The sequence below is a fragment of the Colias eurytheme genome, chromosome 30 (genome assembly GCF_061535395.1).
Source record: "Colias eurytheme isolate Ceu_HAF_F1 chromosome 30, ilColEury1 Martin Lab GWU primary, whole genome shotgun sequence".
Taxonomy (NCBI): domain Eukaryota; kingdom Metazoa; phylum Arthropoda; class Insecta; order Lepidoptera; family Pieridae; genus Colias; species Colias eurytheme.
The window spans coordinates 3,702,827-3,834,244 of record NC_143009.1 but is presented as its reverse complement, the minus strand read 5'-3'; the positions used below and the strand labels follow the sequence as shown (position 1 = coordinate 3,834,244).

Here is a 131,418-nt window from a genome sequence, read left to right as displayed (position 1 = left end):
CCCGGAAATCCCACGGGAACGGGAACTATGCGGGTTTTTCTTTGATACGCGGGCGTTGCCGCGGGTGGAAAGCTAGTAATTTATATAAGTATCAATGTTAACTAAAAATCCATTGCATACCCTTAATAGTACCTACGGAAGAACAATGTAATACAGTATAAACATGGACACGTATCCCGAAAGTAGATCAAACGATACACTGTACACATCCTACAATTATATCCCCCGTATAACTTCGTCCTCATTATAAAGTTGGAGATTACGCAGTTTTATTAGCTAAACGATTAACCAGGGATGTACTGTGCAGTATAATGGGGCCCTGTTTTAGGATACAAAAATTAAAGAAAGAAATTACCTTAATTTGTTGTCGCCGTAATAATTGCAAAGTTAATAAAGGAAACCTTGTGTGTTTTTGGATTTTTAACAAGTATTATCGTTATCCTTACAAATAGAAATAACAATCATAAATGTGAAAGTGTTTGTATGACTGAGTTTGATTTTTTGAGTCAGCAAGCAAACAGCTAATTACTTACACTAAAAAAACTGGACGTTTACTTAATAGTTATTATTTTCAAATCATCTTCATGATATATGTAAGAATAATATTAGTAGACTATGTATCTGTTCATAACCACATTCGCTCTTACTTGTTCTATTCTGTGAATTGTAGTAAAATGCTTTAAATCTAAGCTACAATTTATCACTCGCATTTTTAATCCAGTAAAACGGATTTCATTTATTAATTGGGGCCTCTAAGTTTTATGATGATTGTGTCTTACTGATTGCCGAATAAACGTATTTTCTTTCTTTCTTTCTTTCTTTCTTTCTTTCTTTCTTTCTTACTCTAGTCCGTACCTGTCTATAATCATAGTTCGCAGTAAACACGGTCTTACTAGAAAGTGAAATGAGATCATCTAATTATGTATGTTGTGTCGAGGATGTAGGACGCATGTTAAGTTTATGGATTTTATCGTACATTTTGGTGGTTTTCATGTGTTGTATTTATACGGTGTGATAATGTTTTAACAACATAATAATTATGTTTCTTTAGTTAAGATACGTGATACACATTTCGTTTATTTCTATCTGATAGTTACCTGTGACTGCATCAATGCAGGAATTTGAAAATCACTATTAATTAATATTACAGAACAAAGAGTACATAATAATTATAATAGTGCTTCAATTTTTTTTTTATAATACTTTACGAACTACACTATTTTTTTAAGCTGTTGCATAAGATAAGCTGGTTGTGCATAATAAGATTTCTTTACTTAGAACCTTTTTAAAGACCTTCAGTATTTATTTACGTCTCTGATTAATCTCTCTTTTATTGATAAAACTAGAACAAGATCTCATGCCATGATTTATTCATTATTAGGTGCGCCCCGCGGTTTCACTCGCACTGCTCCGCTCCTGTTGGTCTTAGCGTAATGATATATAGCCTATAGCCTTCCTTGATAAATGGACTATCTAACACCGAAAGAATTTTTCAAATCGGACCAGTAGTTCCTGAGATTAGCGCGTTCGAACAAACAGTCTTCAGATTTATAATATTCCTAGCTTACCGCCCGCGGCTTCGCCCGCTTTGTCTAAAACCTAATAAATTATATACTTAAACCTTCCTCTTGAATCACTCTATCTATTACAAAAAACCGCATCAAAATCCGTAGCGTAGTTTTAAAGATTTAAGCATACATATAGGGACATAGGGACAGAAAAAGCGTCTTTGTTTTATACTATGTAGTGAAGTATATATTTATACTATGTAGTAGTATGGATTTATTTATTCAATTAATTGAGTATTATTGTTATTTTTATATTCCAAAGGTTGCAGTGTAACCCGATTGTACAGAATGCGGTCTGGGTTAAACTTGATATGCGATGTAAAATGAAGCTACCACAGCCGGTGGCCAAACACGAGATCTTTATATCGATTTTAATGAACGTATGTATATTGTATGTACGCGCATCCTATCCTATTATATCCTACTAATATTATAAATGCGGAAGTTTGTGAGGATTGATGTATGTGTATGTGTAGGTGTGTATGTTTTTGTATTAAATCAAATGTGGGTCAAAATCGAGACTAAAAGAGGAGTTTACTAAACATATAGCTGAAGCTAATAAAATAATGTTTAAAATAGAAAGAACGACTTATCAGTAACTAGCTGTGCTCCGCGGTTTTACCCGCAGTGCTCTGCTCCTGTTGGTCTCAGCGAGATAATCTTTAGCCTATAGCCTTTCTCGATAAATGGACTATCTAACACCGAAATAATTTTTCAAATCAGACCAGTAGTTCCTGAGATTAGCGCGTTCAAACAAACAAACTCTTCAGCTCCATACTATAAGTGTCATATCAATATCTATACCGATTCGACCTCTCCACGCTACAAGATTGCACAGCAGCATTCACTTTCTCCGTGACTGATGCTGATCGATGGTTCAGTTTATCAGCGTGTCTTATTCTTATGTTATTGTATTGGTTAACAGTAGAGCCATTTGGTAATGATGGATTTGGGTGAAATAGATAAGGCTTATAAGTGGACAAGTCACACGGATTTATAGGTCGCTTTGGGCAAGCAGAAAATCGACAATGAAAAATAAAAAGAGTCGAAAAAATTGTATTTTTTGGTATTTCAGTACAAATAAAATAATTTATACGTATGCAAAAGATATTGGTTAGGGAGCCAGGTGCAAATTTGGTTAACTATTTCCTCTCAAGAGATAATTCGTCAGACGCATGAGAGTATAGTATTATAAAGCCTCGTGAACGTCAGCTGGCGCTCGGTTGGGGGGGTGAGCGGTTGTAGCCTCCCACGCACATAGGAAAAAAAATACATTCATTCATTCATTTCCTCTCAGCTAAAAATTTGTCAAATTGTAGCTAACCCAATATCTCAACGAAAAAAAATAGTCAGCTGGTTACAACATGGTGTATTATACGTCAGCTGGTGTCTTGAACATGAAAGTTAAATTTAAAGAAAAATTTATTTTCCGTTATTTCCTCTCAAACAAAAATTTACCTGATGATAGCTTATATGTAACTGTGGATAAATATATATGTCAGCTGGCTGTATCTTGGTGGAAAAACCGTCAGCTGATACGGGAGGCTACAACCGCTCTTCCCCCCAACCGAGCTCCAGCTGACGTTCACGAGGCTTCATAATACTATACTTTGATGCATTTTACTAATTACCGCTTGAGAGGAACTTGGTCATAAAATCTGCTGCTGGCTCCCGGACCAATAGCTGCTATTCCGGAAAGCTTTGTTTTGCTGTAACATCCTTATTATTTAGAATAGTTACTCGTTAAGAAAAGCTTGTTTATTTCAGAAGTGGGAAGCTTTCGTTCATAATAATAGCGGTTTGCAGGAGGGAATTGAATAGTATTTTTAAGCTATTGCATAGCTTTTATCTCAGACTTTGAGCGCGGCGACCGAATGAAAAAATTCCGTAACGAAAAAACCTAACACCCCCCACTCCAACCGGCACAGCGATGCGATGCTATGCAATAGCTTTACCGCGGCAGTCCTCGAGTGCCACACGTATTTTTTTTTTTACTAAGTAACGCAGTTGGGAAAATTAGCAATGACTTTCAATTTTGTTCCTTTGATTTATTCTATACCTAATATTAAACATTGAAAACTTTGTATTTAATAAAAATATCCTTACTAATACTTATAAGAAGCATTGGTGACTCAAATAAAAATTTGCAGGTCATGCGTAGGAGTGCTTGAGTATGCAGAAATTGAATTGTCCTTGTCAATGCATGTTGTGTACGTCACCATTGAGAAAATTAAATTCTTATATAAATGTTATTTTTATAGTACTTTGAATTCGTTTAGTCAAGATGTATGAAATGGTCTTTTGATAAATAAGCCAGAGGTCTTGGGTTCGATTCCCACCCGGGGCAAATATTTGTGTGATGAACATAGATGTTTGCTCTGTGCCCAGACACAACAGTTAATTATCTATACTTATATAGATAATTAACTGTGTGTTAATTATCTATATAAGTATTTATTTAAAATTATATATGTATGTTTATCAGCCATCTGGTTTCCATAACACAAGCGAAAGCTTAGTATGGGATCAGATCGTGCCGTGTGTGAAAATTGTCCTGAAATATTTATATTTATTTATTTATTTAAATATGGCTATTAAAACTTAACGAAAAACCCGCATAGTTCCCGTGCCTGTGGTATTTCTAGTAAAAAAGTAGCTTATGTCCTATTCTGGGTTTTCAGCTATCAACATACCAAATTTAGTTGTAATCTGTTCAGTAGTATTTGCGTGAAAGAGTAACAAACATCCACCCATCCTCACAAACTTTCGCATTTATAATATTACTAGCTTTCCACCCGCGGCTTCACCCGCGCAGTCAATGAAAAACCCGCATAGTTCCCGATCCCGTGGGATTTCCGGGATAAAACCTATCCTATATACCGGGGTAAAAAGTAGCCTATGTCCTTTCTCGGATATCAAAATATCTCTATACCAAATTTCATGCAAATTGGTTCAGTAGTTAAGGCGTGATTGAGTAACAGACAGACAGACATAGTTACTTTCGCATTTATAATATTAGTATGGACTATGAGAGTTTTAATTCCACATTACATATCCAAGATATGCGTGGGAGAGTCACTGAGCACACATATAGCGTTCATCTGAGGCCAAAGACACTTATGACGTTATGAATGTCAAATGCAGTGAAGCTGTGTGTATGTAGGTACTACAATATTTTATGTTTTACAATTTTTCTACTTTCCGAATACGAATGGTAAAAATATATTATGACGATTCAAAAGTGCTTCTAGAAGTCTTTTTAAAATCCTTATTTATAATGTGTCATATAAATAAATGTTTTTTCATATATTTTTTTAGCATAGCTAGTATACAGTGTGTCCGGACATGACATACCGATATTTGAAGGGGCTATTCTCCAGGTATTTTTATCGACAATTCAACCCCTCTACAGTCCCCTACCTCACCCCCCTCAAAATGGAAAACCTATCAATTCGGATAGTGAATTTATGAAAATTGTAATAACTTCGAAAGTGAGTGTCACAAAATACTAAATTTGGTTTTATTTGAACAATAACAAGTTATTCTAGGGACCACTAAACAAATTTAATTGATAAGAGTGATGAAACATACTTTAAAAAATTCGAAAACCATTTTGAGGGGGGTGAGGTAGGGGACAGTAGAGGGGTTGAATTATCGATAAAAATACCTGGAGAATAGCCCCTTCAAATATCGGTATGTCATGTCCGGACACACTGTATTATAGGCAAAGCGTATACGGTATTTTAACAACAAAAAGCTCAAAAAACCGTTAAAAGCTATTAAGTGCTAAAACACACGGGCCACTACATCTACCCATACAACTACGGAACGAATCTCTACGTAATGTTTACGCTCTGGTGGTGTAACAAAAACAATTGACACGCCTCGTTGAGTGAGGTAAGACGGTGGCCATACTGATGGTATACGTGTGTATACTGTACATACGTACTAGATTTTCAAAGAAAAACCGGCATAGTTCCCGTTCTTGTGGGATTCCTGGGATCAAAATGAATAATGTCTTATTCAGACTTCAGCTATATATTATATAGATGACAATAGATTTTATTGTGTGGTTGCGATTTTGCCAAGTAACCTACCCAAATATTCATTTTCGAAAAAAAAAAAAATTTTTACTGTCGTCTGTCACATAATAATAACTAGTAACTAGCGTGTACTGTTCGATAGTGAAAACTCAATATTTTTGATCTTTTCAACTAATACCAATAAAGAGGAAAGATTCTACCATGCGCTTGTTTGTTTGAAGTATTTAAATTTACCTGGCCAGTATGTTTTAATCTCTGGTTATCCCGGTCGAAGCCAGAACCAGCCGCTAGTTTCAGAATCTTGCGTGATTTGCATTTTTTGAAGTGAAACTTCTTTATCGGGGTTGGAAAAAAAATTAGTGTAACATTTTTCCGTTACGCGCTATCTTTTTCTTATCCCTACCACGCGTGATACTGTAAAGTTGCATATAGTAAATTATTTTTTAAAAAAAAAGGTCATAAAGAAGTTTCACTTCTTACGTGTGTACTCTAGTACACGCACACATTTTTATTTATTTTATAAACAACATCATTCTCCTTATATCCACACCTTAAGTATTCATATTAGTTTTTTGTCCCCAAACGACCGTAATGTAACAGCTTGTTAACGTTTTTGTGAACCGTAATAGATAAACAGTGGTTTTTGCGTGTGCGCATGATTCATGCAGTTTTTAGTTTAGTACTGTATGGTACTGTTATTATACCATGTTGAAGATAATCAGGTGGAGTGTTGTATATGGACAGTTATGGATGTATTTGGGAGCTTGAATAAGCAGACATTTTTATAATTTATAATTTACTAGATTTCCGCCCGCGGCTTCGCCCGCGTTTTCAAAGGAAAACCCGCATAGTTCCCGTTCCCGTGGGATATCCGGGATAAAACCTATCCTATGTGTTAATCCAAGTTACCCTCTATATTATGTGTGCTAAATTTCATTGTAATCGGTTCAGTAGTTTTTACGTGAAAGAGTAACAAACATCCATACATCCATACATCCATACATCCATACATCCATACATCCTTACAAACTTTCGCCTTTATAATAGTATTAAGATTAAGATAAGATACCTAGTCTATACTAATATTATACCTAACGCTGAAGAGTTTGTTTGTTTGATACGCGCTAATCTCAGGAACTACTGGTCCGATTTGAACAATTATTTCGGTGTTAGATAGCCCATTTATCGAGGAAGGCAATAGGCTATTTATCATCACGATAAGACCAACAGGAGCTGAGCACTGCGGGTAAAAGCTCGGTGCGGGGCACAGCTAGTGTATAATACTCGCGTAAAATCAAACACTAGAAAATACTATACTAGTCTTGTAGATTAACTGAACTGAACTAAATCGCGTTTAAAATCCGTCAAAAACTTTAATTTCTAAGACTAGTTTATTTTCATTATTACATAAATAGTAAACACACAAGTAACTTGTTACGTAGAGTAAATTAAAAATACATAAAGTGGTATTTAGCGGAGACTAGTTATAAATATTATGTCATTAGTGCATTGCCCTTTGAGAGATTATACAATTATATTCTTGTATTTTGCAAGGAAATATAGTAATAAAAATATGTTATGTAGCCGTAGGCCCATTTTATTATTTTAGGTTCCTACTAGCTATTGGCCGCGAGGAAAAAAGACAATAACTTTTAGAGAATATAAATTTTAATATAAAGAATGAGCGTGTGTGACGAGCACACGTGTCAGAAGTGAAACTTCTTAGGCAAGATTCAAAGATGCCAAAATCGTCGCCTTACTTTACGACGTCACGGTATTGCCATTTTGTTTGATTTACAATAATATAATGGTCCATGGATCTAGCACGGGTAAAAGAATTTTTCTAATCGGTCCAGTAGTTTTAGCGTAAAAGCACAATAAACATAAAAACAAAAACAAATGTTTCATCTCTATTATATTTGTTTATACGTATAAATTGAATCATACGATATTCCTCGTACGCTGCAGATATAGTAATTAAGAGCTAGCGCGCACGAGCAACTTTGTCTCCGCAACTATTTTGTCTCTCCCATCAATTTGTATGGGGAGTTGCGTCGCTACGTGCGCGCACTTTCATACTAGCACATGGGTGGAGAGACAAAATAGTTGCGGAGACAAAGTTGCTCGTGCGCGCTAGCTCTAACAATTAAGGATACCAATAATAAAGACTTGAACTGAGTCAGAATTACGTCATACAATTAAGACAGATACATTTGTTTACGGTTCCTTTGTTTATACGTGATAGAAGAGTAAATAATGATGTGATAATGACAAATTCGTATGACCAAGACCCGTCATATCTATTGTAGACTAGCTTTCCCGCCCGACCGCCCGCGTTCTCAAAGAAGAGTCCCCGCATAGTTCCCGTTCCCGTGGGATTTCCGGGATAAAACCTATGCTATGTGTTTATCCAAGTTACCCTCTATATGTGTGCTAAATTTCATGCAAATATGTACATCCAAGGAATAAAAAGTTTCATACAAACTTCTATCCCCTATATTACCCCTTTAGGGGATGAATTTTCTAAAATCCTTTCTTAGGGGACGCCTACGTTATGACATCTACCTGCATGCCAAATTTCAGCCCGATATGTCCAGCGGTTTGGGCTGTGCGTTGATAGATCACTATATCAGTCACCTTTGAGTTTTATATATAGATTAAGGGCCGATTTTTCAATCCTTGGTTAAAATTTATCCCTCCAATAAAGTATTACACGAACATATTAAAGTGTTTTCTATAAGCTGTAGCTATTATAGGCAATTTAATATAATATTAAACAAAACTTCACTTTTCTCTGGGGAACGAGATGTTTCACCGCAGTAAAAAATAGCCTATCTCACTCTCTAGCCTCCCATGCTACCTCTTCCCACGAAAATCATGTCATAACAAAAATCTCCGTTGCGACGTGAAAGAAACTTACGCATCACTACATAAGTAGTATAAAACAAAGTCGCTTTCTCTGTCCCTATGTCCCTTTGTATGCTTAAATCTTTAAAACTACCCAACGGATTTTGATGCGGTTTTTTTTAATAGATAGAGTGATTCAAGAGGAAGGTTTTAGTATATAATTTATTAGGTTTTAGACAAAGCGGGCGAAGCCGCGGGCGGAAAGCTAGTATAATATATAACATTAGAAAGGTTGTTGCCATGGCGACCGGGATTCGCCAAATGGTCTGGAACATTCCACCATATGTCCACAGCTATTGTGTTACGTCATGACATTTGTTTAACATATGGGCTACGGCTGTGAGAGGTCTTTTATTATTATTTGATATTTTATACAATGATATTAGTAAAAAAAGGTGTAGATGGATTACCAACACAATATTCAAACTTCAAAAACGGCACTTGCACGCACACGCGATTAGACGTCAAAGTCAGGTCTTGATTCAACTGTCAACAGAAGTAAAATGTGGCTAATTAGCAATATTTCGTCGTGCCATTCTCGAAGTGCTAATAACCTATCTACCACTTATACTTACAGCGTGACTAATTTTATACATTTAACTTTTTGTGAACTTTCATAAAATACTTAAGTACTTGATAATAATTTCCTAAATTGAAATTATATCAGATTTTTTTTCTCCGTTTGGCTGTTTGAGTTTTGCATTAAATTACAAAAATAATAATTCTAATTGTTTGTTATGTGGACTGTCAAAATGTCATTGTGATTGACATTCAACTATTTTACCGCCAATCGCCATGTTTTCGAATGGTGTTGCAATCCTTTGATAGGATAATTGCCGGAAAACGATAATTAATTATTACATGTCATAAATGCAGGAAAAATATAATATAAATGTAATAGCTTTCCGCCCGCGGCTTCGCCCGCTTTTTCAGAGAAAACCCCGCATAGTTCCCTTTCCTGTGGGATTTCCGGGATAAAACCTATCCTATCTCTCAAGTTGGATCGAACTGCACATGGTGTGCGAATTTTATTATAATCGGTTAAGTGGTTTAGGAGTCCATTGAGGACAAACATTGTGACACGAGATTTATATATATTAAGATAATGTGTGCAGTGTGGTTATTCATTTGACATAAGACCTAACTTTGTAATTTAGTAGCCACTCATAATAAAAATGAATTAGATAAAGATAACTTGTACATATTTTAATTTATTGTTTCGGTTCGATATTTAGTTCTCTTTTAAATTGTTAAATAGTAGGTACACAAGGCAGGAAATTGCATTGTTTATAAAATTAGAATCGACAGAGATTCTTTAAAATCTGACTAATGATTTCATCTAGCGAACATATGGTTTGGTAGATCCCGAGAATTGTATTTTTAAGGACGCTTTCTGAAAATGCGAGTGATTTCATAGGCAATATTATGCATTGAGTAATTCATCATTTTTTTTTTAATATCTAGTAGGGACTATACTATACGTTTAGGTATATTATTATTAGGAAATATTTTTGTTTGTTCGTTTGCTTATATACAATTTAACTGCCTATTGACTTGTATTGTAGAAACTCACTCGCAAAATTCAACCGCATCAAAATCCGTTGCGCAGTTTTAAAGATTCAAGCATAAATATGTATATGAGACAGAGAAAACGACTGTGTTTTATACTGTGTACTGTGTAGTGATAATATACCTTTTAAAACATAACAAACATTACATTTCAAAGTATTAAAAAAGTAATTTATAAGCTAGCTGATGGCTTCACTATGACTTCTGTATCTGTAGATTAAGATAATTAATCCATGAATGAACGTAACCATTAACATTTAGACACGGTCGCTTGAAAGCGTTTTAACTGATTTAAAACACGTTTATTTCTAGAACGAAACTTTATAGTGAGTGTGGTCATGGTTGTTGTTATCTTTACAGAATTTCTCTTTGATTTGTTATTGATTTTTTATGTAACAATTATTTAAGTATTATTCAATTTACGACCAGTACCGGAACCAATTTAGTTTTACTGTTAAATATGTCGATATAATTCGTTTATGTTACATGGTCATACGTGTAATAAATGTTACAGTAATTAATGTATTTGTACCGCTAGCACAGATTACCTAATAGTTCTAGAATTTGTTTCTAAGCTAAATCTTATGTATGTGAAAATTTTGAATATAACGCAGGTTTATGGATTTGCCGGTTCATCTCCATAGATAGTTACTGCTTTCCGAATCGGTGGAAAATGTTAAAAATTGTTATGACGATTCAAAAGTGCTGCTAGAAGAAGTCTAATTGAATAAATAATTGTTTGAGTTTGGTATTGAACGCTCAGGCTACGCCTTTTTTTATAATAGAGCGGGTAACGGAGCAGGTGGGTCACCTAGTGAGGTGATCACCACCGCCCATGAGCACTCACAAAGTTACCTTTGTGAGGCTGTTTGTGTGTGTGTGAATTTTTATCGAAATTGTTCAGCCGTTCTGTGTTTATTGAATACAAGTAAATTAGACTAATCAGTCATAACTTATTTGACAATTACATTCGCAGTGTTGCTATGTTCCTAATTGCATTATCCCGCTTTTCCTCATTTGGAGATTCCAAACATACTTTCTGTATTTTTCAATAAGCTATAGTTTATTGAGTCAGTGCGTAGAAACTTGAAAGTTTGTCGTTTTGTCGCTTATTACGTAACTAAACGAAAATCATTTTTGCATATTCTTTATCGTTTTAAATCACGAATTGCTCTATAAAGTTGATGCGTCATTTAAAAAACGTAACAACATGACTTCACTAAAAGAAAATTACGCTATACATTAAATTACATAGTTGTTTTATGACTACCTCAAATTATTTGCGTTTATTATAGTATAGAAAGTGACACGAAAATAACGTAATCGCGTCAAATTCTAACACCATAATAAAATATGCAGGAAGTTATTTTCACTCGGCAATTAGTTGTTACGATTCTGTTTAAATCGTGGTCTAATCTAGAATGGATAATATTTTAGTTATAAGTGTGATTATTGCAAATTAATGTTTTAAGAGGAAAAATCGAGGGAGTAGATTCAGATTTCAGGGGAATGTCTATGAGTCACGATAATATATTATGCATGTTAATTATATGTAGTACTAGTCGTAATATCAAATATAACTTATACATACAATTAATTTACATGATAATGGTCGTTAAAGAAATTATATTCCACGATCAAAAAGATACGGCTGCAAGATGTCGAACTTATATTCATATTGAAAAGAAGTAGGATAAATTCTTCCTGTATTAGGGTGTAGGATTAGGGCGTATAATGATGAAACCAGTATTACATGTGAACAAATAAATAATAATAAATTTCGTCAAAACTCGTTCAATTGATATTGCGTGATTGAATAGCAGACTTCAAACTTTCACATAGAAATTGTAGATTATTTTTAAGTGAAGTTGAAAATAGTTATTACTCCTATAAAATGCGAAGATACTTAGTTATTAAATAGTACTACTGGCTAGCCAATGGATGTTGTAAATACAAATAGTAAATATATTATGTCATGGCTGCCGAAAACACAACATGAGAAACAGTAAGATATTTCGCGAAATATGCTGATGTTAGATGTATATGGACTGGAGGTAAAAAATGTAGGTAGGTATATTTATTTAAGCTACTAAATGTATAGTAATATGTAAAATGTGTACATATATCTTTAGCTGCATTGACTGTTTACTTTCATTAATTGTAACGGCTGAATAAGGCTTCGCTTAAATCCTATAATCCTAGATCTACGTTTATTGGAAATTATGTGTTTGTTGATTGTTCAATTATTTTATGATAAAATCGACTTTGAACAGGAATCGTCCAAGTAACCTTTAATATAAGTTATATCATTTATGATTAATTACAATAGAGCAAAGAAACTAGAAATTTTATATGAGTAGATCAGCTTCAATAAAAAAACGCATACAATATTAAATAAACTGTATAAATCGATCTATTAATCACTAGTAGCTATAAATCAAAGGGATATATAATTTTTTCCTCTAATCGCGAAGGAAATGGAACCGGTTTTTTTTAATTATGCAGCTTCCTGTGGCGACATGCCTTCAAACGTAAACAGTGTTGCGTCACACGACTCACCAAGTCGGCCATTATTTACAAACAATGTGTGTAGGTGAAACTAAATTTCTTATGCACGGACTAGATACTGTTATTGAATCGTTTTAAATCGTTTGATTGTACTTTTTAAAAAAGAGATGAAAGAAATTTGTTTGGGAATTTTTAAAAGAATAGTTTTTTTTATAATCAAAGGTATATCCTAATGACAAGGAAGAGTTTTTCTTAATAATTCAATTAATTTTTCAAATTTTAATTTTTATTGCGTTTATTTTTTATAGCATTAATTCGAAAGCTCTTGTTTTTTTAAAGAATGTATTTACTATCTAAAATAGCATGTAAAATAATAATATTCTTATTATTCAATCAATTAAATATATCAACACAACATTTTTTGTTCATAAAAATACTTCGCAACGAGATCTGCGATTTGTCCACAAAACGAAGCAAAAATGATGCATGTGGCAACTCCATTATCGACCGCTCAAAGAGACAGTCGGACCGCGCGGGGCGGGGAACGCGCGCCGCTGTCAAATCGAATTATTCCTCTCATTTGCGATTCAAGTTATTTTTTCGATGGAAAACCTTTTTCCTGAATTAATTGTGTTGCTATTTACTAATTAACAAAAAGCCAAACGACGCGTGAACACGAAATTTGTGCGTAAAATCAAATTACTTCGTTTCGGTCGTGGCCAGTGCTATTTTTGTTTTGTAGCCCCGTTCCAGTGTGGATTTTTCTGTTGAAATACTGTGATGCAGTTTTTGTTTTGTTCCCGGTGGTCGAGCGGAACGTTGCAAAAAGCTTAAGAAACCGTACGATTTGATACCGTTCAAGTGCGAAACGGTTGTTTTGCCCTAAATACTGTGCCAAATTTTGATGTAAATTATTGACAAATTGTACCTTCTATAGCGGCTATTTGGAATACGCATGACTTGGTTGTGGAATTCAATTTTGAATTCGAAAAAAGAACACTTCGACTGCAATTTTTTTTCGAGCATAGACTAAAGTGACCAGTGTTTTTTCATAAAGTTTTTATGGCGTATCCATGTGCGAAATAAAGTGTATCAGTGATATGAGGAGAATGTTCGGAGTCTGTTCTGATGGGTGGCTTCTCTGCGGTCAGAATGTGAGCAGCTAAAACCTGGCTGTCACGTATATGTTGTCTGTATGTTTTTTTTAATTTGTGTCCATGTTTTCCTCCTGTAACCTGTATGCTGTGCCAAAAAGGCTATGTCATAATTTAATACAATGGTGAATGGATCATTGTTTAGAATAATTTATTCGAAATAGAAGTATTATAGGTATAATGCGTTTGAAAATTTTGTATGGTATCCAAAGGTTTGATTTTAAATTGTAGGTTGCTAAATGTCTAATATTGAGATAGCAATAAGCAACTGAAACCGAAAAAAGTATTCATAAAAATATTTAATTTACTTAATTTAAAAATTTCATATACTACCTAAGTACTTTCAATAATGGAGGATTGAATTGAAGCAGGTTCAATACATATAAAATTAATAACTACTTAAGTTAAAAAAAAATATGCACACATGAAATTATTGTATGGTCACCGATCCTTGATAAGTGTACAAAGCTTGAATCTGTCCGTTTAAAGTCAAAATCAAGTCTAAAGCTGTCGGTTACATACAAACATACAGGTGAAGCTAATAAAGTTTTAAAAACCTTCAACCCAAAATATGATAAGATTGATTTTCCTTTGGCACAGCATATCCTTAAAAAGGCCTTGAAGTGAGTGCATGCATTTTTTGTTGTCCCTATTTTTACTAATTGGCTATGCCCACTCTAGCTCTAATAGAAATACTGTTACTTCATTATTATTACTATGAAATTAACTATTCATTCATAATTCCCTTCATATTAAATTATTTTCTAAAAGCTCCTGATTTCTCAAATGATAAATCAGTTTTATAGTAATTTTTTCTATAAGGTTGTTTGGTATTAAATAATGTCTCTCTACTTTTCTTTATTATAATTATTCTGACTGCTGGTGTTTGCCGTTAAATTTTTTATACCCAAGAAGCAATAATATTTCACCATCTTCAAGCAAAGATCATAGATTTAATCAGAAATTTAGATAATATTGGTCTTACCACAAAACAATTTAAACGCAGTCTAACTTTAAACCAGGGATCTGTCACTTTAATAGTTGTCTATGTGAAATACGACAAAACCAGATTAAAGAGAACCCGCGCTTAAAGTTAAACCCTGTCTAAAGTTATTTTGTGGTAAGACAGTAAGTAATTAAGAAGTGCATAATTTTAGTATGCACACATAGTATGAATAGCATATTAAATGTATCCATACTAATATTATAAATGTGAAAGTAACTCTGTCTGTCTGTCTGTTACTCAATCACGCCTAAACTACTGAACCAATTTTCATGAAATTTGGTATGGAGATATTTTGATACCCGAGAAAGGACATAGGCTTTTTATCCCGGGAAAATGACGCAATCCCGGAAATCCCAAGGGAACGGGAACTATGCGGGTTTTTCTTTGACTGCGCGGGCGAAGCCGCGGGCGGAAACCTAGTGTAATAATAAATGTTATAAAAAATAAGTTGTCATTTGGGAAATCAGGACAAATTTGAATCATTGATAGGGCTAATAAAGCATGTACATTGTATGATTAACATTGGATACATGACCATTATCATTTATGTATCTTAAAATCTTCGCAGCACTTTAGTTGTGTGTGTTTATGACTTGTGTGTAGAGCCATACTATTTTTATGTCACTTTAAAGTATTACAATTATAGCTAAGTTTAACTGTGGTTTAACTTTAAAGTTCATGGAAGTGCATCTTAATAATAAAACCTAAATAACTAGCTGTGCCTTGCGGCTTTACCCGCATTACTCTGCTCCTATTGGTCTAATATTGTGTTGCCTATAGCCTTATTCAATAAATGGGCTATCTAACACGCCATTTTCATAGGTATTGGACCAGTAGTTCTTGAGATAATCCTGTTCAATCAAAAGAACGATCGAATGTTTTATTAGTTTTAAACTGATATTAGCTGTGTTTTACCTGAAAATAAAACACATATTAAATACTTACCTATATTTGAAGCTTACTTCATTGAGAAGGTACCTAGCTTTTTCCGCCTATTTTGCCCTCTCTTTCCGTTGTATATATGCTATCTCTCTCGCACACCTCTCCACCAGGTGGCGGGGCGCTCGATAATGTGCGGGCGCTGGATGTTTTTTCATTGAGTCGAAATCCACAACAGGTGGACGTTAAGTGTAAGCTTCAAATATAGGTAAGTATTTAATATGTGTTTTATTTTCAGGTAAAACACAGCTATTAAACACTTGACCGTAATTTGAAGCTTACTTCATTGAGACCTGTTTGTTACCCACCTGGTGTACAATGTGACGCCAATGTGAATTTGAATACATAAGTAATTACTTATTTCTTTATTTGAAAGAGTAAGGTGTGCAGATAGTATACCAGCTAATAAATCACACAAATTTTTATATTATATAATATATTAACAATCCCAGATGAAAAGTTAATCAAATAAGAACCAAAAAGTTAATCATAATGATTAAAAGTATTAGAACTTATGAGATTGGTTCAAGCGTACCTTAGTTAACCTTTTGGGCTTGAAAAGTTAAAGTTACTACAATTTTCACTATCTTTAGCGTAAATCTGCGAAAGCGCCAGTACCTAACGACTTTCAATTACGCATTTAGATTTTACTTACAAAATGAAGCAACAGCTGATCCCGACGAGGCAAAAATACCTCAAACTCAAACCTTTATTTATTCAATTAGAACTCTGCAGAAGCATCATTGAATCATCTTAACATAGAATTACCAAATGTCTCAACTCACACAGTTTTAACCCAACCTGCTACAAGCGGACAAGAAGAGACCTTGGTCCTTACTTTTGGGGTCAGAAGTAAATTTAAAAGGTCACCCCTTGAATAAGGCAATAAAATAACAAAACAGGTAAATGGTTTAAATTATAATACAGATTTTTAACATCCAACTAAACCGTGCGGTATCTTTTAATGTTTAGAGCCAACGTCGCAATCATAATCTAAACATGGCTGGTACTTTCAGTACAATGCATGAATTATTTATTTAAAACTGATAGGTCATAAACTCTGTACTGGAAACAAATATACTGAACTCAAGAGACTAAAATGATAAAGAGCTTATCTGTGTCCCAAAACTGCAATTACTACAGCTAAGTACGTTACTTTTAATCAATTCAGTTTTAAGATATAATTATGATTTACATCAGAACTTATATACCGAAAGTCTCGGGACTACATAACGTGACTTATTTATAATAGTGTTTGTGCATAACACTAGGCAGTCAACAGCTATACGAACGTCAGATAGGAAAAGAGCCAAATTTATCCAGTCAGTAATAAAGGATTTTAACTATACTTATTATAATTCAACCAACTACTACTAGCTACTCCGTACGTCTTTTGGGTAGACGGAGGCAAATAGGATTTTTATTCCAACTATATCATTGGATATTTTGAAAATGTACTCCACATTTTCATACCGTCAGAGTCATTTTGCAGATTATAGTGGTGCAGCACTGAACACTGTCTATTAGGTGACTGGTGCTGCTGACCGGGCCTTCAGTTCCGCTTTCCAGAATACCTTCACCCTTCTAGGTGCTACTACTACTGAAATAGCGGTATTCTATCGCGTCGTTCAGGTCTCTAACTGACAGGATTTCTCATATTATCGTAACAACCTCGCTCGTTCTAATGCTGGGGCCACACTAACGGGAAATGCCATTAATTAACGCGATAATGGACGTTAACTTTAGGTGTAGCCAGTATTATTTAACAACGGCATTAACATTGCCGTTTGGCGAGGCGATAGCTTTATCGCGAGAATTAACGCAATGAAGCGGTCACACTACGTCCATCTTGCTAGAATTTTAGTAAAATTAACGCTGTTTTTATCGCCAACAATCGGCATTCACGTTGACCGTTCAAGTGTAGCCACTCACTTAACGCCTTAAAAATTATCGGAATAATTATCGCGATAAAGGGCATTAGACGTTAGACGTTAGTGTGGCCCCAGCATTACGAGAACAAATTATCGCCAAGGAATTCTGCTGCAGGATAATGGCAAGAGAGATTATAAGCTTAACTATGCATTATTATGCTCGGGAATATGGTGGATTTTGAATACTATCGTCGTCTGAAAGTATCTCCTTTCGATTAACTTCATTAAGGATGCAGATCTGATCCCATCTTTGTTCCGTAGGAATGCTACGACAGTCTAAACGTTACACTGGACAAAGAAAATTGCCCTAAATATAGTCGGTTGTTCCAACATCCGTAATATGGCTAGCCTACCTTGCTAGCCCTTGATTGTAACTGCTACCAATGCAGGCATTGCTCTCGTGTTGTCCACAGTTGTGCGAGTGCAAAAATGAAGAACAGAGCTCGTGGGGAGCTATGTCCAATGAATCTGTGTTAAGATTATGACAGTATAGGACAGTTAGCTGTGGATGCGAAGACAGGACATTACTTTATTCATCCGTAAACACGCGAGGCAGCCACGGACAGCGATATAGCAAGAACTAAACTAGCAAAGTTTAGTTCGCTTACCAGACTTATATTTTAAAAGCCGTATAGTCTGTACCTACTGCATTTCATTTATTGCCCCCCCCCCCTCAAAGCAAAGAAATGAACAGTCATTTGGCAGAGCTTTCTCGTTAGGGTAGGGGTTCCAAGTAATATCTAATAATAAGAGGCTTTTGTTTAGATAGATTGACTTTCCGTTATTTATCCTCTATCCTATGTAACTCAACAGTCAGTATTCTCAGTATTCGTTGAGTACTTAAACGTTTTACGTAAATAGTTGTATATAACTTTATTATACAATAAAATAATCCTGGTGGGATGACAAGAAACTTGTCTAACAAACGATTATCCTAATCCCTCAGCGATTTATTGTTTGAGCCCTGAAGAAAAATCTCATGGGTGCAATAATGAGGTCAAATGGGTTGAAAAACGAGTCAAATAAATTGCCTACAAGACCGGGCAACTAAAATAGGCCTATGAGAGGTCAAATATACGTAATCAATCGTTTGAAATTTGAAATTTGATTTTGAATCAATCGTCATTTGTTACATTCAATCGCTTTGCGATTAAAAAATCTCTTCCGATGTTTTTATATGAAAATTGGTCGGCTAGTGCCATTGAATGACGATACCAAACATACCGTTGACACAAGGCTTGGTGACAATCCTCGAAACCACCGCCACAAATCATCTGCGAGATGATATTTGATCCGACTCGCCTTCCTTTGTTGTGAATAGGCTTTACATTGGTAAATACGATTTGTTCAATTCCAATTTCCATAATTGGTAAACCAATGGTGGTTTCCTGATTCCTGAAGCGTAAACTTTTAGGATACGAAGTATCAATTTCATGCGCCCATTATTTGACGTCTCTAACCTTTATTGTATTTATTAGGTCATATTACTATACTGCCCACTGTGAAGAAGATTTCAAAACCTTTTTCTACCTACCTTAGAAGAGTGAAGATCCGATACGGTCATATCCAAAACTTCTTTCGTGGGTCCTCGTTGACGAAAGCAAATATCTATGATCATTTTAATGATCAATCCTTTGTATATTTGCACCAATCGCCATCAAAGCCCCGCGAGGGCTGATATATATTTGCACCATGTCTCCGTGAGGTACTGTTGTAGTCAAAGCCCCGCGAGGGCTGATATATATTTGCACCATTTCTCCGTGAGGGACGGTTGTAATCAAAGCCCCGCGAGGGCTGATATATATAAAAGATGGTGCAAATGCACCATCTTTTCCGTGAAGGACGGTTGTAATCAAAGCCCCGCGAGGGCCGATATATATTTGCACCATTTCCCTGCGAGCGACAGCTGCGCGAGGGATGTTTGTAACTAGAAATAAGTACGGCCTGCCAAAAAATGCTTAAGAGACACCCTGCGAGGGTGGATTTGACCTGGCTAACCCCTGCGAGGAGTAGTGGCCACATTTATGTATTCTGCTTCGAGCAAGAATACACCTTAGTGCTAATATAAAATTAGCAGTAAATAATCATTTAAATAATATAGCAATTAACAAGGTCCTTTAACTTATTTTCCAATGTTAGCGACAACTGTCCAGGATGAATTAATAAGAATTGATTTGACAATGGTAATTAATTATTATGTTTATATAAAAAAGAACTAACTATTTAATAAATTCATAATTCAAATCAATTCACTAAATTTTAAAATGAACTTCGATTCATATTTATTTTTGTTCATGCAATCGATGTAACATTTAGTTGCTTTATATCCGTTAACATTCCTTACGAACGCAACCATACCGTCGTAGGACGTTATATTTAATTGAACAAAATATTCTCCACTCACCCGCAATTTTTTACTTTTTGTCAAGGTGTACAAGTTTATAATATTATTCTAAAACGTTAGAAGTGAATTGTAAATCCTTTGAAATAAATGTATCTAAATCTAATTTATATTAAGGTATCTCGATAATTATTATACGATAACCCTTTCAGCACAAGTTCAGTAAACCAAAGAATTTAATTGTAAAATTTTGGTACTTTACAACTTTTTTACTTTACATTGTAAAAAGTTGCATCATTTGAAACATAGGAAACGTAATTTTCAATCAAATTAGCCGTGTGTAATATGTCTATTTTCACATAAAAACGGATCAGAATAATACTCATAAAAGGACACGTATAGACTACGGATAGTTTTGAATGTGTGGTACATTCATGGTACGTATCTACTATACATGAGCGAATCCATCATTATTCAGTTGAGCGGTAACTCCCGTACGATTTATAAAATAATATCACAACATGTTCTGACATGTCGTGACTCGTGACTTCTTGGAGCTGACTCATCTCGTTCGATAATTTTTAGTAATAAACTATTATAGGAATTCCGAACCGTTCCTAGCGATAACGACAATGTAATAAAGTCGTAGCAATGGATTGTATGCCTGTAAAGCTTTGAGTTGGCTCATATCCATACTAAGTAGGTATTAATTGTAATTTTTCCAAGAAAAATTCACTTGTAACCTTGTAATAAAAACACATTATTAAAAATGACATAAATAATTAAAAATATCTATATACAAGAGAGGGTATTTGATATATCTAGTAATATCAAATAATCACAAAAGTAATATTAACGATTCGAGTAAAGCCGAACGGTAACACCGTTAAAATAGCTTTACTCACAGTATTAAAAATTCAAATATTAATTAGTACATATTGCATAATGAAATATTTCAAAAGAAAAGTTACTATTTCAAGTAAAATGTAACGGTTGTATCGTTAATTTTAAATATCTTTATTCATGCTATTAAGTATTTAAGCATATTGAAAAATAAACTATTGCTGAAGGATTCATTAAAAACCTCAGCATTTTAAATAAAGTCCAACGATTATACCGTTGACTTTAAAGATTTTTACTCATTTTTAAGTAAAATATATTTGAATAGATGTAAAAATAACTCACTGTACCGATCCGACGGGATACACTTTTTAACACTTTTAGCACTTGCTTTAAGCAATACTTAATAGCACCAAGGTTGTAGTCTTGTAGACAACCTTCTCGCGGCGGAAGCTAGACGCCAAAGAAAAAACATCCAGCGCCCGCACATTATCGAGCGCCCCGCCACCTGGTGGAGAGGTGTGCGAGAGAGATAGCATATATACAACGGAAAGAGAGGGCAAAATAGGCGGAAAAAGCTAGGTACCTTCTCAATGAAGTAAGCTTCAAATTACGGTCAAGTGTTTAATAAGATGTATTTCTCTAGTTTATTGTTTTATTGAATGTGGTAAATTTTATCACTAAAAACTTTAAGTATGTATCTATGTATAAGTATTGTTATGTTGTGTTGTGCTATAAAAGATTATAAATAGGTGAAAGAAATAAGATAAAATAAATCACCTATAACTTTAAAAATAATATAAGTTCTATTTTCAGCTTGCATTTTTACTTGCATAATACATATTATAGACATACTAGCGGTCCGCCCCGGCTTCGCCCGTGGTACATATGAAAAATAGATGTTGGCCGATTCTCAGACTTACCCGATATGCACAGAAAATTTTATGAGAATCGGTCCACCCGTTTCGGAGCAGTATGCAGACTAACATTGTGACACGAGAATTTTATATATAAGATTATAGATACCTAGCTGTGCTCCGCGGTTTTACCCGCAGAGCTCCGCCCCTGTTGGTCTTAGCGTGATGATATGTAGCCTATAGCCTTCCTCGATAAATGAGCTATCTAACACCGAAAGAATTTTTCAAATCGGACCAGTAGTTTCTGAGATTAGCATGTTCAAACAAACAAACTCTTCAGCTATATAAAATAGATAGGCTCTCAAGTCTCAACTCAAGTATCTAGGTTACTAGGTTTGCTTTATGAACTCTTATAATAAAAGAATCATGCTGCCAATGAAGGCTAAACATTTATTTATTTATTCTTTATTCTACAATTAGAGACATTGAAAAGATAATATATGAGAATTTAAAATAATAAGTATATTATGAATAGGTGGCCTTATCTATAGTATATATAAAAATGAAACCCGTTTCGCGTTGTCACGGAATCACGCGTGAACGGGTGGACCGATATCGATAATTCTTTTTTATTATATTCCTTGAAGTTCTGTTGTAGATTCTTATGTAGATAAAACGTAAATATGTACCACGGGCGAAGCCGGGGCGGACCGCTAGTGCCTACACCCTATAAAGTGGGCCAAAATCGATTCTAAATGAGTTGGTTACATTCAAACATACAGATGAAGCTAATAAAAGCATGTTTAAATCAATCTCTTTCAGCAACCTGGTTAGCTAAATGTATGAATCATTAAATTACGAGAAAAGTTCTCATAACCCACAAAGAAATTAATCTCCATAGCATAGAAAAATGCAGGTATCATATATCAAACAACACAAACCTACTTTTGAAATAATATTTTCAAACAAAACACTACTTCCTCATTTTTTCAGAGAAATAAAATGTTTTTATGCCTCATAACAACTATTACTTCAGAAGTTGAAACAGTGTTGTTTTAATAACTTTTCTACATAAAAATAATAAGTTCAAATTATTTAATTATTTTATATTATTTAAACTGTAATATTTGTTAAAGTGTTTTTAATTACTGTAATTAGAGAATGAAAGCTCTCAATTGAAGGGCTTTTGTTTTAAATAAAAACTTAGTTAAGCTTATTTTTTATTTAATGTGGTTTCGTCTAGGCCGACACTTTCTGTATGAATTATGATGCACAAGAAAATGTTTGAAAAAATCAGGAGTATGCAAATTAATATTTCTCGTTTTATTTTTAAAAATGTATTATGGCCATTTTACTCATTAGGTTAAGTACTTTCGATATCAGTTTAAAGGTTTTTGATATCTGTAATAGTTACGGAATAATCGCCTGTGCACACTTAACGATTACACCCTGTATATTTTAAATCCTATTTAATGTCATCATGTATTCCAAGAAACACTTTAGTGTCTCAGCATGGAGGTGTAAGTGCGTTTGTTTATTGATTTATTATTTAACCCATTGACCACCGTAAGGCCCGATCGGGGCGCGACACAATAGATTTTCTATTGTGTCTGTGATTCCGAGGACTGATGGATTAATTGAGTGTGTGGAGCGTGTACCCACGCACATACCGACGTAAGTGTGATAATGTCGAGTGCACACTGCCGACTGCGTTGATGTGTTTTTGGTCAGTTAGTGTTTGGATAGTGTGTGTACAACCTTATGATGTGTAATGTGTTCATACCTTACTAGCTTTCTGCCCGTGCCTTCATCTGCATTGGTTGAAACTTAATATACTAAAACCTTCCGGCTATCCATTGCTGAAAGCAGAATGAAAATCGATGTAGTAGTTTATGACTTTGTTAGACAGATGCCGCGGACGGCTTTGTTTTATAATATGTAGTGATGATGTAATTTAATGGGCTGTTATAATGTGGTTATTATTAGTAGTATAATAGTAAAGCGGTTATTGTATCGGATTTAGTTTTATTTAATAGGATGCAATTAAGTTAGTGACTATATCATAGAGCCAATGATATTTTATGTATAGATACGTTATATACTCACAATATATCCTAAAATAATGCTTCATATGCAGTGTCAGGCACACACAAATACAAGTTTCATTTTACTTAATTTATTACATTGACAGACTGTATAAGAGAGATGGCTCTAATAAAATGATATAAACAAAAAAGACAAAGATAGTTTGTCACTTCCGCGCAGGTGTAAGCAAAAGTCATAAGAATTCACCAATTAAATATAAATAAACAAATAGTTGCCATGGTAATTGGCATAGACTAACGACACAGACGGTTCAATGTTATAGATGTTACGTTTCCTGTACACATAAACAAATATTTAATTATTATTATGAAGTTGTATTAAAATGAAAAAAACTTTTTTGGAGATATAACTGTATTAAGTATTTATTACTAGCTGTGGTGTTCGTTTTCGGTCATCATCATTTCACCCGATAAACACCCACTGCTGAGCATAGTCCTCCTTATAGCACTCCATAAGGACCGAACTTACGCTATTCATTTCAAGGCAGTTCCCGGAACCCGTACAAGGTCATCACTCCAACTTGTAGGATATAATAATAGTGGTGCCTAGATGAAAAAAATGGATGAAATAAAAGAAAGGATGAAGTATAAGCCTTTTAACTTTTTTTATCTAAAACTCAAATAAAATTTGTGTTCAATAGCTATTTACAGAAAAGCAAATAGCATTTTTCGTCAGTAGCGATAATCTTTTCTTTAATGTATACGTATATTCAACATCATTTTTGCAAACAAACATTTTTGCCATCACGATTTCATTGTATATAATAAATAGATATATTTGTTAATTACATAAAAAATAATCAAGTATTTACCCAAATCGAAATTAATAAAATATGTAAACGTTCTATTTTTAAGTATCGTATCTACATGATAATCTTTGAACACAGTGTACGCTAGCTTTGTCACACTAGTGATTGAAGCAATGTTTTATCCCTTTCATTATTTCAATACAAGTGTCAGGCAAGTGTCATTCATAAAGAATTGTAAATTGTTATTTTTGCTCTAAAATTATAATATTTTAATACATTTCCCTGTGATATGATATTCCTCTATCTTTCTTTATTTTACTATCGTAATTTGTGCACTTTCTGAACACACAAGAAGGCATTATTGATAATTTTAACGTTTATATCAGCATGTGCGTTCGCTGTCACAAGTCACAATCTGACTGATTCCACTGGTCCCAATTAGGACCAATTCACGGTTTGCGTTTTGGTGCGTTGGTAACGTATCTACCTCTTGTTTCTATATATAATATCATTGCATAGAGCAAAATAAAGAGGAATAGAATTTAGTTGATTCTTTTGTCGTTTTTGACTTACTTGATGAATATTTTCTAGATCAAGTGTAAATGTTACATACTTAAAACTGCTATAAGACACAAAATAATAAACAACCTTGCATTAAGCATATTAGTTATATAGTAATCATTTAGTAATCTGTCGACTGTGATATTGGTTCACAAAAACATACATACACGCAGCCCACATGGCAATACAATCCTACTAATATTTTAAATGCGTAAGTTTGTGAGGTTGGATGGATCTCTTTCACGCAAATACTACTGAACCGATTACAATGAAATTTAGTAAGTAGGTCGCTGTAGACCAAGAATAAGTCATAGGCTACTTGTTATCCCGGAAATCCCACAGGAATTACAACTATGGGGGTTTTTCTTTGCAAACGAGTCGGAAATCTAATCCATACTAATATTATAAATGCGAAAGTAACTCTGTCTGTCTGTCTGTTACTCAATCACGCCTTAACTACTGAACCAATTTGCATGAAATTTGGTATGGAGATATTTTGATACCCGAGAAAGGACATAGGCTACTTTTTATCCCGGGAAAATGACGCAATCCCGAAAATCCCACGGGAACGGAAACTATACGGGTTTTTCTTAGACTGCGCGGGCGAAGCCGCGGGCGGAAAGCTAGTATAGTATAATCATGACGGACGCGCGTCGTCCAAGGCGAGTCTCATCTATCATGTAGTGAAGAGGCGTGTGCGTGCTGTCGTTAATTTGTCGCCATTAACCGCCATTAACTATGTATCATGCGATGTTTACTGCGTAATATTGTGTATGGATGAATAGTGATTTGATTTGCATCGTAACGTGTGTCGTTAGAGTCTGAATGTGTAGGAAAAATGATTGTTTTTTATGATATAATTTAAAACTGCGTATCACAGCAACCATTTAAGGTAGATAGAGTAATTGTTATGGAAGATAAGCACCTTCTCACAAGTCAATTTAATCTATAGGTACTAATATTATAAAGCTGAAGAGTTTGTTTGTTTGAACTCGCTTACCTCAGGAACTACTGGTCCGATTTTAAAAATTATTTCGGTGTTAGATAGCCCATTTATCGAGGAAGGCTATAACTATATGATCAAGCTAAGACCAACAGGAGCGGAGCCACGCGGGTGAAACCGCGGGGCACAGCTAGTCATAAACTAAATTTTGAACCTAGATTATATTTCAAAAAGAATTCATCTAGTATCTAACTAAAAGACTATCTAAAAACTCGATAGCATGTGCCGAAATAGGTTAACGGTAAAATAAATCAAAACTCAAGTACCTTTTACTTAAGTGGTAGTCGTTAGTTTTAGATAAGATTAGTGAACGCTATTCAAGTGGTTTGGATAGTTTGACAAGTCGAAATGAGGGTAAAATGGCTTGTAAATTGTAATCATACATTTTTTTTGCTGTGTTTAAATAACAGATTTTGTGTGTGTTTTTTTAACGTATCGCAATATTGCAAAAATAATTTGGAAAATCCAAAAGTGCACGCCTCATAATTTTTTTTTAATAAATATTTATTAATTAGTTATTATTTTTGTTTATTTAATAACAATTAAACTACATCGAATCAGACCCTGAAAAATGAAAGGGTTCTATTCCTGAGCATACTCAAGCGTAAGAGAAAAAAAAAAGACTCGATTAGTAAAGTATTTCGGTCGCTATCGTGTTAACAAGAAAAAGGATCCGCACATACAGACACACGGACGTCCAAGACAGAACTTTTTTAAACTGTTTTTTAACTAGTTTAAATAACAAAAATGACATCAAAAATATCATGAACGTTAAAAATAGTGTTTTTTCTTAATATGTGTGTGTATGTATTATCTTACAAGTGCAATGTAGGTATGATACATAAAGACATTTTAAGTTTGAAAAATCAGATGTTTTGCGCGAAGTGACAGTAGTACCACGTAGTACCCACCTCAACGCTTCGCTTATGAGGCGTGCAAAAAGCAGGCAGATAGTAGATTGATAATAGTTACTCTTGCTTGTTTTTTCCGTCGCCTATGAAACCGTTTTGTAAAGAGCAAATAAAATTATTTTTTTTTGTCGAGTAAAATAAACATCCTGGGAATCAAACTTACAACGCTGTTAATTATGTAGGTCTAAATTAATTTATTGATAAATACCTACCTGGATATAAGGATCTCTCTGGTGATGTTTTTTAGCATATCATCTATTACATAAGTCATAAGTATACTTGCCAGTAAGTACTTTAGTACTTAAAAAAATGAGTGCGTGTACTAGTGTACACACGTAAGAAGTGAAACTTCTTTAAGACCTTATTTTACAAAAAATAATTTACTATATGCAACTTTACAGAAATACGTCGAATCACGCGTGGTAGGGATAAGAAAAAGATGGCGCGTAACTAAAAAATGTTACACTAAATTTTTTTCCAAACCCGATAAAGAAGTTTCACTTCAATACGTATCCTATGTTACAGGGATCCGCAGATCACCTATTAAATAAGTATAGTAGCCAGTAGGTACTTACAATGTGTCCTTATGTTACAGGGATCCCCCCACGGGTCGGTGATGTCGTGCCAATCGCTCGCTGCGCGCGCGTTCGAGACGGAAAAGGATTCGAGATGTTCTACCAGCTTCCATAGGTATGTGATACATTTTAATTGTTTTTTTTTTTTAAGTAAAACTTCTTTAGGCCCGTTGAGAGTAAAATTTCAAGGTCGCGTCATGGCAATACGGCACGTCATGGAGTAAGGCGACGATTTTGATATCTTTGAATCTTGCCTAAGAAGTTTCACTTCTGACACGTGTGCTCGGTACACTCGATCTTTTTTATTGTGTTTTGAAAGAAAGTGTCGTCAAAATCGGTTCATAAACGACGCGACGTACTAGTTATCTGATTTATTTAGAAGTTACTAGCTTACAGCCCGCGGCTTCGCCCGCTTTGACTAAAACCTAATAAATTATATACTAAAACCTTCCTCTTGAATCACTCTATCTGTAAAAAAAGACCGCATCAAAATCCATTCCGTAGTTTTAAAGATTTAAGCATACAAAGGGACATAGGGACAGAAAAAGCGACTTTGTTATATACTATGTAGTGATTAAAATTGAGTAACCTTTTTGCAATAGGTAATTTATTTATTGGCTATTTCAGATCGGTGCGTTTCAGCTCGGAGTCACGGAGCACAAGGAAGTCGAATGACACGGAGTGCAAACGGGAAACGCCGGGTAAATATTATATTGTATTGTTATGTTTTTAAAACAAAATTAATTTAGTACAACAAGTCAATAACTGCGTTAAAAACAACCGACTTCAAACTTGCACTTGCAACATTTACAAATACAGACAAAAATGCTCATAAAATAAAAACTACTGGGTCTATCCGAATAAAATTTTTATGGGACCAATTCGACACCATCCCGCATCGAACAAAAAAAGAATCACGTAAATCGGTTCAGAAACCACGGAGTAATCGGTGTACATATACATAAAAAAAAAAAAAACATACCGGCCGAATTGATAACCTCCTCCTTTTTTTTGAAGTCGGTTAAAAATGCAACATATACATAGTAAGATACGTAACTAAACATATTTATGAGGTTTTAACTATTATTCTGATATTACATAAGGATTAGGATTTAAAGGAAAAGCTTATTTACGCGGGCGAAATTAAAAGTACATTTTTTAAAAATACCCGCAACTGCTAATTTCCATGTATTTAACGCATAAAATGAAAGAAATTTACCAACTACCCGTTTCTTTATAATACTAGCGGTCCGCCCCGGCTTCGCCCGTGGAAGATATTTACATTTTCTCTCCGTAAGAACCATCCTCGTACTTCAAGGAATATAATAAAAAAAATTATCGAAATCGGTCCACCCGTTCACGCGTGATGCCGTGACCAAGGAAAACGGGTTTCATTTTTATATATCCATACTAATATTATAAATGCGAAAGTAACTCTGCCCGTCTGTCTGTTACTCAATCACGCCTAAACTACTGAACCAATTTGCATGAAATTTGGTATGGAGATATTTTGACACCCGAGAAAGGACATAGGCTACCTTTTATTGCGAAATATGTACCACGGGCGTAGCCGGGGCGGACCTCTATAGTACTAGAGGTCCGCCTCGGCTACGCCGAATAAATCGTATAATAGATGAATAAATCGAATTTAAAATTCCTTTTGTTTTACCCACTTAAATTTTCAGGTACGATGTCGCTCACGGCGCTGTCTATAACGCCGGTGACTCCCGGCTCGGCGATGAGCCAGTCGGCACCACACGCAGGCGCGTTCGATTTCGATGAGACGGTGAGATTTTTCACTTTTTTTTGTGAAAATTTGAGAATTTATTTCAGGGAAAATAATGGGTAGATGGTGCTTTCTAACACAGACAAAATAAAAAAACCAGGAAGAATAAGGGTTAATTCTCAAAAAACTAAAAACCATAGTTTTCCAATTAATTAATGACGTTAAATACCAAAAAATAACACGAAGTTTAACTTAATTACGCTCCAATCAGCGTGCCAATTCCCAAAATTTCTAACATTTATTAACTAAATACCATAAAACTAATAAAAATTACTAAAAAATTTGATATATCAAACTTTCGTCGAATATAAAAAAGCTTCTAAAGTTTATATTCTTCCAAAGAACAATTATCAATCAATCATATATCCAAATATATTATTTCTAATTCATTGTATACCTTCATATAACCAAAATCTTACGTTAATTTCAGCCGGCGCCCCCACCAGCGTGCAGATTCCCAAAGCTAGAGGAATGCGCTCATTTCCACTACGAAAGGGTGTCGCTCGGAGGCCTAAGTGTGGAGTTGGTGCCTTGTGAGGCCGTGGAAGGGCCCCCGCTTGAGGGTGAAGGTAAATACAGTTTTTATATATTATATTTTTTAGCCTTTAAGTATCTGTGTACCAAATTTCATCAAAAACGGTTCAGTAGCTTCTTAACGTCAAACGGGAAGAAGGGACAGACAGACAGAGTTATTGTTGCATTAATTATAATATTGTATTGCAGTTGACTCTTTTTCATTCAAAATATGTACAGTGCCACAAACTTATCTGACCCGGTGGCAAAAACTGGAACTACGTGCCGCCATTTTGAAATGTCACATTTTCACAGACTTTTCATACGGAATATTTTGTTTATATAAAAGAAAGCGACATCAGTGACACTGTCACCGGGTCAGATAAGTTTGTGGCACTATAATTGAATCATGCCATGTCACTCTGACGTCTAATCGTGTGTGCGTTAGTGTGCCGTTTTTCAAGATCGAATGTTGTGTTGGTAACCTATCTACACCTTTTTTACTTATAATATCATTCCTAACAGTTAATTAACATTTTATCCCTATAAATTTCAGATTGGGTCTGTCTATATGTCCGTTCTCATATGAATCTCTCATCTCAATCATCATCAACTATTTTTAAGAACTAAAAACACTTTGTTCATTATATTTACATCTCTGTGACAGCCATCTTTAACCATTTAAGTTTAATTATTTATATTCCTTAAACGATTTATTACTTTTCAGGTTGGGTCTGCCTAAAGGTCCGTTCACACGTGAATTCGTCCAACGAAAGTACGGATAGCAAAACACTAAGCGCCAGTTGGACGGAAGCGAGCGACGTCCGAGAGTGGACACTCACAAGGAACATGGACAACTTTCTGCAGTTGGACGACATGTTGCACAGGTCTTTATTGTTATTTTTATGCAAAAATTCGGTATGATAGTGAAAATACCAGCCATTAGAATAAAAAAAAGCACGAAAATTTTGTTAGTAATTTCCTTAAATATACTCATTTTCTTAACGGTACAATTTGCAAGATATTTTGAAAGATGGAAAGAAAAATATAAATTTTTAAAGAATTGAAAAAATTCTAACAATCAGTGGGAATCGAACGCGTTTTCAAATCGGACCAGCCCCCCTATGCAAGTGGCTTTCTGTTAGCTAGATAAACGTATCTACAGCTTACGTCAATCTCATACATTCGTAGTCTATTCTATTGAACGCTACGCTAACAGAAAGCCACTTGCATAGGGGGGCAGAAGTTCCTGAGATTAGCGCATACAAACAAACAATCTCTTCAGCTTAATTAATAGTATTCTTTTCTGTTCAATAATGTACATTTAAAATTATATAATATGAATAGAAGAACAGCCAACAGAAAGCCACTTGCATAGGGGGGCAGAAGTTCCTGAGATTAGCGCATACAAACAAACAATCTCTTCAGCTTAATTAATAGTATTCTTTTCTGTTCAATAATGTACATTTAAAATTATATAATATGCATGCTTATCAGCCATCTGGTTTCCATAACACAAGCGAAAGCTTAGTATGGGATCAGATCGTGCCGTGTGTGAAAATTTTCCTGAAATATTTTTTTATTTATTACAGATGTATATACGACCGAAAAGTCTCCGGTTTACCAAATTTAAAGGAAGCCATGACACCAGAATTGGTACAAGATGAAGTTGAATACAGGCAACTGATATCGGACTATGTTCATCATTTATCTATCATCGCGGATGATTCCATCAATTGTGGACCAGCTTTGAACTGGCTACAGATGGATAATAAGGGTGGGTTTTTAATTATTATATTGTTTATTATCTGTTACTTATATTGTATACTAGCTGCGCCCTGCGGTTTCATCTGCGCGCGTGACCGTGTTTTTCCTTTTAAACCTAATGTTCCTGTGGGAATATCGATATAAAATGTAGCCTATGTTACTTCGTGTAACAATAGCTATCTGTCTTTGAAAGTCCCGTCAAAATCGGTCCATTCGTCCCTTATTTAGTTAGTATATCTGTTTGTCAATCATGAATTGTACTATACCTATCTTCTTATATATATAAAAATGAATCGCAAAATGTGTTGGTAAGCGCATAACTCGAGAACGGCTGAACCGATTTCGATAATTCTTTTTTTATTATATTCCTTGAAGTACGAGGATGGTTCTTATGTAGAGAAAACGTAAACATGTACCACGGGCGAAGCCGGGGCGGACCGCTAGTTTTGAATAAAATTTCACATGTATAATTAAAATGCTCAACCTAACAACCATGCATGTAGTTATTATTTTATTATATTTATAACCATTAAATGTTAATCACTAGCTGCGCTCAGCGGTTTCACCCGCGTGTCTCCGCTCCTGTTGGTCTTAGCGTGATGCTATATAGCCTATAGCCTTCCTCGATAAATGAGCTATCTAACACCGAAAGAATTTTTCAAATTGGACCAGTAGTTCCACATTAAATTTTCGATGAATAAAACATTTGATCTAACTTTAATTTATTTTCTATTTAAGGTCACAAATTATTAGTGTCGAATGAAGACTCCAGTTCAATAAACACGCCAGCAGTCGCAGCCGCTTATTCAGTCAGGAAATATGTCTCGCAGGTAAATTTATCCTACTAATATTATATAATCTATACTAATATTATAAAGAGGAAAGGTTTGTATGTATGTATGGTTTTCACGCATAAACTACTGGACTGATTTTAAAGAAATTTGGCACAGATAATCTTTAGACCCTGCGAAAGAACATAGGCTACCTTTTATTGCGAAATATGTACCACGGGCGAAGCCGGGGCGGACTGCTAGTATTATAAATGCGAAAGTAACTCTGTCTGTCTGTCTGTTACGCTTTCCCGCTTAAACCTCTCAACCGATTTTGATGAAATTTGTCACAGACAATCTTAAGAGTTTAGACCCTGAGAAATAACATAGGCTACCTTTTATCAAAATACCAGGCGGAAGCTAGTCTATAATATAAAAATCAATCGCAAAGTGTGTTGATAAGCGGATAACTCGAGAACGGTTGAACCGATTTCGTAATTTTTTTTTTAATGATATTCCTTGATGTACGAGGATGGTTCTTATAGAGAGAATACGTAAACATGTACCACGGGCGAAGACGGGGGGACCGCTTTTATACCATAGATTTGTAGTACCAAAATATATTGAAAAATATGTAGCTTGCTATAAAATTTTTGACCGCCTCCTTGGTACAGTGGTGGACGCGTGAGCGTAACACCGAGGGGTCCTGAGTTCGATTCCCGGTGGAGACGTGGAAATGTCTCGGTCTGGTAGGACACAGAAGGCTGATCACCTACTTGTCCCTAAAGAAAATCGATCAGTGAAACAGATGTATAATGCATCTGCCCCTTACCCCACTAGGGGACATGGGACTTCAATTTTTTATAAAATACTAGCGGTCCGCCCCGGCTTCGCCCATGGTACATATGAAAAATAGATGTTGGCCGATTCTCAGACTTACCCGATATGCACAGAAAATTTCATGAGAATCGGTCCACCCGTTTCGGAGGAGTATGCAGACTAACATTGTGACACGAGAATTTTATATTGTATAAGATTTATAATCATCAAGAATTATAATAAATGAAATACATTTTTATTAATGTTTGCAGGCACGAGACGAAATCAGTTTTGAAGTCGGCGACATGATATCCATCATAGATATGCCAGGTGAGATTTAAATTTAAAAAAATATGAATACTTATGAGAAAAAAACTACAGAAACAAGTTCATTTATAACATAAAAACGCATTATATCAAAATATGTTCAAAATATTTGATTTTATTACATTTAATAATCTATACTAATATTATAAAGCTGAAGAGTTTGTTTGTTTGAACGCGCTAATCTCGGGAACTACTGGTCTGATTTGAAAAATTCTTTCGGTTTTATATAGCGTATTTATCGAGGAAGGCTATGTGCAATATAATATTATTTCACTAAGACCAACAGGAGCGAAGCACTGCGGGTAAAACCGCGGAGCACAGCTAGTCTGCAAGAAATCTAAAAACTCGATAATGTGCTAATAAATAAGGCAGATAAATTTACATAAACTATTTACAAGAAAAAAATATTTTTACTTTTAAATTTTAAATTAGTATATATATTTTTATTGAAACTTACAGTTTTGTTTTCACTTCAGTTATAATCCTGTTAATAGTTGGTTTTCCCGTACCGATATAGAAATAATTAATATAAGGAAAATAAACAATATATATTTATATATTAATTACTCTATGGTATGTAACATAATTATCCTGTGCCTACATAAGATAGGACGCTGTCCTAACGCAATATAATTTTTAATTCACAGTATTATAATATTTTAAATCGAGTTTCATTATTTGTATCTAAAGTTTTATTTTTATCAAGTTTATTTTTATTTTTATCAATTTTAAAGTTATTAACAGTGTGTATGTTGAAATGATTTTTAATCATGGGTAAGTGGTAAATAAATAAAATAAATTTTATTATGACCACTTCAATATTACTATTTAAATAATTTTGTATATTTCGTAATATGTTTGATATTTTTGTTCACATCAACATTATAATATTGTCATATTGATTATGAAAATTGCAATAATATCCGAAACTCACTCATGAAAAATTGTTACTGTGTTTTATTCAGTAACTTTTATTTTACTGTGTTCAAATAAACACAACTAAAGTAACAAGCTAATACTATTTTTTTAAAGCAAGCTAATTAATTTTAAAAAGCTAAGTTTACAAAAAAATTTCAATGTCTAAATAAATATTTTATTTTCTCTCACATACATATCTATCGAATAATATTATATTTTATTAAGGGCCGATTTTTCAATTCTTGGATAAAACTTATCCGTCCAATAAAGTATTAGAGCGTGTACGCACTATGCGGGTAGCCGCATTGCGGGTAGCCGTCCGGCTGACCGCAATCACAATTATGTACGTAATATTCATTTCTATGCGCACTGCGATGCGGCTACCGCAACCGCACAGTGCGCATAGAAATGAATATTACGTACATAATTGTGCTTGCGGTCAGCCGGACGGCTACCCGCAATGCGGCTACCCGCATAATGCGTATACGCTCTTACGCGATAATATTAAAATGTCACGTAAACTGTCAGATACGGGCAATTAGAATACGTTTTTAAAATGGTAGTTTTATACATTATTCGACGAATAAGTTTTATCCAAGCATTGAAAAATCAGCCCTAAATATAATAGAATAATATTATATTTGATTTTATTTTCTCAATTCCAGGTCCCCAAGAATCGACATGGTGGCGCGGTAAACGCGGATTTCGCGTCGGTTTCTTTCCGCACCACTGCGTAGCTGTTATAGGTGATAAAGTGCCTAGGCATATGACACAACCACCGCCTATAGTGGGGTGAGTGTATAAGGGTGCTTTTCCCTTGCAGATCCTACTAATATTATAAACTAGCGGTCCGCCCCGGCTTCGCCCGTGGTACATATTTACGTTTTCTCTACATAAGAACCATCTTCGTACTTCAAGGAATATAATAAAAAAAGAATTATCGAAATCGGTTCAGCCGTTCTCAAGTTATGCGCTTACCAACACATTTTGGGATTCATTTTATATTATAGATAAATAAATAAATATAAATAAATATTTCAGGACAATTTTCACACACGGCACGATCTGATCCCATACTAAGCTTTCCCTTGTGTTATGGAAACCAGATGGCTGATAAACATACATATACAGGGTGTCCCACTGTTGGTATACTAAGCTCAAAGGAGGTTATAGTATTGCATACGCTGAGTACGTAAAAATACTTATAAAATTCCAGACGCATTTTTTTTCTGAAATAGATGAATTCTTAAAAGTCTATGTGTACACCCATAACAAGCAACCCGCCCAACTTTGCCACCAGCACGTGAGCTATCGTTTAAGATTATGTTTTCATAGACAAAATGCTCACATTAGAGAAGCGGTATATGCCGGCTGCGCGAAGCTAGAGAAGAAAACATGAATTTTCAGGAAAAATTTAGCAAAAAATTTTTGATGTAATTTTGTTGTTTGAGTATTTTTTACGTGATCAGTGTATGCAAAACTACAAGTCTCTTCGCGCTTAGTATACCAATAGTGTGACACCCTGTATACTTTTAAATAAATACTTATATAGATAATTAACACCCAGACACAGAGCAAACATCTATGTTCATCACACAAATATTTGCCCCGGGTGGGAATCGAACCCACGACCTCTGGCTTGGAAGGCAGGGTCACTACTAACCGAGCCAACCGGTCAGTCATTATAAATGAAGTGTTAATAACACCATTTTATTTAGACTAGATAACTTCATCCATTTCCTTTCCCATCAGGTTGCCTGGTAGAGATTGCTGCTTAGCAATAAGGCCGCCTGTTGTACAAACTATGCCTTTCTTTTGTATTAATATTATTTTTGTCATTATGTATGTATGTATTATTTAGTTTGTGCAATAAAGTGTTATAAATAAATATTTATTTATAGCGACGACGCGGTTGGCGCAGTGGTAAAGTAACTGCCTACTGAGCCGACGGTCCCGGGTTCGATCCTCGGTCAGGGCAAATATTTGTGTGATGAACTCGATTATTTGTTCTTGGGTTTGGGTGTTATCTATATATATGTATTTATAAAAATATTATATTTATCGTCGCCTAGTACCCACAACATAAGCCTTAATTGAGCTTACTGTGGGACGATCGATCGATTTGTGTAATAATGTCCTATGATATTTATTTATTATTTATTTATTTATTTTATTTCAGATCTGTAGCAGTAGCGCCAATAAAACCAGTTCTGCGCAAACACGGCAAGCTAATATCCCTATTCCGAAGCTTCATACTATCTCGGCCTTCGCGACGCAGTCTCAAGCAGCAGGGCATTTTGAGGGAAAGGGTCTTTGGGTGTGATCTCGGCGAGCACTTGTTGAATTGTGGACATGATGGTAAGAAGAAAAATTATTTAACGTAATCCTACTACTAATAAAGGCGAAAGTTTGTAATTTGTAAGTATGGATGTATGGATGTTTGTTACTCTTTCACGTAAAAACTACCGAACCGATTACAATGAAATTTAGCACACATATAGAGGGTAACTTGGATTAACACATAGGATAGGTTTTATCCCGGAAATCCCACGGGAACGGGAACTATGCGGGTTTTCCTTTGAAAACGCGGGCGGAAATCTAGTATTCATATATTTTACCGCTCGTGCTCGTGGAATGCGCCCGCGCAATAGAACGGCGTGGAGTAGTGGACGGTTTATACTGTCTATCGGGCGGTGCGGCACTAACGCACCGCGAGCGTTTTGTCATTATTTTTTCGTATTACTTCACACATGTAACACGTTCTTTTTGCGTCCCGTAGTTGAATGCGCGCGTGCAATATCAAACACTTCAGTTTCAGTCAAATTATATATTTTCTTACGCTATAGCGCCGCGGCTCTTTGTTTGTTATACCAATTTACCGCTCGAATTAGTGCAAAAGTGCAATGGAATGTCGTTGTTTTCTATATAAAATTATTTTTTTTCCATTCCAGTCCCGCTCGTGCTCGTGGAATGCGCCCGTGCAATAGAGCGGCGCGGAGCAGTGGACGGCATATACCGGCTGTCGGGCGGCGCTGCTCTGACGCAGCGGCTCCGAGCAGCGTTCGACGCGGGCGCGCCGCCCGACCTCGCCGCGCCGCTGCAGCGCGACCCGCACGCGCTCGCCAGCCTGCTCAAGTGCTACTTCCGGTGAGTGTATACAGCACATATACCGGCTGTCGGGCGGCGCTGCTCTGACGCAGCGGCTCCGAGCAGCGTTCGACGCGGGCGCGCCGCCCGACCTCGCCGCGCCGCTGCAGCGCGACCCGCACGCGCTCGCCAGCCTGCTCAAGTGCTACTTCCGGTGAGTGTATACAGCACATATACCGGCTGTCGGGCGGCGCTGCTCTGACGCAGCGGCTCCGAGCAGCGTTCGACGCGGGCGCGCCGCCCGACCTCGCCGCGCCGCTGCAGCGCGACCCGCACGCGCTCGCCAGCCTGCTCAAGTGCTACTTCCGGTGAGTGTATACAGCACATATACCGGCTGTCGGGCGGCGCTGCTCTGACGCAGCGGCTCCGAGCAGCGTTCGACGCGGGCGCGCCGCCCGACCTCGCCGCGCCGCTGCAGCGCGACCCGCACGCGCTCGCCAGCCTGCTCAAGTGCTACTTCCGGTGAGTGTATACAGCACATATACCGGCTGTCGGGCGGCGCTGCTCTGACGCAGCGGCTCCGAGCAGCGTTCGACGCGGGCGCGCCGCCCGACCTCGCCGCGCCGCTGCAGCGCGACCCGCACGCGCTCGCCAGCCTGCTCAAGTGCTACTTCCGGTGAGTGTATACAGCACATATACCGGCTGTCGGGCGGCGCTGCTCTGACGCAGCGGCTCCGAGCAGCGTTCGACGCGGGCGCGCCGCCCGACCTCGCCGCGCCGCTGCAGCGCGACCCGCACGCGCTCGCCAGCCTGCTCAAGTGCTACTTCCGGTGAGTGTATACAGCACATATACCGGCTGTCGGGCGGCGCTGCTCTGACGCAGCGGCTCCGAGCAGCGTTCGACGCGGGCGCGCCGCCCGACCTCGCCGCGCCGCTGCAGCGCGACCCGCACGCGCTCGCCAGCCTGCTCAAGTGCTACTTCCGGTGAGTGTATACAGCACATATACCGGCTGTCGGGCGGCGCTGCTCTGACGCAGCGGCTCCGAGCAGCGTTCGACGCGGGCGCGCCGCCCGACCTCGCCGCGCCGCTGCAGCGCGACCCGCACGCGCTCGCCAGCCTGCTCAAGTGCTACTTCCGGTGAGTGTATACACCATACATACATGCACATACATATATACACTATATACACATACATGCACATAATATATACATATATAAATAAAAAAATGTGTGCGTGTACTAGTGTACACACGTAAGAAGCGAAAGTTTTTATGACCTTATTTTTCAAAAAATAATTTACTATATGTAACTTTACAGAAATACGTCAATCACGCGTGGTAGGGATAAGAAAAAGATGGCGCGTAACGAAAAAATGTTACACTAATTTTTTTTCCAACCCCGATAAAGAAGTTTCACTTCAATAAATATTTCAGAACAATTTTCACACACGGCACGATCTGATCCCATACTAAGTTTTAGCTTGTGTTATAGAAACCAGATGGCTGATAAACAAACATATATAATTTTAAATAAATACTTATATAGATAATTAACACCCAGACACAGAGCAAACATCAGCACACAAATTTTTGTCCTGGATGGGAATCGAACCCACGACCTCTGGCTTGGAAGGCAGGGCCACTACCAACTAAGCCAACCGGTCAGTCGTTCTACTAATACATATTATAAATGTGAAAGTTTGTAAGGATGGATGTGTGTGGGTGTGTACTAAAATAATAATTTCTTATTATTAGCTAGATACCTATAAGTCGCGGCTATAATGGATTGTCGAAATACAGAAAAATAGCACACATTTTCCACACTCTACCGCAGCGGGCTAACAGATGATTATTAATACAATTTACTTATGTTAAATATGTTTCTATGTGTGTCCAGTGAACTGCCGAACCCGCTATGCACGTACCAACTTTACGACAGTTTTGTAAGCGCAGTTCAAGTACCAGAGGAACAAAGGCTAAAGGCGATGAGGGATACGGTTGTGAAATTACCTCCACCGCACTATAGGTAAGTGAAAATAAATATACCGGCCAAATTGAGAACCTCCTCCTTTTTAATAAACAACTAAAATCAGAATTCCGTTCAAAAATTGTCCGAAGCAAAACTCTGCACACGCTTGTATTAGGCAGAGTTTCTAAATAGTATGAACATTGCTGATAGGATTTTTTTTTTAATTTCAGTGAACGTTATTATAACGTCGATCGCAAATTATTTTACGGCTTTTTTATAGACGATAGCGAGTCTAATCCTTTATAGTTTATAGTACCGTTAATTTCACTTATATAATAAAAGAAAATCGTTCGATCGATCTATTTTAATAAGTCTTTTACCATTAAAAACAGTAACATAAACTTAAACTCAAACATTTATTTATTAAATTAGACTTCTTCTAGAAGCTCTTTCGAATCGTCATTACATATTTTTAACATATACCACCGATTCGGAAAGCAGTATCTATGGAGAAGAACCGGCAAGAAACTCCAGTTGCTCTTTCAATAAGCTTGTCTTTTCCAAAAATGTAGATGCACATGTGTTTCCAAATACATAGTTTTATTAAGTTAGTTTAATACTTATTTTTCACGATTTTCCCCAGAACACTAGCGTACCTAATGCGTCACCTACGTAGGGTGTCCCTTCTAAGCGATTCCACGGGAATGACCGCCAGGAACATGGCTATCGTGTGGGCACCCAACTTGTTGAGTTCGCCGCAGCCACAACACGCGTTGCAGGGTGTTGCTGTGCAGGTAAAATTATATATAAGAAAAAAAAAACATATATAAAACGCAACACACAACAACCCAATACGCAACACTATTCAACTCGCAACACAACACCAGAGCACGCAACACGTGACAAACCTGTGCTGTAAAATTATATACACAAAAATAATAAATTAATAAAAAAATATAAGACACAATGTGTGTCGGGAAACATACAACACAACATGCAACACAACACCACAACACGCAAACACTACTCTACACCACAATTTTTTTTATGTCTTATTTCTATAAGATTCATTTCATTTCATTATTTATATAAGGGCCGATTTTTCAAAGCTTGGATAAAACTTATCCGTCCAATAAAGTATTACACGATAATATTAAAATGTCACGTAAACTGTCAAATACGGGCAATTACAATACGTTTTTAAAATGGTAGTTTTATACATTATTCGACGAATAAGTTTTATCCAAGCATTGAAAAATCGGCCCTAAGACAAATGGTTATACGCAACACAAAACAACACAATACGAAACAATACGCAACATGTGACAAACAGCTATTTGTTTTACTTGTTTTTTTAAATTTCTCCTGTTTGTTGGATTTAATTTGTTTTTCTTTTAATATAATAATTGATATTTGGTTTGCAGGCGGTAGTCACGGAGTTTCTAATATGTTACGCGGAAGAATTGTTCGCGCAAGAACAAGGGGCCGGCTGTGATGATAGCGATCAGGTATTTATTATTTATTAAATCACTAGCGGTCCGCCCCGGCTTCGCCCGTGGTACGTTTTCTCTACATAAGAACCATCCTTGTACTTCAAGGAATATAATTAAAAAAAAATTATCGAAATCGGTCCACCCGTTCACGCGTGATGCCGTGACCAAGGAAAACGGGTTTGGGTTTATATATATACATACTAGATTTCCGCACGCGGCTTCGCCCGCGTTTTCAAAGGAAAACCCGCATAGTTCCCGTTCCCGTGGGATTTCCAGGATAAAACCTATCCTATGTGTTAATCCAAGTTACCCTCTATATGTGTGCTAAATTTCATTGTAATCGGTTCAGTAGTTTTTACGTGAAAGAGTAACAAACATCCATACATCCGTACATCCATACATCCATACAAACTTTCGCCTTTATAATAGTATTAAGATTAAGATAAGATATAGATTTTATTTAATTTTTGGAAATTGAATAGCAAACAATAGAGTTTATTTTTCAGGACTAAATGTATTTATTAATTAAGAGGCTTAGAAATAAATAGCTATTTTGCGATTTCGCAGATTTTACAACTAGCAAAAAATAAGCTAACGTCACAATCTATACTAATATTATAAAGCTGAACAGGTTTGTTTGTTTGAACGCGCTAATCTCAACTACGGGTCCGATTTGAAAAATTCTTTCAGTGTTAGATAGCCCATTTATCGAGGAAGGCTATAGGCTATATATCATCACGCTAAGACAACAGGAGTGGAGCCATGGCGGGTGAAACCGCGGAACGCAGCTAGTTATTAATAAATATGATTAATATTTCAGGAACGCAACGATTGTCAAGTGGAATTGCGTGGTTTAGAGGCTGGTAGGCGACCTAAGAGTCTACCGCTGAACCCACCTACTAAATTATTAAGGTATTATTTATATTTATTTATTTATTTCATTTATTTCAGATAAATTTAATACCCATAATATAGTTGTTAGTAAAATGGCCATAAAAAAACTATGTTAGTATAATAATTAAATTTAATACTAGCGGTCCGCCCCGGCTTCGCCCGTGGTACATATCTACGTTTTCTCTACATAAAAACCATCCTCGTACTTCAAGGAATATAATAAAAAAAGAATTATCGAAATCGGTTCAGCCGTTCTCGAGCTATGCGCTTACCAACACATTTTGCGATTCATTTTTATATATTTAATATTAAAAACAATTTTATTCCCATTTACAACCTGCTTGAGACATGGATTTTGACCCAATGTCACACCCCGGACACTCCATACAAAATGATCGTTTTGACAGTCACACTGTAGAGACTGCAAATGTGTGTGTTAACGCTTTATGGTTGCCAACCATTTGTGACTAGCGTAATAAAAATTCGCGTTTTTCTGATGAAATACATCCGTAAACAGCACAATATCTAACCATTTTCTACGAAAAACGATAATCACAAATCCTAAATAATAAAATTACTTTAAGTCAATTTGATTAATGTTGTCAATCTTCGTTGCGTATCGTCCTTGCAGAAAAATATGGCCCATTTTATGTCTGATCGCGCGGGGGTGAGGTAAGTTTAATTTTGGCGGGAGGCGGAGAGTGTCCGTTCTGTAGCGTTTAGCTACTATTATGTATTCTGTGCCAATGTCTCAAGACATAATATATTGCTTTGAACTAAATTAGATTGAAGAAATTATATTAAAAATACGTTTTAAGAGCAGATATTCATCTAATAATAATTTTTAGGGTCGAGTTACCCTTAAAAATAGATTTTGGATGATAATTCAAAAGAAATAGTGTCACAAAATGTAACTTTGGATTTTTACTGTAACTAAATTGTTGCCATGGTCCTGCATTAAGTATTATTTACGATTTTAACTATTTGCTTAAAACCTATGAAGCACATATGTTTCTTTTTTTTACATTTTTTAAATCTGTTGTTTAAAAAAACTTACAACAGTTGATTTTTTTGTTAGTAAAAATACCATTATTTAATTTATTTGTATTATTTCATATTTCATTTACCTGTGAAAAATGTACATTAGAATTTAAATTACATAAAAAACTATTTACTTATTATTATAAAATACACATTTCAGTCTCGAAGAGGCCCGTCGCCGCGGCAAAGTGTGTGTCGGCAGCGAGATAATGGACTACCCTCCTCCGTCCGGTGTTATCGCGGCGGCGGCCACCACGCAACTGAAGCCCGCTGCGCACTTGAAGCCTAAATATATTGAGGTTGGTGCGGGTAGTTGGAGATTTTTGTTTATTATTTTTTTTTTATAAGAAACGGGAGTTATTTTTTTTGCTGAGATGATGTATTGGTATTGTTTTTTTTGTTGTGTTCTTCTAAGGCTATCTAATATGGGAGGATTTAAACTAATGTAGACGACAACAAAAATTAAGAGAAAGATGTCGCAAAGTCTTAAGAATTTTCTTGGGATTGAGATGTATTATCGCGCGGTTTTATATCTCTAGGCACAGTCATCAATCATAAAATCCAGCCGTTGCGACGTGAAAGTAATACAAACAGACACACTGCTATGTATAATATTATATAGCATAAATCCATATATGAAATATATTATTATGTTTATTTTACAGGTGGGATCCGGCCCTAATAATCTACCTCAGTATCACACGGTTTTGGACTTACCTATACCAGGTATGTTTATTTGTTATTACACGCTTTATATTAGCTTCACCTGTATGTTTGTTTGTAACTGACTTCTTTGGGCGCGATTTTGATCCACTTTAAACGGCCAGATTTCGTTCAAACTTTGTAGATTTATTGAGGACCGATGACAATACACTAATTTGATAAAATAAATAATAGTTAAAAAAAAAAAAAAAAACACGCTTTTTATAGAAAACCGACTTAAAGCGTGTTTTTTAGTTTTTTTCAACTATTATTATTTATATATTACATATAATGGTTTGATGATAATTACATTTCTCACAGCCGGAGGCCCCAAAAGTAATCAGATTTACTTTAAAACTACATTTAATATCTAAAATGAAACTTTTACACCCATGTCTGCACGATGCAGACCGGAGTTAAAGAATCAATATACATTTGTAAAAACTCAGGCCCCGGAATCACAGACACAATAGAAAATCTATTGTGTCGTGGACCGATCGGGCCGTTCGGGGCTCAATGGGTTAATAATAATTCTAAAAAAATCTTAAAACTAACACAGCAAAACCACGCTCGCATTCCGTTCCCATGCGAACGGCGTAGTCAGCAATTTGCTGTTAAGGCCGGGACGTAACATGATAAAAAATGTAATAGGTATTTTCTTTAAAACAAAATTTTAAGGTGGATGTTCCGACCGTCCCTCCATACATTTTTGATTACCTCTAAACACTTAACACAGACACTATTTCTTTAAAACTAATCATTTTATCACTTCTCTATAATGAAATGTGTGCGCGTTCGACCTTTTTAATCAATAATTTACAATATTTACTTAGAAAAACAACAGTAAAATACCGGAAAAATTTGACACTTCTACAGTAGTGTGCGTGACTTTTGCCAAGCGAAACACGACATAAAGCACGACATCTAGCGCATAGACTATATACTTATTACAGATCTAGCGCGTCAATGTCTAAACGAAAGGCGATGTTTAGACATTGACGCGCTAGATGTCGTGCATTCGCGTTCGTTATCTTATACATAATGAGCATAATTCTTGAATGAGAATGAGAATTTCTTGTGTTGTGAATTTATTTTTGTATGCTATGCATTTTAATTGATTCAAATTGCAATGTTTCTCTAGTATGCATTTGAGACTATATTGTAAATTGTAATAATTGATCGTGGGTATAGTAATTAATTATTCTAATAACGCAATTAGTAATATATGTATTTTCGGTGGGATTCAAAACAAAAAATTGGCCCGTGATTTTTATGAAATTTCACCACATTGCAAATCACATCAATCATAGTTCATACACATGTATGACGAAAGTGATTAGTATTGTGGCTAACATTGACTCATCAGTTCATCACTGAAACCAGTGATAAATCAGTACCTATATTATACGTAGTATATTATTATTAGTCTGTGCCTATATCATATTGTGTTTGATTATGTATTTTTAAACAATGATATAAGTATACAATTATTATAAATCGGTAAACTATCAAAGTAATCACAAACTTGCAAACATTGGTAAAATGTCCAGTAGTTTATGAGCCTATTCATTACAATCAAACAAACAAACAAAGTTTTCCTCTTTATAATATTAGTGTAGACAAACACTATGAATACGATCACCAATGCAAATTCTGGGATTTTCTAATTATTGCTAAATAATAATTGAATTCGTTTTGAAATACTCTATAATTTTTAGTGTATAAATAGACATTTATAATGTGGTGCTCATTTTTTTTGTACTGCTAACGCTATTGTAGGTACCTATTTTCGTTGTTTTATTTCAAGTGAACACGGCCATACAATTTTGTCACGAGCCGCCTATGATTGTAGGTACTTTTGTTAGGCTCCTTCGTCGTCCGCGTCGCGTCCGTCGGCTCGAAAGTTCTTGATTTCATTGTCACGCGCTATGATTTGCGCGCGGATTTTCTTGTGTTGTGAATTTATTTTTGTATTATTATTATTTTTTATTTTTTTTTATTTTATTGATTCAAATAAAATATTTCACTAGTATGCATTTGAGACTATATTGTATTATGTATAATTTATCGTAGGTATAGTTATTCTTATAACGCAGTTATATTTTCGGTGGGACAATTTGACCCGTGATTTTTCTGAAATATCACCACGTTGCAAATCACATCAATCATACACACGTATGACGAAAGTATAGTGGCTATAATTGACTCATCAGTTCATCCATCAGAAACCAGTGATAAATCAGTATATCATATTTTATTGTGTTTGAATATTTTTTAAACAACGATATATACAATATTATTATAAATCGGTAAACTACCAAAGTACTTCCGAATTTTCAGACAGACAAACAAGTAGTTTGAACACGCAGTTTTCTTATAGGTACTAGTAGCAAAAATCAAAACCATAATATTATGTTTACCTACTATATTTTACTAAAAGTCGAGTGCGTCGAAATCGTAAATAATAGGTAATACATATAATGTTTTTCACCTTCCTGGTTATTTTCCCATAGTAAATAGTGTTTTAGGTTTGTTGTTGTAGGTAGGAATAATAATAATTATTCTTACATGTTGGTTATGAAATGTATATTGAAATAATTTACTTTTACAAATCATTAGTGATATAAGTTTTGAGTGAAAATGCTTGGATCAGCATAATATTATATGGTACTTCAAATACATGTTTTGATAAAAAAAACAATAGTGTAATAAAATAAAACTGCGTTTTATTGTAATCAATGTTGACAATTTTAAATTCCAAAATTATTGATCAATAAAATAGTTTACACCAACAAATATAACTTTTATTTTTATAACAATCGTTCATAATATAAACCGTAGCAGGTGGCGTTTTGAAGTTCTGTCTACTCATACAGAAAAATGGAAAACTTGTTTTTTTTGTAAACAATTTATTACTCATGTTGTTTGGCAACTCGAAGCGTGGTCGTCCGTCGTAGGTACTTTTGTTCGGCGTCGCGTCGTCGTCCGCGTCGGCTTGATATAAAACATTCTTGATTTCATTGACACGCGCTATGATTTGCGCGCGGAATTTCTTGTGTTGTGAATTTATTTTTGTATGCTATGCATTTTAATTGAATCAAATTGCAATATTTCTCTAGTATGCATTTGAGACTATATTGTAATAATTGATCGTGGGTAGGTATAGTAATTAATTATTCTAATAACGCAATTATATTTTCGGTGGGATTCAAAACAAAAAATTGGCCCGTGATTTTTATAAAATTTCACCACATTGCAAATTATATATTATACAATTACAATTACAATTATTATAAATCGGTAAACTATCAAAGTAATTACAAACTTGCAAAATATGCTTTTCCGAATTTTCAGACAGACACACAATTTTATTAGTTTGTTTTAGCAAAGTAGGTACCTATACCTATACGCTTACGTCGCGCGTCGCGTCGTCGAAAACGGTGCGCCCAGAAACAAACATACCTAATTCAGTTACAATCCTTTTTTTGTTCCGTAATTTATTGTATTTATTCTAATACGATTTTTTTTATTCGTCGGCCAGTTCTACTAGGTATAAAAAGATAAAATTGAAATATAATTATTGTAGCGACAGCCATATTATGTTACTATGTTTTCGTAAATATGTTTTTCACCTTCCTGGTTATTTTCACATAATCTTATCTTATATATAAAAATGAATCGCAAAATGTGTTGGTAAGCGCATAACTCGAGAACGGCTGAACCGATTTCGATCATTCTTTTTTTATTATATTCCTTGAAGTACGAGGATGGTTTTTATGTAGAGAAAACGTAAATATTATGTACCACGGGCGAAGCCGGGGCGGACCGCTAGTATATATATATAAATGAATCGCAAAATGTGTTGGTAAGCGCATAACTCGAGAACGGCTGAACCGATTTCGATAATTCTTTTTTTATTATATTCCTTGAAGTACGAGGATGGTTCTTATGTAGAGAAAACGTAAACATGTACCACGGGCGAAGCCGGGGCGGACCGCTAGTCTAATATAAAAATGAATCGCAAAATGTGTTGGTAAGCGCATAACTCGAGAACGGCTGAACCGATTTCGATAATTCTTTTTTTATTATATCCCTTGAAGTACGAGGATGGTTCTTATAGCTAGAGAGCTAGTTAGTTTAGTTTTAGTGCAGTGGCAGTGTAAATGTTGTTGTTGAGGTTATGTAAATTTAACACTTTAGTTAACTACCAAGATATAAAGAAATGAGGATAGGACACAATAACTATTGGTTGAGGTATTTATAAACTCATAATATACTTTTAAAAAAATCACGTTTTAATAAATTTCTAGAATTAAATTAGAACAGCTGATTCAAAATAGCCTAAAAAATCTTAATAATAATAATTACGCTTCACAGCAAGAAGAAATGTACCATATGTACCCGCACAAAGTCGATATTGTGTTGCCTACCGTTCGACTCAATGGCTAGGGTTGTAACTACCTTTAATAATTATTACCAAACTAATAAACCGAGTGATGCGAAATAACCATAATTCTTTTAGAGTTTGATAAAATGATCAGGCAGGTATTTTCTTTAATCCTCTGAATTCTCGGTTACTAAATTGTATCGTTGAAATTATTCTTAATCGCGTAAATTTAATAAATAATCATATGGAAAACACTTTTCATTTGTTTTTTTACTTTCACGCCCAACTACTATACAATAATTACGTTGTTTCGGTATTTTGACGAGAAAACGCAGGAAACATCCGTTGTATCATTTTAGATAGATTGTATATTTTGTATCTGTAGAATTGAAATCAAAGCTATGTATATGTTGTCTCCATTCTTTTCTTATCGGATTGTTGATCCCAATGCGAATGCGTCACTTAAATTTTATAAAAGACAATTAAGAACATCAAAAATAAAGTGATACGTAAATATTTCACAGTGCAATATATTATGTAATTAATAATAATTATATATTTATGAAAAAATAATTACATCAGATTTAATAATAGCAATTGTTTTGAATGTACATAATATGAATAAATGATTACATCATAATAGTAATAATCACAATTGTTTTATTTCCCATTTGTTGCAACCCTAGCATATTTTCATGTAGCAGCAGAAGTACCTACACTGGCGGCGCGGCGGCATCGTGTGACATCAAAGGCATTGCCTTACTAGGTAAGTTTATAATGACTCATTTCTTTTATTATATAATTTACGTTTTACTTTTACAGAATCCGATTCAATGGATTATGAAGACGAGTCACACAACGCCATACGATAGTGATGATGAATGAACATTTCAATAAATGCATGCGTGTTTTTTTATGTTGTTTTGTAATTGTTAATTGTTTCTTAAATAAAGAAATAAACTAAATATTTAAATGATGATTTGTTATTTGCAACACAACTTTATATTTGAGATTCTTTACAAATGTATATTTAGTTTTGTATCATCAAATTTATAAATTTTATTCCATAGTTTTCAAAATTAAATGTAAATGACCATAAAAACATTAATAAAGTAAATCATTGATGTAAGGTCAGGGAACGTAATACATATATACATCTGACCATGTAGAAGCTAAGTCTTGTTGACTGCTGAAGTCTGTAAAGTTTTGTTGTCTGCTGAAGTCTGTACGCAATGAAAATGTCTGCCGTTTCGAAAATAAGTTTTTAAGACCCTAATAAATAAAATATATGAATGGCAGATCTGGTCAAATACTTTCAAAATTGTATTTTTTTCAGCACTTTCATAAGTGTCTGCCAGAATGTTATCCGCGTGATAATGGTCTGCCATTGTTATTTTCCGATAGTAATAATAATCTATTTTCAAATATCAAAATGGCAGACGTGGTCAAATGGTTTCAAAGTTCGCCAAAAATTTCCACCTGTCTTACCTAAGCGCGCGCCCCGTCCACCACTCTGGGCTTAGTGACTCCTCATCTCATGTATAGTAGGTATAGGGGAATCAACACACAAAAATCCAGGTCTGGTCAAATACATACAGGTAGCTTTGCGCTAGCGCTCTAGCTATTACTTCTTATGGAGAGAAAACGTAAACATGTACCACGGGCGAAGCCGGGGCGGACCGCTAGTAAATAATAAAATAATAAATAGTGTATTAGATTTGTTATTGTATCTTGTATACCTACGAATAATTATTCTTACGTCTTGTTGGGAAATGTTCAAATACCTACCTATTGAAATAATTTACTGTTACAAATCATTAGTGTTATTAGTTTTGAGTGAATAGGCATGGATCAGAAATTCAGAATATAATATGCTACTAACTACTCAAATACATACATGTTTACACAACAAACACCACTGACCTCTATAACTATAAGTTATAGAGGTCAGTGACCGTCAGTGACAAACACTATGGATACCTACGCTCGCGAATGCAAATTCGGTGATTTACTAATTATTGATACCTAGTCATTGAATTCGTTTTGAAATAGCCTGTACTTTGTAATTTTTAGTGTTATAGACATTTATAAAATGTGGTGCTCATTTTTTTGTAATAAATCATCCCGAACGCTATTGTATTTTCGTTGTTTTATTTCAAGTGAACACCTATACAATTTTGTCACGAGCCGCCTCTGGCCTCTGGGTGAAATAAACAAGTCAAATGATTTTTGTTCTAATTGTATTTTGGTAGTAGTTTGTTTAGAATTTACATTACTATTGTTTAATTTTTATTTTGTATTTGCAGTAAAATAAAAAGATGAAAAACTTCATTAGGTATATTGTATGACACCTCACTCTGAATCGCGCTAGCGAAATTTTTTCGTTACAGAGGACATATACAACTTTCGGACAATCTTCATTGAGGCCGGCCGGCAAATCGAGTATGTCGAGAAACTTCACTTATTCGATGGAGGTATTCTACCTTCCTTCCTCCACAGTTGTGGGACCCCGACGTGCATTGAACACGCAGCTTTCTGATACTAGTAGCTAAAATCAAAACCACAGATTTGTCTGTGATCAAAACCATAATAATATTTTTACCTATTATTTTACTAAAAGTCGAGTGCATCGAAATCGTAAATATGTTTTTCACCTTCCTGGTTTTTTTTCCATAGTAAATAGTGTTTTTGATTTGTTGTTGTATGAATAATTATTCTTACTTGTTGGTTATGAAATGTATTTTGAAATAATTTACTTTTACAAATCATTAGTGATATTAGTTTTGAGTGAAAATGCTTGGATCAGCATAATATCATATTTGCTACTTCAAATACATGTTTTGATAAAAAAAAAAACAATAGTGTAATGTAGGTACTTAATAAAATAAAACTGCGTTTTATTGTAGGTAATCAATTTTGACATTATTTATTTCCCAAAATTACAATAAAATAGTTTACGCCAACAAATATAACTTTTATTTTTATAACAATCCTACTTCCTACTAATGCGAAAGTTTGTGAGGATGTGTATGTGTGTGTTTCACGCAAATACTACTGAACCGATTACAATGAAATTTAGCACACATATAGAACGTAACTTGGACACATTGAATAGGTTTTATCCCGGAAACCCCACGGGAACGGGAACTATACGGGTTTTTTTTTGAAAATGCGGGCGGAAAGCTAATCGTTCATAATAATATAAACCGTAGCAGGTGGCGTTTTGAAGTTTTGTCTACCCATACAGAAAAATGAAAACCACAGGAGATTGCCCAAGTGACTATGGCACTTGGTATCGCAATCAAACTTATTGTGTCAAGATGAAATATAGCTCAATTTAAAGCTTGATGTTAGTACTTTTAGATATGATTAAAGTTTTTATGTAAATAAGCCGCAGTTCGCGACAATAAAAATAAAACAATAGTTTTATTCAACACTTCAAAAAACTACTTAATCGAGTTTAAACTAACGATGAACGTTAAGTTTTACATTTATTACATAGGTAATATTTTAATTTACAAGACAAATGTGAAAAGTAAATCGTAATTTAAACATTATTTCAAAATAACATCGAACAATGCGTCGAACACATTCATTTGACATTTCAAATAGAAACTATGACATATGACGTTTGCAAGAGAGATAGATATAGGTATGTGTCAAAACAAAACTTTTACTTTTATTTCTATTTATTCGGTATAATTACAACTTAATAGTGATAAATATGATCATTATAAATACAAATAGGAATTAACAATATCACGAACACGTGACACAACTAGTATTTTACCGATTCCATACGTAGTCATACATGTTTCAAAAGAAAAACTTTTACTTTTACTATTATTTCAATTTATCCGGTTTAATTAAGACTTAATATTGATACATATGATCATTATAAATACAAATAGGAATTAACAATATAACGAATACGTGGCACAACTAAAATTTTACCGATACCACCCGTGGTCATTCTCCTTTGTGGGTCATTTGTAACAGGATGGCGGTTCTACAGCGAAAAAAGAAAAATGATGGTCAGAACGCTGATACCGGATACCTTAAGATACTGTAATATAAAATATTACTAGATTAGATAAAATATTATAGGTAGTATCTTCACCGTGTGTGACGCGCTTTACATTCACGCCATCTAGAGTTAAATCTTTATCATTTTTGTATACGTCTGTGTGTGTAAACGACCCTGTATGCAATGACAGATGTTAAAACGCATAATTTTACCGAATTGGGTGGATTTTAAGGCAATGATATAACATATTTCAATAAAATATAATATTCAGTAACCGCCATGACTATTCCTAGGTTTGATGACTATTCCAATTACGCAAAAACTCAAATAAACTAGAAATGTAGAATTCAGCGCCATCTAGCGGGATATTGGCTGGGAACAGATCGTTGCAATCACCTTAATTGTTCACAGTCTGTCCAATTTACACTAACTTTTGGTTTTCCTATAATAGTGAAATTTAAAATATCGATCATGATATTTTTTTTAATTTATGCATTATATTATATGGATCTGTGTGTGAAATAAATTATTATTTATTTATTCTATCTAACGTCTTTCAAACCGAACGACTAGATTTTTGATGGTTTTACGATTAAATTTTTTAGCGTAAAATATAACAACATGCGCTCTTTTTACCTATTTGTATTACTTACAGGTGCAAAACGTGCTTTAAAACGGTCCGTGTCAGGTTGGCGAGGTTTATTCAGTCGAAGCAAATTACAAAGGCCGCGTGCACACAGACCGCCGCCGGTTACACCTCCACCCGCTGTATGTATACGCCCTTATAATGTTTTTGAAAGTATGAAAGATGAAAATAAATAATTTGTAAATAAATATGATTGATAGGTTTTTATATCACATATTTTTAACGTATTTTTGTATTCGTATTTTAATTTCCCCTGTTTCTACAAATTTATCTATTGTTAGACGTTTTTTGATTTAATATTTTTGTGGATGAATAGTTGTCACTATTTGCTGCCAAAACATGTTTATAAAACTCCGTTTTCCTTTGACTCGTGTCGCAGTACGACGTTCGACCCAACTACCCTCACTTTGCTAATAGTCGTTGACTTGCTGCGATTTGTTATCAACTACCTACATCAATTAGGTAGCTGTGTTGAATCGCAGTACATTCTTATTACATTCAAACTAATATTTAATCCGGCCTCGCGTGTAATTTCTTATTCTATGTATTCCTCCTATTTTCTAGATGATATTTTAGATGCAAAACAAACGTTATTTCCATATTTCTAAACGTTTTCAACAAAATACCCGCAAATATCCTTATTTTTCCAGGATAGCAATTCACACATTACCCAATATTTACAAAAACATTTTTTTTTTTTTTTATGTTATGGGGAGGCAAACGAGCGGACGCACTGCCTGGTGGTAAGCAGGTTGCGTCGCCCATAGACCATAGCAGAGGTTATGGTTGTTGCCTACCAGAAGGATTAAGGGATTTGGAAGGAATTAGGGAGAAAGGGGCGAGGATGGGAGGGATTAAGGATAGGGGAGGAGAGGATGGGTAGGGGATAGGAAGGGATGTGGGCCTCCGGACCCCTCACTCACCGTACGGAACGCGACAGTAAACTGTCACTATGGCGCCGATATTCTGTACGGGTGTGGTACCTTCCCCGGTGCGAGCGTGGCCCAGTTCGTGCCGAAGCATGCTCGACTCCCACTTTCACTTACAAAAACATAATTTCTTAATATATTCCTACAAATTTCCCCCTTATTTTACAGGAAATAGCAGTACATCCGTTGCGACCGGCTAAATCGTGCGAATCTTTAGCTTCGGACAGTGATACACTAGCGCCGTTAGTTGCGTCTGCGGCTATACCATTGAAACATCATACCAGGTGAATAAATATTTAATTTTAATTTAATTTAATTTAAATATTATAAAGGCGAAAGTTTGTATGGAATATGGATGTATGGATGTTTGTTACTCTTTCACGTAAAAACTACTGAACCGATTACAATGAAATTTAGCACACATATAGAGGGTAACTTGGATTAACACATAGGATAGGTTTTATCCCGGAAATCCCACGGGAACGGGAACTATGCGGGTTTTCCTTTGAAAATGCGGGCGAAGCCGCGGGTGGAAATCTAGTATTTAAATATATTATGAATATTCTTATTCTTATCCTTAGGATATTAAGTAAGTAAGTATATTATGAATATGAACATTATCACTACATAGTATAAAACAAAGTCGCTTTCTCGGTCCCTATGTCACGTTGTATGTTTAAATCTTTAAAACGACGAAACGGATTTTGATGCGGTTTGTTTTAATAGATAGAGCGATTCAAGAGGATGGTTTTAATATATAATTTATTAGGTTTTAGACAAAGCGGGGGAAGCCGCGAATCGCAGTACGTTCTTATAACATTCATATTAATATAGAACCCAGCCCCGCGTACATTTATAAAAGTATTATATCGTTTTATATATTTATTTACATATTTTATGGATTTAATTATTCCTTCCTATACTATTGTCAATATAATATTTATACATAATCACATACTTATCCTATTTAATATTATAAATGTGAAAGTTTGTATGGATGTATGGATGTTTGTTACTCTTTCACGCAAAAACTACTGAATCGATTACAATGAGTTTTAGCACACATATAGAGGGTAATTTGGCTTAACACATAGGATAGCTTTTATCCCGGAAATCCCACGGGAACGGGAACTATGCGGGTTTATCTTTGAAAATGCGGGCGAAGCCGCGGGCGGAAAGCTAGTATTACAATATATTCTTACTTATTATATTTTTGCTCTGCCCTATTCCTCTCCTTTAACTAATTTCCTTCCGTACTCCGCTATATTGCTATTTAGCGATAAGACCGCCATTTGTTTTAATTTATAATCAGATTAGATTTCTGCCCGCGTTTTCAAAGGAAAACCCGCATAGTTCCCGTTCCCGTGGGATTTCCGGGATAAAACCTATCCTGTGCGTTAATCCAAGTTACCCTCTATATGTGTGCTAAATTTCATTGTAATCGGTTCAGTAGTTTTTACGTGAAAGAGTAACAAACATTCATACATCCATACAAACTTTCGCTTTTATAATAGTATTAAGATTAAGATTAAGTTCATATTTAATAATATTATAACATTTAGATCGTCATCATGCGACTCATACTTCGAGCCGTGGCAGGCAGAATTGGCCGGAATGCGATTACGTCTCTCGCCGCAAGAACGAGACAGGCATATGTTTAGTGAGGAGGACGATGTGCTGCCGGCTTTGGTGAGTACAGACAGACATACATACAAACACAACCAAAATATGACACATACATATAAAATTGATAAACGTCTAATTTTGCCTGACTGACCGGTTGGCTCGGTTGGTAGTGGAAAAAAAAATGAAAAATATATTTATTTAAAAACCATATGTTTTTACACAGATACACTTTGATTTACGTTGCACACTTTACACATATTTGCTTAATCTAGGTTTATTAAAAAAGGATTACCTATAGTACCCAGTGGCCCTGCCTTCCAAACCAGAGGTCGTGGGTTCGATTCCCACCCGGGGCGAATATTTGTGTGATGAAATTAATGTTTGCTTTGTGTCTGGGTGTTAATTATCTATATAAGTATTTATTTAAAATTATATATGTATGTTTATCAGCCATCTGGTTTCCATAACACAAGCGAAAGCTCAGTATGGGAACAGATCGTGCCCTGTGTGAAAATTGTCCTGAAATATTTATTTATGAAATTGGCTCCAATATAATAATTGATTACTATTCATTTTATTATAAGCTGTAAGGTACCTTTTTATAAATAAAAAAAAAGTTGTGTGGTTTTATGAAACCACGGTAAAAGTGAAACGTAGGCATAAAATTATCATATTTGTACGATAATTATCGTACGGTTCGACCGTCACGCGACATGCGCTACACAGACCAAAAAGTTTGAGACGATGTAATAAAAGTTTCACTTTAAAAATAAAAATGAATCCTACTATTATAACTCATAATTTCCAGGACGATTCCCTATGTTCGTCGCCGGTGGAATCGAACCCGTGCACCGCGGAACCGAGCCCGAGACACAACCATAGAGCTGAAGTGCACCCCACTGATACATTGGAGAGGTGAGTGTATACAAATAAATAGTTTATTTACTATAATTTGGTACATAAATTTACTACTATTAATAACTAGTGGTCCGCCCCGGCTTCGCCCATGGTACATATTTAGTATCCTATGTCCTTCTCCTGGCTCTAAACTAGCTCCCTGCCAATTTTCAGCTAAATCGGTTCAGCCGTTCTTGAGTTATAAGAGGAGTAACTAACACGACTTTCTTTTATATATACAAATAAACTGTTTTTCAGGAGCCTGTGTTTACACTAAGTTATATTACACTAATACGCCATTGTATTAGAGTTCATTCAGCTTACATAATTTATTTATTATATTATTATTTAATATAAAATATGTATTATATAACCAGCCAGTTAATAATTGTATATTTCGTTCCACGTTCGAACCACGTTACAATACAAGAACCATGCTCAACGCGTGTTGCATGTTGTAGATATTTCGTATATGATGTTATCACTAGATAGTATAAAATCAAGCGACTTTGTTTTATACTATGTAGTGATTTGTTATCTGTCATAGTTTAGCGCATTTTTAATGTACATCCCACCATAATAATGTATTAAACTGTGCATCACATTGCACAGGAAGCGCAGTTCAGCCGCACAGGGCACAGCGGTCGAGCGCCTGGCGCGGCTGGAGCAGCAGCTGGGCTACATCGACGACGCGTGCGCCAGCCCCGCGCCCGCGGCCTCGCGCGCCAAGCGGTGAGTTAGTGTCAGAAGTGGAACCTCTTTGTTGTTCAACGCTAACTTTAAAGATTTTTGGTCGATTTTTTGACGTGACGACGTCTTATAATTCGATAGAGCCGGCTGCACGCACGAAAAAACATGACTCATGCGGCGTTACCTCGATCTGAGGCGTTCCATGTAAGGCTTGAAGTGCGAGCGAGAGCGCGGAACGAGCGACAAAGAAGCACAATCGGACGTCGTCACGTTCAACTATCGTCAGTAAACCGACTTTACAGACAACCAATTTTTTAAGCTATTGCATAGCTTCTATCGCGGGCCTTGAGCGCGGGGACCGAATCCAGAAATTCCGTAACGAAAAAACCTCACGCTCCCCACGGGGACGGGCGCGGAGGTGTGGCTTGAAGGCATAGCATGCAATAGCTTTACCGCGGCAGTCCCCGAGTGACACACGTCTTTTTTTCTATAACTTTAAAAGATTTTCATTCGAATGCTATATAACTAAACAAAAGATTCAAACATTTTAAAATTTTGCCCCTAGCCATGTGGATATTAAATATATGGTCATAAAAATATTATTACCATAAAACTATGTTCAATTGTTTGTGCTGTCCACATTAGCCCAAAAAGGGCATTTTTTTATGAATGATTTTCTATAAAGAATCATATATTCATGTATATTATATTATTTTTCAGTGTATGCAAAGATCGCGACAGTCCGCTGTCGTCGACTGCCGATTTTCCTAGTCCCCTCGCTAGCGTGAAACTCAGGTGATTATTATGTGATAAATTTACTGTTTTATGATGAAAAAATCTCGTTGGCAATAACATTAATTTACTTAATAAAATAAAATTTTTAATATTTTTTTACTATGTTTTAGATAAGATAGACAATATTTTGTTCTGACGGGGTTTTTTATATATTGTTGTATATATGTATTTATTTATTGTATGTTGTATTTTTGGATGTTTTGCTCGGAATAATCTTTATTACTTTTAGCTACGTAGATTTTAATGCATTTATCATGTATTTTCAATAGTTTTAAAATCCTTTGTTTGATATTTAGTTAATAGTTTTGTAGTATTAACTACACTTGTATATTTTAATGGTTATTCTGAGTAATGAGTTAATTATCATGGTGTTTTAGATAGATGTTAGGTGTTGAGGCGATTAAACTAAAAAGAGCAACTATGGAGTTTCTTGCCGGTTCTTCTCCATAGATACTGCTTTCCGAATCGCTGGTAAATGTTAAAAATATGTAATAACGATTCAAAAGTGCTTCAAGAAGAAGTCTAATTAAATAAACAAATGTTTGAGTTTCAGATGAATTTATGGATATAATCCATTCTTATTTTGAAAATATTGGTATCCAACTTACAAAAAGGATTATATTTGGCTCAGTGATTAGTGCTTGAGCACTTGCAACTGCTCTGGGTTCAATTCCTTGATAAGACCAATAAAATATTGTGTGACTCAAAAAGTCTCAAAGAAAAGCTCTTATCTAAATTTAAAAAGTCAAAAAAAAGCTCTTATCTAGGTTAATTATGTCATTAATTAATTTTTACTTGTACTACAAGAATTGGTATTATTGCAGGATAGTAAAAATTACACTAGCAACAGAAAAACACACACACACAGACAGGTAAATGCACTAACATCGATCTAAAACACCCCATCTACCTAACATTCAACGCTCATATTAATACATCATTAAGGTGCATTTAGACTATGCCACTTAGTTTTTGCCCCTAGTGTGTTCATACAGCTACAGTGTAAACTCAGCTTATAAATTAACATGACGCTTGCAGAGAACGAAACTCGCCAAGGAAACAAAAAAATACAGCGCGTTACAGCGGGATGCATAATCCAGTACTAAATGACCCAGATAAACCGATAACAAGACTCACTTGGCACGGCAAGGATGGCCATTCGACGCTTATTAAAATAGATTGGCCTGCTGAAAACTCGATAAGCAATCTAACTACTAGCACAATTAACTCTAGTCCAGTCACACCGGCCACTCCAATGTACGATCCGCTAGAAAGCGACTCAGAAGCCAGTGATAATAAGCACACGATAAAAATAACTACCGACTGTGACACTTGCAATGAGGAAAAGTGCCTCAAATGCGAATTGAAAGCGACAGACTATGAAAATGTGAAAGATTTCGCGGAACAAAACGTTCATGATAGTTTAGAAGCTAGTCCGCTACACTCGACTGATATAAGCTATCAGAACTTGAATAGATTGTCCGCTGTGTCCACTTCGTCGAACTCGGAGCAAACGAAGAACGCTGACGTCATGAAAGTGATGACGTCATCGCATGAAAGCTCGTCTAGTTACTCCAATGTTAGTTTGAAGCAAGACGAACTGTTCGAATGCTACAATTATGCAAGGCCTAATTATATAAATCTGCAGTCGTCTAGTACGTCGAAGAGTTCGCCCGGTAGCCCTTTGAAGTCGCCGCTCAAGTCGACGATCAGTATTACGTTCAGGTCTCCCACTAAGTCGAAATCCCCAGATTACGAACCTATAGGCAACGATACACCGACAAATGAAAGGGATTCAGTATACGAAGATATAGATTTGGAAAAAAATCTATCTATAGTTGAGGAAGCGACCGTTCCGTTAACTGATGCTAGTCTACCAACGCAACAAGCGTGTCAACCTGATTTTAACGAAGATCTAATTATACTAGAAACACCAACGGAAACTAATCTCGATGATGACGTAGATGTGTACAGTCAAGTTAAATTCTTCAAAAAGAGCATAGAGGAAGTTAACGCTATGATACTAGAAACGCCTGAAAGAGATGATTATGAAAATGTCGCATTCGAACCGAATCGTGACTATGAAAACATAAACGTTGATACTCTCAAAATCTGTGATAAAATAGACGTAAGTAGCGCAAAGGAAATTGAATCTATTGAACATGAAAATGGTAATGTTATAAAGCCGATAGTCGCGTCCAAGAATTTGAATGTTCGTGAATTGGCAATACGATTCGAAAGTCCCACAGAGCAGAAGGGACCGTTCTCCTTTGAAAAGTTCAAAAGTGAAGTCAAATACTCGAATTTAGATACAAAAGAAGATGAAAAGAAGAAATTACCACCACCTGTGTCGCCAAAAACTTATAAACTATCTAAAAATTCATGTAACGCGCGGTCTTTAGACGAAAATGCGTTTATAAAAGAATTCGGTACAGAAAAGGATAGACGCAAGAGTCTAGAAGTAAAAGACGTAAAACGAACCTCAAAATTTCTACCGGATTTAAACCTGAATACAGAAATACCGGAACCGAAAATAGATAGTATCACACCGACAACGGAAAACAAGATATCGTTGGTGCAACGGTTCGATGTGAAACCGGATATCAAGAGCTTAATCGGTTTCGATACGGAAAAGAAGTTGAGCAGAGAACGGATAGAGAAATATAAGGAGGAAAGACGGAATTTCCTACGCGAGAAATATAGTTCGCAGTCGTTCAGAAGTAATCCAGAACAATTGACGCGAATCAAGTTAAAGAAGGAGGAAGATAGAGTTGAAAACGAGAGATTAAGCGAAGGAAAGTTCGAAAGAAGAAACACAGTTGATTTAGGACAAAGAATGAGATTTTCGCTAGCTAGGAGCGCTAATAATTTGGACACGATACCGTCGCCGCTTAGCCCGGTGAAGGACTTCAATGGGGAGGCCAGCCGGAGCCGGGATGACAGGTATGTGTAAAACTAACGATTTTAACGGTTTTTAAACACGTTTTTTCAGTCAATTTTCGTAATATTGCAATATACTGTCTATAATGTTCTAAAATAGAAGGTATAATTTTGGGATGGTTGTTAATAAATCGTGTTTTATTACCGTTAAAATTTGTATTAGGTTAGTAAAATGTAAGTGACGTTAAGGTTGTTTTGTACAGATTTCATAGCATTGGTTTTAATTTAACGGTTTTAAATCGCAGCGTAACTAATTATTATCTAAAAATTTACCTAATTGGCTTTCATTTGTCGTTGATATAACAATGATTTTTCTAAATTGATTATTTTTTATTTAAATCAATCATTAAAAATATTCATACGTATAAATTATTTTAGGTTGCCATCTATGGATCGATCTCTATAAGATAATTTATGTCCAAATAATGTAAAAAAATACTATGAGGTCCTGTTTATAATCATATTATAAATTAAATAGATATGCCTGATAAATTTGTTCTCATTGATTTATGTTGGCGATTGACTTGACTTGGTGTATATTAAAATACCAAAAATGACAAAAGTAATTAAGAATTTCATCATTTTTTAGATCCATATAATTTATTGACGACGCGGTTGGCGCAGTGGTAAAGCAACTGCCTACTGAGCCGACGGTCCCGGGTTCGATCCCCGGTCAGGGCAAATATTTGTGTGATGAACTCAATTATTTGTTCTTGGGTCTGGGTGTTATTATCTATATATGTATTTATAATATTATATTTATCGTCGCCTAGTACCCACAACACAAGCCTTTGAGCTTACTGTGGGACTAGGTCGATTTGTGTAATAATGTCCTATAATATTTATTTATTTTATTTATTTATTTCTTGATTCATTTAATAGTATCCTATCATTGATTTATTTATTTTATTTATTTATTTATTAGACACACCAATAATGACTCAATTAATACAATTTACAGAAATACATTAATAATTATTTCATAAACTGAATTGGCCATAAAGCAGGCGTATACAACAATAATTATAAAAAAATGTCTTAAAATTTTTCAGTTTTAAAAGTCTAAAAATACATAATCAAATTTATCATCCATTGACGAAAAAAATAAATATAAAACATAAAATTCATCACATAATTAAAAATTTATCAAGAATAAGTACATCAAATTAATACTACAATGATAACATGATTAAAATTTTGTAATTTTAAACATCCATGAAATAAAAAATATATAAAATTCAATTAAAACATGGCAATTCAATTAACACATAAAATACAATACAATACAAATTAATAAAAACACATAAAACACATAAAATAAAATATGTCAAATACATCAAATAGATCAAAAATACAACACAGTCACTGAATAAAATTTACTATTTTATTTTTAAAACTATAAAAATTATCGTGGAAGATGTCAATGTCAACGTTATTACTATGTTGTTGTAAGCTATTTCTTTTATTGGTCTAGATTATATCTAGGTGATAGCATAATATAGTGAGATGCTAGTGTCTTATCATTTGCGTAGTTAAGTTAGAAATATAATTGCTTAGTTCGAAACTAAACATTAACTGCATTCCTTTATATTATAACTAGCGGTCCGCCCCGGCTTCGCCCGTGGTACATATGAAAAATAGATGTTGGCCGATTCTCAGACTTACCCGATATGCACAGAAAATTTCATGAGAATCGGTCCACCCGTTTCGGAGGAGTATGCAGACTAACATTGTGACACGAGAATTTTATATATAAGGTTTAAATCCTTGAATATTTCATTCCAATACATCTATATCGGTGATTTGGTGTAGTCATTATCTTTTTGCATATTGAATTGCATCAAAATTCGTTTGGTAAATCTTTTTTCTTATATCATAAACAAAATCACATGAATCTAGTATGTCAAGCGTTTAATAGTTAAAAGTCTTAAAAATTAAACTTCAATTTAGTGCTCACACTATGTGTAAAATTCTATATAGATAATTAAATATAATAAAAAAATCTTAAAAAATTCGCTTTACAGGAAAGAAAAGTCGTCACCGTCATACAACATACGCGACATGGCGGCAATATTCGAACAGAAGTCGCAAAGCAACAGCAACGCCGGTTGACGATCACGTAACGGCAACGGTAACGATAACTGTAACGTCAGAAAACCGATATAGGCAAAGGTAACGGTAACGAAAACGATTTGGTATACCGGTATTTTGTAACGGTATTGTTGGGAACGGGTATTGATATTGTTATTAAAGTTTTTTGAGCTATGTAAAATGGTATGAAAAAGCTAGATATCTATAGAATTTTTTGCGTTATGTTATTGTAAAATTGTAAGATTGTTTTCAATTTGGTCATGACTCTGTTTAATAACAAAAAGTTGAAGTGAAACGTCATGGCAATACCGTCACGTAAGGCGACGATTTTGGTATCTTTGAATCTTGCAAAAGGTGTTTCACTTCTGACACGTGTGCTCGACACACACGCTCTTTTTTTAAATATTATCTACTACATATTTTAATATCGTAAAATACCGATTCGGTACCAACAAACCGGTATATCGTTATAACCGTTACTCAAAGTGATATTATGTGCTTATGACGTAAACCTGAACGCAGTGACGGCACTTAAGGTTTAGATAAAAAATATTAGGTATTTGCTTAGTACGAGTATTATATTCGCTTGTTAAAACTTAACCGACTTCAAAAAAGAAGTTCTATAATGTTTTTTAAAGTTAATCGATTTGTAGGGGTAACTAACTAATTTTAATTAGTTATATTTTTTTGTGAAAGAGTTTGGAAGCTTTAAAATATGGCTTGTTAAAACATTAAACTATGCAGTATGATTTGTTTTATACCCCATAGGCCCTAGTTTAAGTCTTTTATGCCCCACAAAGGAACATTTAAATCAATTTATAGTATATAATAATTCGTAAACTGCCCCATGACTTCTTAAATCTGCCCTAAATTGCTCTTAACCTGTGCTATTTTTACGTCTAGGGACACTACGGGTCATGAAATTTTTCATTAAAATGTTAGAAAAAAGTTTTCCATATATAGACGATATAATACTCGGACTATATTCTTTATAGTTTGTTTGCGAGTTGACATTGTTGTTTATTTATTTGTTTATTGTATTTATTTAGTGGTATATAAATAAAATACTGTATAAAACTTGTTCGCACTGATTGTATTTATTAAACGCCTGGTGTTTTTAGATGAAAACCTTGTAAAATAACATCTTGACAATAATAATTCGATTTGATAATATATTGTAAGATCGTATTACTTATACTGAGTTTTTTTATATTTCGGTTCATTTTAAAGGTTATTGCCATTCAAATTTTGACCACCTCCTTGGTGCAGTGGTTGACGCGTGAGCGTAACACCGAGGGGTCCTGGGTTCGATTCGCGGTGGAGACGAAGAAAAAAAATGTCTCGGTCTGGCAGAACACAGAAGGCTGATCACCTACTTGTCCCTAAAGAAAATCGATCAGTGAAACAGATGTATAATACATCTGCCCCTTACCCCACTAGGGGACATAGGACTTCACTTTCACTTTTATGCCATTCAAAAGGCAAAAGAGGAATGTTGTTCTAAAAATGGTTTTCGGAAATAATTAAACCGTTACTCAGTCTAAAATTTAAGTTAATTTTCACTTGAACACCAGGCATTGAGCACTATCATCACAACTAGTATTATTTTTATTCTAAGTTAAATCTAAAATGTAAGTTTTGTTGATTCCCTTGTAATTGCCTTCGAAATTTATATGCTTTTAGTATAACGTCGGTGAAACGGCAATAACTTGAAGTTATAGCTTATAATATAACTTAAATATTACGCTAATCGCCTATTTTCAATGCTAATATGTTTAAAAAAAACAAATTTAGCACGTCAGAAAAGGGTTTTTTAATTTTTTTTATAATTTTCAACAAAAAAGTTTCTTTTTATCGCGTTGCCATATAATATATATATAAAACAAAATGCATTTATTACCGTATTTTTATATAACGTGTTGAAATAGGTATAGTAGCCGGGTGTGTTGAGTTAAAATGATTTTTTTGTCTGTTTGTACAAGCACACATTGAGACAGAGACAATTTTAAATTACTTGGTTTTTTTAAACTTTATTTCGACGATTACGTATTTATTACATGTTTGAATCTATAAATTTTATAAAAGTTTGAATCTACTTGTTTTTTTTTTATGACAATTTGACAGATTTTTTTAGTATTCATTTCTATAATAAAAATAAAACAGAAAAATATCATTCAAACAAAACATTTTTTTAGTATATCATATTATTAAAAAAAATCTTAAAATTTCGTAAAATTAGCTGACAATAACTCGAATTGATTATATTACATTATTAGCTATTACAGTTTTAATATTTAGATCTCTACTCTCATATTTAAAATGGATGAAGTGATTTTGATAAAACTCCAGTTCGACTCGACATATGTGCGAAAGTTATCAAATACATAAAAAAGTTTTTAACAAGAGATTTTTTGACATTTTTCGTAAAAAAATACGTGTTTTATAAAATCACTAGTCATCCAATCAGACTGTGACTTTGCCAAATAATATGATTAGCCATATTTTTAAAAATAATTAAAAATATAATATTCCCTGTTGATATATTTTGTAGGCAATTTTAAAACATCCTGTGTATTATCAAAATGTATCCACAAGGACAATATTGAACCAAACATAAAAAATAATGTATCCAATTTTGACAAATTTGTATTATATTATGTATTTTTAAATAAATGTGTAATGCGTATGTACCGTGTTTGTAATGTGGCAGCTATTTAGGTTTTTAATTTTTTGTCTACTCATTTTTTTTTTTGTTTGTGTTTATCGAAATCTCGAAAATTTTATGTTAATCGTGAAATTATGTAAAATACATACTCGCAACTTTAAAATATTTTTATCTTAATTTTAAGGTACGATTTTTTGTAATAAATTGAATTAAAGTGTGTTTTGTTAAATTTTTAACGATTGAATAATTCGGTCTCTTTCTTTGTTTTAAATTGTTTGAGATGGTATGATAGTCTTATGTGTATATCTTCTAAGTAAGTATTAAAATATATAAATTTTTGTATGCTGTTATTTATTATTTTGATTTTTTTGTGAATCATTGTCATAAAATATTTTAAGGTTGAGAGAATTATTGTTTTGAAAAAGTGTTGTTTCTCTTCTTTTTGTCTTTTTTTTGTTTGTTTTTCTCAAACACGGTTCTGTAAAAGTAAGAAATAAAGAGCTTTAAGACTACGGAGCGTCGCTATCGATATTGTATGATATTGTATTTATAACTACCGGCTTATAATGTAGCGTAGATCTGAATTCATTATACACAATAAAATTATTACGGATTTATGTGCTTTTTATTTATTTTTTTTTTCCCTATGGTCCCATTTTTGTAGTACATATAACTACATATAATATGTACAGAAACACAAAACACACATACAAACCTATTTATCGGAATAGTAATTAAAACTGTAAAAGTGCATAAACATTAAGATGAGTCAATATGATAAAGTATGAAACTATTTAAATTACGAAGTAATGCCTAGACCCATGTCATTGATTTAAAAAAAACTGCATAAGAGGGCCTAAAAACTAGGCGTGGCCCGGTGTGGCAAAAAGACGCGGGTTTCGAAGCCCACATCGTGCCAATTTTTCTCTATTCCCTAAACAATTTTCATTCTTAACACACACAATAAAGGACAACAATCTATGAACTAAATAACAAATATCTCAATTCATCGTTATAAACCCACCCATGAGGTATTCCTCAAGATATTTCTTATACGCTGCAAAGCTTTCTTTCCAGATAGTTATAAATTTAAACTTACAATAGGTATTTTACAGAAAAAAACATGTGGCACAAGCACACACAATTTGTTGCAAATGCAAAGTGCATATACGAATTCATTTCTTAAAAAGCTTACTTGTCATATAACACTTAACAGGTCAAAACCCCTTAAAAAGACAACACCTGCTAGATAATATCTGCATGTAGTAAACTCAAAAATTCTGAGCGCAAACGAGACCTCTGCCATGTGTTATTAACGTTCTGAACTAATTTCAAACATCCACGGATTCAAAACCTTTAAAAACTGCGTTGGTGCAAACCCATTCCGCTGTCACTGGTCACCGTTTAAGCACATCACACACGGTGAAGATACTACATATAATATTTTATGTTAAGATTCTCTACTATAAAATATTACAGTATCTTAAGGTATCCGGTATCAGCGTTCTGACCATCATTTTTCTTTTTGTCATTGCGTACTAAGACCCCTATAGAACCGCCATCCTGTTACAAATGAACTATAACTAAAATACGGTGCAACCAAGCCTAAGTCCCTCGGTTTCACACACGGACAAATCACGAGTAAACTGTATCAATTTATAAGTATTTTAAATCCCTTTGAGTGACAGAAATTGTAGAAATTGCTTGCGACATGTACACCATTCGATCATCGATGCTTTAAAAAAATATAAAACCTCGCGGCACTACTTTTATGGTAGATAAATTATTTGTTGCACTAATACAGAATCAGTAATTTGTCACTCACAGGCGAGGAACGAGGATTTTTAACTGCAGTAGACTATCCTCTAAAATCTAAACTATACTAATAAAATGATTCGAAAAATGTGTTGATAAGCGCATAACTCGGGAACGGTTGAACCAATTTAGTTAATTCTTTTTTTATAATATTCCTTGAAGTACTAGGATGGTTCTTATGGAGAAAAAACGGTAACATGTACCACGGGCGAGGCCAGGGCGGACCAATAGTATGAAACATAAATTAGTGTTTGTGCACATGTGAAATGTTTTTAGAGTCGTCAAAAACGGATGATGAAAATAAAACACAGTTTTTACAAAAATTCATATATTTACAGACTAGTAAAACCATACAATACTCATAATACCGATTCATTTCGAGCACAATATAATAATATAATTACATCTGACAATATCATAATAAGACACTTTTTAATTACCATCTATTTTCTAATACATAATAATTAATACGAGATCAGGCAATTATAAACAACAAAGTATACAAAAATATAAGCACTTTTAATAGCAATATAATATAATTTTGATTAAAATTAATAGTTTTACTAAATCTAATTTAACATAAAAAACTAGAGAGGCTGTTTCTTCTTAGTTCTTTGGTATGGAAATCTAATTAATTTTACATATTTCTAAATTATATCTATATTTTGACCAATCTCTCAAACATAACAATAATTTTAAAATCGTAAAATTGACCGTTAAACTTAATAAAATGAATTATTGCATTTTTTATATTTATAAGTATCTATAGATCTTACAATACACAATATTTCAAACTTTTCAATACATTTGAAGTTTCTTACACAAATTACAATTTTTCTATGGATTGAATATAATTCTTTTTTTTTTTTTTTTATTTAAGAGCCGATTTTTTATCGTTGTCAAACTATGTATGTTGTACATTACTTCGATAGTATTTTTTTCTTTATTCTTATCTTTCAAATAAAAGGAAATGCCATTAAAAATCGACTGTTTAAATCATTTTTTTATATAAATCTCAACTCTCAAGGAACAATAAACAAATAAAATTAGGATTTTTCTTTATATCTATACATTTTTAAATTTTAAAAGGTCTCAAGATTTAGAGATTTATTTTTTGCACTTATAACTAGAGAGAAAGAAAAAATTAACTATGTGGCAGGAAATGCTATAATCCTAGACTTAGAAATTTATATCTATTGATTTTAATATCTATATTCAAAAGAAAATTATTGATTTAACGAGATTTATATGCAGAGTGGTAAAATAGCTAGAGAGAATTACTTTGAATATAAAATTTCCATTTGAGACTTGCATTTTTGACCATTTTTATTTGAAAAATCTTGTATTTCACCAAATAAACCGAATTTACTCATCAAAAAAATATTTTTTATAACAAAATTTGACAAAAATCAATTCTAACAAAAAAAATAGAATTTAAACACATCCAAATCAGTTTTCACTGCAAATTTCACAAAAAATCTTTTATTAAAGCCAAAAAACGTGTTTTAAACCCGGTCGAAATGGTTAAAAAACCGCAATATCTCCCCTCGGCACGGCCGACAAGTTGTCATCTATTGTTAAATACATATTAAATGAAAAAAACATAGCAATGGACGACATGAAATGCCAAATGTCGTGGGAATCGTATAACTGTAGGAGACTGCACTGTCTGTTGCTTTGTCTCGATAGCGCTGGTGTCAACTGAAAAAAAAAATTAAATAAGAAACGATGGTGAACTCGTTCTAATTCTCAAATATAAAAAAAGACGTGTCACTCGAGAACTGCCGCGGTAAAGCTATTGCATGCTATGCCTTCAAGCCACACCTCCGCGCCCGTCCCCGTGGGGAGCGTGAGGTTTTTTCGTTACGGAATTTCCAGATTCGGTCACCGCGCTCAATGCCTGCGATAGAAGCTATGCAATAGCTTAAAAAACATGAAAAAATATACATATTTGAGAATTTTTTCTACGCGTAACGTGATCAAATTTTTACTATACTTATTTTTTTAAAGCATTTGAATTGTAAAAACTAAATATCACAATAATGCATATGTTTTGTGAATACACACATATTACATTATATGACACACATATTATACATTCTCTAACAAAAAATTGTGAGTATTCAAGTTATGTTTTCTTGACAAAATGTAACCATAACAAAGATCTAGTTTATTTTATAGAAAATTTTATCGAAATCGGTTCAATGGTTTTCTGCTAACAGGTTTAGAGTTACTTTTACATTTTAAATATTTCAAACTCAAAACTCAAACATTTATTTATTCAATTAGACTTCTTCGAGAAGCACTTTTGAATCGTCATTACATATTTTTAACATTTACCACCGATTCGAAAAGCAGTATCTATGGAGAAGAACCGGCAAGAAACTTCATAGTTGCTCTTTTAAATCATATCAGTATTACAATTTAATTTTACAAAATATGTAACTGTATATTATCATAATATGCCAGAGAACTGTCCTGTGGTTTTTACGCGATAACCCTCCATGGGTTTTTATCTTCTATTCTTATATATTAATATCCCTACTCAGTATTAACATAACTTACCGCCCAGTTGGTGCTTAAGTCCAAGTAGAAATAACTTGAGCTGAACCATATTGTATAAGTTAGCGCTATGAACACCCAACTGTGAAAAAAAAAACAATTTTTTTATTAAATATACAAAAAATTTAAACAACAATTTATCTAATGAATCGTTCTAATCTATACTTAATATTATAAAGCTGAAGAGTTTGTTTGTTTGAACGCGCTAATCTCAGTAACTACTGGCCCGATTTGAAAAATTCTCGCGGTGTTAGATAGCCCATTTATCGAGGAAGGCTTTAGGCTATAATATATCATCACGCTAAGACCAACGGGAACGGAGCAATGCGGGTAAAACCGCGAGGCACAGTTAGTTATGAATAAATACTTATATACATAATAATTAACACCAAGACACAGAGCAAACATCTATGTTCATCACACAAATATTTGCCCCGGGTGGGAATCGAACCCACGACCTCTGACTTGGAAGGCAGGGCCACTACCAACCAAGCCAACCGGTCAATCGAAATAATCATTTGAAACTATATTTACTATCTTATTTCTAAAAATTTAAATCTTAATCTCTTATATATAAAATTCTCGTGTCACAATGTTAGTCTGCATACTCCTCCGAAACGGGTGGACCGATTCTCATGAAATTTTCTGTGCATATCGGGTAAGTCTGAGAATCGGCCAACATCTATTTTTCATAAGTACCACGGGCGAAGCCGGGGCGGACCGCTAGTATATAAATAATAAACATAATAAATGACACAAATTCTCACCTATACCATCTAATAGACTCTCTATGCAGCAACTTCATTGCGATATAGAATAATGTGTAAAGAAAGAGATTGCTCATTAAAACTAGCAGCAAATGCGACGCGAAGTCTCTGCTATGCTGGGTTAGTCTGTGGAAAATATATATTTATTTTATATTCATAATAATACAAAAAAAATCACATATCATTACTGAACAAAATCAATGTAAAGACTTTTTTGTAGATTATTCTTTTTTAAAGTTATGAAAAAGGTAAGTTACTTTTTTGTGTGTCGAGTCACGAGTGTATTGTATTGAATGTTTCGAGTGTATTATATAAAATATTACGTGTGAATTATATCGAATGCGTATATGGCGATAAATCGTATATATGGTGTGTACTATATCGTTAATGTACTTTGTGTTTATTGTGTCGTGTGCATTATATTTTGTGTGTTATTTCGTAAATTGTGTGTTTGTGTATCGCGGTTCGAATCGTTTGTAATATTATGTGTATTATGTCGAATGTGTCTTGTGTATTATGTCATATGGATCTTGTGTATTATGTCATATGTATCTTGTGTATTATGTCGTATGTATCTTGTGTATTATGTCATATGTATCTTGTGTATTATGTCATATGTATCTTGTGTATTATGTCGGATGTTTGTGTGTGTGTGTATCTCACCCGTAAGCAGCCAACGCCCAGTTAGCGAGGTTAGCGAGTAACAACAGAACACATCTGCCGGCACGAGCGGGTGCTACTGCGGCCAGCGGGCGACGTATCAGAGAACGGGCCGCGCGACATACTGCGCCTAACTCTGAAATGTTTTATATATCCATAAATATCTATTAAGGTGGTCCGGAAGAAATCGCTTTCAAGCGATAAGGTCACCTTTTAAACTTTACCTCGCATCTACACAACTATACATATATACTGTACATTGTAATATTAAATGGTGTGGTACAATAAATGGTTAAATAAATAAATCTATCCGCTTTCTCGGTAATAAAAACCATGCTAATATTTGTATGAGTCTATTTTGTTATCTATACTAATATTATAAGGCTGAAGTGTTTGTTTGTTTGAACGCGATAATCTCAGGAACTACTGGTCCGATTTGAGAAATTCTTTCGGTGTTACATAGCCCATTTATCTAGGAATGCTATAGGTTATATATCATCAAGCTAAGACCAAAAGGAGCTGAGCAATGCGGGTAAAACCGCACAGCACAGCTAGTATTGATACAATGGTTTATTATTAATAATAATTAAGTACATCAATTTATTATTTTTTAATTTATAGCGTCATATCGTAATGTTTCGAACCTATTTTGGCTCAAAAAATGCTATCCCTATGCCTTTTTATGTAGGTTATCAAATAAATATCCTACTAATATTATAAATGCGAAAGTTTGTGAGGATGTTTGTGTATGTTTGTTACTCTTTCACGTTAATACTACTGAACCGATTGCAATGAAATTTCTCACATATATAGAGGGTAACTTGGATTACCCCATAGGATAGGTTTTGTCCCGGAAATCCCACGGGAACGGGAACTATGCGGGTTTTTCTTTGAAAACGCGGGCGAAGCCGCGGGGGAAAGCTAGTATAAAATAAATAGCACAGAAAAACTCACCCAATCTAAATCTACCCAAATAATATATCTGGAAGGTCATCACAAGACAAGTGACCAAATGCAGTACTGTGAACGCGACCCAGAAGTAAAAGTTCGCGTTTAGAACTCCGACCAGACCTGCAATATAAGAAATATTTTAATTGTAGACTAAACAAAGGTCTTAGGTCTTACCACAAAACAATTTAAACACAGTCTAACTTTAAACCAGGGATCTGTCACTTTAATAGTTGTCTACGTGAAATATGACAAAACCAGAATAAAGAGAACCCACGCTTAAAGTTAAACCCTGTCTAAAGTTTTTTTTGGTAAGACAGATAAAAATTAATGACTTCAAATGATTTTTTGAGTCAGTAACATAACTCTATTTAATATAATAATAATAATAAATATTTCAGGACAATTTTCACACACGGCACGATCTGATCCCATACTAAGCTTTCGCTTGTGTTATGGAAACCAGATGGCTGATAAACATACATATATAATTTTAAATAAATACTTATATAGATAATTAACACCCAGACCCAGAGCAAACATCTATGTTCACACAAATATTTGTCCCGGGTGGGAATCGAACCCACGACCTCTGGCTTTGAAGGCAGGGTCACTACCAACTAAGCCAACCGGTCAGTCAAAATAAAATCTAAAAATATAAAATAAAAACTAAAACAAGTCTTTTTTTAATCAAAACTGAAAAAAAGCATTAGCTAAATATTTTTCAGCGATAGACAAATAAATGATAGGATATAAATTTATAAAGCATTTGAATGCCATAAAATAATAAATATCAATTTCAAATGATAGGATATCAAATAAATCTTTAATCTAGTGATAAATATACTGTATCCTTCCAGATATTTTAAAAGTGTATTTTTATACATTATTTTTTACAAATATATAGGTTCAATATGCAATTTAAAGCTAATAAAATAAGTAGTGTTCAAGTCTAATTAAACCAACTTTACCTCACTTATTTTAAATAACAAAATAATCATAACAGTATAAATAATATATATGTTTGTTACTCTTTCACGTAAAAACTACTGGACGGATTTGGATGAAACTTTACAGGAATATAGGTTATACATCAGAATAACACATGAGCTATAGAAATATTACTTATTTGATATTGTAGCGTCTAATAGAATAAAAAACTAAATAATCACCAATAAATATAATAAGCGCTAGTACTCCAAACGTAGCATGCGCTCGAGCATTTATATCTGGATGTCTCGCTTGATAAAGTTTCACCATACACAGCACACTCGTTACGTACATGAACGACGTATCTGTAAAAAGTTAATAAAATTATAAATAAATAAAATGGAGCCTAAAAATATATGGTTTAAATTGATTATTTTTCCGACCCAAATATCGACCAATAGAATTGCACCATTCGACGTCACGTGGTACAACCTAAATGGTATTATACTGATAATTTTTTGAAAATTTTCTCTTCTTCTTCTTTTTCAAATGGTAACTCCCGATCCCAGTGAGGACGGATTCTGCCAATGTCAAGTTTTGAACGGATGGTCAGTTTAAGTTAATGCTTATGTTAAGCGTGCTCTGTGCTGAGGAAAAATCACGGTTGAGATGATTTACTTTTTATTTACTGAAAGACTTCTTACATGGAGCTGTATAACCTGACAAAGAACAAATATTAGTTATAGACAACTTTCTCTGGTCGTTGACGTCAAACTGACAGGTTGAATTCAATTGTGAAATTATTGGCGGCCGACATTTGGGACGGAAAAATAATCCCCCGAATACCACACGAGCTTCAAAATTATCTGGCATTTCCCTCAAGGTTCCCTGCAAACAAATAAAGTCGTCAAGTTTTTCAGGAAAAATCACTCGCGCTTCGCGCTCGTGATTTTTTAACCTTGACTAAAAACTTGACTCCTTCATTTGTTTGCAACGAACCTATCGGAAAATACCCGATAATTTTGATGCTCTTGTGGTATTACAAGTAAATATTCAAGTCTAAGGTCCCTTGAAGCTGTGAACAAAATCAAACTTATAAGCCAACGCAATTAATACAGCCGTTTATATGCTGCAAATTTTCGCAAATCTCCACATTTGGAAGGGAATCAAAACCTAAAGAGTACTTGTACTGTAGTTTCTGAACTACAGTACAAAATTTCGTACTCAAGTGAGACTCAAGACAGACCAATAATTTGAATAAAATGTGTAGCTAATAAACATCTTAAATAGAGAAAAAAATGTGTAAGTGTACACACGTAAGAAGTGAAACTTCTTTATGACCTTATTTTTCAAAAAATAATTTACTATATGCAACTTTACAGAAATACGTCGAATCACGCGTCACGGGATAAAAACAAGATGGCGCGTAACGGAAAAATGTCACGCGTAACGAAAAAAATAAAAATGTTACACTAAATTTTTTTCCAACCCCGATAAAGAAGTTTCACTTCAAAAATAACGATTAAAAAGAGAGAAGAAGGGTTAAATAGAGAAAAAAAGACATAAATAGAGTGCACAAGAGATGTTATATCTATAAGTAGGTATTCTTAAATTATATTTATTACATACTAGCGGTCCGCCCCGGCTTCGCCCGTGGTACATATTTACGTTTTCTCTACATAAAAACCATCCTCGTACTTCAAGGAATATAATAAAAAAAGAATTATCGAAATCGGTTCAGCCGTTCTCGAGTTATGCGCTTACCAACACATTTTGCGATTCATTTTTATATATAAGATTATTATGTATTTATAGTATAAGTAGTTATATGGTTTAAATATAGTGTAATTCATTCTCATTGCTGCACCACCTATTGTTTTCACCTCTTTCTTATAATTAAAAATCCCACCCATAGGTTGCCTGGTAGAAATCGCTTAGTAGGCCGCCTTTTTAGCTTTATAACATACTAGCTTCCGCCCACGACTTTGTACGTGCATCCCCGTTTTTCCCCGTTCCCGCAAGAATTTCGGGAAATCCTTTCTTAGCGGATGCCTACGTCCTAACATCTACCTGCATGCCAAATTTCAGCCCGATACGTCCAGTGGTTTGGGCTGTGCGTTGATAGATCACTATATCAGTCACCTTTGAGTTTTATATATATAGATTGTCTGTTTCTTTTTTTTTACATGTATTTACTTGGTGCTGAATAAAGTGTATTTATTATTTACTAGCTTTCCGCCCGCGGCTTCGCCCGCGTTTTCAGAGAAAAACCCGTTCCCGTAGGATTTCCAGGATAAAACCTATCCTATGTCCTTTCTCGGGTATCAAAATATATCTATACCAAATTTCATGCAAATTGGTTCAGTAGTTCAGGCGTGATTGAGTAACAGACAGACAGACAGAGTTACTTTCGCATTTATAATATTAAGTATGGATTGTCTGTTTCTTTTTTTACATGCATTTACTTGGTGCTGAATAAAGTGTATTTATTATTTACTAGTGGTTCGCCCCGGCCCGTGGTACATATTTAGTATCCTATGTCCTTCTCTTGGCTCTAAACTACCTCCCTGCCAATTTTCTGCTAAATCGGTTCAGCCGTTCTTGAGTTATAAGTGGAGTAACTAACACAACTTTCTTTTATATATATAATAGATTTATTATTATTATCTCACCAAACTGAAAGTTCATGCTATTAGGGCACACATGATAAGCGGCTGAAAGCAAGCCCTCGCTCACTAGAGCTATACCCATCGCGTAAAGCAGACCAAAGTGCTGCGGTATGCCGAGATCTACCTGCAAATATAAAAAAATAAAAATAAAATAAATAAAATAAAATTTATTAGCAACTTCAAAATATAACAATACAATATTGCTCTGCCTTCTGAACTAGGTAATTACCTGTATCTCAGAAGGCAGTGCCTTCCCTTACAATTTCCATATTACATTATATTTCGCAAGTTAACAAAATAAATTTTAGTGACTAATAAAACAATATCTTATTAGGTTCAAGTAATTAAAAAATGAAGACAAACAGAATAAAAAAGAACGAAAAACACTAATGGTATTACCACAAAACAATTTAAGCAGTCTAACTTTAAACCAGCCTCCTCGGTACAGTGGTTGACGCGTGAGCGTAGGACCGAGGGGTCCTGGGTTCGATTCCCGGTGGAGACGAAGAAAAAAAAAATGTCTCGGTCTGGCAGGGCACAGAAGGCTGATCACTTACTTGTCCCTAAAGAAAACCGATCAGTGAAACAGATGTATAATGCATCTGCCCCTTACCCCACTTCCCCTAGTGGGGTAAGGGGACATGGACTGGACATGGACTGGACATGGGACTTCACTTTTTTTATTAGGTTCAAGTAATTAAAAACTAAAGACAAACAGAATAAAAAAGAACGAAAAACACTAAGGATTTCAAATCAGCTAAAGAGCAACTGCAAAAAAGCCCATCAAATCTATACTGATATTATAAAGCTGAAGAGTTTGTTTGTTTGTTTTAACGCGCTAATCTCAAGAACTACTGGTCCGATTTGAAAAATTCTTTCGTTGTTAGATAGCCCATCTTAATATATATATATAAATCTCGTGTCACAATGTTTGTCCTCAATGGACTCCTAAACCACTTAACCGATTATAATAAAATTCGCACACCATGCAGTGCAGTTCGATCCAACTTGCGAAGCCGGGGCGGACCGCTAGTTTATTATATATCACTAGCGGTCCGCCCCGGCTTCGCCCGTGGTACATATGAAAAATAGATGTTGGCCGATTCTCAGACTTACCCGATATGCACAGAAAACTTCATGAGAATCGGTCCACCCGTTTCGGAGGAGTATGCAGACTAACATTGTGACACGAGAATTTTATATATAAGATAAGATTACGCTAATACCGAACACGAGCGGAGCACTGCGGGTAAAACCGCGGAACGCAGCTAGTTATGTATATTTAATCTAATAATCTATAATCTATATGTAAATATATTTAATCTAGTAATTATAATACTCACATTGTCATCCTTATACCGTCTATGGCGATGCCACACTTCGGCCAGAAACAAGGCTCCCAATAGCACATAACCAAGATTCGAATACACGTGGTTAAAGTCCGATAGAACCATCAAAGGGTGAGCGCAGAGAAAGTTGAAGTAGCATAGATCTTGGTTACCCGATTGGTTGAGTAGCTGAGTAGCAGGAAATAGTAGAATCGATTAAAAACTTATGAAAAAAGTAGTCAAATACTACTCAAAAGTAGTAGCCTACTTATGAGTAGTATACTTATGAGTAGAATACTTATGAGTAGAATACTTATGAGTAGAATACTTATGAGTAGGCTACTACTTTTGAGTAGTATTTGACTATTTAATCTTTTTCAATAGGTATGAATTTCAGTAGCACAGATCCTGGTTACCCGATTGGTTAAGTAGCTGAGTAACATAAATTAGTAGCATTTAATTTAATAATAATGTAAATATTCTATACTAATATTATAAAGCTGAAGAGTTTGTTTGAACGCGCTAATCTCAGGAACTACTGGTCCGATTTGAAAAATTATATCGATGTTAGATAGCCCATTTATCGAGGAAGGCTATAGGCTATATATCATCACGCTAAGACAAACAGGAGCAGAGCAATGCGGGTAAAACCGCGGGGCACAGCGAGTATTTAATAATTATACTCTGATTAGTAACTGACAGAAAAATAAAATATTATTTATATGAATAAAAACTAATTAAAAATGATAAAATGCTTACCCTCTGATAAGTAACAACAAGTTGTATGACAGGCAGTGTATAAAACACGGCGACCGTCAAAACGTTCCAAAGATACATTTTCGAGCGAGCAGACAAAACCCGGGGGCGACATCTGTAAAGAAATATGTAAAAGTATCAGTAAATTAAATATTAAGAAAAATAAATAATAAATAAATATTTCAGGACAATTTTCACACACGGCACGATCTGATCCCATACTAAGCTTTCGCTTGTGTTATGGAAACCAGATGGCTGATAAACATACATATATAATTTTAAATAAATACTTATATAGATAATTAACACCCAGACACAGAGCAAACATCTATGTTCATCACACAAATATTTGCCCCGGGTGGGAATCGAACCCACGACCTCTGGCTTGGAAGGCAGGGTCACTACCAACCAAGCCAAACGGTCAGTCAAATCATAAAACTATAACTCATTGATTTAATACTAATGATTCGCCCCGGCTTTGCCCGAGGTATATAATATACAGGGTGTAATCGTTAAGTGTGCACAGGCGATTATTCCGTAACTATTACAGATATCAAATATCCTTAAGATATACTTTTAAACTAATATCAGAAGTAATATGTATATCCAACGAATAAAATGACAATAATTTTTTTTAATAAATCGAGAAATATCCAAAAATGTTACCATACATTTAGTATGTAACTTATGTACTAGATAGAATCCTACTAATATTATAAATGCGAAAGTTTGTGAGGATGTGTGTGTGTTTGTTACTCTTTCACGCAAATACTACTGAACCGATTACAATGAAATTTAGCACAAATATTAACTTGGATTAACACATAGGATAGTTTTTATCCCGGAATTCCCACGGGAACGGGAACTATGCGGGATTTTTTTGAAAACGCGGGCGAAGCCGCGGGCGGAAGGCTAGTAACAAATAAACCAAAAAAATACTTGCTTTTAAATAATAAAAATTAGTTTAAAAAGTAGAAATACTAACCTCGACAAATTAGCAACACACAATTTATTCCCGTGTAGATAGAGATCTTTCTCTGTGTTTATGTCATCTAGTGTGGACAAGTCAGAGTCGGTATCTGATGATGAACTACCCTCTGTAATAAAAAAAAATATTTATTGAAGTGAAACTTCTTTATCGGGGTTGGAAATAAATTTAGTGTAACATTTTCTAGTTACGCGTGACATTTTTCCGTTACGCGCCGTCTTTTTCTTATCCCTACCACACGTGATTCGACGTATTTCTGTAAAGTTGCATATAGTAAATTATGTTTTGAAAAATAAGGTCATAAAGAAGTTTCACTTCTCACGTGTGTACACTAGTACACGCACACATTTTTTTTTTATTTATGTAACAAAAAATGATATTTATTCTCACCATGATAATGATAATTGACAACAATATTATAGGTTGTTTACATTCAATAATAATAACTAAAAACCGCATTCAAGTTGTCAGGCCTAGACCAAATTTAATTGGTACCAACTTTCAAATATTAATGAAGAGTTCCTCTTCCTTTTTTGAAATCGGTTAATAAATACCTTTGAATGATGGTTCTGATCTATCTATACTAATATTATAAAGTTGATGAGTTTGTTTGAACGCGCTTATCTCAGGAACTACTGGTCCGATTTGAAAAATTCTTTCGATGTTAGATAGCCCATTTATTGAGGAAGGCTATAGGCTATATATCATCACGCTAAGACCAACAGGGGCGGAGCCACGCGGGTAAAACCACGGGGCACAGCTAGTTATTAATATGGCAGTGATCATGTTGGTAATTTATTTTTGAATGATTTTAATAATGTGTCAAACAGGACTATCATAATTGAAAATAATGACAATTATAATGATGATAATTAATCAAATCAAATCAAATCAAATGCACATACCTATGGTATGATCCCCCTCGCAGTTCCGGCTACTGCCGCTTCTCTCTGCGCGTGTTGTGTGCGACACTAGCGAGCTGTCGTGTGGAGTAGATGGCGCTAGTAGAGCGGCTGTTGGTCAAATCAAATCAAATCAAATTTGTATATATCAATTTTGGATTCAAATCAAATGTGTACGTTTCATTGTACAATTTTATAATATCAGATCTGTACATGTCATTATGTATAACTAGCTTTCCGCCCGCGGCTTCGCCCGCTTATTCAAAGAAAAACCCGCATAGTTCCCGTTCCCGTGGGATTTCCGGGATAAAACCTATCCTATGTGTTAATAATATTCAGTAGTATTTGAGTCAAATAGTAATAAACATACACATACACATACATACATCCTCACAAACTTTCGCATTTATAATATTAGTAGGAATTGGATGGTATATTATTTTATTTATTTATTTATTTATTCATTTATTTATGGTCAGCCAACAGTTATTACATCAGTACAAGCATACAAAAAAAAAAGTGTGTGCGTGTAACCTTTACGCGCGATTGAAGTAAAACGCACATGTCAATATAACCTTGTTATTGAATATTATAAAATGTCGCAATTGTCAGAAAATTTATTTTTAATTTACTTATTTTAAAAGTAATAAATAAACAAGTATATTTAGAGATTTTCAAAAAATTTTGCAATTTAAAATAATGTTTTTAAAACTGTTGAATTTTTCATTCACTTTGCTATTCACAATTGATCCGTTAGAAAATTTGAAAATAAATAATCCTAATTGATTATGATATTTACCACTAGCTGGCGTATAAGTCAAGAAGCGTGTAGTATATGACATATACTTACAACAACCAATCAGAATTATTATTTTTAAATGGCGGAAACTACACAGCGTTACTTCCGTCAGAAAAAAAATCTGAGTTACTCCCTAGTCGCGCCTAAAGAAGTTTTACTTCAAAAAGATTACAAAATAACTTACATAAATGTAAACTAAAAAAAACTACTTAAAGGCTAACACCACATGCGAAATATAACGGTTTACGGTTACATATTATGATAATAACTACAACGATTAATTCGAAAAAAATAGGTATAGAAAAATCATCACTATTTAAGAAAAAAACAACTAAAAATTTAATTAAAAGTCATGTGGCGTGATCCATTCAAATGTCTTGATCTAACACAGGTTTTAATATCTGCACATATTATATTTAAAAAAAAACTCTTTATCGACATAATAATACACGGTAACATAATAAACCCTTCGGCTCCCGAACTAGATTAATACTTATACATTGGTACCAATTTAACATTTTTATATACAGGGCGTAATCGTTAAGTGTGCTCAGGCGATTATTCCGTAACTATTGCAGATATCAAAAAACTGTAAACTGATATCGAAAGCCCTTTACCTAATGAGTAAAATGACAATAATAACTTTTTAAAAATAAAACGGGAAATATCCAAAAATTTTACACCAAACACTCCCATACATTTAGTATGAGATATGGCTATCCTAAACATGTAATAATATGAAAAATTTTGGTTCTTTTTTTGAATTTGTGCTTAAATAACTTCGCAAATTTTAATAAAAATTTATTTAGAAACTGTAAATAGAGGTCGATGTGGAATACAACGGAATTCCAAATTTAATGTATGCAAGTGTTTAATGTAACTTTTTTGGATATTTCCCGTTTTATTTTTCAAAAGTTATTATTGTAATTTTACTCATTAGGTAAAGGGCTTTCGATATCAGTTTACAGTTTTTTGATATCTGCAATAGTTACGGAATAATCGCCTGAGCAATCAAATTTGTATATTTCAATTTTAGATTCAAATAAAATGTGTACGTTTCATTGTACAATTTTATCATATCAGATCTGTACATGTCATTATGTATAACTAGCTTTCCGCCCGCGGCTTCGCCCGCTTATTCAAAGAAAAATCCGCATAGTTCCCGTTCCCGTGGGATTTCCGGGATAAAAACTATCCTATGTGTTAATCCAAGTTACCCTCTATATGTGTGCTACATTTCATTGTAATCGGTTCAGTAGTTTTTACGTGAAAGAGTAACAAACATCCATACATCCATACATCCATACATCCATACAAACTTTCGCCTTTATAATAGTATACTTTATATGTAGTTTATAAAAATGACTCACCGTCAGAACCATTAAAATTCCTTTTCCTCTGAAATATAATAACTATTATAAAGGCGACGTAGAAAGACAGAAAGAATGCCAAAGCTGCACCCGCTGCTATCATGTATTCTTGATATGATATCGTTTCAATAATCCGCAAACTGAAATAAAAAAAATTGGTTGTCTGTAAAGTCGGTTTACTGACGATAGTTGAACGTGACAACGTCCGATTGTGCTTCTTTGTCGCTCGTTCCGCGCTCTCGCTCGCACTTCAAGCCTTACATGGAACGCCTCAGAGCGAGGTAACGCCGCATGAGTCATGTTTTTTCGTGCGTGCAACCGGCTCTATCGAATTATAAGACGTTGTCACGTCAAAAATAAATAACTTTAATTCATTCTGAATACTAATTTATATATTAAACACTAGCTTACCGCCCGCGGCTTAACTTAAACCTAATAAATTATATACTAAAACCTTCCTATTGAATCACTATGTATCACTATGTATTAAAAAAAACCACATCAAAATCCGTTGCGTAGTTTGAAAGATTTAAGCATACATAGGGACATAGGGACAGAGAAAGTGACTTTGTTTTATACTATGTAGTATTTAAACATTATTGCGCTGGAATCTATACAAATATTATAAAGCTGAAGAATTTATTTGTTTGTTTGAACGCGCTAATCTTAGGAACTACTGCAACTGGTTCGATTTGAAAAATTCTTTCGATGTTATTATAGTTTATGTATTGGAGCATGTTTTTAATTTTTTAATTAAAAATTATGTTTTAATTTTAAGGATCTAATTCTAACTAGCTGCGCTCCGCGGTTTCACCTGCATTGCTCCGCTCCTGTTGGTCTTAGCGTGATGATATATAGCCTATAGCCTTCCTCGATAAATGGGCTATCTAACACCGAAATAATTTTTAAAATCGGACCAGTAGTTCCTGAGATTAGCGCGTTCAAACAAACAAACTCTTCAGCTCTATAATATAAGTTTAGATATTATAGATAGAATTATATCAAAAATCTCTCACCTGAACGTTTTAACTCTACCATCGTTAGTCGGTACACTGATCGACTCGTCCCACCCGAAATACTGGGCCATTTTCGGTAAACTCGTGTTACTAGTAGCTTGGCCTGTACAATCCTCATCTGACGTCTTCACTATGAACACTATGTAGAAACCGACGGGGAATGTGTCTTGCTGTAAAAAATTAAAAAAAAAATCAAAAATATATATACATATTGATTTATTTATAAGCAAAGGAAAATACAATAAATATGAACAAAAACCTGTGTGCCGAGCACACGTTTCAGAAGTGAAACTTCTTTGGCAATATTCAAAGATACTAAAATCGTCGCCTTACTCCATGACGTGACAGTATTGCAATGACGCGACCTTAAAATATTCACTTCAAAAGGTATATAATAGAAATGAATCGCGAAAACGGCTGAACCGATTCCGTTAATTCTTTTTTTATAATATTCCTTGAAGTACGAGGATGTTTCTTATGGAGAGAAAACGTAAACATGTACCACGGGCGAAGCCGGGGCGGACCGCTAGTATTAATTAATAAATATATAAATCTTACCGTTAATGTAATACCTCCTCGCCTGGTCATGGTTAAATAATAACCATCGTATAGAATATCTCTTTCATTGTCGAATACTGGACACTGAAAATGTCATTTTTATCAATTATATTATTACCAATAAACTAATGAAGCAAAAAAAGTATTGAAATCGTGAAATAAGTAAGAATTTATAGTCTAAGCTACTTTAAATTAGAATATTTATATAATATCTAAAAAAAGGAATTTGTAACAAATTTATCAATTATCTATAGTAATCTTAATCTATCTATAATATAAAAATGAATCCCAAAATGTGTTGGTAAGCGCATAACTTGAGAACGGCTGAACCGATTTCGTTAATTCTTTTTTTATTATATTCTTGAAGTACGAAGATGGTTCTTATGTAGAGAAAACGTAAATATGTACCACGGGCGAAGCCGGGGCGGACTGCTAGTATATAATATAAATCTCGTGTCACAATGTTTGTCCTCAATGGACTCCTAAACCACTGAACCGATTATACTAAAATTCGCACACCATGTGCAGTTCGATCCAACTTGAGAGATAGGATAGTTTAAACACGTAGGTACCACGGGCGAAGCCGGGGCGGACCGCTAGTAGTTATTATAAAGAGGAAAGGTTTGTAATTATGTATGTATGGTTTTCACGCATAAACTACTGGACTGGTTTTGTCCCGAAAACACCCACTGGAACGGGAACTATGCGGGTTTTTCTTTGAAATTGCGGGCGAGGCCGCAGGCGGAAAGCTAGTTATTTATAATCTGGCTGCTTCCTCTTTTAGATTATTGCGATGAATAAAGAAATTTTCACTCCACCTTTTTTTTAAACACAACTATATTTTGATGGTTGTTTTTTAGCAGGCTGCTTATAGTATACTCTCTCTCTCTATGGGCATTTACTTAATGGCAAGTCACATTCAACCACGGCCCCCAGTTCCCGGTAATAGTATACAATATAGATTATTCCAAATAAACTAATTTTACGACTAATAAATGTAAATTTACAATAAGTAAAAAAAAATGAATTACTTATAGAATTTAAATTAATAAAAATACATACCGAAAAGTTCTGAATAGAAACAACAGCGCATATATCATCATCCGACTCAATCATGAGTATCACACTTTTGGGCCTCGACAACCATCCGTAGGTTTTATCCAAATTTCTGTTCACAAAATATTTCCCCCCACCATTGCCAGTACACAAATACTTCTTCCTCTCCCTTTGTGTTGCCAGATCGACCACATTATTTTTCCCCTGGTCAAACGGGTAGAAATAATACTTTGGCTGGCTTGGGGTACTCGTCAAGTTTGTTGTTTCATTCAGTTTTATATAAAAATCCTGAACCGTTTCAACTAAAATTGTCACGTTTATCGCGTCTGGAGACGATGATGTCAAGTGTACTATAGGCGTGTTTAATGTAGATATATCTGCGAACAAAAATACTTGTTTATAATACTAGCCCGTATAATACTGTCCCGGAAAATGATTATGCCTTTCTCTTATTTATCTTTCGGAGCCACGCGGGTGAAACCGCGAAGCGCAGCTAGTTAAAAATAATAAAATATTCGATCTTCAAAAGCGACATACAATCATTATAAGCTAACGCACACACGATTAGACGTCAGAGTGGGATGGCATTATTCAAGTATCGTGAGCGAAAGAGACAACTAAAATAAAATGTGGCTAATTAGCCACATTTCTCGCTATTAACCTGTAATATCATTGGCCATAAGACATCATGGTATGGGGGTCTGTTCTATGCATGAAAAAGAGCGTGATTTATATATTTTAAATCCGTTGCGTAGTTTTAAATATTTAAGCATACATAGGGACACAGGGACTGAGTAAGCGACTTTGTTTTATACTATGTAGTGAATATTGTTGGTTTAGCCTGTCTATTCTCTTGATACGTGTTGTCTATATGAAAATAATATTATGAAGGCTATAATGAAAGAAAATATCTAGCAATAGCGTGTGTGATTTTATTTGAAAAACAAATATTTACGTATCAAAGGCCCGCAGTACACTCGAATCCATTTGTCACTGACTGTAGCGTTAACAGAAAGAGAAAGGCGTATGTGAGATACAATGCGAGAGAAAAAGACAGGATGATAAGTGACAGCGGCAATGAAATAACTTGAAGTGAAACTTCTTTAGGCGCGTTGAGAGTAAAATTTCAAGGTCGCGTCATGGCAATACCGTCACGTCGTGGAGTAAGGCGACGATTTTGGTATTTTTGAATCTTGCCAAAGAAGTTCCACTTCTGACACGTGTGCTCGGCACACGCGCTCATTTTTATTTTCAATATTTGTCTTGATTTAGATAACTCACATTTTTAAGCTAAATAAACCAACGCTGTCTTATTACAAACACAAACTAACTAAAAACTAACGTATTAAAATTTAAAACCATGGTTTAACTAAAAGCACACCCCGGGGGCCCGGACACTCCATACAAAATTATAGTTTTGACAGTCACACTGTAGAGACTGCAAATGTGTGTGTTAACGCTTTATGGTTGGCACATTTGTGACTAGCGTAAAAAAAAATTCGCGTTTTTTTTGATGAAATACATCCGTAAACAGCACAATATATGTATAACCATTTTCTACGAAAAACGATAATCACAAATCCAAAATAATAAAATTACTTTAAGTCAATTTGATTAATGTTGTCAATCTTCGTTGCGTATCGTCCTTGCAGAAAAATGCGGACCATTTATAGCGTGATCGTACGGGGTGAGGTAAGTGTTTAATTTTGGCGGGAGGCGGAGAGTGTCCGTTCTGTAGCGTTTAGCTACTATTATGTATTCTGTGCTAAAGGTCTTGTTACAAATATGTTATATGTATAAGTGTTAAACCATAGACAAGGACCATAAATAAGGACAAGTTTAAACCTCTGTACTAAAGTTAAACCATCGCTTTATAGTCTGCGTTTAAACCAGGTTTAAGTTTTTGTAATAACACGGATATATACGGTTCTATTCGAAATAATTATTTGATAAAAACCAATTTGAAATTTCCATTGTACAAGTCGTACATCTTTTGTCGTGACAACGTCTTATAATTCGATAGAGCCGGCTGCACGCACGAAAAAACATGAATCATGCGGCGTTACCTCGCTCTGAGGCGTTCCATGTAAGGCTTGAAGTGCAAGCGAGAGCGCGGAACGAGCGACAAAGAAGCACAATCGGACGTTGTCACGTTCAACTATCGTCAGTAAACCGACTTTACAGACAACCAATTTTTTTTAGTGAAAAGAGTCGGTTACATACAAACATACATACATATAATAAAAATGTTTTACTTACGGCAAGTATCTTCATCTTCAGAGAATATATTATTATGTGGACACAAAGTTCTTGATATATTCGTAAACTGTTCCAAACCGCCAATCGTCTGGACCGTCATGGGAAGCTGCCATGAGAACACGCCTGAAAGATTTCAATCCTACTAATATTATAAATGCGAAAGTTTGTGAGGATGTGTGTGTGTGTGTTTGTTACTCTTTCACGCAAATACTTCTAAACCGATTACAATGAAATTTAGCACACATACAGAGGGTAACTAGGATTAACACATAGGATAGGTTTCATCCCGGAAATCCCACGGGAACGGGAACTATGCGGGTTTTTCTTTCAAAACGCGGGCGAAGCCGCGGGCGAAGCCGCGGGCGGAGTTCTAGTTAATTATAATTGGCTAAAATACGTCAATAATTGTACATTTTAATTTTACATAATATTATGCATGCATGATTATGATTATTGTGTTGATGATGTTTTAAACTACACTAGCATAATCAACGATGATAATCTTCTTCTTCTTCTTCTTTATATATAAAAATGAATCGCAAAATGTGTTGGTAAGCGCATAACTCGAGAACGGCTGAACCGATTTCGATAATTCTTTTTTTATTATATTCCTTGAAGTACGAGGATGGTTCTTATGTAGAGAAAACGTAAACATGTACCACGGGCGAAGCCGGGGCGGACCGCTAGTAGTAAATAAATAATTCAATGAATGCATAAAACATCGCATGCCACAATAATTTTTGGTTTATGGTTTTATCACGATAAAACACTGTTGGCTGTTTTTTTTTCCTTGCGGAATTAAAACATACAGTATTAGTGCCAAAAGTGTTTTATCGTGCTAAAACTAAAACTAACACAAAATGCCTAGACAAAGCTCGACAAAGCAAATGTTTTATATAATTTTTATGAAAAAAAAAATCGTAATAGGTATATTATTACCATGTCAAGCAGAAATCGTAAGTATGAAAATTGTAACTTCGTGATATTTTTATCGAGTCAATTTTAATATTTTATGTTTTTGATCAAACAGAATCCTCGAAGATATCATGTAGTTTGATATATATTTTATAATAGAAGATTGATAATTTTGCTTTATACCCTCTCTTAATGCGTTATTTCTTCGGAATCGATAGAACTAAATTATTAAAATATCGAGGGTAGATTGACATATATTCCGCTAAAGGCAGTGCAATCTACGCCGTGTCGGCGTCGTCTTTATATTATGATAATCATTAATTATACGGATATTTAAAAGCATAGAAAGTTTTAATTGTTTTATGTGCTAATCCAAGTTATAGAAAATTGTAAATCGTGATATTCTGTGCATAGTATAAATCAATATAATGTGATGTGCTTCGTGAACACGTGGTTGAACTGAAGGTTCACCCTGGTAGCGACATGCGCAAGGGCGTCCCTTGTCGGGGATCTCGGACCTCGGCTTGGGCTTTCTCTTGTATATTGTGATGTGGTGTGATGTAGTGTATTGGAATGTGGGTGTAGTAAATTGTTGACGCATTCAGTAAGTTTTTTTTATTATATTTTGATGCATCTATTATTCTTTTTAATTTAGTTATTCTCTCAAGAGTGCCCTATTGTTTTTTAAATTGTTTTTCGATCGACACAAGTTATACGCAGGCTGTCAAGAGGTAAGTATGTATATCAGGAATTTAATGCTTAATATTTTAATTATTGTTCAATTGAAACGCCATTTTTTTTCATTTTCAACTTAATTATAAATAGTCATTTTTATAAATACCAATGGAATGTCGCTTTTACCCGGAAGAAAAAGTCGATAGTACATAGATATTAGGCAATTAGATAGATAAAAGATAGATACTCTTTTTAACCAACCAACGTCATCAAGAGGTTATTTCTAGAATGTGTTTTGATGTTTATGATTATCATCATACCATGTTGACTGACCGATTGGCTAAGTTACTAGAGACACTGCCTTCCAATCCAGAGGTTGTGCGTTCAATTCCCACTCGGGGCAAATAAAAATATATATATATATTATATTCAAAATATTTGTGAAGAACATAGATGTTTGCTGTGTCTGGGTGTTGATTATCTATATAAGTATTTATTTAAAATTATATATACAGTATGTTTATCAGCAATCTGGTTTCCATAACACAAGCGAAAGCTTAGTATGGGATCAGATCGTGCCCTGTGTGAAAATTGTCCTGAAATATTTATTTATTATATATTGATGATGATGATGATGATGATGAAATTACATACCTTTCTGCTGTCTAGCCGTTATGAACAAAGGATAGGTCCGGTTGGCGAAATCGCTAGCTACCGTCACCCGGGCCGGCGTGTCGTATGCCTCATAGTCCTTTAAATACATGAATATATTTATTTATTTTATCCTTTATTGTACAGTATAGTAAAATAAAAGTATTATAGTTAAAAAAACACGCTTTAAGAATATAAACTAATGAAAACTGTATTGTCACCGATCCTTGATAAGGGTACAAGGTTTGAATTAAAGGTTAAGGGAATGTCAAAAAGAACAAGCAATTTTTGTGAACAATTGGCAGCCTTATATTAGCAGGCTATGAACCATTTTATACCATGTATACTAATATTATAAAGCTGAAGAGTTTATTTGTTTCTTTGAACGCTCTAATCTCAGGAACTACTGGTACAATTTGAAAAATTCTTTCGGTGTTAGATAGCCCATTTATCGAGGAAGGCTATCATCACACTAAGATAAACAATAGCGGAGTAATGCGGCTAAAAATGGGGGCACAGCTTATTTAAAATATTAGTAGGATTAGAATGAAATACTTACGCCAGCAAATTCCATAATGTATTCTGTATTCTTACTGACTGCCACTGTGTATGGTTCATTGTATTTATATCTGAAAAAATATATTATTAACTTTTATTCAAATCAAAATAAAAAAAAATTATTTCCTGTAAAACATAATGGTCCGGGAGCCAGCAGCAGATTTTATGACCAAGTTCCTCTCAAGCGGTAATTAGTAAAATGCATCAAAGTATAGTATTATGAAGCCTCGTGAACGTCAGCTGGAGCTCGGTTGGGGGGAAGAGCGGTTGTAGCCTCCCGTATCAGCTGACGGTTTTTCCACCAAGATACAGCCAGCTGACATATATATTTATCCACAGTTACATATAAGCTATCATCAGGTAAATTTTTGTTTGAGAGGAAATAACGGAAAATAATTTTTTCTTTAAATTTAACTTTCATGTTCGAGACACCAGCTGACGTATAATACACCATGTTGTAACCAGCTGACTATTTTTTTTCGTTGAGATATTGGGTTAGCTACAATTTGACAAATTTTTAGCTGAGAGGAAATGAATGAATGAATGTATTTTTTTTCCTATGTGCGTGGGAGGCTACAACCGCTCACCCCCCCAACCGAGCGCCAGCTGATGTTCACGAGGCTTTATATTACTATACTCTCATGCGTCTGACGAATTATCTCTTGAGAGGAAATAGTTAACCAAATTTGAACCTGGCTCCCTAACCATAATAGTTCACGAGATTTCACACACACTAACACACACACATACACACCTGTTCTGTTCCTGATAATATATTATTTAACTAGCTTTCCGCCCGCGGCTTCACCCGCGTTTTCAAAGAAAAACCCGCATAGTTCCCATTCCTGTCTATTTCTGGAATAAAGCCTATCCTATGTGTTAATCCAAGTTACCCTCTATATGTATTGTAAATTTCATTGTAATCGGTTCAGTAGTATTTGCGTGAAAGAGTAACAATTAACAAACATACATACATACACATACATCTATCCTCACAAACTTTCACTTTTATAATATTAGTAGGAATATGAATAATAGGATTACAATTTATTTATTTTATGAGTATTTATTCATATTACTTTTAAAGAGTGAACTTACTCATTAAATCACTGCTTACTTTACACTTTTAAACCTATTTTTTCATAATTTTTATCATTCATTTTCATTAGCTAGCAGATAAGCTAAACACAACTTATTCAGAAGTCGAAAAAAGCAATGAGATTAATTTTTTTATAAGTTTCTTTTGTTTGGACTAATCATCTTGTTTGTTACTGAACTTATTTACTTGTAGAACTCTCATTATTAATTAACAATTTATATATAACTAGCGGTCCGCCCCGGCTTCGCCCGTTGTACGTGTTAACATTTTCTCTCCATAAGAACCATCCTCATACTTCAAGGAATATTATAAAAAAAGAATTAGCGAAATCGGTTCAGCCGTTCTCGAGTTATGCGCTTACCAACACATTTTGCGATTCATTTTTATATTATAGACTAGCGGTCCGCCCCGGCTTCGCCCGTGGTTTATGTTTACGTTTTCTCTACATAAGAACCATCCTCGTACTTCAAGGAATATAATAAAAAAAGAATTATCGAAATCGGTTCAGCCGTTCTCTAGTTATGCGCTTACCAACACATTTTGCGATTCATTTTTATATATAAGAATTAGGTATAATTTATAATAGAAATGAGAACAAATATTTAAAATCAGATAGTGAAGTGACTAATAATTATTTCATCATCATCATCAGACCATGTACATTCCCACTGCTGGGACACGGGCCTCCTATGTGGGCACAGGCCATAATCCACCACACTTAAAAATTAATAATACATTTCTGTTCAAACAATAAGTAAAAAAGAAATCCCAAAAGATATACATTGATTAACCTAATATTTGATATAATTTTAATCCTTCCAATATTCGTAATAACACTTCAAATTCTTATCATAAGTTTTTACATACATTCAATTTAAGTCAATTAAAAAATATGTAATTAACTAACACTGCAACATTTAAAAATAAATTACGTACCTATAATATGAACATGATACAAAGTGAACTACAGCAGTATCTAGTATAACGACCTCATTATTTTATTAATCAAGGAAAGTTTTAAATGTTGTTCTAAAAAAAATTATGATATTAACTATTGTTAAACACTACACTCATGTACTGCATATCGAAGCCACTAACTCATACGTTTTTATCACGTCTAATAAATAACTAAATGTAAATACTCACGTATTATTATAATGGAAAATAATTTCATCTCTGTTTAGCCCAAAACAAAGGTAAATAACGTTGAATAGAACGTAAATATTTAAATAAATACAATTCATCGTAAACGTGTACCATTAAGATTTTAAAGCAAATCACATTTATATGTTTCAATTTTAAAGATAATAATTCACTTTAATATTTTGAAAATGAGTTCAATGGAAAAGTCAAACGAAGTCAAAAACTCTAATGAGCTCTAAAGTTCTTTGGCAAATGGCAAATGAATAATTATGAAACATCAAACAATGACATTTGAATTGTCGTTGTCAAATGTCGTACTTTTTTTTGTGTTTATTGCAAGATGCATGGACGTATAAAAAAAGACGGACGGTATATCGCCTAAACATTGAGTGAAGCCTAGTAATGGCGGCGAAACATCCATGTGTGTGTGCCATGTTGCCATGGCAACAGCTGTCCTGATGACAATGGCGGCTGTATTTTTTTCTATAAATTTTGCCGTAATAATTTTGTCATTAAAACATAAAAGAAATAACTTGCTTCCCTGTGGAATGTAATCCCTTGTGTTTTGTTATTTAAAATTGTACTGTTGCGACACCATTTAACCACGCAAGACGGCATTTTAAATATTTTTTTGTGAAACAGTGACGCAGTTAATCAGTCGGTAGTTCACGACGTAATGGCAGCCGACTAGCTTACTATGGTGAGAGTGTGTGCGTGTTTATTGTCTTTACACGATCGCTAGCTTACTATGGTGGCTTCACGTTGTTTGTTCGTAATACGGCGTCCGTCTTTTTTTATACGTCCATGATTATGACTTTAAATCGTTCAGAATTGTCTGAAAATGTCTTGGTGAAAAAGTGAAAAACATGTTCGTGGATGTATTTTGTACAATGTACAAAATATTTTGTAACTTCTTTGTAATTTATAGAAGTGCAAGTAGTTACAATAAATACATTGGTACGGATTGAATAAAATACGCAAATTTCTAGTAAACCATTTTTATTTTCAAACATACATAATAATACAATACATAATAAGTAATAACCAATTATAAATATACACATGTAAGAAAATTATTATTTATTATTATTACCTACAACTGTAACGTACACATATTTAACCTTAAACTTAATCTTAAATAAAGCATATCTAAATATAAAAACTGCCCATAATTCTCTTACGAACTCTTGCGCAGTTCCTGTACATAAAAAATAATAATGGCAGAAATGCGTGAAATTATATATCATTCAATTACTATTAAATGCCATTCTAAGGTTATGTGTTCCGATTCAAATAATTAGGCATATTTAATGCCTCATTTAGCGAATTTTCTCACAGATAACTTAAATGTTTTTCCCACAGTAACAAGGTTTTATTTTGTTCAAATTTTGTAGAAGATAGTATCGTGATTGCTATCAGCACTCATAGCATTTATGAGTTTGCGAAACACATCATTATTTCTTACTGTCAGAGTTTAGGTATAATACATATATTTAAAGATCCTTGCTGTTATTAGTCTTAAAAAATAATTTTCATAATTTAAGCAGCTTATATCCTATGTATAACTACGATTAGGACATAGAAACGTGTTGTTCCCAAATTGTAGCTTATTTTCTATCACAAAACACAGATAAAATTGTGTAATTGAACGGTACACAAAATATGTGATACAATTTACCCTATCTCTTACAGGGTAAATACAAAATTTAACAGTTCTCATACGATTTAAAATTTTCATTTTTCACCATTTCTTCGGGAAAAATCCTTACTTATGCGGATTTCCTTACATTCAAGTTACAACAGAGTATATTAGTAGATATATTTTATGGTATAATATATTTTATGGTATAATATTTATGTCTGGAGACAGTTGGGAGGCTAGACAATGACATAATCTTCCTTTTACCAGAAACATCTAATCATCATTATCTATAATCAGCTTCTTTCGATGAGTTGATTTGATAACGCGGGCGAAAAGCTATATATACATAATAGGATCACTAGCTGCGCCTCGCGGTTTCGCGGATGAACCTGCGGGAGCAATCAACTATTTCTTATTTCTATAGCTCATAAGTTATTCTGACACATAAGCTACATCACTGCTAAGTATTATCAAAATCCGTTCAGTGGTTTTCCCGTAAAAGAGTTACAAACATGCTCATCATAAACTTTCGCATTTATAATATACCTATAGATAGGATAAATCGATTTAATAAATATTTATCTGTTTACAGTTACAATACGCCGCAAACTACGAGTTCGGGTACAGAGTACGGGACTCAGACAGTGGTAACTTCTACGGACAGTACGAAGCAAAGAAAGGGGAAAGCACCAAAGGTCATTACCATGTTTTGTTGCCAGATGGAAGAATGCAACAAGTCGTATATTCTGCAGGACCTAGTGGATACCATGCTAACATTAGTTACGAACATTTAAAAAACGAATAAAGTACGAAAAAGTGTCAGTTCCGTATTAAAATTAACAGTTAATCGTCCAAAAATTGAGGATTGCAATAATTTTACATTTGAACCTACAAGGGTATTCCCGAGAATTATATTGTGATAAGATTTTTTGTATAGTAAGGTTAGGTTATTCTTTAATTATAACCGTTAGTACAAATAAAACACAATAACTTTTAAATTTATTTAAATTTAAGATTACATATTTATTTCTTATACGTAACAAGTTATACATTAATACAATCACAACGAGCCTTAAAATCACTTGCAAGCTTGCAAGTCACTTTTTACGAACTGAACCTTTAAAATGTTTTTCGACGTGTTCCAAATATGGAGTCTCTTCAAAAAATGGCGGCAAATATGGTCATTGTCAAATTATATAGCCAAATGAGTCGTATTCCCGCCATTGCTTCAGAAGTGAAAACGCTAGAAAGCTGTTATTTTAACAAGCAAATTATTTTCGTAAGCTGACATTATCTCGCTTCCTGCGTTACATAAACTTACATAAGGGTTATTTATTGCTTAGTAATTACTAATTACACATAGCCCAAATGTGCTGTATGGACAATATAATGCTGTATACACACAAAACCATCAAAGTCCGACTTAACGGCTATTTAATGGCTTTTTTCTCTATGTGTACGCAGCTTAAAAACGAAAGCGTTAGAACTGTCACTGTCATTTTATGATGTAATAGTTGACAATGTCAATAGTCATGAACTCTATGGAAGTCGGTAATGAGCGGTAATTTATGTTATTCAATTTCTCTTTTTTTGTGCTGAGTAACATATCTTACGAGTCAATCATATTACAATGAGAAGATAATAACAGTGAACATCGATTTTATAATAGGGTGTATTACTTGTGGTATTACGTTCGATTCTTTTTGTAACGATTATGCGATAAAACTTTGTTCACCGATTATATTAAGTTTGATTTTATTAGAGTATTAGCTTACCTACTTCCGACACTAGAATACGATCACTAGTTATTTTAATAGCTAGATACATGGACGTATAAAAAAAGACGGACGGTATATCGCCTAAACATTGAGTGAAGCCTAGTAATGGCGGCGAAACATCCATGTGTGTGTGCCATGTTGCCATGGCAACAGCTGTCCTGTTGACAATGGCGGCTGTATTTTTTTCTATAAATTTTGCCGTAATAATTTTGTCATTAAAATATAAAAGAAATAACTTGCTTCCCTGTGGAATGTAATCCCTCGTGTTTTGTTATTTAAAATTGTACTGTTGCGACACCATTTAACCACGCAAGACGGAATTTTAAATATTTTTTGTGAAACAGTGACACAGTTAATCAGTCGGTAGTTCACGACGTAATGGCGGCCGACTAGCTTACTATGGTGAGAGTGTGTGCGTGTTTATTGTCTTTACACGATCGCTAGCTTACTATGGTGGCTTCACGTTGTTTGTTCGTAATACGGCGTCCGTCTTTTTTTATACGTCCATGGCAAGATGATATGACTATTTGCCAGTATCAAGTACTCGGTGTACTCGGAGCAATGAGCTAGCGCGCAAGAGCAACTTTTGTCTCCGCAATTATTTTGTCTCTCCCATCAACTCTATCCCCCTAGCTCTCTCTAGCTACTCCCTCTAGCCCATAGAGTAATATAATATATACTATATTAATACCTAATCTGTGCCTCTAGCTCTATAGCGCGCAAGAGCAATCTATGGGCTAGTAAGAAAGTGCGCGCACGTAGCGACGCAACTTCCTATAGAGTTGATGGGAGAGACAAAATAGATGCGGAGACAAAAGTTGCTCTTGTGCGCTATAGAGACAAGGCTTGTTAATTGCTCCGAGGTCAAGTATTTGTCAATATATACAGAGATTAACAAAGAAAACAAAAGTTAACTATATACATAGACTTAATGATTTAAGATACATAATAATTACTATACTCTTTGGATAACTAGACGGTGCACCGGTGCACTATGGCGCGTTTGGTGAGAGAGTTCCCATTAAGAAATTGTCTCTTTCTAATTATGGCCAAACAAAATAAAGGACAAATTGCTTGAAAAACGAGCTTGTAAATGTGTATATTGATGATAATATGTATCGTATGAATGTATAAAATCTTTCTATGAACAAATAGGCAGAATTTGACTTCCTCGTAGGATTTAAGTTTCTTGCTTTGGAATTTACGATGTCGTGAGATTTAATAATATGTATGTAGTACATAGGTAAAACGATCTTGCTTCATCCCTAAAGCACTCATGATCTCCATTATTCTAATCAGCTACTAATATAAGGATGTTTAACAAGTCTATAACAAGAAGCTTATCATTTTTAAAAGATAAATATAATAATAAGCGTATAAAAATGATAACTATTAATTTCTAAAATACTGAACACGTAGGTATATCATATTGTTTTTTACTACTTTACTTTTATATAGAAAATAAAAATGCCATAACATCAGTTTTGTAAATTTTATTAAGTACAACTTCTCTTCTCAACTTCTTCAGCATCATTACTAGATTAAGTACTGTGAGCATATCGCTGATTTTGATAACTTTTGTCCATTGTAGTACCTACTCTGTGGTATATTCTCAAAATCTCAAAATAAATAACACGCCAGCGCCAGCGGCCAATGGCTGAAAATTGAAATGAACGCAACACAAAGATCAAGATGGCGTTCTGTCAGTTGCCACTTGTCGAAGTGTACAAAGGAAATGGTTGCTAAATTTACATTATTGTGAATAAATGGGATATTTATTGTGCTAAAATAATTTCATGCTTCAATCATGATGATGAAATTCGTGTATATGTTTTAAGTTGACCGAAGATAAAATATCATTTCGGTTTATATAAAATGCTATCGATTTGTATTCCTGGAACAATAACAAAGTGAATGCAATTCCGTACAAATCGATGTAAATGCAGGAGTCGTGCGCAGGTGCAAATTTACCTAGACGAGTAGGCGTAGCAGAGCACTTGATTAAGTTTAAATCGTCTCCGAATCTTAAAAAGATGAAAAAATTTATACGGTCGAAGATGGATCGCAGTGAGTCGGCTGATGTGGCTCAGGCACCGCCTCCCCCGCCGCCTGACATCAACCCAGAAAAAAAGACGGAAATCCAGCCGCCCTTGCCGCCCCAACCGCCTCCGCCGGACGAACCATGGAACGTGACCGTGAAACAAGAGGTCGAAGACCATGAATACACCGGAGCGTACGGGCCTTACGATAGTGAGGACAAAACTACGCAAGAGCAACCGGAGCAAGACGATGTGAAGCCCCGAGTGACGATATGCCGCGACTACATCCGTGGCACGTGCAAAAGAATCGGCACGTGCCGGTTTGCGCACATATTCGATGTGTCTCAGCTAGTCGGCGTGTATACGTTCTGTCGGGACTTCCAAACGAAAGTTTGCAAGTTCGCAAACTGCAAATATGTTCATGCGGACGTGTTTGAGGAGCAGAACTTCTACAGAACTGGTTATCTGCCTCCTCATGCGTTCACGCATAAAAGAACTACTAATAGTCAATTGTCTGAGGCATCTCCCATGAGTGCTTCAGCAGCCCTCGCGCTGCAGCCGCCGCCGCCGCCCCCGCCGCTGCCGCCGCCCCCGCCGCCGCCTCCCGAGGAACCGGCCCCCGACTTCACATTCAAGAAGCCTCCGCCACCGCTCCCTAAAGATATAGAGCGAACATTAATGCCCATGAGGAGCTTCGAGGAGTCGTACTTGGACTTGTTATCGTCCAACGCATTAAAGCGATCATGGTCCACGCTAGAATCGGACACACTGATTGACCATGAATTGGGCCCGTACCCAAAGAAATGCAAGCACTGTGATATCATGGAGTTTGGCATGCAGCATAGCAGGAATAAGCTGCAGAAAATGATTTTAAACACAGAAGCGTTGGGTGTAAAAATTGCTCACATAGACAAGAGGAATTCTAAGATTGAGTCTATAGTACTGAAGTTATTGACTTCCACATCTCCGAATGCCTCAAATCTCTATACTCCGTCATCTTATAATAGGCAGTATAATCGAGAGTTCACACAGCTGGAACAATTCTCAGCGCTGTTGGGTAAACGTTTGGAGTTTTTTGGTAAAACCTAATTTCGTTTTCTTTGGTTTTATTTTTTTATTCAGCACGCACAGCTATTGATTTGCGATTTATTTTTATTTTTATTTGTGTTCATTTTATTATTTTGTTTTTGAAATTCTATCCTTGTGGGAAGATGTTAAAAGTTAATAGAATGAATCTTGATTCATCATTATTGCTTAAATTTTTTTCACAACTATCTTAATATAAGCTATGTTCCCACAAAATAGAATATCTAAATTTTTTACTCAACACCCCCATAGCAAATCCTTTATCCCATTCATCTCTTTCAAATCACTTAACTATCATCAAGTTTAGCATAGCCCTTCCTTTTCACAATAATTTTGACAAAATCCAATGCGAAAATTCAGCAAAGCCCGCTCTTGCAATTGACTTAAACTGTGTAGCAATTTTTACATCCATCTGTGTTTAAAAAATATTTTAAAGGACTAATATTTGTTACAAGTAATTTTGAAACTGCTTGTAATAATATTGGTTCTTTAAAGAGTATATTTTGCAAGCACCTATGCAATTCTTGTGTAGAAATAACGTTTTGTAAATCTTCTTAGTAAGAGTAACGTTATTATACTGTGTGTTTGTAAAATAAGACAAACTTGTATTATTACACCAATCGATATTGTCATTAATTTGGCTCTACATAGAGCTATTTCTGATAAAATATTATAGTTACATGTGTACTATGTTGTATTGAATTAAATCTAAAAACTTTAGCATTGTTTTTATCAATGAAATGCCTTTGTTCTTCGAAAAATATATGCTTTTTAACCAACTTAAAAAAAGGAGGAGGTTCGCAATTTGGCCGGTATTTTTTTTTTTCAAATTTTCATATATTTTGACAATAATCTTAATATCTAGAGATTTATCTATTTAAATCAAAGTGATCAATGTTGTTATTTTTTATACATTATACATATTTTAATCTATGACAAAACTATATGGAGTTAAAACTTTTTTTACCACACAGTACTTGAGAATCTTGTTTGATGCAAGTTTTTAAAGATATTACATTGAACTATCTATATAAATATTTTCATGAGTTAAGGCGAAATATTTTTGATGTTTTTATATACCTTGTTTATTTAAAATTGTCAAATTATAACTGATGGTATATAATGTTTTTGGCCGATAACTTTTTTTTAATATTTTCTCATGCAAATCAACAAATGATTTTAATTCTAGAAAACAATTAACTAATTTCGTTATTGTTTTTATTGCAATATAATTTAAAAAAAATTAATTTGAAATATATCAGAGAGGTTTACAATAAAAAAAACGTTTAGATTTTGGTCTCAGTCATTTTATAGTAGCATTAGAACACACATACATATTGTGTTGATTGTGCTAGCTAATATACTATTTGTGTTTCTCTTAACTTAATTTGAAATTAATTTATTTCATATATTTAATGTAAAATTGACATTTTAAATAAATAAGGTAAAACATATTGATACAACTACAAAAATAATAAAAAAGAAAAGGTGATTTTAGGTTTTTTCAATTAATTTGCTTTTATTACATACCTACATATAATAAAAACGACCTGACAGAAAAGTAACTTTTTTAACCTATTCATTGAGTATGTGTAAACGACTTCAAAAAAAGGAGGAGGTTCTCAATTCGACTATTATTTTGGCTTTGTTAGGTAGGTCCCTCAGAACTTTTGACTGTGTGAACCGATTTTGATAATTCTTTTTTTTTTATTTGCAAGATGGTGCCTGCCATGTGGTCTTATTTAAGTTTTAGTTTTGACAATTCGACGGTGGTTTTTTTTAGATCTTTGTTAAAAAATAAAAAATAATTACTTAGCATATATTTTCTTCAAGAAACTTTTTTTTGCTTTACAAACTAAAATTAGCTCTTGACTTCAAAATCGATTGATATAAAGTTTAGTTTCTAACTCTTTTCAATGCGAATCTTTAGTCCTACAATCCTACTAATGCTATCCTATCCTACTAATATTATAAATGCATTACATATATCTCGATGTATAAATGCGAAAGTTTGTGAGGATGAATGTATTTGTATGTATGTTTGTTACTCTTTCACGCAAATACTACTGAACCGATTACAATGAAATTGAGCACACATACAGAGGGTTACTTGGATTAACACATGGGATAGGTTTTATCCCGGAATTCCCATGGGAACGGGAACTATTATTCTTTGAAAACGCGGGCGAAACAGCGGGTGGAAAGCTAGTTTTTAATAAGTTATGCTATTTATTCTGTATGTAGGTATATTATATAGGTACTTACTACATGAATTAATGTTGAAGTTATGTAGTTTACATAAACATCTTGTACTACTTACTAGCTGTGCCGCGCGGTTTCACCCGCGGGTAAAATGAAGTATTTCTATAGATTTTGTATTCTGAAGCATAAACTATATTATTGAAAAAATAAATCCATTCAGTAGTTTTTACGCGAAAGAGTAACAAACAGCCATACTTACAAACTTTCGCGTTTATAATATCAGTATGATTTTGTATGGACCTATATCTGATATAAATAAATAAAATAGCAGTAGTCAACTTACCTCTTTCCGTGTTACTTTAGCGCTCGACATTTTGGAAAATTATTTCTTTATTTTTAACCCAATTCAAAAAAAGCAGGAAATGCTCGATTCGACTGTATTTTTATGTCTTTTTTGGCTCGTTATCTCAGAATTACTCATTGTGATTGGGTAAAACGATTTTGATAAGTAATTATTTTTTTATTTGAAATCTGCCTGACATGTAGTCCCATTTAAATTGGGTTTAGGATTGACTGTTTGAAGGCGATTTTTAGTTATTTTTTCTAAAAAAAAGTATTATTTTTTGTTCTAAGAAAGAAAAGAAATCTAATGTATGTTTATGTAATCTTGGAGAGCACTAGAACATACCTACAACACGTATAAAACATCTAGAAATCTATTTTTCGGTTAAAAATTAGTTTTTTTTTTAACAAAAAACGGTCTGAATGTAATTGTATCGATGTAGGAAACCCTTCTTGAATTTTAAACTGTATTACTAACCTGACTTTTCTACATTAAAAAATATTGTTTTTTTTACATTTATAATTTTGAATTACCTACTGTAGCATTTGCATAAGTTTAAAAATAGATTATAGGAATAGGTACATGGGGTGGACAAAGCCCAAAGGTACATTTCTGCAGCGAAATATAAGGGCGTGCATAAGATATGATTATCGCGAGTGCTAGATAAGTTATAATAGTTTTTAGATATTTACCTTTTTAGTGTGTATTTAAACATTATGACGCGATTGATTTGATATAGGAAGATTTATACCTATTACATTTTAGTAAGAATTTTTAATTTTACCCTTTTAGTTGACTTTAAAAGAATTTCGGAAAGTAGTGTGTAGAACGATTCTTTTTAGATGCATATTTAAGATTTTAATTTTATACTTTTCACAAAGATTTTAAGAGTTTTCACATCGATAGAGCGCTTGCTAAAATCGCTACAGGGTTAGAGAATCAATAACAATAGATAGAGAAACGCCAAGAATGATTTCTCTGCTCAATTCTTATTGGTCATCCAACCATCCGTGAGCCCATTGAAAACATCCGATTGGCGAATTGTAAGCGAATCGCTTGACGTAATTATATCCAACAGATAACCTATGTATATGTAGCTATTTAATATTTATGGCAGCACTGCGTTGGTACAATTATTTTGCCATTGTCTCGCAGTGAATGGGTTACTTTATGTCCAAAACGTTTTGAATAACTGAAAAGATATTTTCATTTAAAGTGCCTAGTATCTGTTTATGTATGCTCTATGCAATGATTTTATAAGTAAATAGGTACGTACGTAAGTATGTTACCAATACAATATTCTTCTAAAACGGCACACGCACACACGTTTAGACGTCAAAGTGAGATGGCATGATTCAACTATCGTGAGCGAAAAAGAGACAGCTGAAGTTTGACGTACCACACCGCATGGTAGGCTAACCTAGCGTTACCTTTTTAGATCATAGGCTCTAGAAATATAAAATAGAGCCTCGGCCCTCGACTATATAATAATTAAATATTTTTTATAATCGTTTTTTTTTAAGTAAATCATAACAATTAATATTTAGTTTTATAGCATTCAAGTTCTCTATGAGACATTTTTAAAGAAATAATAATTCGACCACATAGCGGTATTCTTATACCTACTAAACAATAAAACTTTCTTCTCTATAACATCATGTTTAAAACTACCTGCTCGGCTCGACTCTACCCTTGTAAACAGAATATTGCATATTTCACTCAGAAATAACAAGCTTTCTGGCGAAAGAGTTTTCGAATATATATTTTTGTAAGTTTTTAAGTTTTTAAACCAAAACCAACAAAAAATATTTCTTCATTATGTAGGTTTAACATTAGTTTAGATATTTAAGTGGAAGTATTTTTATACTGTAGTACTTAGTAGTAAATAATTTTTGCTCGATAAATGCTAGGCCTATGTATATTTTAAGTTGGCGGGCGTAATAATATACATAGACCTTTTTCTTTAGTTTTTCTTTAAATGTGTTGATTTTTTATGTTTAGTTAAGTATTGCATAAGATAATTTGTTATTATTTAGAATATAAGTTTAATATTGGTGTCAATAAATAGTTGCAAAAGTATTATACGAGTTTTTTATTTTTATTCTGGTATTCTATCTAAAATAATTAGGTTCTAATCATATTTTTATGTGCCCATAGAGTCACTACAATGTAGAGTCTACATAATGTAATCAAAGACGCTAAACTATTAACTATAATAGACAGTACACCAAATAATATTTTTTGATAAAATGTGATCTATTTAAATACACTTATTAAGCGGAAGCTAACCAAAAACGGTCCGAGCGAGAGGTCTCCCAAAAGGGAATGGTCCTTGTCTAACGTTTTGACAACTCATTACTCAACCAATCATTATCGTCTATGTAGAAATGATAGTTAGGGTCACCATGAATTTTATTTGACTTTGCACAGTTATAGAGTTATAGAGGTCATTGCATAGTTATAGAGGTCAGTGCCTCTATAACTATACGCTGGACAGGCTATTGCTGTCATTTTTTGTGCCTATTTGAAACTCGCCATTTTGGCGCTGACGGCAGCAGTGAGGCCAGTGAGGGGGAATGGAACTAATACTTGTGATGTAAAACAAATGGTTTGTTATCGATAAAAACTTTTCTGATATCGACTACAATGATAGAAATATTACCGACACTATTTTTTATTCAGACTCAGATTATCCAGAAGTTAAACCTGTGTAAACAAAACGAAGCGACGAAATATTTTGTAATCTAATAAGATTACAAAATATTTCGTCGCCTCGTTCGTCGAGAACTAATAAGTTCTCAGAACTTTCACCGGGGGCGCTTTGAATCGGCACAGCAAATAGCTGTCATTTTGTATGGGATAGCCAGTCCAGCGTATAGTTATAGAGGTCAGTGCTTTGCACCGTCTCACGAATTATGTTACTATGAATGAAAATTATAACTTGCGGTCTTTACACTTTTACGGTACAATAATATATGACACTATGTTTTAGTTTATTTTTACATAAATTAAATTAGGTAGCGTATTAAAGCATACTAAACCCATTAGAAAATAATTTAAATTAGGGTGTTATCAAGTAATTATCTAATTATGTATTAGTTATTAGTTAATAGTTGTATAGCTCTTATTTATTCTGTGTCTACAGGATTGGAAAGAAATAATACAAACTATTTACTTTCATATAATATTTCAGTTTATTTAACAGTATAATATAGACTGAACGACTACAATAACATTGCTAATCATACATAATAATAATATGTTCTTATTAACTTTCTACTTTATAAGTTTTAACCTTAGTTATGTATTCGAGATACAACACGCAATAAAGCCTATCAACCAAGTCGTGTCCATAATTATTTACTTAATAATCTATAAGAATTTTACTGGTTTCTTCATAATGGCAGCACTATTATCTGTCAAAAGTTTAAACCTTTTGCTCATTTTGCTTAAAACATGCTTTTAACTTATTTTTCACTACGTATTTGCCTTTATTTCTGAAATATCTGTAACATTACTATCATGACGGTATTTTTCAGTACTATAAAGTATGGGATACTATAATCACCGCATTTTTTTTTAAATTTGCCGCCGTTTTTACGGGACACAGCTCGTTTGACAGACTAGTTAGAACTTCAACATGTGCTCTACAATGAGAAAAATATTGTTCAATGAAAATTATTATTTTGCAGCGTCTTAGTTTATATATTTTGTATGGTCGTAAATGTCTAGTTACAAAAAAAGTTTTTTTTACCTACGTTATTGTTAATGTCATCGAACATTGCACAAGTTATCAAGCATAGGTACTATGGATTAGGACTATATGGTTTTCGAAATGACTAGAAATATTTATAAACTCAAAACAACCATTGATATTATATACCTTTAACACATTCAAAACAACACTCATTACACAATTACATCTAGGCATATGTTGAATTAATTATTAATTCATTCAATAACAAGAGCCATTAATTTAGAACAAGTCGTGTTTTCTTCAATGCCGGGAAAATTGAAGCCTTTTCGCGCCAACTCTGCATACGTCATCACAAAAACGTCATGGAATCCCGCCTTTTTGGCCACAGACTGCGACGCGGCGGCCGTGAAAACTGTCGCCGTCACTTTTATGCCTAAGGCCTTGCAGAGCGGTATACTGAAAAAAAATTGTTGTTTACAATGAATTTATCACTCATCAAAAGGAGTTGGTTACGTACAAGCATATAGGTGAAGCTAATAAAAGCGTGTTAATTAATATTATAACCGCCATTTTGAAATAAAAGGAAAATTGTATTATCAAGATTTTTATTTCTTTAAACGTTACAAATTTTAAAAGACACAATATTGACCTATAAAAAATTAATTACAAGAACAAAAATTAAGTTACACATTCCGCACATGATTATAGAATAATTACATTAAAACAACGTAAAAAAACATTTAAAATCTATTGAAGTCTGTCTTATCAAGTTTGTGTCGTTGTTTACAGTCAACTTTTACGATCCTCTTTTCTGGCAACACATTACGTTTGATATGATAGATTGGTTGTGCGAATCCGAAGTCCATTTCACAATAATATAAGTGCTTATTCCTATCAGCAGGGTTTGGATAATACGCTGCATATAAAACGTCATCTACTTGATATAATCTAACATCTATCGTATGTTGAAATAACGCACCGCTTAACAACATTCGTTCTATTATAACACAGGTTTCGTGGCCAATCTTATTTCCGAATATGTTGAAAAACCGTAAATAATACGCCTTTTTCAATGTGTTCAATAAATCCTGGAGGCCGTCGTCTGTTATTTTATTAGAAGATACATCTAATGCACGTATTTTTGAAAATGGTAATCCAAAACTTAACGCTTTCGCTCCTGTGTCTTGAACACTATTACCAGCTATGTTTAATAATATTAAAGCAGGATTATCTTTAAGATATTCAGCAAATAACTCTGCTCCATAATCACCGATTTTATTATATCCTAAATCCAAGTATAGTAAAGTGTTATTTTTGCGTAGACCGCGTATAAAATATTCTACATCATGCCCGATGAATTCATTCTTTTGCAGATGCAATTCGATGATAGTGTTATTTCTCTCTAACAGGTATTCTATGTGATAGGCAAGCCACTTTGTTTCATATGAATATCGATTAAACAATGGTACAACTCGACACAAATCGAGTACCTTCAAAGTTCTGTTCGCGCCGTGGTCGATTCTCAAAGCCGTAATAATATGGGCTATGCTTGTAAGCGTCTGTCCTGTTTCACCGATATCACAGTACTCAAGACTTTTGTTTTTAACGAGAAAATCTGCGAAATATTCACCACCCTTTGCGCCGAAATCGTTTCCATTGATCCTTAGATATTTGAGTTTCAAAAACTCCGCGTATTTTGATAAATTCAAAATGGACGCCTCCGTTAAATTGTTGTTCATGATGTTCAAGTTTATAATGCTCGATCGGCCTTTCACGAGTAGTTTCTTCAATAGTTTGAAGAAGCCGACGTCTGTTATTTTATTGTACGCTAAATCGAGCCTTGTGATACGCTTCGGAGTATCCCGTATATATAAATATATTGCACGAATATCAGCGTCACAAATGCGTTTTTTATACCGATCGTAGATGTCATTACCTCGTAGTACTAAATAAGCAGTGCCATCAGAATTCCTCTCAGTGAAGAGACCAAGGCGTATTTTATTTATTTCCGTAGATTGCAACGGAGGTGGGTGCCCTGTGATGCGTTTTAGTAGGCCCTCGGTGTCGCAAATACAGCGTTTTTGCTTACGGGGTGGATTTTTCATTTTTGTTTACAATTTGGACGGATTCACAAACATTGGTGGTAATTTTGATTGATTTTATATTTTACTGTCAATTTAACATTTTTTTTGCTGCCAGTAGGTATTAAAGTCAAATCAATGACATACAAACTTATAAGAATACTCTTTAGAGAAATAAAAACATATTGCAAAACGATCTAAATATATAGTTAGTTAGGTACTCCCTTTTTGGAATTATAGGATAAAAACTGTTCTGTGGATAAAAACCTTGATAAAAACAATAGAACACAGACAACAGAACACGTTTTTTGAGTTGTAATAATATTACCGCGCAAGAAGCATCTCCTTGCCAATCGCCAAGCCTCTCCAAGCTGGGTCTACCACCAGCCCATAAGCTGTCAAGTACTGATTCACACCAAAACGCTCGAAGATATCGACGCCACGGGAAACCATGTCAACAGCGCCGAATAACTTGGCCCAGATCTTGTCTTCGCTCTGTTGAATTAAAAAAATATATTTCTTACGTACGATTCAACATAACATAAGCAAGCAAGATAAAATAATAAAAAAGAGACAATACTATTATGATATTATTAATTATTATAATAGGTAGGTATGTAATTTGTGCTAATAAATAAAAAACTTTGTAGTTTACCTACTGTATATATGTATAGATGTATCTCCATGGCAGCAAATTTAAAATAAAATAAACATCATAAGCATCGATCTGAAAAAAATAAAATTATAAATAAAAAAGCAAATAAAAAATCTCTACTGACAAAAAAAAAACAGGCTGATACCAAAAAAAAAAGGGCGGCAAATTTCACATTGACGTTTCTCACTTTGAATGGTTCTTCTTTGTCGTCCTTCGAAGCTACTGTTAACACGTTTACGCTGATAATGTTTGTCGGTTTGTCTGTGTCTTCTACACAAACTAGAGACAACTTGTCTTTGATGGTATCACGCCACAATTTCTCCAAATTCGCTTGTGCCGTTGGGTATTTGTGGATACCTGAATTAAATAAATACATTTTTAACGCAGCATGAAGGAAGATTTCTTGACATCGCAAACAAGTAAGTACTTAATTATTTTTCGTGTAAGGATTTTGATTTTTGGTAAACATTCGAAAAAAAATGACCTCGTATGAATTGTTTGAATTTTATAGTATTTTTTGTATGTTTCAAATGAACTATTAATACTAACGTTACGTTAACGTTAGAATGTTTAAAAAAAAGTAGGTAATAAATTTCAACGCCTACCAAAAAGATTATTGCATCAAATGTGCATCAAATGTTGCTAATTTTTTACCCAGGCTCATTTATTTACCTATATACTTGCAAGGTGGTTCATCAGCCATAAAGTACTTAACCAGGAGCTGAACTGCTGTTCCCACCTGGTCTTCCATCAGATCCTGGACCCTGAAGTTTGTGCCGCGTGCTGTGAAACGGTGCCATACCGTTGGTAGTGGGATGGAGTCAGGGCGGCGATAGACCATCTAGGGGTTTAATAGTAATATCATATACTAGCTTACCGCTCGCGGTTTCGCCCGCTTTGTATGAAATCTAATAGATTATATTATACTAAAACCTTACTCTTGAGTCTTGAATCACTCTATCTATTCAAAAAAACGCATCAAAATCCGTTGCGTAGTTTAAAAGATATACACAGGGACATAGGGACAGAGAAAGGTCCTTTGTTTTATCCATACTAAAATTATAAATGCGAAAGTAACTCTGTCTGTCTGTCTGTTACTCAATCACGCCTTAACTACTGAACCAATTTGCATGAAATTTGGTATAGAGATATTTTGATACCCGAGAAAGGACATAGGCTCCTTTTTCCCCGGGAAATAGGATAGGTTTTATCCCGGAAATCCCACGGGAACGGGAACTATGCGGGTTTTTCTTTGATTGCGCGGGCAAAGCTGCGGGTGGAAAGCTAGTATATATGTAACCTTAGTATGTATTTAACGTCGATTCGGATAATCAGACATAGACTGGTTATAAAGAAAAACAAACTATCACACATAGAATAAACTTTTTACCGAATCCACGCGATACGAAATGTATTATGACTCTAGCTTTCAACCAACAGTTTAAATAATATATCGGACTATAAAATAAAATAAAAATTACTAAGTTTTAATCTATATCTATACTACTAAAATTATAAAGCTGAAGACTTTGTTCGTTGTTTGTTTGAACGCGCTAATCTCAGGAACTACTGGTCCGATTTGAAAAATTCTTTCGGTGTTAGATAGCCCATTCATCGAGGAAGGCTATAGGTTTTATATCATCACGCTAAGACCAACAGGAGGTAACCGCGAAGCGCAGCTAGTTTTTTATATTACGCTTCGGACCGAATTCGCGTTTTTAGAATTTGAATTTTGAATTTATAGAAATTTTTAAGTTTGGTTAATTTTTCTTTAAATCGTAATAAACAAATTACAAAAAAAAATATCCTCCCTTTAATAATAGGTTCTTTAAAAACAGGCTTCATTAATAAATTAAAAGACCGTGTTAATCTTACCTTGCGGTTTGCTTGCAACTGGCCAACTGTTGAGGTGTCTCTGCCGGAACGGTGGAAATATGGCAAAGCCTAAGGGTGAGTTAGGGTTGGTGTACACTGGGCGTTTTATATCTATTCTACACTTACCAACTTCCTATCCTACTAATATTATAAACGCGAAAGTTTTGTTAAAATGTTCCATATGTATGTTAGGTACCCTTTCAAGTGATACCCACTGATGACTGAACGGATTTTGATACAATTGTAAGTATATTTTGTAATATATGTCGTTTGTAGAAAATATTTATCTAAGACTAGCTTTCCGCCCGCGGCTTGCCCGCGTTTTTAAAGAAAAACCCGCATAGTTCCCGTTACCGTGGGATTTCCGGGATAAAACCTATCCTATGTGTTAATCCACGCTGCCCTCTATATGTGTGCTAAATTTCATTGTAATCGGTTCAGTAGTATTTGCGTGAAAGAGTAACAAACATCCATACATCCATACTTACAAACTTTCGCCTTTATAATAGTAGAAGGATGCTAGAATACGTAAGTCAGAATTACTTATTAAGGTAACATTTTTATCTATACTAATATTATAAAACTGAGAAGTTTGTTTGTTTGAACGCGCTAATCTCAGGAACTACTGGTCCGATTTGAAAAACTATTTCGGTGCTAGTTAGCCCATCTATCGAGAAAAGCTTATATAGGATATATCATCATGCTAAGACCAACAAGAGCGAAGCCACACGGGCAAAACCGCGAGGCATAGTTAGTTTTTAATAAACATAGTAAGTATAAAAAAATTCTCAATGGAATTTGTAGCCCAGTGTGCTACCAACCTAACCGAATACCACCATAATCCAATACAGCCGCTAAACGGAATTTAATTCGTCTAAATTATTTCCTTCACCATCATATTGCGAATTGCGATCGCCTGTGCCCTACAGCTCAGTGGTTGATGTCATTGCTTATGAATAGAGATGGCAGTTCATACAAAATAGTGGAAAAATAGTCGTATTAGAAGGTTGAAATTCGCAGAGTTGATGTTTCTTTTAACTAGCAGGTAAGTTACACAGAGCATGATAGAAAAACTAATACACACATCGATAAAATCTAGAGATATCTTGTATTGAATCAAATATCTAAAAATCTGTGTAGAATTATTTAATGTTATAAATGAAAAAATTATAGCTGTAAATGTAAATGTTTTGCTAATATGTGTTAGTTTTTTGTTAAAATTTAGTTAAACATACTTGCTTTCCGCTAGCAGCTTCGCCCGCGTAGTCAAAGAAAAATCCGCGTAGTTCCGTTCCCGTGGGATTTCCGGAATAAAACTATCCTATTTTTTTTTTTAGGGACAAGTAGGTGATCAACCTTCTGTGTCCTGCCAGACCGAGATATTTTTTTTCTTCGTCTCCACCGAGAATCGAACCCAGGGACCCTCGGTATGCGCTCACGCGTCAACCACTGTACCAAGGAGGCGGTTATACATATAGATTTTTCAAGCATTTTACATAAAAAATTAACAGGGAAGAAGATATCATATTTAGTTATCTGGGTAGGGTAAATTCACCAATAATGGTTACTTCCTCACGTTAAAAAAAATGGTTTCATGTCAATTCAGTTTATCTGTAATCTATATAGCATGCAATATGTTATGATCGTGCTACCTAAGTTTTATGGATGGCAGATTGTTATCCGGCTAAATTTGTGTTTATAAATAATTTACCAATAATAATATTTATTTAGTCAAACATCATCTTGACATGCCCATGAACAAAATATATGGATTTTTTTTTTTTATTATTAAAACTTGACAAATTATGACTAATTAAAAAACTTGAATTTTTTGAAATTTTTGCATAACTGAAATTGATGAAACAATCTCAGTTTATGCATAAAATATTAATCAGTCCAAAATATTTTATATCACTTCAGCCATTCTAGACTTAACCGCTGTAAGTAATTTTCTTTTATAATTGCGCTCTGATAAATACACTTTACGTATTTATTTCAACTTACATATTATTATCGTTATGTACGAATACAATGCAAAAGTATTCTTGTTTGATTTTACGCCAGCCTGTCTGCCGCAAGCTCGCTGAAAAGTATTCGAAAAGTTGGGATTAATAATACAATCAATAAAAAACGCGTTTTAAATACATTAAAATTGTATTTATTAATGACAAGTTTCATGCGCGTTACTACGTAGTTAATGTTTTTGTAATCCTTTCATGACATTTACCCTATAATCAATTCGTACTTCGTACTTGGCAAATCGCCATATTGGCTTTTCTCCAGAACAAAACTTTCATGTTGCAACAACAGTTCCAATTTGATCAAGTTACTGAACGGACGTCGCGTCTCTGATAATTATAATCTGTATTATTGAACGTTTTGTTTTATCTGCACCCTCGTGTTCTTCGGTCATTGCTGTCAAGAAAAGCGCGCGAACAGCGAAGTGTTTTTTTTTCCAAGATATTTTTGACAAAAGCTTTGTGCGCGTGTTTTGTTTTGAAATTTGAAGTTGACTGCAATTCGGTAAGTCTGAAATCTATTTAATTATAATTTTGGTGCTAAATTAATATTGAAATATTGCATGCCATTTTAAGTTATATATATGAGATATTTAATAAATAAAATAATAGGACTAGGCTTAGATTACAAAAGGACTAGGCATGTTGTGTTGTGATCGAAAAATGGATTAAATTATATCCATAAATTATGTTATAATCGTATTGGACTTATTAATTTATGAATTTGAAATTTTTATCACGAAATGAACCGCACACGCTCGCTATAACTATAATTAATTATTGAAATAACATGCGTTAGACTAATTCTAAATTCGATCATTTCAACAACAATAGATCAAGAAGGCGATGAAAAATACATTAGAGAAAACCACATTATATTAGTATTTTAGAGAAATAACGATAACTCATTCCTATACATATCTATATATCATCGAGATAAAAGACAGCCTATTGCGTGAACCAAGCGTGAACCTATATTATATTCTAATAACCAAACATCGATTCAAAACAAATATAAATTTATGCGATTTATTATTGAAATGTTGGAATGCAGATGTCTTGTTGTAACTATGATAAAAATTTTTTGATACGTAAATGTATAAAGCCAGAACCTGCACAAACTTTATTAAAAAAAAAGACGGGTTACACTCCGGGAGTGCCGGCAGAAGTGAAAACTTGATTATTAACGTTCAGCATGTTTGATATTTTGGAATGGTATCCGTCTATAAGGGCTAAAAAAAATCCGTCTTACGCTTTTTCGATCAGGCCACGTGTCCTGACGCGAGTTTAAGATTTTATACCCAACGCCGCTAAAGAAGTTTTCACTTCAAAAAGACGGGTTGCACTCCGGGACTCGGGAGTGCCGGCAGAAGTGAAAACTTGATTAATAACGTTGAGCATGTTTGATATTTTGGAATGGTATCCGTCTTACGCTTTTTCGATCAGGTCACGTGTCCTGACGCGAGTTTACGATTTTATACCCAACGCCGCTAAAGAAGTTTTCACTTCAAAAAAGTTACAATGAAACTTAAACAGTCGTACGGAGCGAAATTAAGTTGATAGACAGTCTTTTATTGATAATCATTAAAAAAAGTCGATCATCTTAATTCGAATGTTATACCTCTCGGAATCGAGAATATAGACAAATTTTGAATGGACTAACAACCAGACCATATAAACAGTCTGACAGGTCTGACACTTTTCCACAGAGTATATTAATAATTATCATATCTTATGCCCCACTAACTCAAATAAATCGCAAACAGAAACGTAGTTAGGTAGGGAAAACATTCATTAATCCTGATTAATCCCATTCAAAGAGCATGTAAACAGGGCGTTTATTTCGAGCGTGCGTTTATAAACACACGCCTACGCCTTTGTGTTGCGGATTATAAATATTTTGAACTTAATATTACTTTGTTCTGGTTGCAAGTGTTTAATGCGTCTGCCTGCTACTTTGTCCTCTATATGGGTAGGAACTAGGAAATCCATGTGATAAATTATATAGGCCTATACTTTCAGTGTGATCGCAACAAATCGCTGCTAATATAAAATGCGTTCAATTAACTTTACAATTTTTACAAATTCACAAAGAAATATTGTTAAATACCATACCATTAGTGTCCTTCAATATCTATACATATAATAAATCTGTAGAAGGGTCAATTCTGTACATTGAAAAGATTGAAAAAATAAATAGCAGGGGGTGTTACTGGATCGATACCAAACCCAAATATGTGATTAAAAAAAATTTTGTCTGTCTGTCTGTCTGTATGTGAAGGCATCACGTAAAAACTAACAGTTCGATTTCGATGAAACTTGGTATAATTATACCTTATTATCCTGGGCATAAAATAGGATACTTTTTATCCCGGAAAAATACGTAGAAATAAATAAATCTTAATTTTTCCGCGCGGACGGAGTCGCGGGCGGAAGCTAGTCTATACTATATGTGAACAACTAAGTACAATTTTATTTTACACGATTCACCGAAAATTAAAAGAGACTCCGTTCGGTATATTTTTTTTTCGATTTCTTTTTTTAATTTTTACAGATATAATCCAAATTCAAACGGAGACAGATCCAACACACGAAATCGTTAAAATCTGCTCTAAAAGTGATATAACTAATAAAAATTTTTTGTTGTTTAATTAGACTTGCTGCGTAGAGTATTGCCCCGTTTTTCCAGAAATACGTGAAACGATGCCAAAAAGTTTAGTGTCATGGCCGGGGTCAACGTCTGGATTCTATTTTAAGCGGCCATTTTGATAGTCAGACTTCATGCGTTGCCTTGGTACTTGCAGACATTTTTGTACTTATTTGTATGAAATGTTTAGCTTCGAAATTTTCCATGAATTATTACTTTTTCTGTTTATTTTTTAGAATAAACAGGCTATGCTATTGTAAGAATATGAAAGAAGCAATAAATTTAAATAATTTGACGATATTAATACCTACATAAAAAGTAGTATTTTCATCCAAATACATAACTCCATTGCAAGGTTATTTCAACGAATCTGATGTCAAACTATACAGGTTTCTATAGCAACAGTGCTCACATTGGCAGACGCTTCTAAGACACGACGTCTAAGATGACCTTGTAAAGACGTCATTCATATAATTTCATCGACGATCATCCTATTTATCGTAAATAATTACATAAAGTAAACGGTGTTATAGTTTGTAGTGTCGCCAAGTTTATTTGAAGATTATAAACTAGCTATTGGCCGCGATTTCTCTTGATTTGATAATATTATTCAATATAGACCATTCTACTAAATGCCTGAAAAAAATATTGTAGTGTAAGCAATATTTAGTTAATCTAGTAGCGCAATGCCTTTCACTCATCGGAAATGTTCCCAAATAACTTGAAAACATTCTACAAGCTTTAAAGAGACAGACAGACGCGTAGGGCAATTTACTATATCTATACATATAGATATCTAAATTATCAACAATAACAATAAATAGTTATCACAAGATCATTCCGCATTCATAACGCAGCCAAGTTCGATGTCAAATCATGTTTACATAAGCTGTCACTTTTAAATGAAGCGAGATAGAAAGAGACAAGCAATCATCAATCATCGCTTAAGAATCTCAGGTGAAAAATCATTTGGCTCCATATTGTTTTCTTCCGATAGCCAAAGGCGCATGATAACAGCTGATGAAAACTAAACAAATGTATTGCTACACATGCTAGGCCATTTTGCGTTTTAAACCGGCATGTCAAAGATTTAAAGTTCGACGACATGTGACATCTGCTGCACTTGGCCAGGATTGTGGCCTGTACCCTCATAGGAGGTCCGTGGCACGATTTATGAGCTACTAGCTTTCCGCCTGCGGCTTCGCCCGCGTTTTCAAAGAAAAACCCGCATAGTTCCTGTTTCCGTGGGATTTCCGGGATAAAACCTATCCTATGTGTTAATCTATGCTTAATTTCATTTCAATCGGTTCAGTACCTAGTATTTGCGTGATAGAGTAACAAACATACACATACACATCCATCCTCACAAACTTTCGCATTTATAATATTAGTAGATTGTGTGATCAACCTTCTGTACGCTGCCAGAACAATATAAAGTCCAAAAACCGTGTTTTGTGAATAAATCATTAAGTTTTAATGTGGATTATACGACATAAATAAACATGAAACTGGTACACCTTAAAACAAATACTATATGTAACTAGCGGTCCGCCCCGGCTTCGCCCGTGGTACATGTTTACGTTTTCTCTACATAAGAACCATCCTCGTACTTCCAGGAATATAATAAAAAAGAATTATCGAAATCGGTTCAGCCGTTCTCGAGTTATGCGCTTACCAACACATTTTGCGATTCATTTTTATATATACCTATAAGAAAGATATAGTAGACGACGAAACATTTATAACAAAGACACATAAAATATCGCTGATACTCGAGAAATGCATTAAGAAAATATAACTAATTCCAAAACTATCGGCCTCAGACAAGGAAAGAAGGATTTTATTGGCCTTAAATCATTTCATCAAAGATCATTCAACAAAAACATCATAAAATTGGTAACAAAGACGCGTTAAATACAAAGCAGAATAAGGCCAAACGACAAATACTTGAGGAAATCTGTAACAAAGATGCGTAGAATCATGTAGAATGAAGAAAAATTGGTGCTTCACAGAAATCCCCCTGATGTCATACCTTGTACCAACTTGGCAGTGATTTCTGGAGCTATGCCACGATAAAGCACGTGGCCAAGAGTCTTTGATGTGGTCACGATTGATTTGATCATGTGTAGTTAAAATATGGAGTTCACGTGAGAATTGCGTAAGATTTTTTGTTTTGTGCAGTTTGGTGGTAGTGGTGAAGGTAGAAAAGTTAATATTGATAGACGAAATTAATATTAAAGGTAGGACATATTCCTATTTTCACTTCCAATTCTCATATTTTTTCGATGAAATCAGAGGTCTGGATAAAATAACAATGATGGTAACTTATGAAGTTATGAGAGGTTAGGAATAATACGTTTCTCATTTCGGAAAATTGTGAAAGTTTCTCTATCTTCTTATGCATGTTTAAATGCGTTTGTTTGTTACTCCTTTCCGCAAAATTGCTGACCCGATTTTTATAAAATTTGGCACACACAGGGAGTAACTTGGATTAACACATAGGCTATATATCAGAATACTAAGACCAATAGAGGCGGAGCAGTGCGGGTAAAACCGCGAGACACAGCTACTTTTACATATTAGCAAAGAACAAGTATGGTAAATAATTTAATTTAATTTCTGCTCATGCTAAAAATTACAGTAGATGCCCTTTTCAGGGTTGGTATTTAAAGATGTTACCGTAACCTTTTTTAATAAGGTTAATTTAGTACAAGCGGTACTTTCCATTGAAATAAATCGTGGCCTACAATTGCAGCCAAATTACTTCACATACATCTTTATAAACTTCCTTGAAAAACACCAAATTATTATCTTACGTGGAAAATAGTGATCATGGCTAAAAATAAGTGAAACGTCCTTGAAAATACGAAAACAGGTAAGGAAACTAAAGTATGGATCGTTGCCAAAACCAAATAAGGAAGACCCCTGCCTTCAAATAATTTTCTTTCTCTCAGTTTTAACGGAGTGTCATCATATACTGGTCGTACAGGCCAATGAACTTGCTTCATTTTGTTTCACAGTAGATGGCGCCACGTGTGCATGTTTACATGTTTTTGTCTGCGCATGTGCCTAATGCGTATTGTTTTTGTTTTTGATATGAACGGGGATTATTTTTAAAAAACATTGTTATTGAAAGTATTAGAAAACAGTTGGTGGATTTCAAGGAATTGGCCAATCCCTTACCCAGCCCCCCTAGACAAGTGGCTTTCTATTAGCGTAAAGTTGAATAGAATAGATTATGAATGTATGAGATTGACGTTTGATTACGACGACGACGACGATTGATTACGTCAATCTCATACATTCATAATCTATTCTATTCAACTTTACGCTAATAGAAAGCCACTTGTCTAGGGGGGCTGGCTTTGTTTTGGTTCTATTGAAGATAAAAGATGTGTACCATGCTATACTAGTATTCAAATATGCGAATCGCACTTTTAAATAGATTTATGGATATCTTGATGCACTTGCATTATTATTGCGTTGTAACTTGTAATGGTTGTAATTTCATAATATTTTTTTAAATAAACAGCATTAAAGGTAATGGCAGATTCTTTAGAAAAGCTATACAAAAACACCAAGCTAACACCAACCAATTTTAGCTGACATGTATCAAGTCATTGTCCCGACCCATACATTGTTATAAAATTGCATACATATTTTTACCACACTTTTATTATTAGCGACATTTACTACAAGTTAAATATAGTGATTAAACAGTCAATCAAAATTAATCTCTATTTCTAATGGCATTAATAAAATTATCCTATAAAACGTCAAACTACGCAATGTAAAATGTCGTTGCCCCATACATTTGATTGCGTTTGTTTACGACCTTTGTATTAGACACATGTTGTAAATCGTGGTAATAATAGAATAGATATTGACCATTGGTCGTATCAAATACGCATTTGTTACACAACACGCGCACGTGTTGTTATTTTCAGTTCACAAATAAAACGCAAACTTTTTATTGGCTTTATTTAATTATTCAGTTTGAAAGTATCATCCACCTGGATGTGTTCTGTGTAACGTCTCTGTCACAGAGCAAGTAATATAGTAGTCTCTGTAGAAATTAAAGATTAAAGTGTTGAATAGGCTATCAGTGACTTTATCAGCTAGTCCTGAAATTATTTAGTGAAATTCGACGTTGTAACTGATAGGTACTTATTATACAACTTTGAAGGTACAATATAGAAAAAAGGTTGGTAATAATAATAATTTAATAAACATACCTAGATTAGAAAAAAAATTGAGACTGAATGGGCAATGAATACTGCCACTATCCAATTTGAGCAACAATAGGTTACTACTTACGGTTCTATGTGTGAAGTGCCATGTCCCCTAGTGGGGTAAGGGGCAGATGCATTATACATCTGTTTCACTGATCGATTTTCTTTAGGGACAAGTAGGTGATCAGCCTTCTGTGTCCTGCCAGACCGAGACATTTTTTTTCTTCGTCTCCACCGGGAATCGAACCCAGGACCCCTCGGTGTAAGCTCACGCGTCAACCACTGTACCAAGGAGGCGGTCATACGGTTACGGTTGCCAAATATGTGTTTACTTTTTAAGTTAAGATAGTCTTAGTTTTTGTTGGCAATAAAGCTTTTTTTCTTTCTTTCTTTCTTTCTTTCTATAATAAAGTTAATCTAGGATTCTGGATTTTAGTGTGTGTCAAAATTGCAAAAACCACCTCTCCGCAGCTTCGCCCGTTTTGTTGAAAACCTAACAAATTAAAATTAAACCTTCCATAAAAACAACTTCTTCAAATAAAAACTTATCTTTTTGGACCAAGTGTGGATTTTACGATTTAAATAATTAATGATACATGTACTATTTCAGCAACCATGCCTTCAGAAGTGATCACAGACAAGTCGCTGCAGCGCGAGCTGGCTGACTCCATCATTCGGATGGTACCTCTCGATGAGATAAGAATCTTACTGGCTTGTGGTGCAAAGGTATGTTATATAATAACTTATATATAAAATTCTCGTGTCACAATGTTAGTCTGCATACTCCTCCGAAACGGGTGGACCGATTCTCATGAAATTTTCTGTGCATATCGGGTAAGTCTGAGAATCGGCCAACATCTATTTTTCATATGTACCACGGGCGAAGCCGGGGTGGACCGCTAGTAACTTATATAATACTAGCGGTCCGCCCCGGCTTCGCCCGTGGTACATGTTTACGTTTTCTCTACATAAGAACCATCCTCGTACTTCAAGGAATATAATAAAAAACGAATTATCGAAATCGGTTCAGCCGTTCTCGAGTTATGCGCTTACCAACACATTTTGCGATTCATTTTTATATATAAGAAGATTCATGTGCCATCTAAAAGGAAATATCTTATTACCTTTGTTTTCGTATAAATTAAAAGCTTGAAGAATAACTCATAATGCTCATTCCTTAGCCAAAAAGAAGAATATAATTTTAATTTTTCATTAATAACTATTAAACTGTGTTTATATTACCATTTCAATACCGATCTCCGCATCAGCTAAGATTATAGATAGATCTACAGCTAGTAAATTTCTTTAATTGTACCTTATAGTATTACTATTAGTAGCAAAACATTTATATTTCTACCCTACATTCATTATATTCTTTTTATTCCACTCCTTATTTATAACTAGCTGCTCCGCGTGGTTTCACCCCCGTGGTTCCACTCCTGTTGCCCGTAGCGTGATGAAATATAGCCTAACCTTCCTCGATAAATCGGACCAGTAGTTCCCGAGATTAATGCGTTCAAACAAACAAACAAACTCTTCAGCTTTATAATATTAAGTATAGCTATATTATATTATTTTATTATCAGGTAAACGAGCCAGTAACACAGGGCCTGCGTCCCTTACACTATGCGATATGGCAGCGATATTTGGAAGCCACTCGGTTGCTTCTCGTGAGAGGCTGCGATATCAACGCGACGGATGACTGTGGTTATAGTGCCTTGCATCTGTCTGCGGAACATGGGTATGTATTTATTATTTTATCTTAATCTTAATATATATAAATCTCGTGTCACAATGTTTGTCTTCAATGGACTCCTAAACCACTTAACCGATTATAATATAATTCGCACACCATGTGCAGTTCGATCCAACTTGAGAGGTTAGTTTAAACATGTAGGTACCACGGACGAAGCCGGGGCGGACCGCTAGTTTGATTAAATCTAGTTAATGTCACCGCTTTGTATAAATAACCCATTTTTAAAAATAATATAATTTCTTCTACAGTTACACGGAATTCGTGAAACTGCTACTTGAAAGTGGTGCAGCGGTTGACTACCGTCCGGACACGGGCGAAGAGTTCCCACGAACAACGCTCTGTGATGAGCCATTGAGATTGGCTATACGGAATAAACATTATGTAAGTTCATCAGAACATATAAATGGTTTATCAGACCATATAAAAGGGGTGTACATTATGTTAGTTTGTGATCAGACCATATAAATGGGGTATATAATATTATGTTAGTTTGTGATCAGACCATATAAGTGTATTATCAGACCATATAAATGGGGTATACATTATGTAAGTTTGTGATCAGACCATATAAAGGGGGTATAGATTATGCAATTTTGTTATTATCAGACAATATATCCGGGATAAATGTTATGACAGTGCTTTATAGTGTATAATAATGATTTTTTTCCATCATATAAAATAAAAATTATGAAGGTTAATTTTCAATAAACCATCATCAACTAGGCCTATAATAACGCTCAAAAATTGCCGTACGTATTTTTATTAACTTTTTATATTATATTAAGTAGAGCTTATTGTAGTGTTATCTTCAGTATAACTAATATAAAGTAATAGTTTAGTTATATAACATCCTCGGCCAATATTTGTTGTTTTTTTTTAATACTTTAGGCTACGCGCAGACATACAGCGTTCTGCGTTCCGCGTTCTGCGTCCTGCGTTCGTCAGTTCTGCGTTCTGCGTTCTAGCGCACACAGGAGCACGTTCAAGACATTTGCGTTCTATTTCGCGACTCTCCGCACGTAAAACATTTCTCTCGAAAGTTCATCTTCCGAAGATGAAGCCTTGCTTTTGTGGAGTCTAGAGGAGTCAAAAAAAAGTAGAAAATGTTGGGTACACCCTATCAACACGAAACGAGATGATATGGGAGAATTTAGTATTCTTATCCCTGAGCTGCTTCAAGATGAAGAGAGATTTTATATTTATTTTCGAATGTCAATAAATAGCTTCAATGAGTTACATGACTATGTAAAATCTGAAATAGAAAAACAAGATACCAATTGGAGAAGACGGACCAGCCATAGCGAGAACGCGAGTTCTTTGTAATTCTGTACAGAGAACGCGAGAACGCAAGCGTTCCGAATGACCGCCGCGGTCTAACTGCGTTCTGTGTGCGCCGGCGCTATAGATCCTTCACATTACAAAGAACGCGGAACGCAGAACGCAGAACGCGGAACGCAGAACGCTCTCTGTCTGCGCGTACCCTTAAAAAATACTTACCCAAACCAGAGGTCGTGGGTTCGATTCCCACCTAGGCCAAATATTTGTGTGATGAACATAGATGTTTGCTCTGTGTCTGGGTATCTATATAAGTGTTTATTTAAAATTATAAATGTATTTTTATTAGCCATCTGGTTTCCATAACACAAGCGAAAGCTTAGTATGGGATCAGATCGTGCCGTGTGTGAAAATTGTCCTGAAATATTTATTTATTAACAGGATGTAGCCCGTCTTCTATTAGAACATGGCGCAGATCCGAATAAAAGATACTTTTTCGGTGCCGAAATCAATCTGGTTTCCGACCCTGAGTATTTGGAACTGCTGCTCATGTTTGGAGCGAATCCTGACTCGAGGGATAGATCAGGTCTGACGCCGTTGATGAAGGCTGCCAGACAGAGAAAGGTAGGTTTTTTGTTTAGTTTACACATATATTATATACACAGCTAAGAACAAAAAATCTTATATATAAAAATGAATCGCAAAATGTGTTGGTAAGCGCATAACTCGAGAACGGCTGAACCGATTTCGATAATTCTTTTTTTATTATATTCCTTGAAGTACGAGGATGGTTTTTATGTAGAGAAAACGTAAACATGTACCACGGGCGAAGCCGGGGCGGACCGCTAGTAAACAAATAAAAATAAATAGCTTTCCGTCGCGTAGTCAAAGAAAAACCCGCATAGTTCCCGTTTCCGTGGGATTTTCGGTATAAAACCTATCCTATGTCCTTCCTCAGGTCTCAAGCTATCTCTGTACCAAATTTGTAATAAATCCATGCAGTACTTTTTGAGATTAGCCCGGACATACTTACATACAAACAAACAGACAAAAATTCTAAAAACTATATTTTTGACTTCGGTATCTATTGTAGATTACGCCCCAAGTACTCTTTTAAAAAAAATATTCAATGTACAGTTTTGACTTTCCTACGATTTTATTATATGAAATAGATATATTTTAGTGTCATTAAAAGGAATAATTATTTTTTTAAACCAATATTAATCTAAATTGCAGTTAATAATATTATTTTTAACTACCCGCACGTTTTTTCTCACTAAGTTAAACTGTATTTTCTAATAAAGAAAGTTTATCCTTGCAGTTATTTTAAATTTAATATTGACTGACCGGTTGGGTTAGTTGCCTTCCAAGCCAGAAGTCGTGGGTTCGATTCCCACCCGGGGCAAATGTTTGTGTGATGAACATAGATGTTTGCTTTACCCTTAGACATAAGAGCAGCTCAATCTCTATCTACGTTCAAAAACTTACTGAAGAAATTTTATTTATCCAATTAGTCGGTAATTTCATTGTTTATTTTATTAGTCAATTGTGTTGGTGTGCGTTTTCTATTTTATGTATGTGTATTTATATATTATGTATGTTTATTTTCCAATTATAATATATGTATATGTTTGTATCTATTTATTTAGTTATATTATGTATGTACATTATGTATATGTATATATGTGTATGTTTATGTATATTTATAAGCTTATATTATTATCTATTTATATAATATGTATTTTTATTTATTTTTAATTTATTTATTTTATTTTTTCTGTTCTTAGTGCACTTTGCCCTGTTTTTAATTACTTTTGCACTGCGTCTCCTTGTCCACCAGGTTGTCTGGAAGAGATCGCTGTCTGAGCGATAAGACCGCCTGTTGTGCTCTTTTATTAACTAATGTATTTTGTCCTTATTTGTACTTTTCTCTGTGGTGCACAATAAAGTATTTTTGTTTGTTTGTTTGTTTGCTCTGTGTCTGGATGTTAATTATCTATGGTATAATATATAAGTGTTTATTTAAAATGATGTACCTATGTTTATCAGCCATCTGCTTTCCATAACACAAGCGAAAGCTTAACGACGCGGTTGGCGCAGTGGTAAAGTAACTGCCTACTGAGCCGACGGTCCCGGGTTCGATCCCCGGTCAGGGCAAATATTTGTGTGATGAACTCAATTATTTGTTCTTGGGTCTGGGTGTTATTATCTATATATGTATTTATTAAATATTATATTTATCGTCGCCTAGTACCCACAACACAAGCCTTAATTGAGCTTACTGTGGTACTAGGTCGATTTGTGTAATAATGTCCTATAATATTTATTTATTATTATTTATTAGTATGGGATCAGATCGTACTGTGAAAATTGTACTGAAATATTTATTTATTTAATGTTCCAGGGAATAGAATCAGTATTACTCCTTATAAGTTATGGAGCTGATGTCAACGCTATAGCTGACGTGAGAAATGACTACAGAACTGTCATGCATTATGCTGTATTGAGTGGTGAGTAGATATCAAACTAGCTGTGCCCCGCGGTTTTACCCGCTATCCTCCGCTCCTGTTGGTCTTAGCGTGATGATATATAGCCTATAGCCTTCCTCGATAAATGGGCTATATAACAACGAAATATTTTTTCAAATCGGACCAGTAGTACCTGAGATTAGCGCGTTCAAACAAACATACAAACAAACTCTTCAGCTTTATAATATTATTAGTAACTAGATTTCCGCCTGCGGCTTCGCCCGCGTTTTCAAAGGAAAACCCGCATAGTTCCCATTCCCGTGGGATTTCCGGGATAAAACCTATCCTATGTGTTAATCCAAGTTACCCTCTATATGTGTGTTAAATTTCATTGTAATCGCCTCAGTAGTTTATGCGTGAAAACTGAAAACCATACATACATACAAACCTTTCCTCTTTTTAATATTACTATAGATTAGTATTAGTATAGATATAAAAATTTAATTACAGGTAACACAGAAGTAGTGAACTTATTGATAAAACAAGGAGCTAAAGTCAATTATGAAAGTCCAGATTTAAACAAACCATCGCCTTTGGACCTCGCTATACTAAAAGGAGATGTTGATATGGTCCAAATGCTTTTGAATGCTGGTGAGTTAGTAATTTTAGTAGTAGTAGTAAAAAAGTAGTGAGTAGTAGGAAAAGTAGTTTGTAGTAGTAAAAGTAGTGTTTAGTTGTAAAGGTAGAACTTAGAAGTAGTAAAAGCAGTTTGTAGTAGTAAAGGTAGTTTATAGTAGTAAAGGTAGTTAGTAGTAGGAAAAGTAGTTAATAGTAGTAGAGGTAGTTAGTTGTAGTAATGGTAGTTAGTAGTAGTATAAGTAGTAAGTAGTAGTAAAGGTAGTTAGTAGTAGTAAAGGTAGTAGAAGTAGTTGTAGTGCTAGTTTATGTGATTAAAAGAAAAAATATGATTCGTAAGACCATAAGAAACATTAGGTATTGTGAGATTAGTAGAATTATTATAACAAATAGTAGAAATAGTAGGATTCATATTACCAGTCGATTAATTAGGTTTAGTAATAGCATTATTATTTCAATAAAAGCATATTAAAATAAAATAAATAAAAAATAATCATTAAACAATCATTAATCAAACATAGTTATAAGGTAACAAGATACTAACAATAATTATAATATTATGGATATTGCAATTATCTGAAATAAATCAAATAAAATAATAAATAAAAAATGTGTGCGTGTACTAGTGTACACACGTAAGAAGTGAAACATCTTTATGACCTTATTTTTCAAAAAATAATTTACTATAAGCAACTTTACAGAAATACGTCGAATCACGAGTGGTAGGGATAAGAAAAAGATGGCGCGTAACGGAAACATGTCACGCGTAATGAAAAAATGTTACATTAAATTTTTTCCAACCCCGATAAAGAAGTTTCACTTCAATAAATAAATAGTTTTAAATTAATTAATTATTTAAATAATAAACAATTACAATAATTAAATTTACAGGTGCGTGTGTGAATGCGTCTAGTTCAGTGATTGGCACGCCTCTACACGTGGCATGCTCCGACAATATAACCAATAGAAAGGAAATCGTTAAAGTAAGTAGATATTTGGATTTTTAAAATAAACTAGCGGTCTGCCCCGGCTTCGCCCGTGGTACATATTTACGTTTTCTCTACATAAGAACCATCCTCGTACTTCAAGGAATATAATAAAAAAAGAATTATCGAAATCGGTTCAGCCGTTCTCGAGTTGTGCGCTTACCAACACATTTTGCGATTCATTTTTATATATAAGAAGATAAAGACGTGTGTCACTCGGGGACTGCCGCGGTAAAGCTATTGCATGCTATGCCTTCAAGCCACACCTCCGCACCCGTCCCCGTGGGGAGCGTGAGGTTTTTTCGTTACGGAATTTCTCGATTCGGTCCCCGCGCTCAAGGCCCGCGATAGAAGCTATGCAATAGCTTAAAAAAATATTTTTAAATAATTAATGTTTGATACAAATTATATAGAGATTGAATAAATAGCAGAAAAAAACTACTATAGCGTGATAACAAAGACAGAAAATAGTTTTTTTTTATTGTTTTTTATATTTAAATATTTACGGATCGAAATTACCGATCTCATTTTTTTATTAATATCTACCTAAGTATCTATTTTTTATTCTTCTGAGAACGGTAAAAAGTAAAAACTACGGTTTTGTATTATTTTAGGTTTATTTGATTATTTACAAAAGTGGGATAAACATAAATCAATTTATTTATTTATTGCTTTTTAATGAAACATGGGAAACTTATTGCTAATACATATAAGTATACAAAACAAAAAACAGTATAGTTTATTAGGCGGCCTTATCACTTAGAAGTGATCTCTTCCAGGCAACCTAGGCATAATCAATTTTGTGTGTATATTTTTCCCCGCAGATTCTACTAAACAGCGGAGCAGACCCAAACCAAAAGGTCTACAATGAAGAAGATGGCGCTCAACTCCGGCCAGCACTTGCTGAATACTTGGCCAGCAATACTGAACCCGACGCTGATATCGTATACGCGCTGCTGAGAAGCGGAGCCAGGGTATGTAAATACATATCAAACAATATATAAATCATGGACTAATATAAATATCTATTTGTCCATGATATAAATACTAGCTTTCCACCCGCGGCTTCGCCCGCGTTTTCAAAGAAAAACCCGCATAGTTCTCGTTCCCGTGGGATTTCCGGGTTAAAACCTATCCTATGTGTTAATCCAAGTTACCCTCTATATGTGTGCTAAATTTCATTGTAATCGGTTCAGTAGTTTTTACGTGAAAGAGTGATAGTATTAAGATTATCATCTTAATACAATTATAAAGGCGAAAGTTTGTAAGTATGGATGTATGGATGTTTGTTACTCTTTCACGTAAAAACTACTGAACCGATTACAATGAAATTTAGCACACATATAGAGGGTAACTTGGATTAACACATAGGATAGGTTTTAACCCGGAAATCCCACGGGAACGGGAACTATGCGGGTTTTCCTTTGAAAATGCGGGCGAAGCCGCGGGCGGAAATCTAGTTAGTTCATAAACCCTTTAATCACACATAGTACATGCTGAATATTTGGTCAGCAAATGCTGATATTGTATTCGCGCTGCTGCGAAGTATAGCCAGAGTATGATCATGTATTGTACCTATATTATTAGTGGCTTATATAATATAATCCCCTTGATAGATTAATTGTATAAAAAAACAGAGAATATCACTTGCTGAATGGTCAGCAATTACTGGGAAATTGTGCTAAGATATCCTGACTGACTGACTCTTTTAAGTGTCTTTAGTTAAAATCGATTTTATCCATTTAAAATGCCATTTTATGATTAAACAAATAAATTAAATTAAATACTGTCTCATAAATCGGTTCAGCTGTTTCATTTAAAATTGGAACATTGTATGTACCTATTAATAATACAATTCTTGCAGAAAATTTTGGATATTTTGTCTATGGACACAATAATAGTTTTTTTTTTATATTTCAGGTAATAATGAAAACACAGTTCCGCGACCCGGACGGCATTTTAAACCACCTTCAAAACGTTACCTTAGAAGAGTACCAACATATCTACTATCTCCTTCTACAAGCGGCCGAATCTTTCGACCTTTGTATGATAAAAAGAAATAATATCCTCAACCCAGTACAGAAAGAAGTGCTTATAAAACGCGCGAAAAACCCCATTTCTTTATTGGCTCAAGTTAGGATTTTTCTACGCAAACATTTTGGCACTAAATTCGCGAAAGCTGTCAAAAATATGGAAATTCCGACCATATTGCATCGCTATTTGCTGTTTGAATGCAGTTAATCTTTATAAGTTATGTTTTTGAATTTTTTTCTTCCATTTTTGGAGTTGCCATGCGCAAATATTGATTGTTTATGGTTGAAAAAATAGTGTTGCCAGCGCGCAATCTATTTGCCTAGTTTGCGGAAAATGTAGGTGGTTTGAAACAAATATTTTATAAATTGGGTTGCCAGTGCGAAATTTTTTGCCTTGAATAAGGGAACGATGGAGTTAATTTGATTTAAAAAAAATCATTTATAGGCAGTTTTCTGTTTCATAAGATCGGTTTGCCGATTTTTTACTTCGATACTATTGATAAATATTTTTAAATAATTATAAGACTAAGTATTTAAGTATGTGTAATATTCAAGAAACAATAATAAATACTTTTTGCATGTAGTAGGAGTAGAATTAAAGCTTATTTATCGTATTTTTCTGTTAATTTAAGTTTTTTTTTATCCGATTTAGAAAAATATAAATTTATACAGTTTTGTCAAGTGAATTGTTTAATAAGTTATTATCGAGAAAAGTAAACTGATGCTTTCAAAATGATTTTGTATTACTTATGGAAAACAAGCAGAACATTATTAAAGTGAAACTTTTATTACATCGTCTCAAACTTTTTGGTCTGTGTAGCGCATGTCGCGTGTATCGCGGCTGCCGAGTAGGTATACCTACTCGGCACGCGACATGCGCTACACAAAGCAGTGTTCGGAACCGTTCGAACAGTTTCACTTTTACCGTGGTTTCATAAAACCACACAACATTTTTTTATGTATACCTATTTAAATTTTTTATGTATTGAGAAATTGATCCTTCAATATTTTATAGAAAATAGAATTCAATTTAAATAGAATTAGTTTAACTGTATAAAGCTTGCATGAATACAAACGCACAAAAATATTATGTTTTATGTGTAATACCTATAAATAACTTTTTATTTTTTTATGTATCTTTTTAAAATATCCGAAATCGGTATAATTATGTAACCATTATATTTTAACTTAAAATTTATTAAAAGATAATAAATAATGCTTTCTTATGGAAAATACATTTTCTCCAAAGATTATGAGTAACTTGTATTAGTAATCTTACAAATGAATTATGTATAAATTAGTTGAAAAAAAATTTTTTTTTATAATTTTGTCTGACTATTTAAATCTATTAATAAATATTTTTTAAAAGCGAAGTTCGCTCGCTAATAAATATTTTATAAAAAATACTGCAACTTACGACATTAATCTAAAGAACCTTCTTTTTGAAGTGAAACTTCTTTATCGGGGTTGGAAAAAAATTTAGTGTAACATTTTTTTGTTACGCGCCATCTTTTTCTTATCGCTACCACGCGTGATTCTATAAAGTTGCATAAAGTAAATTATTTTTTGAAAAATAAGGTCATATAGAAGTTTCACTTCTTACGTGTGTACACTAGTACATGCACACATTTTTTATTATGAATGTTTTTTTTTGCATTATTTGAGACCCTGTCTTTTACTATGGTCATATAAAAATGCTAAAAATGTAGTCTGAAATAATTTTTAAATGTGATATCTTGTGATATTTTAGATTTAAGGGAAAAGAGCGGTAGTAATTACATAAAAATGTAATGTTTTTTGTATGTACTTATTTTGACTGTTTATTATGATAATAAAGGCTTTTGTAATAATATATTCATGTTTTATTTCATTTTTTATTATTTGCCTGGAAATGTTGTGTATCTTACAAATACAATGATGACAAATCTTTGATTAAATTAACAGACATAAAATGAACTAAAAGTTACATTTTGTTACCCAAAATATTTTTGAGTAACAAAATGTAACTTTTAGTTCATTTATTTTATTAGTTTTCGCATGACTTTTGGGAAGGATAAGATATTATGAATCCAATTAATTAATAATCTAAGGCATATGTACCTAAAGCGTTGGCACGATTTTTCCAAATTAAAATGATCACCAAATTGGAAAACAGCATACTTAGCAGATAATTTAGAAAATTAAGTCTTCCTAAATAGCTATAAAAGCAAACATTTTTTATTTTATTAACCTCAGGAATTATCAATAAAGGGAAGTTATGAATACAATAGTTATCGAATATTATAACATACTAGCGGTCCGCCCCGGCTTCGCCCGTGGTACATGTTTACGTTTTCTCTACATAAGAACCATCCTCGTACTTCAAGGAATATAATAAAAAAAAGAATTATCGAAATCGGTTCAGCCGTTCTCGAGTTATGCGCTTACCAACACATTTTGCGATTCATTTTTATATAATATATAACTCGAACTACCTGAAATGTTTTTATCGACATCATTTTGCTTTTGAATATGCTGTAAAATATTAAACTTAGAACAGATAATTATTTTTCTTTTGAAATATTACCGAAAAGCCGATACAAGAGAAGATATAGAGTTCAAGAAGTGTGCCTGATTTAGTAAAAGCTCATTATCACACTGTTTGTATGCATTTCCTGAGAACATTTACAGGTAAATTAGCTTGGAGAAATTTTTGCGTTTGTAGTAGTGTATGGTCAGCAAATAAAATAAAACAACATTTTATTTTTAGTTTTTATTTTATACAGGGTTACTTGTAAAACACCAGCAACCTCGCAGGACAAGATAGCTAACATCATAAATAACAACATTTGTTCTACGACTTTTGGCATAACGCAATAAATTATTTTTAAATGATTTTTTAAACTTTTATTGTACTCTCCTTACATTTGTAAGTCTATGTTCTATTAATTATCGGATGGACGACGCGACGCCCCCTTCCCCCTCTCGTTCGCTTTTTGTTTACGTAATTTTTGGGAGGCGTAGAGTTTATAATATTCAGACGGAAAATTAAATGAATATTTATTTTTGTATGAAAATAAAATCTAACAAATTATCAAAAGTCGAAATGTTGTTACTTATGATGTTAGCTATCTTGTCCTGCGAGGTTGCCGGTGTTTTACAAGTAACCCTGTATATATAAGGGATTTTAAATTAAACTATATGTGTTTCTCCTCTGAAAAAGATGAGACTTTATTTTAATATTTGCACATTTAACATACATATAACTTTTACATTAACAATGTTACTAAAATGAAAAATTTACTAACCTGAAAAAGAAACGACATTTAAAGTTTAATTCTTTAGTTTGAGAAGTCAAAGGCTTGCCTCGACCATGTTTTAACACTGGAGCCATATTGAATTAACAATATAAAGTTACAACACTTACACACAAATTAAACACTAGTTATGGCCCTGCCTTCATACAAAACTGCTGAATACGCCGTTCGCACGGGAATAGAATGTGGATGCGATTTCCCTTATAGCATCCAAGCTTACGTCTTTATAATTATTAAACTGTATAAATTCATTCTTTAACTCCGGTCTGCATCGTGCAGACATGGGTGTAAAAGTCTCATTTTAGCTATTAAATGTAGTTTTTAAGTACATCTGAGTTTTCATTTGGGGCCTCCGGCTGCGGGACATGTAATTCACTTCAACAAATATTATAACAATAATAACAAATAATAACAACAATCAACAAATACAAAATTTATCAATTAAACTACGTACATAATAATTATAATTTTTGAATGAAATGTGCTTTATGTTCTAACGCTACCAAACGACTGCACGTGGCACCTGCGGACAGCGTAAACTGGTTTATTCTGGTTTTGTGCGTGTTTCCACTTTCCACTATCAAGTGACGATTTATTTATTTGTTTTGTTTCGTAATTATTATGGTCAAATATTAATTATGAAACAAATTATTATGGACACGATATTTTATTGTTTCACGGTAGTCGCCTTGTCGTTTGCTCAAGGACGTAAAATTGAATGATATATTTTTTTTTATAAAGTCAAAACCATTTTCTTTCAAATAAAAACTTGTTTTTATTGAAAACAAAAGTGTTGCTAGGAATAAGTATAAAGTTAAATAGTAATGTTAGGATATCGAAACATTTTTGTATAGGCCAGAACGATATAGTGGAAACGCGCTCTAAGATCTGAGTAATATACAC

At 34.2% G+C, this 131,418-nt stretch overlaps 6 protein-coding genes across 8 annotated transcripts; 3 read left to right on the top strand and 3 right to left on the bottom strand.

Moving 5' to 3' along the window:
- The first annotated feature begins 13,118 nt into the window (after positions 1 to 13,118).
- On the top strand, positions 13,119 to 62,838 carry CdGAPr (GTPase-activating protein CdGAPr). Its single transcript, XM_090118478.1, has 26 exons — positions 13,119 to 13,788; positions 27,588 to 27,682; positions 28,195 to 28,268; positions 29,253 to 29,353; positions 29,784 to 29,922; positions 30,594 to 30,753; positions 31,459 to 31,643; positions 32,372 to 32,463; positions 33,495 to 33,552; positions 35,133 to 35,259; positions 36,647 to 36,825; positions 37,419 to 37,614; positions 39,452 to 39,580; positions 40,167 to 40,317; positions 40,948 to 41,031; positions 41,837 to 41,928; positions 43,112 to 43,250; positions 43,617 to 43,677; positions 52,723 to 52,835; positions 53,811 to 53,926; positions 55,205 to 55,331; positions 56,077 to 56,183; positions 56,778 to 56,897; positions 57,576 to 57,650; positions 58,689 to 60,593; positions 62,615 to 62,838. Exons 1-26 carry the CDS (start codon positions 13,780 to 13,782, stop codon positions 62,700 to 62,702), a joined length of 4,722 nt encoding a protein of 1,573 aa, XP_089974604.1. The 5' UTR covers positions 13,119 to 13,779; the 3' UTR covers positions 62,703 to 62,838.
- Positions 62,839 to 67,520: 4,682 nt separating this feature from the next.
- On the bottom strand, positions 67,521 to 92,032 carry LOC149895777 (SID1 transmembrane family member 1-like). 3 transcript variants are annotated; one of them, XM_090118472.1, is made up of 19 exons: positions 91,774 to 92,032; positions 89,530 to 89,599; positions 88,974 to 89,070; positions 86,730 to 86,852; positions 84,477 to 84,847; positions 83,415 to 83,498; positions 82,857 to 83,026; positions 81,841 to 81,980; positions 79,675 to 79,782; positions 78,767 to 78,878; positions 77,785 to 77,896; positions 77,041 to 77,214; positions 75,701 to 75,821; positions 73,271 to 73,393; positions 72,105 to 72,221; positions 71,154 to 71,286; positions 70,491 to 70,616; positions 69,727 to 69,805; positions 67,521 to 68,862 (listed from the first exon to the last, which is right to left on the bottom strand). In XM_090118472.1, the coding sequence occupies exons 1-19, from the start codon at positions 91,869 to 91,871 to the stop codon at positions 68,686 to 68,688; spliced, it is 2,535 nt and encodes an 844-aa protein (XP_089974598.1). In that variant the 5' UTR covers positions 91,872 to 92,032; the 3' UTR covers positions 67,521 to 68,685. The 3 variants fall into 3 exon arrangements, with proteins under 3 accessions (XP_089974598.1, XP_089974599.1, XP_089974600.1); XM_090118473.1 differs by lacking the exon at positions 91,774 to 92,032 and adding an exon at positions 91,570 to 91,586 and having other exon boundaries at positions 67,522 to 68,862; positions 89,530 to 89,601; XM_090118474.1 differs by lacking the exon at positions 91,774 to 92,032 and adding an exon at positions 90,240 to 90,895 and having other exon boundaries at positions 67,522 to 68,862; positions 89,530 to 89,668.
- Positions 92,033 to 96,872: 4,840 nt separating this feature from the next.
- Positions 96,873 to 102,911, top strand: LOC149895776 (uncharacterized). The gene has a single exon (XM_090118434.1). The coding sequence runs from the start codon at positions 97,131 to 97,133 to the stop codon at positions 98,316 to 98,318; it is 1,188 nt and encodes a 395-aa protein (XP_089974560.1). The 5' UTR covers positions 96,873 to 97,130; the 3' UTR covers positions 98,319 to 102,911.
- A 1,692-nt stretch (positions 102,912 to 104,603) lies between these two features.
- Positions 104,604 to 109,181, bottom strand: LOC149895774 (uncharacterized). The gene is made up of 5 exons (XM_090118658.1): positions 109,169 to 109,181; positions 107,966 to 108,134; positions 107,481 to 107,650; positions 106,967 to 107,133; positions 104,604 to 105,013 (listed from the first exon to the last, which is right to left on the bottom strand). Exons 2-5 carry the CDS (start codon positions 108,132 to 108,134, stop codon positions 104,812 to 104,814), a joined length of 708 nt encoding a protein of 235 aa, XP_089974784.1. The 5' UTR covers positions 109,169 to 109,181; the 3' UTR covers positions 104,604 to 104,811.
- On the bottom strand, positions 105,298 to 106,662 carry LOC149895775 (uncharacterized). The gene has a single exon (XM_090118657.1). The coding sequence runs from the start codon at positions 106,660 to 106,662 to the stop codon at positions 105,298 to 105,300; it is 1,365 nt and encodes a 454-aa protein (XP_089974783.1).
- Positions 109,182 to 111,662: 2,481 nt separating the features above from the next.
- On the top strand, positions 111,663 to 128,337 carry LOC149895773 (uncharacterized). Its single transcript, XM_090118540.1, has 10 exons — positions 111,663 to 111,691; positions 118,676 to 118,791; positions 119,652 to 119,806; positions 120,070 to 120,202; positions 121,538 to 121,720; positions 123,501 to 123,606; positions 124,075 to 124,215; positions 125,092 to 125,183; positions 126,011 to 126,160; positions 127,107 to 128,337. Exons 2-10 carry the CDS (start codon positions 118,681 to 118,683, stop codon positions 127,425 to 127,427), a joined length of 1,392 nt encoding a protein of 463 aa, XP_089974666.1. The 5' UTR covers positions 111,663 to 111,691; positions 118,676 to 118,680; the 3' UTR covers positions 127,428 to 128,337.
- Positions 128,338 to 131,418: the final 3,081 nt, after the last annotated feature.

Coding starts and splice junctions, on each gene's coding strand:
- CdGAPr (XM_090118478.1), top strand. Junction 43,678..52,722: donor TTTGGACTTACCTATACCAG/GTATGTTTATTT, acceptor TATTACTTACAG/GTGCAAAACGTGCTTTAAAA. Junction 53,927..55,204: donor CCATTGAAACATCATACCAG/GTGAATAAATAT, acceptor TATAACATTTAG/ATCGTCATCATGCGACTCAT.
- LOC149895777 (XM_090118472.1), bottom strand. CDS start 91,871: ATGAATTGTATTTATTTAAATATTTACGTTCTATTCAACGTTATTTAC. Junction 89,600..91,773: donor ATTTTCCATTATAATAATAC/GTGAGTATTTAC, acceptor ATATTTTTTCAG/ATATAAATACAATGAACCAT. Junction 79,783..81,840: donor GAATTTTAATGGTTCTGACG/GTGAGTCATTTT, acceptor TTTGACCAACAG/CCGCTCTACTAGCGCCATCT.
- LOC149895776 (XM_090118434.1), top strand. CDS start 97,131: ATGCAGGAGTCGTGCGCAGGTGCAAATTTACCTAGACGAGTAGGCGTA.
- LOC149895775 (XM_090118657.1), bottom strand. CDS start 106,662: ATGAAAAATCCACCCCGTAAGCAAAAACGCTGTATTTGCGACACCGAG.
- LOC149895774 (XM_090118658.1), bottom strand. CDS start 108,134: ATGGTCTATCGCCGCCCTGACTCCATCCCACTACCAACGGTATGGCAC. Junction 107,651..107,965: donor ACCACCTTGCAAGTATATAG/GTAAATAAATGA, acceptor TATTTAATTCAG/GTATCCACAAATACCCAACG. Junction 107,134..107,480: donor ACAAAGAAGAACCATTCAAA/GTGAGAAACGTC, acceptor TTAATTCAACAG/AGCGAAGACAAGATCTGGGC.
- LOC149895773 (XM_090118540.1), top strand. CDS start 118,681: ATGCCTTCAGAAGTGATCACAGACAAGTCGCTGCAGCGCGAGCTGGCT. Junction 119,807..120,069: donor CATCTGTCTGCGGAACATGG/GTATGTATTTAT, acceptor TTTCTTCTACAG/TTACACGGAATTCGTGAAAC. Junction 125,184..126,010: donor ATAGAAAGGAAATCGTTAAA/GTAAGTAGATAT, acceptor TTTTCCCCGCAG/ATTCTACTAAACAGCGGAGC.